This window comes from Monodelphis domestica, chromosome 1 (assembly GCF_027887165.1).
Source record: "Monodelphis domestica isolate mMonDom1 chromosome 1, mMonDom1.pri, whole genome shotgun sequence".
Lineage (NCBI taxonomy): Eukaryota > Metazoa > Chordata > Mammalia > Didelphimorphia > Didelphidae > Monodelphis > Monodelphis domestica.
In genome coordinates, this window is record NC_077227.1 from 495,769,526 (window position 1) to 495,913,704 (window position 144,179).

A 144,179-nucleotide genomic window follows, 5' to 3' on the forward strand; every position below is an offset into this window, starting at 1 on the left:
TTCCCAGGCTCCACTAGGGTATTTGTACCTCTTCAGTGGTAAAAAATGAATTATTATATTTAGCCAAATTAGAAGATAGGAGTTCTTGTGGCCCATTTAGAAAGGTTTTTTCCTTTCTTTCCCTCTTCTCCATCTAAAAAACTGGCACTCACTTACCTCTGGAGATGTGTTCATGATGCTGGTTCCTTTCAGGACTGTCATGCCAAACAGAGCCTCTTGTAGAATGACAGACAGTCACAGTGGGGTAAGAAGGAGGATGATTAGGCAATGCCACTTCTCAAAAGTGTACTTCTAAGGCGTCATCCAACAACACAGAAATGTGGTAAAAGGAATCTCTCCAAAGGCAATATTTCTAGAACTTCTCTTATGTGTAAAATGAGGTAAATACTTACGAACCCCTAGATATGATCTCCTGTCACTCCTCACTGGTTTTCAGCTACAAGGAGAGATTGCCTGAGTCTGTTTACTACTCATATTTGCTTCATAAAACCACACACCAGAGAGGAAAAAAAAGGCAGCTTACTGTTTTACAGAAGTTCCTATTTCAGACAACTCAGTGAAGAACACTAAGCTTTGGATTTTGCATGCCAAAGCTGGATAGGTTCACACTAGGATGAGGTGAATCACTCTTACTTCTCCAAACTTTCTCTATTGAAAATTAAAAAAAAAGTTAACTGACAGTGTTTCTACATTTAATATCCTCTTCTGATGTGTTAATAGAGTTGGATGAGATTATATAAAGTGATTCACCAATATTAAAGTACTTTGTGCTACCCCCCTTAATGCCTTTCCTCTGTCAATTAGCTCTAGATTATCTTTGTACCCAAGTTGTTTGCATGATGTCATAGTTATTAGACTATAAAGTCCTTGAGAGCAAGGACTGTCCTTTGCCTTTATGCTCAGTGCTTAGCTCAGTACTTGGCATGTAGTAGGTGCTTAATAAATGCTAGTTGACAAGTGTTAATTATGTCATCATCATCATCATCACCATCAGAGCATGAAAATGGTCCTAGGTTCTTAAAGGCTATGTGTTTGATGTCCAAGTTCCAGTCCATCTAAATGCAAGAAATTTCACTGTTAGAAGATTAGTCACTATATGATGAATTTTTTAGCAATGGGATTCCAATTCTATAGTGATAGTGATGAAATGATAGGAAGGGAGCAGAAAGTATTCACAGTTGTATGGTTCTTAGACCATCTATGAACATTAATTAAAAAAAATTGAGATGATATTCAAATGGATCTATGATCTCATCAATATAAATGTTTTCACCTATGATACAGATCCAAATCCATCCATATCTGCCTATCTGCTGTGACTCTATTCATATCTTTAGAAAAGGACAGACAGAGTCAGGCAGAGAGACAAAAATATCCAGAGATAGACAGTCAGAAAGAAATGCAGAGAATGAGTCAGAGTCAGAGATCAAGCAGAAATAATAAATGGTACCTTTTCAGACCATAATGCAGCAAAAATTATAATTAACAAGGGTCCATAGTAAGGCAAATTTAAAATTAATTATAAACTAAATAATAAAATTCTTCAAAGCTTGTGGATCAAAGAAGAAATCATAGAAACAATTACAGACTTCATTAAAGAGAATGACAATGAGGAGACATCATATCAACACTTGTGCAATACAGCTAAAGCAGTACTCAGGGGAAAATTTATATCACAGAGGGCATATACCAACAAAATAGAGAGGGAGGAGATCAATGAATTGGGCTTGCAACTTAAAAAAAATTAGAAAAAGAACAAATTAAAAATCCCTATATAAAAACTAAATTGGATATCCTAAAAAGTAAAGTAGAAATTAATAAAATTGAAAGAAAAAGAATTATTGAACTAATAAGTAAGACTAGGAGTTGGTACTTTGAAAAAACAAAATAAAGTACTCATCAATCTAATAAAAAAAGGAAAAAGGAGAATCAAATTAACGGTATCAAAGATGAAAAAGGTGATCTTACCTCTAATGAAGAGGAAATTAAGGTAATTACTAAGAACTATTTGCTCAATTATATGGCAATAAATATTACAATCTAAGTGAATATTTACAAAAATACAAATTGCCTAGATTAGCAATAGAGAACATAGAATACTTAAATAATCCCATATCAGAAACAGAAATCCAACAGGCCATCAAGGAACTTCCTAAGAAGAAACCCCTAGGGCCAGATGGAGTCTCATGTGAATTCAATCAAACATTTAAAGAACAACTAATACCTATACAAATTATTTGACAAAATAGTCAAGAGACCAAGACAGAAAAAGGAGACAGAGTCAGAAATAAAGATACAGAGAGAAACAGAGAAAAAGACAGAGGCATAGTCAGAGACAAAGACAGAGATAGAAAGTCAAAGAAGAGACAGGCAGGCAGCAAGATGGTGATAGCAGAGATAGAAACAGAGAGATAGTCAGAGAGAAATAGAGACAGAACTTCAGAGAAATAGAGAAAGAGCCAGAGAAATAGACACAGAGAAAGACAAAAAACAAAGAGATAGGTAGAGACAATGACAGAGATAGATAAAAGATATATATAGAGATAAAAAAGAGAAATAGAGATGCAGAGACAGAGAGAGAAAGTAGCAGAGTTGGTTTGTCATATACCTAAAGGAAAAAGTAACATGACTTCACTGGATAATCTTTCCATGTAGTTCTTAGGATTAACATAAGTAAACAGACCAAACTACAGCTTATGTATTAACACCTGTTGTAGAAGATAGACTTAAAAAATATTTTTATTGACATGTTTTGTTATTAAATCACCTAAGGGTCTCTGTATTTCTCCATATCTTCCTCCCAAAGAGCCATCCTTTTAACAAAGATTTTTTTTTTTTAATGGGAAAAGAAAGAACAAGGGATAAAATCAGCAAAACTAAACGATACTTGAAAAAATTTTGGTGTTTCTGACAATTCCCATGTCTATAGATCCCTCTCCCTCATCTCTGCAAAGAAGTAAAAAAGGTATTTTTCATCTCTTCTTTGTGATCATGCTTGCTCTTTATAATTTGTGACATTTATTTTTTAAATCATTTTCTGGTTGTTATTTATATTTTCATTGTTTTAGTCATTATGGATATTATTTTCTTGACTCTGCACAATTCATGAAAATCTTTTCATGCTTTTCTAAGTTCACTATTTGACATTTCATTCATGTACAACTTGTTTAGCCATTCCTTAACCCTTCCGCATCTATTTCAGTTTTAGGTCTGCTTCCACAAAAGATGCTATTATAAATATTTGGTATATGTGGAGCATTTTTTTTTTATCAAAGACTTCCTTGAGGTATATTACTACCAACAGAGTCTCTGGGTCAAAGAGTATGGACATTTTCATCACTTTTATTTGCCTGACTCCAAATTGCTTTCCAAAATGGTGACAATAATTCATAGCTCTATCAAAAATTCATTAGTGTGCCTATCTTTCCACAACTACTCTGACATTAAATATGAACTATGGAAAGTTTATCAAGTATTTGAAAAATCTCCATGGAAATTAACATATATCTTGGCACATTGAGACAGCTAAACAAAAGTTGGCAGCAGGGTGAAAATTAATTTGGAAATTATGATGTCAGATCAAGAAGTGAAAAAAGCCAAAAGATTACAGATGACTCAGATGTCTCATAATTATATAGCATGAATACCTCCTAGAGGAAGAAAGCTGTAAGACACTGGATATGAGGATCACCTAGCAAATTCCAAAAAAGCAAAAATGATTATATCTTATCAAACAGCAACTATCTGGTCACCAACATTGGCATTATTTCAAAATCAGCTTTGTTATTTCAGTGCATCAACTAGTTGGAGTAAAGCTCCAAATCATAACCAAATTGGAATGAAAAATAAAGCTAAGAAGACATTGTGTGTGGTTACAACAATCCTAACTGAACCTTTTCGAAGAAGTTGCCATCTCTCCTATTATTTTCATGATAAAGACATTGTCTCTATTACTATTTTTTTAGAACTTACTTAATTGCTTTGAAATAGTAAGTACAATGAGGAAGTGATAAGAGCCCAGAAACTGTTTTATCCAATAAACATTTTATTTTATTGCCAAGTGCAGACATAAGACAGCCAAGATTAAAATTGTCTTGGCATACAAATTTGTTTGCAAAATATTACAGAGGAATTTGGAAAACTGGGTAATATCACTTCAACAAAACAGTGATAGTGTGCAAAATACAGAAATAAGCTGAGTAAACAGATAACTAATTTTTCGAGAGGTTAGTTTGAGACATACATAAGCAAGATTATTTTGAGTGCTTACAAATAAAACAGCATTTATTAAGGTCTCCTTACTACATACCAGGCATATGCAAAGCAGAGGGAATAAAACTAAGATCAACATACAAAAAAAGAAAGTCTGCCCCCAAGAAGCTTATGTTCTGATTGGGGAAAACAATATATTAAAGAGAGGTGAAAAAGTGGTGAGCAGGGAGAAGGTATTCGAATGGCAGGTATGGTGCCTGGGTCTGGAAAGTAAAGACACGGAGCCAGAAAAGGAATGAACAATGCCTGATCTGGGCCTTTCCTCAAAATGGAATTTCTGGGAGGAATTCATAAATGGAAAGAGAGTGCTACTGGAGCAGTGTGAGAAGGCAGCTGAGGCATGGTGGCAAAATCCAAAGGGTCAGAAGCAGAGCCAGTAGAGGAAACATTTGCTGGCATTTCCAGGGTGATCTATGGTTATCCATAACAACAATGGAACCATGATGCATGAATTCTACTGTCTCAGTACCCTCAAAATTATTTAGATATTATATGAGGAAAAAAGCAATAGAATTTAAAAATATAAAATTAGGAAGAGTGACTGACTGATCAAATATAGAGAGAAATCATGCTGGGGAGTTACATATTAGGGGAGGATTCCAAAAGAATAAGAAAGATCATAGTAGGTACTTTTATTTTTATCCTTTAAAATAATATTTTATTTCCCTCTAATTACACATAAAGACAATTTTTAACATTTATTGTTAAAAAGTTTTGAGTTCCATAGAAGAAAAACAACTGCTTGAATACATGGACATCCTAATGCAAACACCAACAACATGGAAATAGGTTCTGATGTGTCCCAATGAAATTGTGTGTCAGCTGCAGGAAGGGTGGGGGAAGTGGGGGAGGGAAATAATGTGATTCTTGTAACCAAGGTATAATGTTCTAAATTGACTAAATTAATTAAAAAAAAAAGAGTTCCAAATTCTCTTCCTCCTTCTGACCCCTCCCCACTTCCTGAGACATTAAGCAATCTGATATAGTTTTTACATGTGCAATCATGTAAAACATTTTCCCATATTAGTCATTTTGTGGAAGAATTTTCAAATAAAAAAAAAGAGTAGAAAGAAATTGAAATATAGTATGTTTCAGGCTGCTTTCAGAGTCCATCAGTTATTTCTTGGAGGACAGATGGCATTTTTCATCGTGAGTCTCTTGAATTATCTTCTTGGGTTCTTATATTGCTGAGAATTAACTAGGTGATTCACAGTTGTTCATTAAAATATATTGCTGTTACTGTGTACAGTGTTCTTTTGGTTCTGCTGACTTTACTTTGCATCACTTTATGTAAGTCTTTCCAGGTTTTTCTACAATAATCCTGCTTATCATTTCTTATGGCATAATAGTATTTCTCTAGTCATATACCATAACTTGTTCAGCTATACCTCAATCGAAGGGCATTCTCTCAATTTCCAAGTTTTGCTACCACAAAAAGAGCTGCAATAAATATTTTTCTACAAATAGGTCTTTCTCATCCCCTTTTAAAAATATCTTTGGGATACAGATCTAGTAGTGATATTGGTGGATCAAAGAGTATGCACAGTTTTTTTTCCCCTATTTTTTTTTAAACCTTCTGTCTTAGAATCAATACTGTGTATTGGTTCCAAGGCAGAAGAGTGGTAAAGGCTAAGCCATGAGGGTTAAATGACTTGCCCAGGGTCACACAGCTAGGAAGTATCTGAGGCCCAGTTGTTTTAATTTGTATTTCTCTAATTGAGTAATTTTGAGAATTTTTCATATAACTGTAGATTTGATTTCTTCTTCTGATAACTGCCTGTTCATATCCTTTGACCATTTATTAATTAGAGAATGATTTATATTTTTATAAATTTGACTCCGTTCTCATATATTTGAGAAATGACTTTCATCAGATATTTGCTATAAAAACACTTTCCTCAGCTTTCTACTTTCCTTCTAACTTTGGTTGTATTAATTTGTACAAAACCTTTAAAATGGAATATAATTAATTATATACATGTAATATATAGATCATTAATATAATGAAAATTATTTATTTCATATCCTATAATGTTCTTTAGTTCTTGTTTGTTCATGCATTCTTTCTTTAGCTATAGATCTGACAGGAAAACTATTCTATGCTCTCCTAATTTGCCTATGACATCAACTTTTATATCTAAATCATGTACTTATATTGACATTATCTTGGTATATGGTGTGAGATGTTCATCTATCCCCAGTCTCTGCCATACTATTTTTCAATTTTTCCAACAATTTTTGACAAATAGTGAGTTCTTATTCCCAAAGCTCAGATTTATCAAGTACTAAATTAATATAGTAATTTTATTATTAGGTATTGTTTATCTAACCTATTTTTGACCAATACCAGATTGTTTAGATGCTTACTGCTTTGTAATCCGGTTTGAGATCTATTATTGCTGGGCCACCTTCCTTTACATCTTTTAAAATTGATTTCCTTGCTATTCTTGATCTTTTTTTCTCTTCCAGATGAATTTTTAAATAATATTTTTAACTCTAAAGTAATTTTTGGGCAGTTTGATTGTTATAGCATTGAATAAGTAGATAAATTTAGGTAGAAGTGTCATTTTTATTAAATTGTTTCGGTCTCCCCAGGAGAATATGTTTTCCAGTTGTTTAGATCTGACTTTGTGTGAAATGTCTTTATAATTGTGTTCATATATTTCCCGTGTTTGCCTTGGCAAGTAGATTCCCAGGTATTTTATATGATTTAGTGACTTTAAATGGACTTTCTCTATCTCTTGCTATTGTTAATATATAGAAATGCTAATGATTTATGTGTATTTTGTGTAAACTGGTTCATTAGAACTAGCCATACTGTTTTGTGTGGTATTGAACTGATTGTATTTGATTTGGCCAAGCCAGGTCATCCCACACATTTTCCTTTTATATTTGACTTCATCTAGGATGGATTACAAGAGGATGTTATACTAACTACAGCTCTCAGTAGACATGAAAGCCTTTTGATTTCTGTCAATGTATATATATTTCTCATGTTCTAGATAAGACTTTAGATAAGAATGGAGGCAAAGACCTTAACCATGATGTTACCCAGGAAAATATGTCTCCAGTTGGAGCCAGATAACTGTTGCTTAAAAAAAAAAATTAAAATAGTTATGCATAATTAGCACTCCTTTGAGACCTTATATTTGTATGATATATTAAAAGTAGTGGTTAAAATATGTCCCTCTGGATTGATCTTCTTCCAGTTCCAATGTTTAAAGTCATCCAGTTCTGGGATGGTAGTTTTTTTAAAGTGTTTTAAGAGATCTTGTCTCTCAGCTACCTGTGCCAGCAAGAGTGTCATGATTCATTCTTAAAGTACTCGTAGCTGTAGAAGGGGTGGCACTGGGTCTGGATACTTTTTAAAAAAGTATTCACATAATGCTACTGTGTCAATCTGGCATATTGGAGAAGCCTCATTGGTTACTTTCTTATAAGCACATGGTCAATTAGCTTTATATAGGTTTTGCACCCAGACAGTTTCCTCTGCCTGGTTTAAATAAACATATTTAAGATTTTTAAATTTTTTATTATTTATTTTAAAAATCTTTTATTTTTGAATTTTGGGTTCCAAATTCTCTCCCTCCCTCCTACCTCTGTCCAACCCACTGAAAAGACAAGCAATGTGATATCAAGTATACATGGGAAATCATGTAAAACATTTACATATTAGCCATTTTTTTAAAAAATAAGAAAAATAAAGTGATAAAATTATACTTCATGATACAGAGTTCATCAATTCTCTCTCTGTTGGATAGCATTTTTTCATCATGAATCCTTTGGAATTATCTTGGATTATTGTATTAGTCAGAGGAGTCAAATCTTTTTTTTTAACTTATTTTTTGTTTGTTACATTAAAACATTACATTAAAATCTTGTCCTCTCATCCCTGCACTAAAGAAGGTCTCATTTGACCCCCCAAAAAGTATATAAAAATTGTCTTGCATGTTTTTTATTTATTTATTTTTATTTATCAGTTACTTTTCAAATAATATTTCTCTTGCTATACAGAATGTTCTTTTGATTTTGCTCTTTTCACTCTTCATAATTTCATATAGGTCTTCCCATGTTTTTGTTATATATGAATAGGCAGAAGAGTGGTAAGGCTAGGTAATGGGGGTTAAGTGACTTGCCCAGGGTCACACAGCTGGGAAGTGTCTGAGGCCAGATTTGAACCTAGGACCTCCTATCTCTAGGCCTGGCTCTCAATCTACTGAGCTACCCAGCTGCCCCCTGCTCCAGGTCTTTTATTTTAATTCTGTGCATGTCTTTCTGCTTCAAATGTGTCTCTGTACATAGCACATTGTTAGATTTTGGTTTCTAATCCATTCTTCTATCTGCTTCCATTTTATGGATTAGCTCATCCTATTCACATTCAGTTATGTGTATTTCCCTCCATATTATTTTCTTCTATTTCTCTTATCTTCTCTCCTCAAAAGTCTGCTTTGCTTCTGACCACTACTTCCTCTTTAACCTATTCTCTTTATCACTCCATACCATATACATGTATATATATATATATATTCTTCCTTCTTTCAAACAATGCTGATGAGATTGCATTTCAAGCATTGTCTGCAACCTCCCCACTCCAACTTCTCCCTTCATCGTACAAGCTTTTTCCTCTCATGCTTATTTTATGTGAGAAAATTTTCCCTATTCTACCTCTCCCCTTTTCCATTTTCCCATAGCAACCCCCCTTTCTCACCCCTTCTTTTTTTGTTTATGTTTTGGAGATCATCCAACATAAACACCCATAGACTCTATGTAAATTCCTTTTAACTACCCCAATCCCTAATAATGATAAAGTTTTAGGAATTGCATGTATCTTCCCATGTAGGAATGCAAAGTTTAGCTTTATTGAGTCTCATGATTACTCTTTTGTATTTATTTTTATGCTTTTCTTTGAGTTTTCTGTTTGAATATAAAATAAAAAAAAAAACCCTTATCTTAGAATCAATACTGTACATTGGTTCTAAGGCAGAAGAGTGGCAAGGGCTAGGCAATGGGGGTTAAGTGACTTGCCCAGGGTCACAGAACTGGGAAGGGTCTGAGATCAAATTTGAACCCAGGACCTCCCATCTCTGGGCCTGCCTCTCAATTCACTGAGCTACCTAGCTGCCCCATGAATATAAAATTTTCTATTCAGCTCTCATCTTTTCATCAAGAGTGCTTGAAAGTCCTCTATTTCATGAAATATCCATTTTCCTCCCAAAGGATTATACCCAGTTTTGCTGAGGTTATTCTTGGTTGTAATCTTAGCACCTCTTTCCAGAATGGCATATTCTGAGTCTTCTGTTCCTTTAATGTGGAAGTCCAAATCTTTTAAGTTTGAAGAAAAAAGAGAAGAGGTCTTGGCCAAAGACAAGTCATTCTCTTCCCTTACTTCCCCCTCCTCCTCCCCACTCTTTGAGAGACTCCTTCACTATTCATTCCAAATGCCTCAAATGGCCCAATATTTTTGTAGAAGTAAAATCATAGTGCATAATCAGGGTTCCTTAGCAAATTTGAACACATTTATTGTTTGATGTCACTCTAGGAAATGTAATGGCTTTCATGTCTAATAGTTTTAAGGCTTACAAAATGCTTTATATGTTATCTCATTTGATCCTCACAGCTACCCTATGAAGCAGGTGTTATTACCCTCATTTTAAGGAAATTGAGGCTGAAAGAGGGGTATGAATATGCCATGGTTCAGAGGAAATAAAGACTACAAAAAGGCCTGTACCAGAGGCCCACAGAGAATGCCTTGACCCACAAAACAAACAAGAAATAATCATGGGAAGGGCGGGAAGAACACTGCATTTCAAGCCCCAGTGAACTTCTCTCTCCTATTAATACAAACTTCCAAGAATAGGAACTGTTACTTTCTTTGTATTTGTATCCTTAGTGCCTGGCACATAAGTAGGAATGTAATAAATGCTTGTTGGATGAACTGATCAATTGCAGAGGAGGTACTTGCCACAATGAGATCCTGGATCCTTTGGCATATAAGGAATACTTTCTGAGCAAGCATAAGCAACAGTAAAGTAGCAAATAACAATGCATTTCAATGTATCAAGAACTGTATCAAGACATATCTTTGCGAGCAACACCTCCTTTTTTTCTCTAGCTTTTCATTTTGTCTTATAACTTTATCAATATAATATTGAGTGGGGCCACACTTTGTAGAATAGGATGCACTAATTTAAATTATTAATGAAAAGGTAAAATGATTGCTTAATATTTAGAAATCTTCCCGTGCTTAAATTCTTTCATTCATATTCTTCTTCTCTCTGAGGGAAAGTAAGAAAATGAAAATCAGTCCCAGCATGCTCTTGTTCTATAATTCATTCTTTTACAAAATGCCCATGAGTCAATACAACCTCAGAGGATCCAACTATTGGTATCTAAGTGTGAATATATGTACACATTTCAAACATATATGTGAATCTGTGTAGGTACTTACAAAAGATCTCTAGTTATTCTGAGTAAATTTGAAATGAAGAAATAAATGGAGCATCTTTTGATGGGTTAGGGTAATAGAAAGGGGGATCTTGTTCTAATGATTTTTAATCATAAAAGACCAATAAACTGTGCGGTTAAGTTTTGTACATAACAAAGAAGAGAGAAAAAGAAAAGAGAGTGGAAAGACCTGTGGTCTTAGAATCAGAAGAATTAGCTCCAAGTCCTGGCTACAACACTTACTAGCTATGTAGACCTTAAGGCAAAGTCACTTCACTTGAGCTGAAATTTTCTGGTCTGTAAGATGGGGCCAATGATAAATGCCTTCCCTGCCTCAGAAGGCTGTTGTGCTTTTTTACATTTTTTTTTATTTTTTAGATTAATAACATTCTTATTTTTGAAAAACAAATCTAAGTCATATTCATATAAACACTGCTGTTACAAAGTACGAGGAGGAAACGAAAACAGAAGTCTCTACTGTTGCACAAAACAAGACCAGGATACTCTCTGTCTCTTTGACAGCCATTTAGGATAAACCACAAATGAAATCTCCTTTGGGCTGAGCTACTGGGCTCCTTTCTGAGAGGGCAGGAAAAAAGGGAGGGGAGCTGGGATCGTCAAATGGCGATGGTTTTTGGCAGGTCTCTACAGTCACTAGAGATACTGGTGTATTGTTAAAAATATGTATGCTTCTCTTTAAAGTATTTAAAAAAAAAAACTCCACAGGAGATATATTGTGGAGGCCTCTCCTGGGGTGTGAAATGCAGTGTCTTCTTCCCGCCCCTCCCATGGATTATTTCTTGTTTGTTTTGTGGATCAAGGCAGGCCTTTTTGTAGTCTTTATTTCCTCTGAACCAAAACCTAGGATCCACATGTTCCACCAGTGCAGCTGGACATTTTTGACCCTAGTTGGTACACTGTCGTCACTACATTTTCAATGAAGTAATCAGCAAAATGTTGTAGCATCTGTTCTATGGCTTCATCCAGCTGTTCATTGGGACCTCCTTCTCTAACCAGGTGGTGTAATTTCTTCTTGGTCAAAACCTGATTGCTTTCTGGACTAAGATGACCCCCTGCCCTAGGAGAGCCTGGCATCTTTCCCACTGTGGTACTGTTGGCCACAGACCTCTGGGTGCTGGAAGGTTCAGATTTTATGGATGACGAGAGGTTGATCAAGGCTGAGGGGACAAACTGGTTCATAATCTGCTGGGCTTTGGCCTTCAGTTCATGGAGCTTGTGAAGATCCTGTTTCTTTTTGAGATTGTGGGGGAGTGCAGCCAATCAACTCTCAGCAACTGCTAATGGATCACTACTGATGACTGGCTCTACACAGGTAGGCTCTGATGCTGACTCGTTGCAGTGGGTTCTCAGAAGCCAGACCAGTGGAAAGCAAACTGTGGCAGGTCCTACCACACTAGAAAGGCTGTATGAATAGGCTCCAGGATGCCCTACATGTCGGCTGTCTAAAGATGAGTTGGATAAGATCACCTCTGAAGTCACTCCAATTTGGCAGTCAACTCAAGTCTTATCTGTTCATGATCCCAGGGCTCCCAGCCAGCACAAACTTACACTCCCAACTGCCAGGTCTGACTGGTTGTTGTGTTTTGTTTGATATTGCTATGTAATTACAAATTTCTTTATTGAATGCATAACAACTGAGCATCAGTTATCTTTCATTAGTAAATTTCCTGGTTTGGGAGGTTTTTGTAGTCCCTTTGCAAAAATTTTTATGTGTTTTTCCAATATCAAAGAATAATTTATTTGAAAAATTCAAACTTCTCACATTTAAGAGAATTGGGAAAAAATTAATTGCCCTAGAATAAAAAAAATTTCTATATGAATAACTTAATTGTACTATATAACTTTTTTTTTTCAGGCAAGGAAGGGTTAACTATCCTCCTTATACATCCAGGTACTATTTACAAAAATCTTTAAGAATCGGTCTTAAATATTGTTAGGGTTTTAAAGGCTCACCACTGAAAATAAGATTATTTTTTATGTGGTATAATATGAAAAGTTATTTGTTTTATGAAATTTGCTAGCTTTACAAAACATTCTCTTCTTGGGTGAGGTGGCCAGACTGAGTTCAAGAGATACTCCTTTAAATTTCTCAAGGAATTACCTAACAACATGAACTAAAGCCTGTCGGTGCCAGTCTTTCCCAAAGTTTTACAATCATTCTTCAACCAGTCTACAATGATCTTTAAGATCATCATGTTTAAGATCATCAGAAATCAAATAAGATGGTGAGGTAGAAGGCACGAGTATAACTCAGTTCTTCTTCCACATCTTCTCCACAAAAGCATAGACAACACAACAGCCCAAATTCTGATCAGAAAATCCAAGGGGGAAAAATTAACAGTAAGTCATTTTTCTAGATCAGGTTGGTATGAGGAGACAGGCAGAGCTGTACAGACACTGAGGAACTGGTATCTAGCCAGGAGCATAGGGACAGACTTCCAAAGTGGAGACTAAAGGAAATTTTACCATTAGATGTACACTAGTCCAGGAAGAGGTCCAAGATCCAGCACAGAGGGTTTGATCTCATGCAGAAAAGAGGAACAGACCTCATGCAGAAAAGAGGAACAGAAGTCAACTGGAAGCTCTGTTAATCACACCACAGCTGGGTCATAGATACAGTGTAGACTGAGGAGAGGTCCTGTGCCTAAAAGTGGTAATCTAGTGTAAGGCATGGTCTCAGGCTCTCAGTTGTATATTAAATAAGCAGCAAATACAGAAGCAGAGTAGGATATCAGATATAGTTTTCAGCTTAAAGTCAAGACCAAAATGGGAGTAGAATGGGAGTAGGGAATATAGTTTTATCATTCAACCTGCAGAATTTTACAGCTGGTTAACAGTAATCCAGCAGTCCAGCAGTATTCTACTGGAACTCCAACTAGAGGCAAGTTCACAGCTGTATTGCTCAGATCCAAACTGATGTCAGGAACTTGCAGTCTCCTTCCAGAGACCAGGAGATTGGTGCTTATACTTTATCCTGAATCAGATTACTTTGGGCTCAATGAAAGCTTGTAGATCTTCAGTCTGAGTTGTCCCTGAAATTTTTAAATAACACAATTCTCAGTACCATAAGAAAGGAGCACTAGGATCCAAAAGGATAAAAAACAGGACCAAGGACAGCCCATCCATTCCCTTAAGAAGTGTTCAGAGCCTGGCCCTCAAAACAAAGCCCCAAACCAAGTAATACTGGAAGAATGAGTAAACAAAACCAAAATAATCCTACCAGAAAGAGTTATGATGGCAATAGGGGCACTCAAGACACAAATCTGGAAGAGAATGAATCCAAAACTTGTACAACTAAAGCCTTAGAGAAAAACACAGCTTCCCTACCAAATCAGTTAGAATACCTGGAAGAGGCTGAGCAAGAGTTTAAACAAAAGAGCTAAAAATGATTTTATAAATGAATGCACTAGGACAATTGGAAAAGAAATGAAAGCACTGGTAGAAAATAAACAAGAGCTATGGAAAAAAGAACTAGAAAAAGAATTAACAATTTGGCACAAGAAGTAGAAAACAAAAATGTATCAAAAACACTTAGTCTAGAAAATAGATCAGGGAAAAATAATTTAAGAAGCATTAGACTGTTTGAAAGTTATGACCCAAAACAACAAAAAACCCTAACCATCATATTTAATGAAATTTTTTTTTAGAAAAATTACAAAGATCTAGAAGCAGAGAGCAAGGTAAAAAGAATCTTTTAGTTATCTCCTAAAAGAAATCCCCAAATAAAAAATTCCAAGAATATCATGAACCAAATTTAGTTTCCAATTCAAAGAAAAAATATTTAAGCATTTTCTCAGTGGTACCTATGCCCTCCCCTCTCTTGATCATTATCTGAGTAATGAAGCACCCTTCAGTTATTGTTTTGAACAAGAACAATAGTTGAAGTTTGGATTTTTTAATACATCTAATCCCTAAGGTGAAAGAATAAAAGAGTTATGGAAAATGTTAAAAAGCAAAGGCTGGGTAAAGAGAAGGTTGTGAAATGTAAAAGAGGGAAGAAAAAGAATGAATACAGGAATTTAGGAAAATTATAAAAGAAAACATGAAGCACAGAGAAAAATAACCAGACAGAAAATTCTAAATATCAAAAAGATGAGAAAAAAAAGAGTCAAAAAGATTTTCTGAGAAGACATGCATATTTAACCGTAAAAAAAATCCACTAAAAGACAAGAAGACACATAAAGAGTATATTTGGCAGGCTATCTGCTAAGAGATAGAAAGCATAAAGGCAGAAGATATTTAAAAATACATTAAAGAGGGTCAGCTGGGTGGCTCAGTAGATAGAAGAGTCAGACCTAGAGACAGAAGGACCTGGATTCAAATGTGATTCACACTCTAGGTCTGTGACCTTGGGCAAGTTACTTAAACCCAATTGTCTAATCCATACCACTTTTCTGCCTCAAACTAAGGCTTTAGTATCAAAATTATTTTTTTTAAGTGTGATAGGTATTAAAAAAGAAATAGTGGCCATTCCTTTACTGAAGTTTCCAGAGGTCTCTGTGATATGGGTATAACACTTGAGTTCTTGAACATTATGCCAGTAGAGCACAAGCTGTGATGGGTTCTATACCAAGCTGGAAAGATTTTAGTATGGGTCTGAGCCACAGGCAATGTACCAGCCTAACTAACCTCAAAGACTCAATACCATTAATGAGTTGTATTGATCATGGTGAACATAAAATCATTTAAAGTATGGAAGGATTGTTAGCTATCACTAGCAAAGCAGAAGTTCTGAGGATGTTCTAATATGGTTCATTCTAGGCAAATGTCTTTTATGGGAGGCAACAAGCCCTGCAGATATTATGTAACTTTTCAATATAACATCCCCAGATAGCAAGGATTACAGTTCTCATTCAGTTTTTCTTAATCCCAGTCCATATTATAGAAAAAATGTCCATGTTTGGGGCAAGTCTCTTTACCCTTAAGAAATTTGGTGTAAGAGATGTAGGTCCAAAAAGTAGTGAAAATACCAAACAAATACAGTTCCTACACCAATGGCCAACTGAATGTCAAGTATAGAGAAGGTCTGAGTTTGGAACAGACACTGAGAGAACAGGAAGAGCATCAGCAATAAAATCATCACTGATGACAAAATATAAAAACATTTAAATAATTCCTTCAAGGAACTGAATTAAAAAAAGAATCATACAAATAAAATGTATTCTTTATATCCTAAAAAAATATAGTATGACATAGTAATATCTTGGTTGGATATTATTGAACATTGATTGCTATATTAGATGGTATAAATCATGACAACACATGTCATACAATATTCCTGGTATTTGTGACTTCAGAACATTAGCATATTAAAAAACTCTGGTGAATCTGTATATTTAAAAATATGTTATGATCAGATTCGACAAAGCACATAAAGCTTCAAAAAGTGCAGACATATGAATCATTTTAATTCAAGGACATGAATAACTTATGAACCTAAACATTCAAATAAACTTGGTAGATGTTCAATGTGATCATCCAGTTCAAGTATTAATGCCCTAAGAGCGCAAGAATGCAGAAATATTACATTCTCTCCTTAAAGTCATCTTATAAAGCAAAATTTGAAAAATAATTCAGAAGCTCTAGATTCTGATTTTTCCCAATGTATGCTTCAAATCCTTCTGAATATCTATAGATCATAGACTTCATTTACATATTTACATTTCAAAATTTAAACAAAACCTTGAATTATCAAACTGGAGAACAGAAGATAGTTGCTTAATGTGTGGTTTCTGAGAACCCTATTCCAGTCATTAAAACAAGACCTATATTCAGTTTTGTGGTTTTATAGTAATCCTTATATTGCAAATAATTTAAAATAACTTAAGCCAGTAACGTCTGGTATGATTTTTAGAAGAGCACATTAGTAGTCTAGAAATACTATCACATCTACCAAAACTGAATTTAGAAGGAAAAACTGTATTAACAAGTTATATATGTAGAGACTTTGTTCTCAAGTTATAATTCCTATAAGGTTAAGGTCAGGTATATTTATAAAATAATTTTTTTTGTCAAAAGCACTTTCCTATGTCTCTACTTTGGTATACTATTACTTAAATCTTTGGGACAACCTAAATTTCAACAAATATTTGGAAGACAGAACATAAACTCAGATTAGTCTTTTTTCTTTCTAGAGTTAACTAAGTCAGTGGAAAACGTCTTCAAAAAGTTTCAAGAAAACTGATTAGTTAATTACACAAACCTTCAAAGATAGGAGGTAGGTTCTATATGCCTCAATGATGAAAATAGTTAAGGTTCATGCTAAAATTAACTGAAAAGTATCACTTAAAGACTTCATGAGGAAGACTAATCAATGTCATTTAAAGATTAATATAATCTCTAATGTCTAATTTTTATTATATTCTAGATATAAGTAACATGTTGACTTCTCAACTTATAGCTCACTATCACATATCATTGCCTTGTTAAATATAGTATAAACACAGAAAAGCAAAAACTGAAAAGAATCACATGGATGCCATTATTAAAATCTCTCAGGTAAAAATTAGTTGGAATGAAGAAAAAATGTAATACTTACATATGCAGATCTGAGTTTTATTACTGGAATAACTATTTTTAATGCTATTTTTAAAAGAGGTCTTAAATATAGCACAATTATTTGTTCTCAGAAATGCAGGATCACCAATGCACCAAATGCAGCTACCAAAGTTGTTTTCATTCTAAAATAATTAAATGTAGTAGGATAAAAGTACATTAGATGTCAAAAAAGCCAAAAGGAAATTCTTGATGACAGATTGTTTCAAGAATTAGAAAAAATGTAAAAAATTTTCCTTATAAAAAGGATTAACTATTGTGAGCAAATGTTAAGTATTGTACTTACTGATGATCACACTGTAATAATCAGTGAATGTGGAACAACTGCATATATCTGCATTTCCAACTTTTCCTACCATGATTCTAAATCAAGGTAAAAAAAGGATTTTGTACATATTCAGGAAGGCTCTAGTGTTGGCACCACGATTGCCATAAGATAGTACAATGAAATAAGGAATACTTTAAAAAGGTTTTGTTTTTTTTATATTCTATATAAAATAACAGGGCAGACTGGGGAGCAGGAGAGAAAAGAAAAATATTCAAAGAAGAATCTCTAATCTGTGGTTGATCTCCGGTACCAAAATCTAGCCCTGAAGTCATCACTACAAGTCATGAAGCCAGGATTGGTGGGAGAGTGTACTATACAACGAACAATATTATTGTGCCCCAGTGAAAGTAGATTTCTTCGTTCAGCTGTTCGTGAGTCCCAGCAGCAAAGACTAATTGTCCTTTCATCAGGAAGTAATACATAATCTTCTGTGTGATTAAAGACTGCTTGAGTTCGGTGTACTTGTCGTCCACTCAAACCAGCACCTGTAAAATATTAGAATGCTAAGCTTTTGAAGATGTATTAAGTCACAATAAAATGAGCCTGAATATAATCTAAGCACTATAGCCCTTTAATTCCACAAAAGCTAATCACCTTAAGATTCTAAATTGGAGTTAATGTCCATTCAATTTTAACTGCCTATTTCAAATATTCTCATGGGTCAAAAGCTGTTTCAATTTCATTAACAAAAACAAAACAAGTAGCTATTCACTGTAAAAAAGGCTTTCTATTTTAATGATATCTATAACTAAAAGTCTCAGTAAACATACATGACCAGTGTGTGGTACTAATGTTCTTTAATAAGAATTGAGCAATTTAAGGAATACTGCACCCTGTTGGCTCAAAAAACTCATGAATGAATAACCAACAAATAAAATGGTCAAAATGGGGCACCTAGGTAGCACAGTGGAGTGTTGGGCCTAGTCAGGAAGACCCATCTTTCTGAGTTCAAATTTGGTCTCAGACAATAACTGTGTGCCTCATGGCAATTCATTTAACCCTGTTTGTCTCAAATTTCCTTATCTGTAAAATGAGCTGAAGAAGTAAAGGACAAACCACTCCAGTCTCTGCCAAGAAAACTACAAAATGGGGGCATGAAGAGGACACAACTGAAATGACAACATAAAAGACTAAGAAAGGATTTTAGAGATTATGCAGTCCAATCTCATCGATAAGATGAGGAATCTGAAGCTCATAGGACAAGTGATCACAAACAATAAAGAGTCTTATACAGGCATAGCAAGGCCCTTTTATTAGAAAATAAGCAAAATTAAACACGGAAATACTTATTATGATATGATCTGAAACAGATGCTAGACAATTATTTCCACCATTTCTTCTCTCAGTTCATTCGAGATTTGTGTTACATGTGTCTGCCATTTTCAATGGCTACTCAATGTTTTATTGGGTAATAGCAAAGTTTTCAGTAAATTTAAAGTCCTATTTCAAAACTTCATGTACAAAGCTTTTAAATGAGTGAAATTGTCTTTCACCTAGCAGAATTCAACTCCCATAAATGCTCAGTGGAAAGAGCACTAGATCTGGAGTCAAAAGAATCCGGGTTAGAATCCTGCTTCTATTCCCACACTAATTATACTGTGAAGATGGGATTACAATACTCTTGATCCTGGGTAAGTCATATAACCTCCCTGGGTCTGTCTGTTTACTCATTTGTAAAATGAGAAGGCTACCTGATCTCAAAAGGGGCTCTTCTAGCTCTAGAACAGTGATGGGCAACATTCTGAGCTTGGTGTGTCAAAATTTGCCCCCAAACCGAGCATAACTAGGGTGGTGTGTCACTTCGAGAAAAAACCATCCTTCTCAGCATGTGGCCCCATGCGGCCATGTCATCGAAAATGGCATGTCAGTGCTAACACGTATGTCATAGGTTCACTATCACGGCTCTAGAACTATGTTCCTATATGTAATCTTTTTTCTTTAGCATTCATTTTTAAAATGTTGAGTTCAAAATTTTGAACTCAACATTCTCTCTCCTCCACCCAACTGAGAAGGCAAGCAGTATGAAATCAATGCAATGGGAAACCATGCAAAACACATTTCTATATTAGGCATATTTAAAGAAAAGCAAAAAAAAAAAGGGCTTCAGCATATACTCAGAGTCCATCAGTTTTCTCTGGAGGTAAGTAACATTTTTTTTAAAGATCCCTTACCTTCTGTCTTAGAATCAATACTATGTACTGGTTCCAAGGCAGAAGAGCAGCAAGGGCTAAGCAATGGGGGTTAAGTGACTTGCCTAGTCACTCAACTAGGAAGTGTCTAGGGCCAGATTTGAATGTAGGACCTCCCACCTCTAGTCCTGTTTCTCAATCCACTGAGTTGCCTAGATGCCCCTGATAATATTTGTCATCATGGTCCTTTGGAAGTCTTGGATCACTGTCTTGATCAGTGTATTTAGGTGATACTGTACATAATTGATCACATTTCTGAATAAAATATGTTCCAGTATAGTTTTGCTATGCATCAAAAGTGTGGTCTTATGTAATTTTTTCATCCATTTTCTAACTTATGAAATGGTTATAGTACTTTATTCTACAACTCAGAGGACTGCCATGTGATTGAAGCAAAATGTATATGAAGCACTCTGAAACAGTAAAATATAAGACAAATGTAAGGTGGTGATATTATGAACTATTTTCACATACCTGTATATCTGACTAATGTTCGTCCTGTTGAAATTTCCCATAGTTTAGCTACAGAGTCTTTTCCACTTGAGAGAATATATTTTGAATTTTTGGAAAAAATTGCAGAGCAGACTTCAGCACCATCATGTGCCTTCTCGAATGTAGTAATACAGCGATTTGAGACACCATCCCATAATTTGATGCAGCCATCCTTGCTACCAGTCACATACATGTTGGCACTAGGATTATAATTAACTGAACATATTGCATCAGTGTGCTGATCTTGAGGGTTGCAAGACACAAAACATTGAAATGTATTGATATCATAAAGCCGAAGTGTTGGGTGTTGGGTTCCAACAAGTATGAAGTCTCCAGAAGGATGAAATGAGATTGAACGTAACATTTCAGCTTCCTATCAAAGAGAACATTAGACTTATGTGACTAGGTAGCAGACAAATAGGTCAATTATGGGAAATGTTGCTGTTAGAATGGAACTCATTAAACAATTTCTCCCAAGCACTACTAATTTAGGTAAAGGATTATTTGATTGAATAAAACTGAATCAATTTATCAAGAAGGTATTTTTGGTACAAGGTAGTCAAATGTTATGGCAGTGGAAAAAGCCATTTACTAGCTGTGCAATCTTTTCCTTTATTGTAAAGTAATGGAGTTGGACTAGGTGACTTTTTAGGTCCCTTCCAATCCCAAGTCAATAATCCAAACTTATTTGTTTCCTTAGCTGGTCCCTCAATTCCACAAAATTTAAATATAGGCCTATTGATCACTTTGAGGTCAGTGAATATTATGGCATAATTAACATCTTATAACTACAGTTTCCAGATAAGCTAAAAACTGCTGCTGCTTTTCAGGAGTTTGATGGTTTCAAATGAACCCCAATTTTCCATCTACTCTGTGGTGAGGGTGGCCCAGTTTATGGTTGCTAATTTTATAGTATTTGGAAGGTGGGTTAGAATGGTGGTAGAGGAAATCTGAAAAAGGCTACACCAACATTCTATTTATTTCTTAAGGCTAGTTACAATGGTTCTCATCAGTATATGGGAAAGTGAAATGCATCATTTGAATTTTGTGTCATATATTGCTGAATGTAGGTCATTACTTAATCACTTGAGAGGAAAAAAAGGATGCCTTATCATCAGTGTACTTAATATTTAAACATATGCACCAAAAACAAGTATCAAACATTTTTCAACCTGAATGTATTTGAAGGCTCTTTTGGCAGATGGTTTGGAATAATCAAACAACTTAAGAGTATAGTCCCTTGAACCTGATGCTAGGATTTGCTCCGTTGGGTGGAAAGCCAGGCATGTAACTTCATCCACATGATCATATAGAGTTCTGATAACAGGATGATTTTCCATATTCTGCTGGGCAGTCTCATTCATCATGACCTAGAAGCAGAGAGGAAAAAAAAATCATGACCAGAAAAGTTAGGTATATGTGTATGCATACAACCACATGCACACAAATGCATATTATGAGCAGATTATACAGTCTTAAAATATAACTGTGAGGCAATGTGATAACATAGTTAGCACTGGTCTTATTAATATTGGTTTTGGAAGCCAGGAAAATCTGAGTTCAAGTCACTTAATCTCAATGTCTCAGGAGAGTGGGTGCCAGTCTACATTAGTAGAGAGTATGTTCTCACTAAGAGTTCCCTATATAAAGTCACAGAATTCATCCAAAACATAAATCAAAACTGTTATTTAAAATCTGCTTTAAATTATGGCCTCCAATGTGATAAAAATATTATGTTCATACCTCAATTGGCATAGCACTTTTTGCTAACATTCTTTCTGTATCTAGTATCTTTATTGAAGCATCAGCAGATCCAGTAGCTATTAACTGTCCATCCCTACTGTATGTAGCCACACGGCATGGTCCTTTATGAGATGTGACATAGCAGGTTTCATATTCTGAAGCTTCTGGAGACATGGTCTGAACATCTGCATCAAATTCCAGGTCAATTCCCGTGCCAGGAGCAACTGTATCTGAGCGTCCAATTGCATACTGAACTGCACTGTCATCATTTTCCATTCCTGAAAGAGGAAATTGAAGGGAAAATGTAAACCTCAAAATTTCTTAGACTTATAAATGTTGGAAATTTCACCATTGGGAAATTTCATACTTGAAAAATTTCCTATTGATAGTGGGTCTTGACTATTGGAATGTGAACCCCATTGGCATGGGAGGTTCCTTCTCCTCCCTTCTTAAGATTACTTTAGGACAGAAACCTTTTGCTGAACAATGGAAAGGACTTTGACCTATGCTTAAGCAGAGAACAGGAATTTCTTTGAGTCATGATTGATTTTAGAATTGATACAATGGAGATACTTGGAATCAATCTCCACCCTATTCAGTCCTAACAGGATTGAGTAAGGACTGCAGCCTAGATCAAAATTTAATTATTCTAATCTCTACCCTACTCAGGTTAACAGGATTTAGAAAGGGCTGTAGCAAAGGATCAAAGATTTAATTATTTGAAAATATGACCTTCAACAGACATGTGCAAAGCCAGAGACCTCTGGGCGGTCCTGAGTTAAGCTAGAGCCTCCATTGGCACAGGGAAATTGATGGACAGGTGATTGGTAGATGTGAGGACTGAGGGGAGGCAACTTGGATGGTTTCCTGAAGGATAGGGGGGTCTGAAGAGTGGAGGGGTGGAGGAGTTTGTCGGAGTGGTGGCGGTATGCTCTGAGAAGCTTGCGCTGAAGGAAGCTGAAGGTGGGGGCCCCGGAGACTGTTTCTCCATTTTTGGTTACGTGAGTAATAGGGACTGATCTCCTTTCATTGCTCCAGCTATCTAAGGGCTTGGGCCTTTTGGCCCAGCCTAAACAGAAGGGGTATTTAAGCCCTATTCCCTTCTCTCCCCTTTCTCTCTCCCTCTATCTCTCTATCTCTAATTCCTTTCTTCCTCCTGTTTGTAATTAAAACTCCATAAAAGGTTGACGGCTGACTTGAGTTTTCATTAAGGAATTACATAGCTGAATTCCTTGGCGACCTTAAATTAATATATATCAGTCTTTTAAAAGTGATTTCCTTGTCACAAAAAGAAATATGTATTTCAAAATCCTAGCTAAAGTTTTGGGCAACCAAACTGCAGGAATAATGACTATTGGCTGACAACCCAAAGAAAGAAGGATAAGGAGAAAACCAAAAGAAGAACGACACACCTGCAATAAAATTATTTCTTTCCTCTCTGATGTTCTTGGTGTTGATGCCCAGTAATAGTAGGTAGGAGACATTTTGTCATTAAATCAGATCTATTGCTATCTAGCATTGACATTTTGACAATTTTTTTGGGAACATATCAAGCAACCTTCAGAAAGAATGCTAGCCACTTAAATTTACAGCAATTTCCTAAGAATATATTCACTTTATTATTTTAGAGCTCAAAATAACATCAGCAACCATGATGGTATGTAATAATCTTGAGAAGTGCTTTGCTTTTTTCCAGCCTGTTTTCTTTGGTCCCTAAGTCAGTTATAATGATCACCATCAAAGCAAGTTTGAAAAAGCTACAGAAATTCAGTTCCCACAACAGTTCTAATAAAGAATGATATTTGCTTTTACCTATAACACAACTAGAGCTATAAATCTACATTCAAAGGTGAATCTAAAAATCATGCTCCAAATTGCAAGATACCTAGTTTGATGAGATGGAGAAGCTGTTCAGAAGGTGCACACACAGACTGAGGCTTGATTTCATTGATAAGGCCATTAGCAATGTTGATATAGCCATCGTAGAGCAGCTGACTGATGATCAATTTATAGAGCTGCTGCCGATCTTTTAAGCTCACTTTTGTCCTGTACATTTTGGTGAAAATTAAACAGTCACTTTCTTTCACCTGCAAATGAAAGGAGCCCAAAAGTGAAAATGAACAATGATATATATGTATGTACATATGATATGGTCTTTTTAGGATCATACACCTAGAGTATAGCTCTCTATATTAAGATTAGCCAGAACACCATTTAAGGAAGGTTATTTTAGATAGTTATAGGCCAGGGGTCCTCAACTTAAAAACAAAACAACAACAACAACAAAAAAACCCCCAACAACAACAAATGCCTACATTTCAATAATTGTCATTCTTTATAATGCTTTTTAAAAATCCATCTAAAAACATTATTTTGAGGAGTCCATAGACTTCACCAGACTGTCAAAAGGTTCTATGACAGAAAATAAGGTTATCCAACAAAAACAGAAAAGTTTCTACCTTCTACCAGGCAAAGTATTAAGAGGTAGGAAGGTAGTTAGGTTCTAGTAGTGCTAAGGGGAAGTAAAAAGCCATGTGAAAGCAGCCAAAGGCAGGACATATTTGAAAAAAAAGGGGAGGGGGGAAAGGATGGCATAGAACCACAGCAGGAGGGAGGAAATTAGAAAAGATTTCTAGAGGATGGAACAAAAAAGGACAATGAAGGTCTTAATCTATGAATGAGACTAAGCTGATATATGGCTATTAACTGGAGATATCTGGATAACTTTGTTCATCACTTCTTACAAATTTGAACATTATGGCTGGTTTAGGGGTTTTGGTTTTGGCAGCTCTGGGTTGACATATTGGGGAAAGGGAAAATTTAGAAGACCAGGAGCCCAAGATCTTTTGGGTCTGAGAACTATAGATCTAGAGACTGAAAGGAAAGTAAACCCACTCATTTTACAGAGGAGGAAACTGAGGCTATGGAGTGATTAGGTGACTTGCCCAAGGTCACAGAGGTGAGGCAGTGAGCAGAGTAGAGATTTGAACTCAGGTCTTTTGACTTCAAATCTGCCATTCTTAGTCCTATGTTAAGCTGTTAAGAAGAGTCTTAGATAACTGCATTTCAATATAATTGTTTTTCTTTGTAATCTTATTTTACTCATTTAAAAGCATTATTTTGAGGAGTTCATAGTCTTCATTTTGCAGTCAAGAAAGCAAAGTTCTTTTCTGGGGAAGTTATCTTAGTCTTCTTTCCTGCCTCAGTGGAGTGGGTGTGGGTGTGGGTATCTTAAGCCAAAAGAAACCATGCATCTTACAGGTTCCTGTCACAAACTAATAGGATACAAACTATACTAGGTTCCCTGCCGGCAACGGTTTTTGAGTTTGTATACTTAGCACAGAGTAGACACTTAATAGACACCTGTCAAACTTATTTTAAAACTGTGACCCAGAGATGGGGCAGTAACTTGACAGAGGTTTCAAAGTCAGCAAGGGGCAGAACATGAAATTCACATCTAGGTTTTCTGACTCTAATTCCATTCCAATACACGAGGTCTGCCAGGCACGGTGGTGGTGACGGAGAGTGAAAAAGGACCTCAATTCGAATAGTAAAACTCACATGCCTCCTGTTGACCAAACTACTACGATTACAGCACGGGCAGGAGAAACAAAGGTAAGTACTGCAAGGTCCTACTCTCAGAGAGTGTGTTACCAGTCGAAGTGGACAGGGGGCCTGGGCACAGACCAGGGTCTAGATGGGTTGTACTTATTTGGAGAGGCGGATGAGGCGGAAAGGCTCAATCATGCAGGGTCCGGGGGGCAGCTGCCTCCCCAACCCCGCTAAACCCGTAAAAGGCCCGGCGGGCTGGACCTTTCTGCTCTCAGTCCCTCTCAGGAATCCCCACTCCCTACCAGCCGGAGATAGGCTCGGCTTCCGGCCTCCTGGGGTTCAGTCTTCGGCCCGGACCCCTCACAAGCCTGGCCTCCACTGGCCCACCTCGGCCCGCCCCCTTGGACAGTTCTGCCTCCCAACCGGCACGAGTATGACCCTGGACCCTCCTGCCGGCATCTTAACCGTACAAGCCCCTGGGTCACAGAGACTGCGACTCTAGTTCACAGCTTGGTGTTCGTACCTTGTTTCCGGAACCCGGTCCACAGACGAGAAACTCCCGCAGGTCCAAGCTCTGAGCTTGTAAAATGGTGGCAAAAAGCTGGATCGAGCCTCCTAGCACCACCCTCAAAGCGCATGCGTACAGGCAGGGGCGCAGAACGCCGCGATATCGATTGGTCAGGCCGGTTCTGGGCTCCTCCTTCTTTCCTTTTCTCAACCTCGGTTGCCATTTTTGTTCCTGGCATGCCAGTCTTAGTAGTGAGCTTGTTTAATGCCCTGGGTTCATCACTTCAGCAACCGTGGGGACGTCCAGGAGCAAATATTTCTCCATTTATATTTCATCAGCAGTCGCAATGTTGGGGACTTACGGGAGATCTAGAATCACAGTGTAAGTTAGGTTATTTAGTGATACTGTACCTAGGAACCCTGCTGTGTTTATTATACGCCTGCGCGGCGTCTTCGGCGTCCACCCAACCCGTAGCCAATAGGACTTAGACACTTTTGAGACTGCGTCCAATCAGCGCTCGGCATGGGACGTAAAGTGTCTTTAAGAGGGACTATTTGAATTCAAACGGTAGTTGTCGTCCAATTTCCTTTCTCCCAGCTATCTTCTGATCGGACCTGAACAGGCCAGAAGGTTTGTGGCCTCCGAAAATTTAACCTTTTGGGGGAAAAATACGAGGGAAGAGGTGTTTTTGAGGGGATGAGGGTGCATGGAAAACGAATGAGGTATTGAGGGACAGCGTGGAATCGGGGGAGAGAACCGGGCCCTTTGAGAAGGGAAGGACAGAGCTCGGCAGCGGAGGCCTTACGGGCCTGGGGGTCGGTTTTTCTAAAAAGGTTTTAAGATTATGGATCTCCTAAAGTCCCGCTTATGTTAATGGAGGAGGGGATTGTGTTTAGGGGTGTATATATGTGTGTGGGGAAGGTAATGGAGTTCTGTTCTACTTATTTATGTTTATTAAACGCCTACCATGGGCACGAGCCAGTACTCCCGGAAATATGGAATAGATGAGGTAAAACAAACCTACTGACTTTGCTTTCCAGGAAATTATTAGGATGGGCTAAAACAAGGCAACACCAGGACCTTGGAGACATAGCAGATAAAGTGTTCCTGGGAAATATGAGGAAATTTTATGTAAAGAAAACTGGAAGTTGGATAGAAATTTGAGTTCAGTACTTTACCCTTCTTATTTCCAGTTTTACCGACCTATTTATCAGTTTTAGAAATAACTTTTTACATTTAATTCAATTAACGTTATTGGGGTTTTTTTTTTGGAGGTTAAAGAGATAGGGAAAGGGAACCAAGTGAAGAGAGAAAGATAGCATTAGGATCCTATTATAGTTTAAATTTTTTTGGTTGATGATTATTAATGCCTAGTTGTTTGTAGATATTTAAAGCTTACCAGATAGTTGCTTTACATGCATTTTCTTTTTGAGGGCATGCATGTTGTAATGGGTTGAGTACCAGACCCACTGGGAGACTTGAATTTGAATATTGCTACTTCAGCTAAGTGGCTCAGTGGAAAGAAAGAGGCTGGCTTAATGGGCAGGTCCTGAGTTCAAATTTGCCCTCAAACACTTCATAGCTATGTTATATTCCATTGGGCAAGTCACTTAACCCCCTTGTCTAACTCTTACAACTCTCCTGCATTGGAATTAATATAGATTCTAAAACAGAAGCTAAAGACTTAAAAAAAAGAACATTGCCACAGCCATATGATCTTAGGGCAAATCCCTTAATCTTTCTGGACCACTATTGTTTTATCTTTAAGATAAGGAGGTTAAAAATCCTAAGGTCCTATGATTATAAGATTTGCTTCTCCGAGCTACTTTAGAGAAATTGGGAGGGAATGACAATAAAATGAGAGAGTAGATTTGAAGACAATGTAAATAATATCTTCGTTTATGACAATCATTAATAAATGGTTTGGGGGCAGCTAAGTGTTTCAACAGATTGAGAGACAGGAAGTACTGGGTTCAGATATGGTTTCAGACACTGTTAGCTGTGTGACCTGCTGGGCAAGTCACTTACCCCCCTAGCCCTTACTTTTGGAACCAATACACAAGTATTGATTCTGAGATGGAAGATATGGATTAAAAAAAATAATGATGATAAATGATATTTATCTAGTGCTTTTAAGATTGGTAGAGCATTTTGCATTTAATATGCATAATACAGGATTCCATTAAAAACCTCTATTTTTCAGTTTTGGAACCTTGTTGCTATTCCTCTACTTAACATTTTCTGTTTCCCCACTGATTCAGTCAGTTGCCAAATATTGTTATTTTCTTCTTTGTAATATCTCTTGCATCCAACTCTTGTACTCTTGAATTACAACCAGAAGGTTAGTTCAGTAACTTTCATTTAGATAATTGCAATAGCCTCCTAATTGGTCTCCTTTAAATCCCTCTCCACTCCAGTTCATTTTCCATGACCCTGTCAAAGTAATTTTTCTTTGCAAAATCTGCAAATCTGCAAATCATGTTACTCTCCTCAGTCAGCTCCATCAAGCTGTCTTTTGGACTTCTGGGAACAAATACAAACTGTTTAAACTTTTAAAGCCTTTTATAATTTGGCCCAAACCAGGGACCAGGCTATCTTTTTAATTTCATTTGCCATTAAGCCCTCTCCTACACTCTGGGATCCAATTACACTGGACTCTTGTCAGATTTGAAAATCCATATCTTGACTCCATACCTTCCTTTATGTTGACCACCCTTCTGCACAGAAATTTGTTCCCTCCTTACTTCCTTTTTTTTTTTTAACTTGTGTCTTGGTATTAGTTCTAAGATAGAAGATCAGTAAGGGTTAGGTAATTGGGTTAAGTGATTTGCCAGGATCAACCAGCTAGGAAGTGTCTTGAGATCACATTTAAACCTAGGTCTTCTCAACTCCAGGCCTGGTACTCTATTCACTGTGCCACCTAGCAGCCACATTAAAAAAATGAACTCTTAGTAAACCTTTACATGATTTTTTTAAAACTACATAAATATGATGGAAAATGATTGCTATATGTTACTTTTAAATTATGTTGAGTTACTACTCCCCACTTAAAATGGGAATCAAAAAACTATTTGCTTGGTGCAGTCATGGTACTAGTATCCTGTACGCAACACATGCTTGGCATAACTTATTAACTTTATTTTTCTCAAACCCCTGTTTTCATTCTTTCCCCATTGTCTTTCCTTCTTGCAGTACTTTCTGTGTGCCTTAATACTTTAAGAATCTGTAGCCCTTGAAATGTAGGTACCCCCTCCATCAATTGAGATTACATTCCCTCTCCCATAATAGATGGTTTTCATTAATTTCTATAATCAAAAACATTCACTGCCTAGTGGTGCAAATTTCTGGTGATAAGACTCTGGATTTAGGCTGGACCATGGAAGACAGCTGCAAAACCTGCCCTTAAATATTTTATTTGGGTAGGGCCTGTCATAGTTTTGGATTACTCTGTTATCTTCATACCAAGGCTAAAAACTGGAAAAGTCCTTTACTTGAAAGAGAATTCTGAGAGCTCTTCAAAACCTTTACTTGGTTATGCCACACTATCATTTTAGATTTAGATTGATTATTTGAATCTGTTATCTTTACTTCATTATCTATTCCTTCAGCTAAAATTTGGCTTTTACTGCTATCACTATATCGAAACTATATTCTTTGAAGTCTATTTACGGCATCTTTTTCTCAGACCTCTTAACCTGTCCATTGTATAACATTTGATACAATTCACACTCTTCCTGTATTCTCTATACAACTAGGCAAGTTTTTCTTCCTTTGCTCAGTTTTCTTTTACACCCAATAGAGTTCCAACTTTATATTTCTTTAACTGCTTGTTGTTGTATGCTTCTACTTTACCAAAATCTAAACTTCATACTGGTGGGTGTCAGTGTTTCCTCTACATACAGAATGCAGCGCCAACCATGCTTTCTTATACTGTGGGGATATTTTCCATGTTCTATATCAAAGAATCTGTTCTTCATCCAATTTTAAATAGTTCAAATGTCTTGATAATCCTACAAAGTGCCCTGGCATTCCTGCCTGTTCAATGCCTAAACTCCCTGCACATGCATAATAGATAATAGCTAAATAATATAAATAAATAAAAATAATAGCTAAATACATAATGTGTATTTAGCATATGTCAATTTCTTATTCCATTCCATTTATTTTGTTAGGAATTATAATAACCTGTTTCAATATCCATAAAATTATCACATTGTTTTAGGTGACCTTTTAGAGTGAAGACTGAAATGTGAAAAAAATTGAAGCTCTACAAGTTAAAATAATAGAAATGATAATCTTGTTCTAAATAATTGCACTTGGGCATGGATGAGTGAAAATGGACTTTATAAACTTTAGAATACTTGTACAGAAGGAAAATAATCTTCATTTACAACTTGAATAAGCTCTGAATATGATCTCCTATCCTTTCTTGGCCCCCCATTTGATCTGTATTGCTTTTTAGACAAAACATAATCAGGGAAAAATTGAGTTGGACTCTAGAGAATGGCCCTCATCACCTCTTTTCATAAAGTCGCACTGTAAACTTAAAATATGCCAATGCACTATAAAATTTGACTTTTTATTATGAAATTATAAAATAATTAACTCTTCCAATGCATGTTTCATATCCATGGAAATATATATATATGTGTGTGTATATATATATATATATATATATATATATATATATATATATATATATATATATATATACACATATATATATATGTACAGTCAGGCCCAGCTGGGTTTTGTAAGGTGTGTTCTATGTATCACTTCTGTCTCTATACTTTGACTACGAAACATTTTTTCCTTCCAGGCAACATGGACATATCCAAAGAAAACAGTGTTTCAGGACCTAGCAACAAGGTAAAAAATTATTACACGGCAAAAACCTTCCCAATAACAGTTATAAACCGAGTCATACAATGATACATAGTAGTGATTATATTTTGACATTTTAGTTTACTAATTCTATTTTATCTAAACTTTCCAGGCCCCTAAAAATTCAGATGGTAGTTTTATTTGACGTTGCTTGCTCTGTTCAGATTTGAAGGAAATGGGCAGATTAATAGCTTTTTAAGAATAACTTGAACTATGACATCTCCCCTCGGTATATTTATTAGCAATTTTTTCATATTTTATTTTCATTGTTTTTATCTATCATATTTCTGGAAATAATATTAATAAATTGAGTAGTCCAAGGAATTCCCAAAATAATTTCATTGTCCATGGAATACAATATTTACTTTTGGCTTAAGGAAGTACCCTATACAAAATCTTATGAACAAAGCGACATCAATGGAAAATGGAAAAATAGAGATGGATACATTTTTTAAAACAAGCAAATTAATCTTAGTTTATATCTTAAATGTTGATTTTTACTTAATTTTTCCTTTTTATAGTAGAAATATAATTTTTCTAAATCTTTGAATTCATGACAGGGATAGCTCTTCATGGTATATAAAGCTTTATTTCTACATGGGAAATCAGAATCACAGAATTTTTAAATTGGAAGAGACTTGTGCAGGGTTATTAACTAGTTAATTAGTAGACAGAAAAGCTGGGACTGCAGAACACAGATCTTTTAATTTATAGGGCAATGTTTACTACATAATATTTGGCCTAGTCTACTGCAGACAGGGTGAAAAGGATAGTAGCTACTATATGATTTCCAAAAGAAGTTTTACTCCTAATCATGTAGTTCTCTGGATAAATTAGAGAAAGCGTGAAACATTATTTTAACATCAAATTAGAACCTTTTTCTTTTTAAAAAACCCTTAACTTCCATCTTAGAATCAAGACTGTGTTTTGGTTACAAAGCAGAAGAGTCGTAAGGGCTCGGCAGTGGGGGTTGCCCAGGGTCACACAACTGTAAAGTGTCTGAGGTCAGATTTGAACCTAGGACCTCTGGTCTGTAAGCCTAGCTCTCAATCCACTGAGTCACCCAGCTGCCCCCTTAGAACCTAAATTTTTTAATGAAACTCAGTCAGTTTTTAAACTTAACTCAAGACCAAAGTCTTTTTAATATCTTTTTTTGTATTAAAAACAAATCAGAAAACATCCAAGATCTACTATGTACTATCTGTCTTGACAAGATAATAATTAAAATTCATTCTATCATTCCATGTATAAGAAAGCAGAAATCCTTTTAAAATTCTGCTGTGTCTTAATTGTCCTACGTGCTATCATTTTTAACTTAACTTTTCTTTTTCTTTTTTTAATTAAAGACAGCAATTCTGCTTGGGGAAGGTCCAAAACGTGTGCCTATAACTCAGCAGATTTCTTCTCAGAGTCGGTTACCTGGGAGTAGTGGACAAGCTCAGCGAGTCTTATGTTCCTCAAATCCTCTTCTAGTTTCTTCCCAGGCACAAAAGAATATCTCTAGTCATAAAACAAGTCATGCTCACCAGTCACAGAAGTTACAGCAAGCACCTGTAATTCATCCTACATCAAGACCACCAAGTAGTACTCAAAACACTGAGCAATCTCAGCCACCAGTCTCTGGTAAGTAAGACATTCAAGACTTTTTGGATTGTTTCATCCTTTGTAGTTAGTATATTGAAAAATCGTGATTTTTTGTTTAGTTTGTTTTGGAACATCATCTTTTAAATAATCTCTCATGGGTATGATATTCAGGTTACTGTAATTAAGTGTATATTTGCATTTAACGTTGTGACCTAAAGTCAGAATAATAGCTGCCTAATTCATTTTATCTCTACTTCACATTGCTCATTGATTTCTGCAAAAAAAAGTCCACTAGTATTTCTGCTATGGTTATTAAATTGTCTTTGTATATTTTTGTAACTGAGCTGTTTTATATTCATGTTATCCTAGATTTCTGCATTCCCTTATGACAGTTTTTTGTTGTGGAGGAAGTGGTAGACATGGTTATTTTTTTGAAAGGTGTATAATGTATATATGTATCTAACATTCCACTATCTTTTCCTTCCCTAACAAGAATGTTATGGACTAAAAACCAAGTAATGTTGAAATTACTGAAACTGAATGATATATTTTTTAATATCCATCAAGAACTATTTCACTTACTCTAAGTATCTCATAATACAGATGTTGATCCCAAAATAGTAGAGGTTTTTCTGAGATTCTCCTGAAATTTCTCCCCCTCACCCCTCTCTAACTTTGTTCTTATTTCTCCTCTTAATCCTAGAAATTTCCCATATAATAAATGGTAGAAAAAAATGTTAATCTATGATTGTTTCATAAAATGTATTGACTTTTAAAATTTGTTTTATAAATAGCAAGCATTCCTGGAAAGGGAGAGACACCAAGGCAGAAAAATGAGGAAACTAAAAAGTAAGATTTGCATATAATATATCTATGAAGCTAAGTATATAGAGAATTGTTGAGATAGTCCATTTATCTTTAAATGACTGTTAGTAAATTTGGGGGAGATGATTATTATAATTTATTTACAAATATAATTGGCTGTTATGTAGGAAATAGAAACTAAAGAATTAATGTATCACTTTTAACAAAAAAACTATTTAGCTATGGTCCAAAATTGTTTTCCTTTCAATAAGGAGAGGGGTGTTTAGATGGAATGGAGGGGTGTCAGTCAATAAGCATTTTTTTTAACATTTCTGTCTTAGAACCAATACAGAAAAGCAGTAAGGGCTAGGCAATAGGGATTAAGTGACTTGCCCAGGGTCATACAGCTAGGAAGTTTCTGAGACCAGTTTTGAACCTAGGATCTCTTGTCTCTAGGCCTGGCTCTTAATCCACTGGGCCATCTAGCTACCCTCAACAAGCACTGCTGGTGAATAGTTTACCCCTTCTACGGTAGTGGTAGTTTTCATAATATTTATTTGGTATAATTGTGTATAAAATCATGTAAATGCTTACCATTTATTTAGTTTCTGAGAAAGTACTGTTGTTCCCATAAACTTAAATATATTAAAATACTCTCTGTAGAAGACAGTGGGCATTGGATGATTTTGAAATTGGTCGCCCTTTGGGAAAAGGAAAATTTGGAAATGTTTACTTGGCACGAGAAAAACAAAGCAAGTTTATCCTGGCACTTAAAGTGCTCTTTAAGGCTCAACTGGAGAAGGCAGGAGTTGAACATCAGCTGAGACGAGAAGTAGAAATACAGTCTCATCTTAGGTAAGTAAGTGTTTTAGGGTGTTTTTTAAGGCATTAATTCAAAAAGTAGAATAAAGGAAATTACTGTGTGTACTGGCTTTTTCATAGCTCATTAATAATCATGGTGTGCCTTAATTGATTAGATCACTATTTTTGAAAAATTATGTGTATGTTATATTTATTATATCTATAGGACTTATGAAATTGTTGAAAATGAAATGAAGATACCATTTGATAATGTGAATAATATTAAGAAGTCAGTCTGGCAGAAATTAGGTATAGACCAGTATCTCACACTATATAACAAGATAAGTTCCAAATAGGTATGTGACTTAAAGATTGAAATAAGTTAATTAGAGGAGGGAGGGGGGAAAGTTACCTTTCAGATCTTTGTATAGGGTGAAAGTTCATGACCAGGCAAGGCAAAGAGGATTATAGAAGATAAAATGGAAAATTTTGATTATGTAAAATTAAAAAATGTTTTGTATAAACAAAACCAGTGCAGCTAAAATTAGAAGAGAAGCAAATAACTGAACTGGTGGAAAAATCTTTGCAGAAAGTTTCTCTGATAGAGTTCTTATATCTCTAAGATACACAGAGAACTGATAGATTTATAAGACTAAGATCCATTCCCTAATTAATAAAAGGTCAGAGGATATGAAAGTTCAATTTTCAGATAAACTATCAAAAGTCATAAATTAATAGAAAAAAATAAAAATTAAGCAACTCTTGAGATTCTACCTCATACCCAACAAATTGACAAAGTTAAACAAAAAAGGGAAAATGACAAATGCTTAAGGGGCTGTGGGGAAATAGGTACATTAATGGACTATTGGTTGAGCTGTGAATTGTTCCATCTATTTTGGAAAACAATTTGGAACTATGCACTAGAGATCTAAAAAGAAAGGAAAAGAACTCATGTACAAAAAAATATTTAAAGCAACTCTTTTTTTATGCTGGCAAAGAATTAGAAAGTAAAAATGAGTGAGTAAAAATGTGCATAAATGATAGCACATGAATATTTATGCTGTACCATTGTAAGGAATGATAAAAAGGATGGTTTCTGTGAAGCTTGGAAAAGCTTATATAAATGGATAAAGTATATAAACTGCAGTGAAGTAAGCAGAATCAGAAGAACCTCAACATTGAAATGATAAACAACTTTGAATACTTTGAATTCTGATTAGTGCAGTGACTAACCTTGATTCCACAGGATCGGTGATGAAACATGCTGCCCAACTCCTGAGAGAAAAGTAGTAGACTCAGTGTAGATTGAGGCATATTTTTTGGACATGGTTAATGTCAGAATTTATATTGGCTTTTGCTTTCTCAGTGAGTGAATAAGAGGGAGAGAAGTTAAAATAAATTTTAGTTTTCTTAAATGGTAGCATACCCATTGTGGTCTTAGAGTTTTCACATTGCCTTTTTTCTCTACCTTAAGACTTTTAAGTTTTAAAAGCCATAGCAGTGAAATAATATATCATCTTTTTAGCGCATTAAATATTTTCTTAGTTGAATGTTTCTAAGCTAGGAACTTTTCTAAACTAGGTTAATAAATCTTATGTAGTTATTGAAAGGAAGAAAAAGAATAGTGGGGATTCTGCTTACTGGTGATAACTCTTTTTGCATAGTATTCATTCTTTGTTGCAGGCATCCTAATATTCTGAGATTATATGGTTATTTTCATGATGCCACAAGAGTTTATCTAATTCTAGAATATGCACCTCGTGGAGAAGTCTATAGAGAGCTTCAAAAGCTTTCAAAATTTGATGAACAAAGAACAGCTACTGTAAGTTTTAATTAATTGCCCAGTAGGCTAAATAATTTCTAAAGGCTTTTTTCCCTTCTTGTTTTAGTTTCTTTAGAAATATAACTTTTACTGTGGTAGAGTAGACTGCATTTTAGATCGAAACCCAAGTAAGATTAGATGGATAAACCAAAACAGTTTGTGCATCTTTCCTGCCTCTCATCTGTACCAATGAGGACTTAGCTTGACTTAGGACAGCCCAGAGGTCTGTCCTTTTTTCTGCACATGTCTGTTGAAGGCCATTCCTTAGATAATTAAATCTTGAGTTTGATGCAGACCTTCCAAATCTTGTTAAGCTAAGAAGGGAGGAGAAATGTAGAGTTTCCAAGACCTGAAATAGCTTAAATCAAATCTTCTAAAGAATGGTCTGATTAGGGTGGAATAGTTTTAAAATTCACAGTGGTGCAGAAGCTATAGTGCAGGGCCTAGAGACTTTTTTTTTCCTAAGATCAAATCTGACCTCAGACACTTCCTATCTGGGTGACCCATAGCAAATCACTTAACCCTGTTTGTTTTACTTTGCTCATATGTAAAATGAGCTGGAAAAGGAAATGGCAAACCACTCTAGAGTCTTTGCAGTTGGATATGACTGAAAATGCCTGGACAACAATAGCTAATTTCCTAAATCTCCAATTGTGACTCAGTTTTGTTTTGATGTTTAAGGTTAGGTCATAATAATTGCTATAGAAGATGTAGGATCATGGATCTAGAGCTAGAAGGAACCCCAGAGGCAAATTAAAGTGACTAGTTTTTCAGCATGATTTTAAATTTATTTTTGTGTCATCAACATTGGTGTGTTTTAATTCTCCTTTCTATTGTAATAACTTTGGGGGTTGGAGTCATTTGTAGAAAGGGCTTTCCTTTGTTTTAAGCTAGTGGTATAAAATGCATTAAAAAAAGAAAGTTCTGTAATTAGCCTTGTTATTCTCCCCTGGACTCTTAGGAGTTCTTAGGAAAACTGAAAAAGACTCTTTAGAGATCATTTAGTTCGATTGTTTCATTTCCTAGAATAATGACCCGGAGAGTAAAGTATCTTACCCATGGTCACATGACTGCTAGGGGTCAGATCCTGAAACTGGACAATAGACTTTAGACTTTAAGCCCCCAACTGAACTTCTCCTCTCTACCATTCTGCCTTTGTTAATAAGGATCTGTTAACTTTCTCTTCCAAAATGTTAGTAGGGATTGATAGAAGTTGCTATTTCTCTCAGATTTAGGGGAATCTTCTTATAGTTCTTTATCCCTTTCCTGTTACTTCCTCCTCCCCTTTTCTCCTATCAAAGGTCAAATGATTTTTAGCTTATATTTGTAATAAATAGTACTTAAGAATGAATACATTGGATATAAAAATTGGGGACAAGAGGCTAATAGTTAATTTTATATTTATCACTTTTTTCAAGATTAGTAAAAATATAAAATATTGTCTCTTCACAAAGGTTTCTAAAATTAAGTTGCTTGACACCTTAAATACTAACTTTCCCATTGATCTTTTATTAGTATATCACAGAACTGGCAGATGCCTTATCATACTGCCACTCAAAAAAGGTGATTCACCGAGATATTAAGCCAGAGAACTTATTACTTGGATCAGATGGAGAGCTGAAGATTGCAGATTTTGGCTGGTCAGTGCATGCCCCATCATCTAGGTAAGAATGTAATTTTAAAACTGGGCACTAAAGCTAAATTTGTTTGGCACATGCCCTCCCTGCTTGTGTGTGTTTTGGACCTGTGATTTCATTGAGAAAAACTCCTTGAAGCTGCAGACTTGAGAGTTTTGAGTTCAAAGTGATTAGCATATGTTTAAATATGAACTTGAATCCATATCTTCCCAAGGCCCTAAGTTTTATATACCTTGTTTCTCCTACCTTTGTGTGGTTTCTCTTACCTGTGCTATACTGTATTTAGTATATTGGGCAATTATTAGGTTACTGTTATGTGCCCAGGACAGGCCCACTGTGACAAGGAAGAATATTATCTAATTTGAAAAACTTTACTTAATAAATTTATCAGAAGGATCAGTTGACTTTGCATTGCAATATTCAAACAAAAAAAATTCAAACTTTGAAATTGAATAAGCTACATACCACCTTTTAATAATGAAGGGTATAATAGTTTAAAAGAAAAAGGTGGTCACCAAATTGTAATAATTACATTTAAGATTATGAGGCTCTTAGAAGCTTTAACAATTTAGTTTAATTGAAATAGAAAGATAACAAAGCGAGGGAAATGTAGGAAGGAGGTAAAGGATTGCCTAGCCTGCCGCCCTAGCGTCTGCTCTGACAAAAAGCTCAATGTCCAGGCAGAAGAGTCCAGGGAGCCTCTTTAGGCTAGAGTAAGTGTCTCCCTTCAGGCCTAGTCACTAATGCACGAATCCAAATCCAAATCTGGAGTCTGAGAGTCCCTTCAGCGGAGGAACTAAGAGAGTGTTAATTCCCTTTTCATAAGGGGTATGTGAATTCCTTGGTTCTGTTCCACTCTGAAATACCATTAGGTAGAATTGACAGCTTTGAGCAAAATAGACAAAACTTTACAAAATTGCGATCCTTTTCAAGGTAATACATCCCTGGAAAGCAGTGGTAAAGCAAATTGAGTATGTGCTGTCACATTTTTCTCATCAAACAGTGTCATTAGTGGCAACCATTAAATATGTAAAAGTAAGAAGTAGGAAGTTATTTTTATAAATAAGGTCTGGAAGTGACCATAGACCTTTGTTTTTATATGTGTGGTAAAGCAGTTGCTAGGTATAACGATTCTCTCCGTTGATGCCTGTCAGGAACGTGTCTAGATATAGAGTCTTAGAGCCTTCCAGGATTCTGGAAAATTAAATATTCTACTTGCCCAGGAGTCTAGAAATATTAGAGTCAAGACATGAACCTGAGATCTTCTTATCCCAAGGCAAAGACCACTGTATTTTATGCTATCTAGCCTCTCAACCATAGACTCTAGGCTAATGTCCTAATTTTATAGATTCAGAATATTAAGACTCAGAATGGTGAGGTGATTAACAAGTCATACAACTAGCTAGCAGCAGAGCAGAAACTAGAATCCAAACTTATTCAGCATTAAAGGAGCAAATGGGCCAACTTTAGCATGAACTTACTGTACAGTCAGTATCCTAAGGTAAAGTGCTCTTAGTGACTTAGTGATCATATGCTTCTTGGATTTCAGTTAGGTTTTTTAAAGTTAGTTTTTCTTTAAAAGAATTCACTACTTGATTCTTGTTCAGGATATTCCCCCAAGTTGATGAGTATTCTATAGTAGAAGGGCATTACATAAAACTTATAAAATCCCTTATTGATTCCAGGAAACTTGCAGGTTCATTTGAATTGAGTAATTTTTTTTATCTTTCTAGTTATGAATGTGAATAAGAAAATGTAATGCAGTAACATAACCTTTTTACTATCCTCTCAATTGTAGGAGGACAACTCTTTGTGGCACACTTGATTATCTACCTCCTGAGATGATTGAGGGCAGGATGCATGATGAAAAGGTAGATCTGTGGAGTCTTGGAGTTCTGTGCTATGAATTTCTAGTTGGAAAGCCTCCTTTTGAGGCAGAAACATATCAAGAAACTTACAGAAGCATTTCAAAGGTAAAACATCTTAAAAGAGCCCCATCACTCAAATTGTAATTTCTTTATATAATATGATTTTACTTTTTTAATCAAGTCTGCTAAAAATAGTATATTCTTAAAATATATGACTTTTTGTGTATTCTTATTTTCTTTTGTATCTTATTTTTCATCATTATAGATTCATGGTACATCACCTTAGCTAGTCCTTCATTGCTGCTGTTCTGTATTTAAAAATTTTTTTGTCATTTCTTGATCTCATTCCTCGTAGTGATCATCTTAAGCCTTTTTCTTCTCTTCTGCCCACCAGCCATGCCTTATCCCTCACATTGATAGCCGATGCCTAAACTACCTACTTCCCTCAAAGCAGAAAGTTCCCTCACAAGGAATCATTTCTTACCTAAGAAGAATGAGCCTCATTATCAAGGTTTTATCTTGACTGTAGCAGTGTTCTTGAACCTCTGCTAGAACTTTGCTTTTGATTTTAATCAGTCCTTGCTTGTGCCTTTCCTTTCTTTCTCCTGATTATCCTTTTCTTTGTTTTCTTAACTCACTCCTCCTCCTGACTTTACTCTTCGTGTTTGGGGAATAACATTTCCTTATTCTCTTGTGTGCAATTTTAGGTTGTCTGTGTGACTAGTCATATCACTTAGTAGGTCATTTTTTAGTTCCCTGCACTTTGCTTCCCATCCATCCCTTCTTTTCTGTTCCTATTCTTAGCTCCCTGAGGAGCTATTACCACTGAATTATGACAATGGCCTACTTCTGTGGCTTCCTACTTCTGCTCTCACAGCTGATAATCTGTCTTTTATAATGCTACCAGAATAGTCTTTCTTACATAGAGATCCCACCATGCTTTTTTCTGAAGTCTGTGTTTTACCCATCTTTTTATCTTCTGGATAAAGTTCAAGATGTCTCTGTTTAGCATTCAGGGCCTTCCACAATCTGGTGGATTGAAATGAGATTCCTAGCCTTTCCTGTTTAATCAAATCTGTTTTTAATTAATTAATTTAGCCAGTTTGGAATATTATTCCTTGGTTACAAGAATCATATTCCTTTCCTCCCTTCCCTCCCTCCACCCTTCCCGGAGCTGATGCACAATTCCACTGGGTATTACATGTGTCCTTGATCAAAACCTATTTCCATGTTGATGTTTGCACTAGGATGTTCATTTTGAGTCTATATCACCAATCATATCCCCTTGACCCATGTAATCAAGCAGTTGTTTTTCTTCTGTGTTTCTACTCCCACAGTTTTTCCTCTGAATGTGGATAGTGTTCTTTCTCGTAGATCCCTCCAAGTTGTTCAGTGTCACTGCATTGCCACTAATGAAGAAGTCCATTATATTCAATTGTACCACAGTAAATCAGTCTCTGCGTACAATGTTCTTCTGATTCTGCTCCTTTCACTCTACATCAATTCCTGGAGGTCATTCCAGTTCCCATGGAATTCCTCCAGTTTGTTTTATTATTCCTTTGAGCACAATAGTATTCCATTACTAACAGATACCACAATTGGTTCAGCCATTTCCCAATTGAAGGGCATCCCCATATTTTCCAGTTTTTTGCCACCACAAAGAGAGCGCAGCTTTGAATATTTTTGTACAAGTCTTTTTCCTTATTATCTTTTTGGGGTACAAACCCAGCAGTGCTATGGCTGGATCAAAGGGCAAATAGACTTAGCGCCCTTTGGGCATAGTTCCAAATTGCCCTCCAGAATGGTTGGATCAATTCACAACTCCACCAACAATGAATTAATGCCCCAACTTTGCCACATCCCCTCCAGCATTCATTACTTTCCATTGCTGTCATGTTGACCAATCTGCTAGGTGTGAAGTGATACCTCAGAGTTGTTTTGATTTGCATCTCTGATTATAAGAGATTTAGAACATTTTTTATGTGCTTATTAAGTTTTGATTTCTTTAACTGAAAATCACGTCCCTTGCCCATTTATTGTTTAGAGAATGGCTTGATTTTTTTTGTACAATTGATTTAGCTCTTTAGAAATTTGAGTAATTAGACCATTGTCAGAGGTTTTTGTTGTGAATATTGTTTCCCAGTTTGTTGCTTCCCTTTTAATTTTGGTTGCATTGGTTTAATTTGTACAAAGCTTTTTAATTTGATATAATCAAAATTATTTATTTTATATTTTGTGATTTTTTTTCCTAGCTCTTGCTTGTTTTTAAAATCTTTCTTTTCCCAAAGATCTGACATGTAAACTATTCTGTGTTCACCTAATTTACTTAAAGTTTCCTTCTTTATATTCAAGTCATTCACCCATTCTGAGTTTGTCTTGGTGTAAGATGTGAGATGTTGATCCAAACCTAATCTCTCCCATACTGTCTTCCAATTTTCCCAGCAGTTTTTATCAAACAGTGGATTTGGGTCCCAAAAGCTGGGATCTTTGGGCTTATCATAGACTGCTTTGCTGAGGTCACTTACCCCAAGTCTATTCCACTAATCCTCCTTTCTGTCTCTTAGCCAGTACCAAATTGTTTTTTGATGACCACTGCTTTATAGTATAGTTTGAGATCTGGGACTGCACGGCCACCTTCCTTTGCATTTTTTTTCATGATTTCTCTGGATATCCTTGATCTTTTGTTCTTCCAAATGAACTTTGTTATGGTTTTTTTCTAATTCAGTAAAAAGGTTTTTTGGTAGTTCAATGGGTATGGCACTAAATAAGTAAATTAATTTGGGCAGGATTGTCATTTTTATTATGTTAGCTCGTCCTACCCATGAGCAGTTGATGTGTTTCCAATTGTTTAGATCTAGTTTTAATTGTGTGAAGAGTGTTTTGTCGTTGTGTTCATATAGTTCCTGTGTTTTTCTCGGCAGATAGATTCCTAAGTATTTTATATCGAGTAGGGTGATTTTAATGGAATTTCTCTTTCTAATCCTTGCTGCTGAGATGTGTTGGAAATATATAAAAATGCTGATGACTGATGTGGGTTTATTTTGTATCCTGCAACTTTGCTAAAGTTGTTGATTATTTCCACTAGCTTTTTAGTTGATTCTCTAGGATTCTCTAAGTAGGCCATCATATCATCTGCCAAGAGTGATAGCTTGGTCTCCTCATTGCCTAGTTTAATACCTTCAATTTATTTTTCTTCTCTAATTGCTACTGTTAGTGTTTCTAGTACAATGTTAAATAATAGAGGTGATAATGGACATACTTGTTTCACTCCTGATCTTATTTATCCCCATTGCAGATGATGTTTGCTGATGGTTTTAGATATATACTGTTTATTATTTTTAGGAAAGGCCCTTCTATTCTTATGCTTTCTAGTGTTTTCAATAGGAATGAGTGTTGTATTTTGTCAAAGGCTTTTTCTGCATCTATTGAAATAATGTCAGTTTGCTTGTTAATATGGTCAATTATGTGGATGGTTTTCCTAATATTGAACCATCCTTGCATTCCTGGTATAAATCCTACTTGGTCATAGTGAATAACCCTCATGATCACTTTCTGGAGTCTTTTTACTAGTATCCGATTTAAGATTTTTGCATCTATCTATATTCATTAAGGAGATTGGTCTGTGGTTTTCTTTCTCTGTTTTTGACCTGCCTGGCTTTGGAATCAGTACCATATTTGTGTCATAAAAGGATTTGGTAGAACTCCTTTGCTTATTCTGTCAAACAGTTTGTATAATATTGGGATTAATTGTTCTTTGAATGTTTGATAGAATCCATCTGGTCCTGGGGATTTTTCTTAGGAAGTTCTTTGATGTCTTGTTCAACTTGTTTTTCTGATATGAAGTTGTTTAGATAGTCTATTTCTTCCTCTTAGTCTAGGCAATTTATATTTTTGTAAATATTCATCCATATCACTTAGATTGCAATATTTGTTGCCATATAATTGGGCATAGTAGTTTTTAATGATTGCCTTAATTTCCTCTTCATTAGAGGTGAGGTCTCCCTTTTCATCTTGGATACTGTCAATTTGGTTTTCTTTCCTTTTTAAAATTAGATTGACCAGTACTTTGTCTATTTTGTGTTTTTTCAATGTACCAGCTTCTAGTCTTATTTATTAAATCAATAGTTCTTTGACTTTCAATTTTATTAATTTCTCCTTTGATTTTTTTAGGATCTCTAATTTAGTCTTCATCTGAGGATTTTTAATTTTTTTACTTCCTAGTTTTTTAATTTGCATGTCCAATTCATTGACTTTTGCCCTCTCTAATTTGTTAATATATGAACTCAAGGATGTAAATTTTCCCCTGAGTACTGCTTTGACTGCATCCCATAGATTTTGAAAGGATGTCTCATCATTGGCATTTTCTTCAATGAAATTATTGTTTCTATGATTTGTTCTTTTACTAACCGATTTTGGAGAATTGTATTGTTTAATTTCCAATTTTTGATTTGCCTCTCCATGTACCCTTACTAATCATTATTTTCATTGCATTGTGGTCTGAGAAGGTTGCATTTATTATTTCTGCTCTTTTGTACTTGTTTGCAATGTTTTTATGCCCTAGTACATGGTCAATCTTTGTGAATGTACCATGTGCTGTTGAAAAGAAGGTGTATTCCTTTTTGTCCCTATTTTTCTACACATATCTATTAACTCTATTTTTTTTCTAAGATTTTATTCACTGCTCTTACCTCTTATTTATTTTTTGGTTTGATTTACCTAGTTCTGATAAAGGTTCAGGTCTCCACTAGTATAGTTTTTCTGTCTGTTTCATCCTTGAGCTCCACTAGTTTGTCCTTTAGAAATTTGGATGCTATGACATTTGGTGCATACATGTTGAGTACTGATATTTCCTCATTGTCTATACTGCCTTTTATCAGGATGTAATTACCTTCCCTATCTCTTTTGACTAGATCTATTTTTACCCTTTATTTGCCTTTGTCAGATAATCATGATTGTGACTCCTGCCTTCTTTTTTATCAGTTGATGCCCAGTAGATTTGGCTTCATCCTCTTACTTTTACCCTATGCATGTCTACCTTCCTCATGTGTGTTTGATGTAGATAGCATATGGTAGGGTTTTGGTTTCTAATCCACTCTGCTATTCACTTGCGTTTTATGGGTGAGTTCATTCTGTTTAATTAACTTTAGCTCTAATCAAGTTTAATCATTTCCCTCCATGTTCTTTGTTTCAGCCTAACTAGATATCTCTTTTCTCCAAATGCTCATTGCATTTTCCTTCCTTTGCAACTTTGCTTGTATTGTTCCCTATACCAGGAATATATTCTTATCTGTTTGGATTCCTTATTTATCCTTTAAAACTTGTGAAAATGTTATCTCTTCCAGAAAACTTTTCCTACGTCTTCTTTTCCTTTCTTCTTTCAGATCATGTTTAGAATTAGTAAACTCCTTCAGGCCTCAGAGTACTTTGTTTTGTAACCCTGCAATAATATTACATAGTATTACATCAATTATTTTGGCATCTCAACCTCAAATAGATTGTAAATTCCATGTATTTTATGCTTAGTCTGCTCCATGGTTTCTGGCACTGTGTTCTATACACACTTGTTAGTGGAAGTTATTTCTACCAGTCTTTGAATTTTATTAATTCATACAATCTATTTTTCTTCTAGGTTGAATATAAATTCCCTGACTTTGTAACAGAAGGGGCTAGGGATCTCATTTCAAGACTTTTGAAGCATAATCCTTACCAAAGGCTAACACTAAAGGAACTCCTTGAACATCCTTGGATCATAGCGAATTCTTCAAAATCACCAAGCAGCCGAAAAAGCAAAGAATCAAAACCTTAAGATTCTTTCTTGCTTTCTAGGAAATTTGAGCCAAGGTTACTATGTTGCCATACAAGAAATGCTACTGAAGTGGGATATAGTTTTGAACAATTGCCTTCTGTCTGGGCTATCGAAAAGGAAAAAAAGTAACTTGAATGGTCAATATCTTGACCCACTATGGTTGTAATTTTCAGTTGTGAGTTATGTGAGAAAATTCAACTACACTTAAACATCATTCCAAAGTAAGACAATTCAAGGAATAAAATCAAACACAAATTCCTGTTGCTTATTGGCTCAGAGCGACACAGAGGAGCTGCCAGAGAGCCTATGTTAAGAGAGAATGTTCAATTTGCTGAGAAAGTTGGACTACAGTTATCCTTATCTTGGTATCTTGCAAAGGACAGTGCAATAACTTCCCAATAACTCTACATGTTGTTCTTGTTTTTAATTTATTGGGCAGGTGAGACGTGTGTCATGTGGTCTGAATCTGAATGAAACTGGTAAATCCCTGTGAACACTGATTTTCTTTTCTATTCTGTTTGAATGTTGACTGTCCTACCAATTTATTAAATAAAGACTTCTTTAAAAGTATATTCTTTGTACTTGATGTATTAAAATGGAGGAACAAAAGATCTAGTTAGGATATATATTTCAGCAAGCCCTGAAAAATTGAAAGCAACAATATTGTTGCCCATGTATGGGTAATGTCTGTTGCAAAGAAAAACTACTTAGATTGTAATAATTCATAAAGGAATTGTTTTTATAACGACAACAGAATCATTTGTTAAAGTATTTACCTTATACCATGATTTTAAGTTTTAATAGAAATATTCATTGACTTGGTTATAAAAGAATCTCAACATTGTTTTTTAATTTTTGTTTTTAATTTCACTTAGAATAATGAAGTCAAATGAACTTTTTAATTCAAAAGTATTAGTATCAGTCATGGTGATTAAAAGCCCAATTAGCATTTGGTTACTATTTTGTACTATAAATAATATGAAATATACATTTTAGTGCTGAAAGGGAATGCTTCCAGTGACAAGTTTTATGACTGATAAGTAATTTTGATACAATTAGACTTGGGTAAACAGTTAACTTGACAGTGTGAAATCTACATTGGTGTCAGTGAGGGTCAGCTGAGAAATCATTTTGACAACAATATGCCAGTTTGCTAACAAACAGATTTTTTTGTCATCTTGGGGGAGTGTGGTATATGTTCTAATTGTCAGGTGGAATATTGGAATTATACCATTAATTGATGTATATTGTGTGTACACATACTTCTGGAAGGAATCCTAGATAGCATTCCTCAAGATTACAAAGTCTTGGCTAAAGTGAAAATGGGATTAATTCTCCCCTGGTCATTTTTAGATTTAATCACTAGAAGTGGATAAACCCCACTTGAGTGGGGGAGATGTGTGACCCATGTGTGCAAAAGTGGGAGATGAATCAGAAACCATTGACTGCTCCCTGAGCAGTCCTAAGCAAAACTATAAACTATAATTTGTCCATGTAAAAAGTAGAGGAAGGCACAGGAAGTGACACAAAGAAGCATCTTTAGGAGTTACAACTTGCACCCCTCTTGAGAGAGGCTAGTCCCTTCAGAAAATCAGAAAATCCAGGAAAGGAGTGAGCCTTTTTCACTCACCCACCTGGTAATTCAAAGGGAGAGATTTAAGAATAGTCTCACCAAGTCCATGGTCTCGGGTCCAGTAAGCAGATTCTTCACCAGCCTCCAACTTGAACTCAGAACTCTGAATAGCAAAGAACCCCTCACAGGAAGTTGTAAAAATCCATGGCCTCAAGAAGTCTACATAAATGCTTTGAATCAAGTTTGGGCAAGAGTTCTAAAAACAGGAAAATGAATTCAACTATGGTTGAGAGTTGTTGGCTCGTCACTAAAGAGAAGTAGCATGTCAGTGGATGGAGTCTTGTGCATTAAGAAAACCTAAGGTTGAATCCTGCCTCAGTTTCCTCACCTGTAAAATGAGGAAAATGGCAACTTCAGGTTTATAAAGGGCAAATAAGGTATGAAATAGTTAGCAAACCATAAAGAAGTATTCAAGTGTGAGCTGCTATTATGTTACTCAGACAGATTAGGTTCCAATTCCTGGTAGATTTTTTGAACATAATAGGTTGATTTCACACACAAAAAAAAATGTAATAAAGTATGGCAGGATGTTATTTAAGATTTAGGTTTCCGGGGGACAGCTAGGTGGCTCAGTGGAAGAGAACCAGGCCTAGGGATAGGTGGTCCTGAGTTAAAATTTGACCTCATATTTCCTAGCTATATGAGCCTACCACTTCTGTACCCTTAGTACCTTCTGTCCCTTTGACTGGAGGAGGCCTGGAGGGCAGAGCAAAGAACCCCTCCCAAAACCTCCATTTAAAGAGGGCTCGCAGATCAGCCATCTCTTCCTTTATCCCCAGTCATACTCCTTGTTCCAAGTGGGTATCTTTTTTCCCTTAACCCATGGGATCTAACCTGCATCTCTGTTCTCCTAGTTACATTATCTAGTGCAGTTTATGTGACTGAGTTTGAACCAGAGTTGATTGAAGTGGACCTGGAAGGGAGACAAAAAGGGGGAAAAAGATTCAAGTGAGACAAGGAAGTAGGGCCTCTTTCTGCAGGAACTGGCTAAGGGGGCTGAGGGAGCCATGTTGAGAGCATTCACATGGCTATTTAGGCCAAGTTTCTTTTCTCTCTAATTCTCTATCTCTACCTATCCAAGTAAATACTAATAAACTTTATAGAAATGAAGGACCAGAGTTTTAATTTAACTCTTATAGAAAAGAGGACAGAAAGTGGCCTTAAAGTCTCTTTCCACATGGTGTCTGCCATGCATGAGATAAGTTCATACAATAGAGAACTTTGTTGAAACCTATAGGGTTCCTTGGATAGACTGCTGAGCCTGGAGTCAGACACTTACTAGTTTGACTTTGGACAAGTCACTTAATCTCTGTTTGCCTCATTCTACTGGAGAAGGAAAGGGCAAACCCATGCAGTATCTTTGTCAAGCCCCTGGGTAGTATAGTCCACAAGGTCATGAAGAGTTGGAATAGGACTGAACAATGAAAAAAATTCAACACACATTTTGCCACATGGGCATTTCTTGGTGATATATATATATATATATATTTTTTTTTTTAAATATATATTTAAATTTAAAAGTCCAAACAATTCCACTGGTGCCTACTGTCAACTTGGAATCTAGAAACCCCAATCTTGAGATCTTGAGAACCCCAAGTTTGTAGCAGTGTGAGGTCTGAGACCTTTTCACATGAGAGTTTCTCCTGGAAAGAAGCCTAATTTCACATTCTTACATTAACAATAGACCTTAAAGTAGTTTAGGTGGAGCTAGCTAATTCAATCAGGTGTTAAGTACCCTTTTTGCCCCTGTTGTTTCTTCCTTTGTGTCAAAGCCCTTTACCAAGGTAGCCTAGCCCTTGGCTGGATCTTTCTCTTTTGGGTCCATTGTAAAGCATCAGCCTCTCCCTGATAATCCTGTCTAGAACTCCTCATCTTCTAGTTCCCTTAAACAGTACATAGGTCTCCTATCATTTATTCTTTAGAACTGTCAATCTAGCATAGTTGGCATTCCCAAGGGTTTGTGTCCAGGATAGCCAGAGTCTCCGGGCTCTGTGTGGGTTTGTGGCATGCAACCCTGTGTGGAGGCCTGAAAGAAATTATGCTGAACCCCTCTCCTTAATTAAGATGTGTTTTTTCTGACTATTTAGTAGTTCTGTGTTTTTCCAGATTAACATTTGGAGGTCCCACCAAGATATTCCTTTTGATATAATTTATGTAATATGTGGCAATATAAACTATAGTTTATTTGGGGGAGGGACACAGAAGGCTGTTGAGAAGTTACTAATTATTTTGCATGCTATGTGGATTTCCGGGCTTTATGTTATTTGTCAGGGTAGGCTTGGGACTTGCTCACACATGTTCAGTCTTGCAGTGAAGCTATCAATATGTAGCAGCCTGCTCTGGTAGATATTTCCCAGGCATCATTAGGTAAACACCATGATTGTTTTTCTAATCCTCCCAAGTGTTTTATACTTTGCAGATGAGAGTGTGCATTACTTAAATTCTTAATAACCCTTGTATGCCAATTATCCAAATAGATTTTGTTATGCTTGTGAAGAGCTGGCTAACTATTTATTTAAACTCTTACCTTCCATCTTAAAGTTGATACTAAGTATTGTTTCCAGGGCAGAAGAGTGGTAAAGGCTAGGCAATTTGTGTCAAGTGCCTTACCCAGTAGTATCTGAGGCCAAATTTGAACCTAGGACCTCCTGTCTCCAGGCCTGGTACTCTAACCACTGAACCACCTAGCTGCCCTAAGATCATTTTTTTTAACCCTTACCTTCTGCTTTGAATCAGTACTATGTATTGATTCCAAGGCAAAAGAGTGGTAAGAGCTAGGCAATGGGGGTTAAGTGGCTTGCCCAAGGTCACACAGCTAGAAAGTGTATGACACTAGATTTGAACCCAGCACCTCCCATCTCTGAGCCTGGCTCCCAATTCACTTAGAGCCAACCCATTACATCTGCTGTCTCCCCTGAACCCTGTTTTGTGGAAGGGGATTCTCCTCTCTTTTCCCCCTCTCAATACTGAAAGTCCCTTGATTGCAAACTTCCCTCCTCCTTTTATTTTTTTTAAGATAGCAGAAAGAATTTCCTTACTTGATACTTCTGTATACTAATAAAATCAAAGGTCCTCTCTCTGAGCCAACCCGTTACATCTGCTATCACCCCTGTACCCTGCTTTGTGGAAGGGTGCTCTGTCACCAACTGTCAACTGTCAGTTGTGAAGTTGTCAATTACAACTCCTGAGGCAAGCAACTTTTGTCACTGACTCTGCCTAGCAGTTTCCACACAGGATCAAAAACATCTTAATTCCTGGTGGGGGTGGAGAACAAGTCAGTTACCAACTGCCACTCTAGTCAGTTACAAAACTGAGTGAGAGAGTCTATTGTAAAAGGGAGGCTTTAGAAGGGCTGTCATTGATAGGATCTAATCATCTTAGGGTCCTGTGTAGCTAGAAGCAAAGCTTGTGGGGACAACAACCATTTTCTAACTGTTAACTCCTGACAGTTAGAGCCTAGAAAAGATCTAATGAGAAACACGTTACAACTAATACTTTGGTCTTCTGGGCTAGGACTACTTGCCATTTATTGGGGCTACTGTATCACTTATAATACAGTGGCTGGGATGATGGACAATATTCTGGGGACATTGACCAATATGACTATGGGATGGACACAGTTGCCAATGAATTATCTAGATGTAAATTACCTCTGGCAAATCATACCCCAAGTCTATTTTGTGTTCATGGTAGTAACTATCATTTTAAAGAATAACAAATCTGGTGCCAACCTGATCTTCCAAAAGAAAATTATACATGCTCTAGTCATTGATAATAGATTAGAGACATTTCTTGGTCAGATCCCCATTATAACTGAGGTGTGCCAGGATTACATGCAGAGAAAAGTAAGCATGGGGAAGGGAACCGACGAGGAGACTGGGGACGTGGCAGGGCAGACTAATAAGGACGATGTAGTTAATAATACTAATACTGGGACACCATTAGGTGCAGTAGGGGGAAATGACCTTGCCAATAACATACAGGCACCAATTAATGCACTTGCTAATAATCTTGCAAATGTATCAAAGGCTCAAAAGATTATGCCTTTTGTGATATGGAAATCACATTAAAAGACTCATATATATTCATTTAAGGTCGCCAAGGAATTCAGCTATGTAATTCCTAAGGCTGGGCCAAAGGGCCAGGGCCTTAGATAGCCGAGGCAAAGAAAAGAGATCAGTCCCTATCACTCACGTGACCAAAATGGAGAAACAGTCTCAGGGCCTCCACCTCAAGCACCAGCCTCCAACCACCTCCTTTTCTCTACCCCGGAAGTGCCCAGACTCCTTAGCTGTCCTCTACCTCATTTCCTGTGTCTCCTCTGTGCCAATGGTGGCTCTAGCTTAACCCAGGACCGCCCAGAGGTCTGTCCCCTTTGCACATGTCTGTTGAAGGTCATATTCTCAAATAATTAAATCTTGAGCTTTGCTGCAGTCCTTCCTAAATCCTGTTACCCTGAGTAGGGTGAAGATTGTAGTTTCCAAGACCTGATTCTGTCATTCCAAGTATCTCTATTGTTATTGATCAGCAAATAGCCAAATCCCATCCCCTAAAGAATGGTTTGAACAGGGTTGAGTAGTTTTGAAATCCACACTTTGCATGATATAGCTAAGGTCACTAATAACTCTGGCATTTTACATGCAAAGGTTCATAAGTCATTTACCACCCATGACTTAGAGTCTTTACATAAATGAATGCCTAGATTTTTATTATAGTCTCATCTCACAATTAAAGAACTTAAGAGAGCATTTCACTTCTATGAACCAGATTTTGAGGATGTAGAAATTCTTTTATCTGAACTTTTTACACCCAGGAACACAAAAACTTTATTGAGCAACTAGAAAAGATTCTTCACTCATGAACTGGCCAGAAGTTTTTGAGGATCTGGATTTTTCTAATCCAAGATCAATGACTTATCTGAGAAAATTCTGTGAGGATCTATTGCAGGGAATGAAGCAGTTGTCAGAAAGATCCAATGCATGGGGGAAATTTGACAGATTATCCCAAGAAAAAAATGAACATCCAAGCACATTTATTGATCGCCTTATCGAAACAACTGAGGGACTGTTGGGTTTTAGCCCCGATTCAAAAGAATCAGAAGTACATGTGAGGAGACAATTTCTCAAGGGCTGTGATGTGCACTTGAGGGATTTCTTCAGGAATTATTACCCTAACTTTGACACCATCTCATTTAATGAACTTAGAGACACTGAAACGTATCTTCATGATAACTAAGTAGATCAAGAAAGAGAAAATAATGATCTAAAGAAAAAGCTCCAAGAGACCTCTGAAATATTAAGGCAGAAAGAATTAGAGGAGGTTAAAAGACTGGCTATAATTAAGACATTTAATAGACAAACCACACAGTATAGACAGACACCCCAAAGTCAACAGAGGGTGCAAAGAGATACCAGGACCTGTTTTTTGTGTTCTCATCAAGGACACATAGTAAGAAACTGCCTGATGAAACAGCACTATGAACAGGGCCAAAATAAGAGAGATGGGAAAGGTAAAAATGCATATTATCAGGGAAAAGTATATAATAACAAAAACTATGGGAGACAGGACTCTAATAGCAAGCAGTGTTGCTCTCACTGCAGACTTAGAGAACAGGAGACCCCAAACCTGAAATCCATGGAAGCAGTAATACTTTCTGGAGCAAAACCCCATTATTCAGAAGTTGTAGCGAGAAATAAGCACTATACTGCATGATGCCAGGCTCTAGCATTATCTAGTGAAAAAAGATGAATTTGGAGGGTACCCCAGGGAGAAAACATGAGGGCATAAGCATAATGTGCACAAAGGGAGATGGTAAAAAGGAAAAGGAAAACTAAAATTTTAGTGGTGGAGAAACAGATGGTTAGGCAAGATGTCAAGGGAAATAACTTAAGTACAAAACAAAAGTCTAGAATTGAGGTGCAAAATAAAATTGCACAGATAATAGCAGACATGAAACATGACATTTATGGTTCACAATACATGGGCACACAAAACTGCATGGAGAAAAGCAAGAAACAGATTAAATCCTTTTTGGAAAATATTTTAGCTTGCAGAATGGATCTAGACAGTGGAAAATCAAACAAGGGTAGCAAATCTTTAAAACAGCAACTTAAGTATCCACACCATTTTGACAAGATAGCTAAAGGAGACATTGTTGTAAGAGACTTTGAAGCTGATACATTTATACATCTAAGAGGGAAAAGAAAGGAAAATGAGGGGAGAACTAACTTAAATACAAAAGCCAAAGACTTTTACCCACAAAATCCTATAACACTCAAAGATATCAGTCCTGGGGATGTGTTTAGCACAAATCAATACCAAACTTCCAATGACTTTCTATTCCCTGAACCAGAGACTGCAAAACAATTTAAGAGAGTGGGAACAGAAGAGTCTTTGATAGTGAAACCTCACCCAAGAAGTTCTCAAATTGAAGTTAACACAAACACAAACCTTTCCTATGAGCAAGCCGTTAGCTCACAGATAGCAGTGGTCCAAAGTGATACAGAGCTAGTTAATAATAGTGCATTGAATGGGAGTGGAATAACTAAAGAGGGGATGGTAGATTACACTATAACATCTACAAAACCTGAAACATCTACTGGTTCTATAAGTGCATTACAAACTATTGTAGTGAAAATTTCACCTTTGAAGATTGTTATAATATTAAAACTATGGCCATCAAGGAATTTACTTATGAAATTCCTAAAATGAAACACTCAAGTCAGAATGGAATTTATGGTGGTTTAATCACAATGGGAGTAAGAGAAGGGAGAGGGAGAGGAAGAGAAGTAGAGAGGAGAAAAAGGAAAGGGGTTACTCAAGGCAGGGAGTCAGAGGGAGTTAGGCCCAAAGGGGCCAAGGTAGAGAAGGAAACAGTCCTTGACTCACATGACCGATCTGAAGGGAAGCTGTCTGAGGGCCTCCACCTTGCTCAAGCTTCTAGCACGAACTGGCATCTAGCCCTGTCCACAGGAAGTAAGCAAATTCCAGAGGCTGCTTTCTCCGTCACTTCCTGTGCCTCACAAGTGCCAATGGCGGCTCAAACTTGGCTTAGGACAGCCCAGGTGGGCAGTTAGTTATTTCTGATTTGTCATTGACTAGCACATGCCCGTGTAGTGTGGGTGTGCACAATTTTGGGTGCTAGACCAAGCAAGATGGAGATTTTTAAATTCACAAAACCCTGGGGCAAGAAAGTAAAGATGATAATAGGAAATATGTGTATGTAAACACCATAATAGCTAATTTACAAGAAACTCCAAAACTATATCTTGGGGCAGAAGTGGGAGAACAAAAGCACAAACCTCTCACTGATATAGGGGTAAGTGGATCTGTATTGAAGTCATTCCCAGAAGATACCACCAAACAGGGAATGATTTCTATGTCAACAGATTCACAAGAGGGAGTAGATACAGAAGAACCTGATCCAAGAGATATGGTAAAACCTGTGCACTCCAGTAACATAATAGCAAATCTGTGGGAAGCAGTACACAAGTACACAAGCAGTACACAAGAACCAAATTTGTCACCAAAGAACACAGAATTAGAGCATGTTACTGGGCGACAGATAGAAAAAGGATTGGGAAATACAGAAATCACTGAAATAGAGTCAGACAAAGACACAAAACCTGAGTTAACAACACGTGACACCGTATTACAACAGGTCACTGAACAAAAGCTAATGAAAGACCTGGAGAGTACAGAAATCAGTGACCAAGAGTCAGAATCAGGCCCAGATGATACAGTACAAAATGGTACAATAATAGTTGAACAAAACAATGATGAAGAACGGGAACCCTATGGGTACATCAAGCTCTATGATAAAGTTCACAAAGATTTAGATGAATTGGACACAAATTGGCATAGTGAACACCTGAATTCAGAACAAACAAGCTTTTCTGATTCTGATTCTATGAATTTCAAAACTACTCCACCCTATTCAGACCATTCTTTAGAAGATAGGATTTAGCTATTTCCTGATCAATAACAATAGAGATACTTGGAATAACAGAATCAGGTCTTAGAAACTACATTCTCCACCCTACTCAGGGTAACAAGATTAGGAAGGGCTGCAGCAAACTCAAGATTTAATTATTTGAGAATATGACCTTCAACAGACATGTGCAAAAAAAAGGACAGACTTCTGGGCAGTTCTAGGTCAAGCTAGAGCCACCATTGGCACATGTGAGACACAGGAAGTAAGGTAGAGAATAGCCTCTGGAGTTCTCGGGACTTCCTGGGAGGAGGTAGAGTTCAGTTCGAGGCTGGTGCTTGAGGTTGGAGGAGCCCCGCAGACTGCTTTCCTTCAGATTGGTCATGTGAGTGATATGGACTGATCCCTTTCCATGCCTTGGCTATCCAAGGCCTTAATACCTGCTTTGGCTCAGCCTGAGCCAGAGTGGGTCTGAGTTAATCTTCTTTCCTTCTCTCCCTTTTCCTTCTCTCTCTCCCTCTCTCTCCCTCTAATACTTTCTTCCTCCTGTTGTAATTAAAACACCATAAAAATTTGGCAGCTGACTTGAGTGTTTCATTTAGGAATTACATAAGTGAATTCCTAGGCGACCTTAAATTAATATGTATCAGTCTTCTAAAGTGATTTCAATATCACAATTCTGATGATGCAACTGAAAACATAGGAAATTCTTTATCAGTAGAAGAAATACTGTCTATTTCAGGAGTCAATAGTTATGAAGAATTTTGTAAGAAATATGACTTAGGGGACAGTGATACTGAATTGGAAGTAATATGATAGAGAACTTGTTACCAGGACTGGTTTGAGTTCTATAGGGTAGCAAACAACACAAAACCTTATAAGAACCAGATTGGTACTAGGCATAAGATCTGACATGTGATCCACAAAGAAACCTTATTCAAATCAGGAAAACCCCTAATCCATAATGACAAGCCATGGCTGAAAAAAAAACTGAGACAAGTCCACGAACCCCAACAAATGTAGATGAGAAACATCCAAGATGCTATTGAAGTATCTTACCCAAACAAAAATTATTACATGAAACCAAAACAGAATAATGCCCAAGAGAGATAGTATAAATTTGGGAGGATTAGTGTAGCCTGTGAAACACAGGAGAAGGGGTTCCTTGTGGAACCTGGGAGTTTATTTTGGTAGATTTAGAATACCTTAGAATTATTAAACCTATATACAAATTTCAGTCTCAAGCCTAGACTAAAATATCATTAACTTCTACAATCAACCACATAGGAATAGAATAATAGCCTTACAATCACACATTAAGAAAGATATCTACATTCATTACATTAAAAAAAAAGAATCTCACTTGCACACATGAGGATGGCACAAACATCCTGTATAAAGTTTCAGTCACATGCATCAAAATTTTCACACTTACATGCACGCACATATTAATCCTACACACATTCATGATCCTGTAGTTCCGGATACCTGTGATCATCTTTTAAGGTGAGATGACAGGCAAGTATGTATCCTGTAAAGGAGAAGGCACTCCAGACCTGTGACAAACTTCAAGCAATACCAAAGGATGGAAGATATATGGACAACTGGAAAGAACTTTGAATCAAAGACATTTATGGGGAATGAACTTCAGGAAAATGGGTCATGTAAGATTAATCGTCGATCATATTAACTTCACATATAGGGAAGTACATTCACATGCACACTGGAATAACTATGCATCCATCACAGCATATATAGAACACAAACAAATTTCACATTGACATTAGGGGCTGTAAACCTCAAATTTCCTTAGACTTATAAATGTTGGAAATTTCACCATTGGGATATTTCATACTTGGAAAATTTCTTACTGATAGTCTATTGGAATGGGAACCCCATTGGCATGGGAGGTTCCTTCTCTTCCCTTCTTAAGATTACTTTAGGACAGAAACCTTTTGCTGAACAATGGAAAGGACTTTGACCTATGCTTAAGCATAGAACAGGAATTTCTTTGAGTCATGATTGATTTTAGAATTGATACAATGGAGATACTTGGAATAAATCTCCACCCTATTCAGTCCTAACAGGATTGAGTAAAGGCTGCAGCCTAGATCAAAATTTAATTATTCCAATCTCTACCCTACTCAGGTTAACAGGATTTAGAAAGGGCTGTAGCAAAGGAGCAAAGATTTAATCATTTGAAAATATGACCTTCAACAGACATGTGCAAAAGCCAGAAACCTCTGGGCGGTCCTGGGTTAAGTTAGAGCCTCCATTGGCATAGGGAAATTGATGAACAGTGATTGGTAGATGGGAGAACTGAGGGGAGGAACTTGGATGGTTTCCTTAAAGATAGGGGGTCTGAAGACTCCAGGGGGTTGAGGAGTTGGTCGGAGTAGTGGCAGTGTACTCTGAGAAGCTTGCTCTGAAAGAAGCTGAAGGTGGGGGCCCCTGAGACTGTTTCTCCATTTTGGTCACGTGAGTAATAGGGACTGATCTCTTTTCTTTGCCCCAGCTATCTAAGGGCTTGGGCCTTTTGGCCCAGCCTAAACAAAAGGGGTATTTAAGCCTTGTTCCCTTCTCCCCCTTTTTCTCTCTCTCTATCTCTAATTCCTTTCTTCCTCCTATTGTAATTAAACTCCATAAAAGATTGACTGCAAACTTGAGTTTTCATTTAGGAATTACATAGCTGAATTCCTTGGTGACCTTAAATTAATATATATCAGTCTTTTAAAGTGATTCCCTTGTAACAGGGCTGTGCTGTAAATAAGGAAAACCCATATATTGTATATCTGTAAATAAATCTCTACTACCAGAGGATATATATGTATCTATGTATTTATATAACGTGACATATGCAAATGTATACAAATAGCAGACATGTATATATATATATATACATATATATATATATAGCATAATAATGATCTAATCCAGTAATATAGATAGAAAGGAAATTTAAAATATACTAACCATTAATAGACAGGGACAGAGTAGTTTAGGGTGAAAAAGGGAATTATTGTAACTAGAGATGTAACATAGGGACAGAATAAATCAGATTTCATTAGATACAAGTTATATATATCTAATATACATATCTAATGATACAATACAATACATGATATATGCCAATAAATGTTATGAATTGTTACATTGGAATTAGCATTATGTAAGGTATAGGATAGTTCAATTTTACTTAAGATTTAAATTTTATATTGATTGCTATAGGAATGACTTTTATATTAAGAAATTGTTATATTGTAAAAATTTTGTTGGCACATAATCCTAACCCTCTTCCCACAACTCAGTCTTAGCATAAAATAGGAATTTAGATTAGCAAATAGATTAGGATAAGATTTATTATTTTGGGAGGGGGGATGTTAGATAGGCACAATAAGTAACATAGATTAGAATAGACATAGGAGATAAGTAACTGGCATGGGCCAGGATGGCACCACACAAACAACAGGAAATGGAGAATTTGTGATAGAGGCTGGCACTAGGAAAAAGTGCCAGGCTGAAGAGTATGTGAAATTGATCACCTCAATGGGGGAGGGGCCCCAGGAGGGAATCCTGAGAAGAAGACTCTGGTGAGGAGTGCAGTGAGGCTCTCAGTTGGGAGAGGTGGAAAAAGACTTTCTCTTGAGGGTTATCCACTTTTCCTACTGGTGACTGGGCATCTTTTCCCCCCAACACTTCCCAATTGAAGGAACTTTCTGAAGAGAAACCTGAGCAGACTTTACCTCAGCTCCTATTGCCCAGGGGTGAGTCAACCTGACTTTCTCTCAGGGGGCTCAGGCTACCAAGGCCTGAGTTTCCCCTAAACTTGAGGAAGGAGGAAAAAGGTCTAGAAAGAGACAGGGACCCCTTCTCCCCACTTTCCTTTTCCAATTCTTCCCTGCCCATTTATTCCTTTTGTATTACCTGACTGATTTGACTTTAAAAGTTATCTGTTCCCCAAACTGAGTGTGAGTGAACGGATCAAGAGGAGACCTTTTTGGTCTCGAGTAGTGGAGGGGGGACAAGAGGGACAAGAGCGAATTGGAAAGAGCAGCTTTAGCTAAGGAGGGAAGGAAGAAGGGGGAAAATCTTCAAACGCCTTCTCCTCTTTCTAAGCCAACCTGTTACATCTGCTGTCTCCTCTGATCCCTGTTTTGTGGAAGGGGATTCTCCTCTCTTTACCCCTCTCAATACTGAAAGTCCCTTGATTTCAAACTCCCCTCCTCCTTTTATTTTTTTTAAGATAGCAGAAAGAATTTCTTTACTTGATACTTCTGTATACTAATAAAATCAAAGGTCCAATTCATACCCTTAAACAACATAAACTAACACTTAAGATTTTTAGTAGATTTTTATTGCCATCTTTGTTTTTATATCATCTGGATAACCCCTATGTTTCTTCCTCTGTGCAGAAAATTATTCCTTATAACAAAAAAATTGTTAAGAAAAAAAAAGGGGACAAACCCCAGCAGAATCCATTAATACCTCCGTCTCCTCCTCCACTTAATTTGAGGTTAGTTGCATTTGCCTACACCTCTGAACCCCTTTTACTTGTGTGGATGTAGAATTGAAAAGATCTGGGACCTGATTAGAAATGAAGGGTATAGTAGGTGAGGAAGAATGAAGAGTTGAGGGTAACAATAAAGTTGTCAACCAAAATGACTGACAAGATTGTGGTGGCCTAGAGAGAAATTGAGAAGTTAGAAGAAGGGATGAGTTAGAGAAGATTATAAATAAACAAAAAAGAAAGATTTTGACAATGTACAAATGCAATCCCAAGATTTTCTTCACCCACACATATTAAGAGTATATGAGGGGCTATGTGGCACAACGAATACAGCATCAGGTCTGCATTCTGGAGGACATAGATTCAAATTCAGCCTCAGAAATTTCTTAGCTGTGTAACCCTGGGCAATTTAAAAAAAAATTTTATTTGTTTTGGAGCTGAATATTAAACTTGGTGGTGGCCAGGGATTTAATTTTTTTAACATTATTTTATTTGGTCATTTCCAAACATTATTCATTGGAAACAAAGATAATTTTCTTTTCTTCCCTCCTCCCCCTCCCACCACTTCTCCCATAGCCGATGCGCGATTCCCCTGGGTATCACATGTGTTCTTGATTTGAATCCATTTCCATGTTGTTGGTATTTGCATTAGAGTGTTCATTTAGAGTCTCTCCTCTGTCATATCCCCTCCACCCCTGTAGTCAAGCAGTTGCTTTTCATCAGTTTTTACTCCCACAGTTTATCCTCTGCTTGTGGATAGTGTTTTTTAGATCCCTGCAGATTGTTCAGAGACATTGCATTGCCACTAATGGAGAAGTCCATTACCTTCGATTGTACCACAATGTATCAGTCTCTATGTACAATGTTTTCCTGGTTCTGCTCCTTTTGCTCTGCATCACTTCCTGGAGGTTGTTTCAGTCTCCATGAAATTCCTCCACTTTATTATTCCTTTTAGCACAATAGTATTCCATCACCAACATATACCACAATTTGTTCAGCCATTCCCCAATTGAAGGGCATCCCCTCATTTTCCAATTTTTGGCCACCACAAAGAGTGAAGCTATGAATATTCTTGTACAAGTCTTTTTCCTTATTATCTCTTTGGGGTACAAACGCAGCAGTGCTATGGCTGGATCAAAGGGCAGACAGTCTTTTATCGCCCTTTGGGCATAGTTCCAAATTGCCCTCCAGAATGGTTGGATCAATTCACAACTCCACCAACAATGAATTACTGTCCCTACTTTGCCACATCCCCTCCAGCATTCATTACTTTCCATAGCTGTCATGTTAGCCAATCTGCTAGGTGTGAGGTGATACCTCAGAGTTGTTTTGATTTGCATCTCTCTGATTATAAGAGATGTAGAACACTTTTTCATGTGCTTATTAATAGTTTTGATTTCTTTGGCTGAGAACTGCCTGTTCATGTCCCTTGCCTATTTATCAATTGGAGAATGGCTTGATTTTTTGTACAATTGATTTAGCTCTTTGTAAATTTGAGTAATTAAACCTTTGTCAGAGGTTTTTATGAAGATTGTTTCCCAATTTGTTGCTTCCCTTCTGATTTTAGTTACATTGGTTTTTTTTTGTACAAAACCTTTTTAATTTGATGTAGTCTAAATTATTTATTTTACATTTTGTGACTCTTTTCTAAGTCTTGCTTGGTTTTAAAATCTTTCCCTTCCCAAAGGTCTGACATGTATACTATTCTGTGTTCACCTAATTTACTTATAGTTTCCTTCTTTATGTTCAAGTCATTCACCCATTCTGAATTTATCTTGGTGTAGGGTGTGAGGTGTTGATCCAAACCTAATCTCTCCCACACTGTCTTCCAATTTTTCTAGCAGTTTTTATCAAATAACGAATTTTTGTCCCAAAAGCTGGGGTCTTTGAGTTTGTCATAAGCTATCTTGCTGAGATCATTTATGCCAAGTCTATTCCACTGATCCTCCTTTCTGTCTCTTAGCCAGTACCAAATTGTTTTGATACTCCTGCCTTATTTTTGTCAGTTGATGCCCAATAGATTTGGCTCCACCCTCTTACTTTCACCCTATGTGTATCTACCTTCCTCATGTGTGTTTCTTGTAGACAGCATATGGTAGGGTTTTGGATTCTAATCCACTCTGCTATTTGCTTGCGTTTTATGGGGGAGTTCATTCCATTCACATTCAGAGTTGTGATTAGTAGCTGTGTATTTCCCAGCATTTTGATTTCTGCTCCTGTTCCTGCCTTTTCTTCTTTCACTATTTCGTTCTACACCAATGTTTGCTTTTAAACAGTCCCCCTTGTTCCCACTCTTATTTTACTTCCCTTTCTACCCCACTCCCTTCTTATTCCTGCCCCCTTATTTTCCCTGTAGTCTTTCTAAAATTACCCCCCACCCCCTCCCTATCTTGTACTGCTTCCCTCCCCACCAGACTGTTTGTTACCCCTCTACTCCCCTATAGGGTGTAAATCTATTCTCTGCCCCCAATGGATTGGATTGTTCTTCCCTCTTTGGATCAGTTTCAAAGCATGTAAGACTTGAGTATTTCCTGTCTCTGACCTCTTTACCCTTCCAGTGTATTGATGTTCTCCCCCTTCCCACCATGAGCTTCTTTATGACATATAAATTTACCCCAATTTGTTTCTTTCCCCATTTCTTTTAATATTAACCTATTTTAAGCTCTAGTTATATATATGTATATATATGCATACTCATGTGTATGTATTTTTGCATGCATATATCTATATACCTCTTTTTGTCTTGTCCTTTCATCCTATACAGTTTGTCACTGTTCCCTCTAAGTGTACTTCTTTTTGCTGCCCCGGTAATAACAACAGTTTTTAAGAGTTACCAATGACCTCTTTTCTTATAGGGATACATATCATTTTAACTTATTGAGTCTCTTAAAAAATTTTTTTTTGTTTTGTTTTGTTATTCTTTTCCCCCCTCTTTTGTAATTACCTTTTGATGATTCTTTTGAGTTCTGTGCTTGGACATCAAATTTTCTGTTCAGGTCTGGTCTTTTCTTTACGAATTCTTGAAATTCTTCTATTTTGTTGAATGACCATACTTTCCCCTGTAAGAATATAGTCAGTTTTGCTGAGTAGTTGATTTTTGGTTGTAGACCTAGTTCCCTTGCTTTCCATGCCTTTCTTTTTTTCAGTGTGGATGCAGCCAGATCCTGAGTTATCCTCACTGTGGTTCCTTGGTATCTGAATGACTTCTTCTTGGCAGCTTGTAATATCTTTTCTTTGGTCTGATAGTTCTTGAATTTGGCTATAACATTCCTGGGCATTGTCAGTTGGGGATTAAGTATAGGAGGTGATCTGTGGATTCTATCAAGCTCCACTTTTCCCTCTTGTTCTAGGATATTGGGGCAGTTTTCTTTAATAATTTCCTGTAATAATATGTCCAGGCTTTTTCTTTTGTCATGGTCTTCTGGTAGGCCAATGATTCTTAAATTGTCTCTCCTTGAATGATTTTCTAAGTCCTCTGTTTTGTGAATGAGATGCCTCATATTTTCCTCAATTTTTTCATTCTTTTGGTTTTGTTTTATAGTGTCCTGCTGCCTTGTGAGGTCACTTGATTCTAGTTGTTGTATTCTGGTTCTTAAAGACTGGATTTCATCCTTAGTTTTTTGGTCATCCTTTTCCTTTTGGTCTGATTTTCTTTGGAGGTCATCTTTCATCTTCTTCACCTCATCTTTCATCTGCTTTGCCTCATCTTTCATCTCCTTTGCCTCATTTTCCAGCTGGTTGATTTTGCTTTCAAGACACTATTTTCTTGTTTTAGTTCTAGTGCCTCTGTTCCCAGATGACTTATCTTAGTTTTTAAGTTCTTACCCCAATTGTCTTCAGCCTCTCTTAATTGTGTTTTGAATTGCATTTTGAGTTCTTCCAAAGCCTGTATCCAATTTGCTGGGATTTCTGATTTTTCCTTTGCTGATCCTTCCCCCTTTGCTTAGTTCGCTCTTTGCTCATTACCTGTGTAGAAGCTGTCTATTGTAATTTCTTTCTTCTTTTTCTGTTGTTTGCTCAAGTTTACCCTTTCTTTGCTCCCCATATTTGTCTTTGCTCTTGCTCCTCTCATTTTTTTTTGGTTTTGGGGCTGTCAGTCTCCCCTCTTGGAGCTTTGTCAGATCTCTTGGTACAGTCTCTAGGGGAGGAATGTTAGCTTCCCTGTCCTCTGAAGGCTTTTGATCGGATTAAGTTCAACTGGGTTGGGCTGTATTTGCTCTGAGGCCGAAGACTCCTGGAAGGCTGGGCTGCCCAGGCTCTCTCCACTTCTCTCCAGCTGCTTCTCTGCTGTCTGCAAGGTTCTCCAGTGCCTTTGCCTGCCTCCCTGAGCTCTGAGGAGTCCTGATGGGATTTTGTTCAACTGGATTGTTCTGGATGTGCCCTGAGGCAATGGTGAGACTGGAGCCAGATGGAGGGACCCAGTCACAGCCCCAGTCTCTCCCTGGCTTCCTCCCTGCTGTCCATGCTGGACGCTCCAAGCCCGGTGCCCTGCTGCTCACAAGATAGACCCTCCAAACCAGTACCTTTGCCCGCTCAGAGGTTCCCATTGCCACTGGGGGCTCAGCCCTCTGGGTTGGGGGGGAGTGGTCCTGGGACCTTCCCTCTGCCTTCCCCTTAGACCCGAGCATTCTTGGATTCTGGCTTTTGGGGGGCATACCTTTTGATTTGAGTCCAGAAGGAGAGTTCCCTGCCTCTGTCCTGTAGTTCAGTTTGAATTTTGGTGCCCTAGGAGCATTCAGTTTGTAATTGGTAAGGAAGGGTTTGCTGAGGTCTGAACTTTTGCTGCTTGCTAAGCCACCATCTTGACTCCACCCTCCCCCCACCCCCCAGGATTTAATTTCTAAATTCCAAAATAAGTTACTAAAGTAAAATGGAATTTATGGTAGTTTATTTTACAATAGAGGGAAGATATTAAGGAAGAGAGAAGAGAGAGAGAGAAAGAGAGACAGACAGAGATAGGGATAGAGATAGAGACAGAGACAGAGACAGAGAGCGCCAGCCTTTCTCAGAGGTTCACACCTCCAGAAAGGCAAGGAAACTAAGTCAGGCTTTCACTCACCATGGTAACTATCTAAAAGGAAAGCAGTCTGATGTCTCCTGCACAAGCTCCTTCAGGGGTCCAGTTCCACAGCCAAGTGTCTTCACTCCAAATCTGAGTGTCTGTTTTCCAGTCTCTCAAGTGTCTGTTTTCCAGTCTCTCCTCTGAGTGACTCTTCTTCACTCTAAGCCTGAGTGCCTGTTTTATCCAGTCCAACTCCAAATGACTGAAGATTTCTCAATTTTATCCTTGTGTGCCTCTGTTTCCTCTATTTAAAGACATTTTTCTCTTGTGTCACCTTCCCTAAGTTTTACATCTACTTATGACAGCAGACGCTCCTCTTCAGGACTGCCCACTCAATGTATAAAATGGGTGTTCATACCTTTTTTAGTTAGGTAACACCTTTTGTGGTTAGTTAACCCCTTTTTTGGTTAGTTAACACCTTTTTGTAGTTAAAATGGGTAAATCTACTTTAAATACTGAATTAACTCTTTGGAGATTAAAATCTAAAAATAGACCAGGAATTATAATTTAATATTCCCAATAAAGGAAGAGCTAAATACCTTCATTGTTATAATCAGGAAATAGCTAAATCCAATCTTCACAACCCTAATTGCCTAGCTCTTGCCATACTTCTGTCTTAGAATTGATACTAAGGCCAAAGGTAAGGGTTTAACAACAATAACAAAAAAGGGCATGTGAGATTCTGTAGCAAAAATAAATAAGAGAACTATTTGATTATCCAAATCAAGTTAGTATAAAAGTCATTAAGTTAAAAAGTATTTATTAAGTGCCTATTATCCACCAGGCCCCATGCTAAGTGCTGGGGGTAAAAAGGAAGCAAAAAGAGTCCCTGCTCTTTTTAAAAAAAATATATTTATTTAGAATATTTTTCCATGGTTACATGATTCATGATTCCCCCTGCTTTCTTCCCTCCCCACTCCTGGAGCTGACAAGCAATTCCGCTGGGTTATACATGTATCATTTTCAAAACCTATTTCCATGTTATTCATATTTTCAAAAGAGTGATTTTTTAATATTAAAACCCCAATTATATCCCCATCGAACCACATGATCAATTCTGTTTTTCTTCTGCATTTCTATTACCACAGTTCTGGATGTGGATAGCTTCTTTCTCATAAGTCCTTCAGAATTGTCCTTGATAATTGCGTTGCTGCTAGTAGAGAAGTTCATTACATTGGATTGTACCACACTGTATCCATCTCTGTATACAATGTCTCCTGTTTCTGCTTCTTTCACTCTGCATCATTTCCTGGAGGTCATTCCAGTTCCCATGGAATTCCTCCAGTTCATTATTCCTTTTAGCACAATAGTATTCCATCACCATTAGATACCACAATTTGTTTATCCATTCCCCAATAAAGGGGAGAATCCCTGCTCTTAAGAATGTCACAATCTAATGGGGAGAACAATGTGCAAACAGCTATGTACAAACACTATGTACAAACCTATAAATAGGACAGAGATAATCAATAGAGGGAAGACACTAAGATTGAGGACTGGGAAAGGCTTCTTGGAATCAGTCAGTTGTCAGTTGTAGGAGTAGGCCATGGAGTTAGTCCCCCATTGTTTCTATCCCTTGGACAGGCACTGCAGGTAATCTGAAGGAGTTCAGATATAATGAGTCATGGAAGTTATAAATATATATTCAAATGTTGATTTCAATGAGCAAGGAGTTCTTGGGTCAGTCTTACGTCTATATAATTAATGATTTACAACCGAATCCTTTTATCAGAGAAATTGGCTTGGGGTTGAAATTCAGGTTATGGAGTTGAACTTTACTTGACCTTTGAGAGTTGGCATGTAGCTTTGGACTTCATGCAGTGAAAAGGAGACAGCCAGACTAAAAAGTTCCTAGAGATCACAAAAGCTTGATTTCATTCTCTGACTTAAGTAGACTAGAAATCCTGAGAGTCAGGAAGAATACCTGAAAGGGATCAGAGATGGCTCCTAGGATTAAGAAAGGCAGCAGTACCTTCAGTAGTCTTCCTTTGGTCATCTATCTGGTGACTTTTTGTAAAGGAACTTGTAAACCAATGTTTAAAACATTTGTTGTATTCTTTTGTTTTGTGGATTGATTCATTTACATTTAAATAAACCCTATAAGCCACTCTTCTCTCAGTCAGTTTGGCTTCTGACTGATTCCAAACTCTATGTGTCTTAATTTTTCTTTATGTGCCTGTACTTTCAATCTTAATTTTTTTGCCCTTTGTCTCCAGTTTCTGGCTTCCCTCCTAGGTTAGACGAATCCATGTATGTCTTGCTGAGACTGGACTGCAGCATAGACAAAGAGAAGGGTCTAGAATTGAAGAGAAGGAGCAGACTGGGCTTGACTGTTTGGAAATTATGCCACATCTCCAATGACCTCATGTAATTTCTTAGCATTTGGGCCCATATTTTTTAACATTATTTTCCCAGAGATGCTATTGACTGAATTCTATACTATGTTCTCAAGATAATTAAAGTTGCAGGTAACAGATTGGGCAAGCAGGTTGCCTAATAGATGACAGCTATGTATAAACAATGATGACTTCTATGGGAGAAGTGGGATAAAGGACACCAACATGATACATGAATGCACATAGTATTGTTGTAGTAGGCTTGAGCTGAACCCCCAGGGTTTGGGAAGTGTACCCTTTGCAATGATGCAAGACTCCAAAACTTCTAATTTTTAAAGGCCAGATTTTTCCATTACTTTTTTTTTAAACCCTTACCTTCCATTTTGGAGTCAATACCGTGTATTGGTTCCAAGGCAGAAGAGTGGTAAGGGCTAGGCAATGGGAGTCAAGTGACTTGCCCAGGGTCACACAGCTGGGAAGTGTCTAAGGCCAGATTTGAACCTACGACCTCCCATCTCTAGGCCTGACTCTCAATCCAATACCCAGCTGCCCCCTCCATTACTTTTTGATCCTCCTTTTCCTTTTGAACGATTTTTCTTTGTAACTTGTTCTCTTTTTCTTTTTTTTTTTTTGGTCATACTTTCTAGCTGGTCAATTCTGGCTTTCAGGTTACTATTTTCTTGTTTTAATTCATGTGCCTCTGTTTCTAGATGACCTATGTTGCTTTTTAAGTTCTTTTCCCAGTTTTCTTCAGTCTGTGTTATTTGTTTTTTGAAAAAAATTTTAACCCTTCCAGAGCCTGAATTCAGTTCACTGGCATTTCTGAGATTTTGCTTAATGTTCCCTGGTCCACCTCTGTTCATCTGTTCTTTGTTGTTTTTCTGAATAGTAGTTTCCCGTAGTAGTATCTTTTTTTTCTTCTGTTGTTTACTCATTTATTCTCCCCCACCCCACCCCACCCCACCCCACCCCTTTGCTTGTGGGCTGAACACTTGCTCCTCTGGTTGTTTGCTGATTCTGTGAGTTTGAGCTTTTCTGCCCTCTAGAGGCTTCTTCTCTGTGCTGCTTGTATACTGGATTTGGCCAGTTGAGCTGATTTGCAGAACTGAAGTTGCCCTGAGGTCAAAACTTCCCATAGCAGAGGCCCAAGATGGAGATGTGGTGGCTGAAGGCTGCAATTAGCCTGCCCTCTTCTGCTTCTTTCCTCCAGCTGCCTCCTTGCCACCTGTGGTCTGAGCCCTAAGCTTCACATTGTTGTGGTAGCAAGATACTCTGTCCTGGTTGGAGCCCTCACCCAGAGATCCCACCATCCTTCCTGAGTCTCAGCACAGTAGGTGGGGGAGGTTGCATTGGGACCTTCCTTCTTTCTTCTTTTTATATTAGAGAATTCAACCTTCTCTGTATACCTTTAAAGTTGAATCAAGCAGGAGGGTCGTATAGCTGTTTTGTTGCATTGCTACTTGTAGCAAAATCCATTACATTGGATAATTCCACAATGTTTTACTTTCTATATACGATGTTTTTCTGGTTCTGCTCATTTCACTCTGCATCAGTTTGATGAGGTTCTTTCAGTTCATATGGAAATCCTCCAGTTCATCATTCCTTTCAGCACAATATTATTCCATCACCATCAAATACCACAATTTGTCCAGTCATTCTCCAATCAAGGGACACCCCCTCATTTTCTAATTTATTGCCACCACAGAGTGTGGCCATTAATATTTTTGTACAAACATTTTCCCTATTATCTCTTTGGGGTACAAACCCAGAAGTGGTATGCCTGGAACAAAAGGTATATATATTTTTAAAAAACCGTTTGCACATAATTCCAAATTGCCTTCCAGAATGGCTGGTTATTAATCAATATATTTTTATTCATTCATAAAAAATGCTCAGAAAAATTTGAGTAAAGGACTGCTGTGGAAAATTAATATTTGAATTGGCATTTTTTGAAAAATAATCTTCTCTTTAGCCCCCCTGAGAAAGTTTGATTTTAAAGCTTAGTCTTTCTCCCAGGCTATGAAATCAGTTGGGTCTTCCCCTCTTTTGTCTAGAGTGGAGACCTGCTTCCTATTTATCTATAAATGTGAGCTTGATTAATGAAATCAGTGCACTAAGCAGCTGCCATTTTTGGCCTACAGTGACCACCATACATTAGGGAGGAAGAGGGCCTCTTGGGGTCCTGAAGATCCTCCTCTTCCTCTGATTGAGGTTTCAGTTCATTTCCTGTGTGATTACACTCCAATCAAAGACATCCTGGGGAGGGACCACGTGCTGTTAGAAGGGAGATACAGTGGATTAAGTGACAGAATGGAAGCCTTTTTTTTTTTTGCTTCCCAGCTTTCCTTCCTAGCTATTTAGTTCTTTGGCCCCTCCTTTCTGGCCACGTTCTCTCCTCCCTATGCCTAGCTGCTTTGTTTGCTCCAGCTTAAACTTCTGCTTTCTCTGACCTTACCTAATTGCCTGACTGCTCCAGCTCACATCTCACCTTTTGGGCTCTACCTGAGTTTTGTGAAAGGAAATTCTTGGTTCTCTTTGTCTATTTTAAACTTACACTTGTGAAAAGGGAATCTTCTTTGCCTAATAGGAGTTAAAACTTTCGTTCACAATAATTTAAGTCCCCTACTTAGTACCTCACTAGACTGTGAAGACAGGATTAACTCTCCTTTGCCTACTTTTGAATTAATCAACAAAAGTGGAATACACCCATACTTAACCCTAAAGTAAGAGAAGACCACAAACTCTTACTACAGGAGTTTACACCTCCAAAAGGAAGTGGGGGGAAGTCTGCAACCCGCATGCTAATCTGGGTGATAACTCAGAAATATGTGAATCCTAGGAGAAGAGTTAACATCTTTAGAGGTGAGAACTCAATCCCATAGACACTGCCCCTGGGCAATGCTGGGCACTTTGGAAACTGTGATTGGGCCTTGTGAAGAGGGGAAGGGACAGGAAACCACCATAAAAGCCATGAAGCCCTTTCCCAGTGGTTGCTCACTTCCTGCCCTCCTGGCTGAGGACTAGTATAGGTATTTCTCTACCCTCTTTCACATTTCTCTACATTATTGTTTCCCCTCTATTTTGGTAAATAAACTTCTGACTTGAGATATAATGATTTCAGTGACCACGTTATTTTCTATAATTTAAGTCCAATCATTTAATTTAACCTTTACAGTTTTTTGGCATCTGTTCAGATTGTGGAAGGCTAGTTAGAATTCTGGAGTGGCAGATTTAATAAATTACTATTTAAAAACTAAAAATACAGACTCCAGAGCATTTCATTCATATACAATAGTCACCTTGGAGTAGTCAAAGAAGAATTTATTAAAATACCTCTATTTCAAGGTTCAGGATGAATTTCATCTCCATTATAAATGAAAAGAAATTGGAGTAGTCCAAATCAAAGGGTCAGAGGATTAAGAGAAGCTGGCCTACTTTTTGTTCAGATAAGGAAACTGCAATCTAGACATGTAGTGCCTTGGTTCACTGAATTTCAGTAGCTCCACTCTGATTGGATTTACTGTGATTCCAAGCTGGCTGAATGGCACAAGGATAGAATGCTGCACTTGGAGGCAGGAAGTACCAAGTTCAAATCCAGATTTTGATACTTTATAGCTGTTTGACTGTGAGCAAAATCTTGTCTGGCCTTTAATATGTAGTAATGGGACTTGTGAAGAAGAGCATGGAGGCAGAGAGCACAAGGTACTATTTATCTAATAAATTGTTAGGTCATCTAGCCATAGATTTATTTATTTTGCCCTATTTTCGTAGTCAATGAAAATGACACCACAGGTGATGTTTTGTGCACAAATTGGATTTAAATGGGGCAAAGTTGCATAAAGTCCTCTTTCTTCCATAGTCATTAAAGTCACAAAAGTCAGGCCTGGCAATGGCTGGAGTTGCAGTGGATGAACTGGACGTTATTGGTGTCTGACCATGCATGCCCTAGGTGCTCCACTGTGCTACAGATTCTTGGAGCCACAGGTGAGTGCCAGGTGGACACCTAAGGTGGATGAGCAGCCCTGAAGAGGGCTTGGTGAGTTCTCACACCAGAGATCTGAGTCTCCCTTGAACACCTATATGCCTCCGTTGTATGGGAAGAATGTAGGAAGATAATGAAAGTTGGGGTTGGAAAGGTAGATTAGTATCAGAAAAAGATCTTGAATGTTGAAATGACAGTCTTTGTTCTATTTATATGGTGGCACCATTAAAAACATAGCACAGAAGGGTTAAATTTGAGGGTTATTTTAGGAAAGTTAGAGCAGTGATGTAAGCTATATTGGAAAGGAGAGCAGTTAGCAGGGTACTATATCCATTTACTCATGAGATAGGGGAATAAAGAAGGAAGGAACCCATTTTATTGACTGGTTGAGGGAATTCAAGGGATTGGAATATGGGGTAGGGAATCTTCTTAAGTCACAAATCATACAAGATCCATTTTAATTTAAAACCCCACTAAAGAAGGAGTGAACAGCTCCTTATTGCTTCTGTCATTTGTAGTTTTGACAAGATGTGCTCTAACGGATTTTATTTCTCAAGGCTAAATTGCTGTTAATTCTAATTCCTTTATACCAAAAAAAAATCTTCAAGACTATCTTCTTAAAAAAAACTTTAAAAAAAAGTTAGGCTTTAGCTCTGTGCTTCCTAGACTTCTTGGACTTGAGACTGTAAAGAAATATAAAACTACTTAGGTTTAAAGCCAACCAAAGAAGATCTACAGTTTTGAAAGTAGGAAAGGTAACTTTATTTTTTTTTAAACCCTTACCTCCCATCTGGGAGTCAATACAGTGTATTGGCTCCAAGGCAGAAGAGCGGTAAGGGCTAAGCAATGGGGGTTAAGTGACTTGCTCAGGGTCACACAGCTGGGAAGTGTCTGAGGCCAGATTTGAACCTACGACCTCCCATCTCTAGGCCTGACTCTCAATCCACTGGGCCACTCAGCTGCCCTGGAAAGGTAACTTTAAAGGCAATGACAACTAATTTTTTTTCTCCCAAAGTTAGTTTTACTAAAACAGTGTTGCAGATAAAAAAATTAAATGAAAGCAAATGTTAGTTTGTAAAAAGCCTAATTTTCTATATTTAAAATAATGGCCTCCAAACTTGTCTATGTACCCCCTTAGGGAAAAAAATTGAGTTATGTATCTGAAAATGTATTATTTACTTATTTATAAATTATACATGTACTACTGAATAATTACACACATCAGAAAACATGTTTAAAATCAAAATTGGTAAAGATGAATTAATACTTATCCTAGTATAAATCCCCAGGAGTTTGAGTAGGAGAGAGACAGTCAGATCTCCACTTTAGGAAAGTCACTTGTGGCTCTGTGAAGGATGGGTTGGAGTCAGGTGGAATGAGAAAGGAAAACCCTTTTCGGAAGGGTTTATAGTAATCCAGGTCATTAGTAATGGGGGATTGAACTAAGTTGGTAGCCATTTCATAAAGAAAAAGGAAACAGATTCAAGAGATATTATGAAGCTGGATATGACAATTTATCAAATAACTGGATTATTTGTGGGGTGAGGGAGAGCAAAGAGCTGAAGATGATACAAACTATAGACATGGGTGCCTAGAAGGATGATAATTCTCACAACAGTAATAGGGACGTCTGCAAGAGGAATGGGTTTGGTTGGGAAAGATAATGCAAGGAGATCTCTAATGTAGATCACAACCCATCTATGTCTGGGTTATCCTGTGTGACTTACTATCTCACATAAAACTAAGAGGGGAAGTGAGTCTCTTATTAAGGAGTAGAGCCTGTTCCTCAAAGGGTGCTTTCAGTGATCAGGAGAAAGAAAAAAGAGTTAGAATTTTCCAAATGGCAAATAACTATGTAGTCATAGTTATTGCTATGGAGAACCTCAGTAGCAGTTGGGTGTAGCTGTAACCCATCTTTCTATCCTTTGATTGATCACACACTTGTCAGATGCCCCCCACCCCAGCCATTTTGGAGACCACTGGTTTAAAATGTTGCCCATATCCTTTTGCCATGTTTTGTGGCTTTTAGCACAGGTTTAGAGTTGGGAGAGACATTAGAGGGCATCCAGACCATTTTACGGATCAGGAAACCAAGGCCCAGAGAGGCTAAGTGATTTGTTGAAGGTCTTCTAGGTATTCTCTGAGCCAAGAAGCCAGCTCAGATCTCTTGATTTCATTTCCAGCCCTTTTAAATTCATTCTTGAAGTTCAGGTCATAATCTCCAAAAAAGAAACCAAACAGGTGCTGACAAAACATTTTATTGTAATTCTATAACACTCATAGTACAATATAGTCTCTTCTGCTTCTTAAGTCAGAAACAATTACTGTTGGGCTTAAAAATATTCTCATTATGCAAAATATGCCTTACATATTTTTACAAAAATGCCTCTTCTATACATATTTCATATAATTTATACATTCAATTTTCCCCAAAGACAGAATGAAAATTTAAAATGGCTTGGTTTGTTCTCAGAAGCAGAACAAAGTCCAGTTGTTTGTTATTCCCTTGAAAATCAACTATGAAAATATAAAATTATATATTAAGCAAGTTGATTTTTATAACTAAAGTACAATTTCTCCTCAGAGTCCAAAGATTTTCTTATTTTTCATTCTTCTCGACTACAGAAAGGATAATTAAAATGCAATGGAATGGTGGCTCAGATAGATATTTCTTGTCAAGATAATATTGTAATCACCATTGCAATTACTTAAGAGTTCTCTTAGGGCAGCTAGGTGGCTCAGTAGATAGTGCACCAGGCCTGGAGACAGGAGGATCTGGGTTCAGTTTGATCTGACATTTCCTAGCTGTGTGACCCTGAGCAAGTCACTTAACCCCAACTGCCTCACCCTTACAGCTCTTCTGCCTTGGAATCTGTACTTAGTATTGATTCCAAGACTGAAGGTAAGTATTAAAAAAAAAATGAAGTTTTCTTGTTCATTTACTCAGATCTTCAACAGCTGGAAAAACTCTAGTATAAGTCTGGAGATGGCCTGAATGTAGTTATCAGTGGTACATGGGGTACCATGTATTTCATTTTTTCAGCCACAAAAATTCATGCAACAGTTTATTAAAAAGCGTGTAACAGCTATACTTTACATTAGTAAAGCCTGTATCCACTGCACTAATAGAATCATGGGTCTCTGAAGCAGAGTATACCACAAGGTGGCTTATGCTACTTTTCAAATATAAAGTATTTTATTTAACATTCTTATTAGGGACTCCTCACAATCCTTAATACTAGAATCTGATTTATCAGTTGATACAAAAAATTTATCGTAATTATACTTTTAAATAAAAATTTTCATTTTACTATTTTTTTTGCTTCATTGATTAAAAAGAAAAAGAAACATTACATCAATTGATGCAACTTGGTCCTTCAAGGCATTTGGAGATTTCAGTTCTTCTTTAAGCATCTGAATCTTTGAAAGTGGTATAGCAGGTAAAATGGGAGTGGAATGAAAGGGCAAGAAGTACAATTTCACTTATTACTCTGACACATACCCCTTTTATTATACAAAAACCCCCCCCAAAAAACAAAAAACCAAACCCAAACCTTTCAGGGGTTTCTTCTAGACAAAGCAGACAGGAAAGTGTCTATTTCTTAGTGTCTTTAACCACTTCACAAATTATCCTTGCTTTAGCTGACCTACTTTTAGAACAAAAACAATTCCCTGAAATCTGGAACACCAAGTGTATCTACTCAAAGCAAGATAAATTGCTTTAAAGAAAAACTAGGGGAAAAATAATCTAATTCTGCATAGTAATTTTTTGAGCAATAATAATAGCTAAGGTTTGCAAAGCATCTAAAATTATCCACCTGGCAAGTTGATTTTTATAACTAAAGTTCAATTTTTCCTTCAGAGTCCAAAGTTTTCTAATTATTCATTCTGAATATTTCACATATATTTGTCTTATATGATCCCCACAACAACTCTGGGAGTTAGGTGCTATTTTTGTCTATGTTTTTTCAGATGAGGAAAATGAGAAAGAAAAAGGTTGCAGGGTCATACAGCTGGTGTCTGAAGCAGGATCTGTACTTGAGATCCTGACTCACTGCACCATCTAGCTACAAAGTGGGGACTTAGCTATACCTCAACAAGGACAATATTCAAAGCAAATGTCAGGGTCAAATTCTCACTTACTACTTGGTGAGTTTTTTCTCTCTCTTTGTTAGGCTTAACATTGAAAGGCCTCAAAATACATGATCTTTTATGGTTAGCTCAATTCCAGGAAAAACCAGATAGGTTGATCATCCCTTTAATTTCTTGGTTTTTATAAATAATGCTTAAGGGCCCTGTATTGCCACAGCTACTACTGAAAAGCAAAACAAAACAAAACATTCCCCTAAGTTTACCTGAAAAAAGGAACACACTGAGCAGCTGGGCCTAGATCCACTGAAAAACTTAATGAAAGTAAGGCAGCGTCCTGAAATATTTACATTCCAAGGTGCTCTGTTGGAAGACAAAGTAAACATTACCAGGAACTATTTTTTAAATGTTCCAAAACAAAACTAATGAGTGTCACTAAAGTGTAGCTGCTAATTTGGATCCTGATTATATGGTGTCAAACCTCAAATTTGCCTTCATTAATCATAGAAGTGCAGCTGTTCTGCAGAAACAATATTCCACATTTAGCCAGAGGCAGTGTGCCAAGTATCAGAAAAGGCAGGATTTCTAAAAGTAAGCTTCAATCACTGTTCTTTATTAACTCACTCAGAGATGAGCCCCCTCTGAAGCTTTTGTAGATTCATCAACCTCCTGAAAGCAATACGGAGTAACTTTGTGTTTGAGAATCAGCATTGATTCCTTTAAGTTTTGCTGACATTAGAGAAGATACAGACATTTATTCTATCACAGAATGTAAGAATCAGAAAGGACTTTAGAGATCATCTAGGCCCACCCTCTCATTTTACCAACAGGGAAATGAGGCCCAGAGAAGGTGATAATCTGGATACTTAACTCAGCAACACCATTAAATCCCAGTCTGGGAGGGAGGGAGGGAGGGAAGGAGGGAAGAAGGGGGAGAGAGAGAAAGAGAGAGAGAGAAGAGAGAGAGAGAGAGAGAGAGAGAGAGAGAGAGAGAGAGAGAGAGAGAGAGAGAGAGAGAGAGAGAGAGAGAGAGAGAATTTCTTTTATATCAAATTCTTATAGCAGAGTATAAATAGAGTTTGTTTTACATATACTTACACACACACACACACACACACACCTCAAAAGCTTAAGACTTAAAAGACAAGTTTGTGTCTGGTTAATGAATCAAGGCTTGCTGCTTGGGGCCTTAAAAAGACCCACTCTCCGAAAGTATCTGACAAGTAATGGCAGAGAAAATAACGTGATGCTAATCCTTACTGGAGCAAACAATTTGTGAACAGCATAGGCCATTACAAATGTGCTTGTGCCGGTGACAATCTTAGATTTATGGAACGACTCTGCAAGCCCTAGTTTGAAGAGAAAGGAAGATACATCCACGCCACTGGAAGAGAAAAAGAGAAGAAATATCATTATCACAACAGGGCCCTTCTTGGGAATTATACTTATCATTAGAAGCTTCTTAACTGTGAGAGAAATACTTTCCTGCAGTGGTGTGCTGAGAAGAGCCAGATGACTAAAAACTAAGTTAGTCAGCATGAATTCACAATTGTTATTCATATGCTTGTCATTTTGACAGTATAAATCAATATGGTACATTTTGGTTATAAAGCACTTTAATTTACATCATCCCACTTTATACTCCACAGTAACCCTTTAAGGAAGGCAATGCAAATATGTTATCCTTGCTTAGAGTTAAGGAAAGTAAGAAGAAACAAAAGACTTCCCTTTAGAGCTTATAGATAATGAGAAGAAGTTAAGAGAAGTTATCAGAGAGAGAATATTGGAAAGTGCACATCTGTATGTTGAGAGCCTTCATCTGGGTTAGGAGTTGGTTGGGGGTTGGCATAGGGAGAGAGGCGGGAGGGAAGGTACACATCTTGCTACTGCGTGGGAATGCATAGCAGGAAGATCTATGGAAAGCATACTGGACTTGGAATCAGAGAACCTCGGTTCAAATTCTGACTGGTTCTGCTTCCTATGTTATCCTGGGCCAAATCAATCTCTTGGGGTCTGGTCTCATTTTTCTTCTCTGTAAAATGAAGGAAGTGATCTGGACGATTTCTAAGGCTCAAATAATACTGACAATGGTGATTATGATAGCAGCTAACATATACATACACATGTATGTGTATATATATGTTTATTTATTATTAAATATTTATCTTTAAGATTTACCAAATACTTTAAAAATAATTTCATTTGATCCTCACAACAACCACATCAGGGAAATGCTGTTATTAGACAGTCAAAAAATATTTTTTAAGCACTCACCATGCAAAGCACTGGGTATACAAAGAGAGGCAAAAATGTAGTCCCTGTCCTCAAAGAGGTCACATTCTAATTTGGGGTAAACCACATACAAACAGCCATGATGAAGAATTAAACATAATAAGTAAAATATAAATAACAACCCTAAATTGTAGGATTCTATATAAGACCTGTATTCAAGTCAAGTGCTCTGCTATATTGGAAAGACAGTATGCTGCCAAAAAGTGATCAAAAGTCATGAATAGCTTTAAATAATTAAATGATTTAGATAACTGTTCTCATGAGAGGTTTTTATGGGAAGAAAGCAGGAGGGGGAAGGAAAGGGTGGAACCAACCCCTAGATTTCAGTGCTTACGAAATTTGGTTTAGCACCTTCTCTGTGATTTATGATCTCAGAGAACTGCCTGAGGTAACAGAGGTTAAGCAACTTGTTCAGTAACACAGAAGTCCATGTATTTGAAATCTGAACCCAGGTTTTTCTGACTCCACAGTTAGCCCACTATCCATTTGTCTCTGTTCCTGATGAAATTCTCAAAATCAGAGTCCCACCTTGAAACAATCAAGTAGATTATTCCCAAAGATAGTAGCGAGATCCCAATATGCAATGAAACAGCCACGGCTCCATATTCTTTAAAAACGGTTTTCAGTTGCTGGGATTTGCTTTGCTTTTTCTCATCCACAACACCGGAGTCTGTGAGTGCTGTCTCTGTTTTCTTCGGGTCCTATGCACAAACAGGAGAAAGGTTAGAAATGATAATAGGTATAAGAAGAATAATGCCTGACCCTGTATAGAGGACTTTGGGACACCTTATCTCATTAGATCCCATAAAAAATTGTGTGAAGTAGTCAGTACACAAAAATTGGAAAAACCCTGGGCTGAGAGTCAGAGAAGGTCTAGCTTCTAGAGAGAGAGAGAGAGCATATACTAGCTTACTTTGTGCTAAGCACTTTCTAATTAATATCTTATTTGATCCTCATAACAGCCCTGGCAGTTAGGTGCTATTATTATCCTCATTATTCTAATTTTATAGATGAGGAAACGGAGGCAAGCAAGGCTAAGTCACTTGCCCAGGTTTCACAGTGAGTGTTTCAGGCTGGATTTGATCTCTGATCTTTCTGACAATAGGTCTAGTGCTCCCTCTAATATATCATCTAACCATCTAGCCTATGGTATACACCCCAAGGAGGTCAAAGCTAGAAATACATTTTTGAGAAATACTAAAATATCCTGAGTAACACTTTTTGTGGTTGTAAAATATTAGAAGCAAGATAGATATTCATTGAATGGGAAATGATTAAATAAACTGTAAGTATGTGAATGTAATAGAATATTGCTATGTTATAAGAAATGATGATCTTAGAGAAGAATAGGAATAGTGACATAAACTGATTCAAAGTCAAGTTAGCAGATCCAGTAAAATTATATATATATATATATAATGAGAACAGACTTGTAAATGAAAAGCACAACCCCCTCTTAAGTGAATGTAAGTATAATGGCCATCAAGACTGGACACTTAAAAATGGGACTTCATCTCATCTTTGAAGAGGTGGGAAATTAGGGATGTGGATCATGATTAGGCTTGGAATCTGCACCCCACGCCCTCCACTTTCTTTTTTATTTTTTGTCCCAATTCTTTGTCTCTTGATGGAGAGGGAGAAGAGGAAGGTAGATATTTGGAAATAAAGATGGTAAAAACAAAAAATGACAACAAGAAATCTGCTTCACAGAATTATAGTTAAGACATTTAAAAAAGCTGAAGTAAAGAAAATATCAAATCAAGATGTGAAATGTAGGATGCGTTAGTTGTAAAAATATGAATAAACTTTATTATGATTGGGTTATTATTCTCTTTAAATGCTCTCTTATTATACTGACTTGCTTGCTGTTACTGCTATACAACATATCCCCTTAGCACTTTTGTACTGGATGTCCTCAGTGTTTGGAATATAGTCTTCATTTTTACCTCCAAGAATTCTTAGCTTTCTTCTTGAAGTCTATGAGACCCTCAAAATAGGTATGGAGCGACTGTGAGTACATATCAGTTACTTCCATATACCGACTTTGCTCCCAAACCAGTGACTGTTTTCCCTAAGGCTGTGCTTGAAATATAGCTCAACTGCATTGACTGTAAAAGTATCAGGTCAGAAGTAGACATCAAACAAACAGTAGAATCAAGGCTCCTTTGGGGAGGAGCTCTAGATACCTGAGAGGGAGCTCTCAAAAAGGCAAGTTTCTATATAAAAAGGTTGTAACAGTGAATGACAGCAGGATGGAGTAGATTCTTCCAAAGTTTTTCCCCAGCGCTGTCAGCCAATCACACTGGATATCTGATTTCTGGTCTGTGACCCCAGAAGGCCTTTCTTACTTTTTTCTAGGAGAGGGTTGTAGGGACCTGGAATTAGGATCTTGAAGTGGAGAGTGGGGTATGAAACTGAGACGCAGCTATTTGACATTTCTCATAGACAGAAGTAAAAATAAGATGAGCCTTTCTGAGGCAAAAGGACTATCAGGATTACCTGGGCATCTTCTATTCTGAGCAGGAAAATAAAGAAAATTCAGGATGATAGGGAGAAGAGAATCAAGCAGAATAGGGGAGAAGATGTGTGGGCCTAGACAAGGTCAGGGTCTGTGCAGGGTGCAGAAACAGGATAAATGGAAGTTATTTGGTTTGGTTCTGGGCTACAGATCTAGGAGGGGACTTGTGCCTAGGGAAGGATTGCGGGTTTTAAATTGTGTGCTAAGTAAAGAACAAGTTCCTTAATTCCTTTTTTGTGTCTGGTCCCAGGAATTGGCTTGAATCCCAGAGTAAAAGGAAGCCTAAAGTTTTGTCACCTTGAACTTGCAAGAGATGTCTGTCTGGTTGAGAGGTGGTAGAGTCCAGCAGCAATCTACTGGAAACCTAACCAGGATCAGACCACAGGCACATTGCTCAGACCCAAATCTGGACCAGGAACTTGAAGAGCTCAGAGCAGAGGAAAAAAGCTCAGACTTTACTCTGGAGGTTCCCCAGTCTGAGCTGTCCCTGAGATCTTTGAATAAAACAAAATCTAATGCCTCAAGAAAGCAGCAGCAGGAACAGCCCACACATTGCCTCCAGAAGTACTCAGAGCCTGGCACTAATATAAAAGTCAGAAGTCAAGAAGTAGGCTGGAAGAATTAGCAAACAAAAAAAGAATCTCATAGTAAAGATCTATGGTGAAAGGGATGCTCAAGTCACAAATCCATAAGAAAGCATAACTTCAAAACACCTACAAGTAAAACCTCAAGGAAAACATTGCCTGGGTACCAATTCTGCTAAAAATCCTGGAAGAGGTGAAGCAAGAGCAAAAGTTAAATTTTTTTAAATAAAGGAATAAAAGGGCTAGACTAAGGAAATTGGAAAAGAAATAAAAGTTACAGAAGAATTAGAAATAGCTAACAGTTTGATACAAAAGGTCTAAACCTTTATTACTTAACAAACAGACTTTCTGAAATTAAAATGGCCCAAATAGAAGTCATCAACTCCATGAGGCAATAAGAAATATTGAAACAAAGTCAAAAGACTGAAGGAATAAAAGAAAATATAAGGTATCTTGTGGCAAAAACAAACGATCTGGCAAAGAGTTTAAGGAGCAGAAATTTAAGAAACTGCACAACTTGAAAGCCATGAATGGGGGCAAAAAAAGACCTGAGATATCATACTGCAAGAAAAGAATTCATCAGTCACTTCTTGAAAAAACTCATAAATGGGTAGCTTAGTGTATTAAGAGCCAGGCCTAGAGTGGGAGGTCCTAGGTTCAAATCTAGTTTCAGACACTTCCCAGCTGTGTGACCCTGGGCAAGTCATTTAACCCCCATTGCCCAGCCCTTACCACTCTTCTGCCTTGGAACCAATACACAATATTGATTCTAAGAAGGAAGGTAAGGGTTAAAAAAAAACCCAAACAAACCAAAAAACTCATAAATGAAAACTTCTAGGAACATTACAGTCAGAATCCAGAGCTTCAAAAAAAAAGAAAGGAAAAAAATACTGTAAGTAGTCAGAAAAAATTCAAGTCCTAAGGAGCCTCCAGTAGTTTCCCCCACATTTTTTGGGAAAAGTAAGGATCCAGTCTATTATGATATTTTGGGCATTCCAAAGATTCTTTCTTCTTTCTATGACATTTCACTACAGGATTGGTATAATTCTGATACATGATGTTTCAGTTATCCCTTATTCTCTTACAAATCAAGAGCAAGGCTTTTAAGATTCGAGATGAATGACAGACAATTTGATAGTTTATAGCAGGGGTTCTTAACCTTTTTTGTGTAATAGACTCCTGTGACTGGCAAAAAACACAGCCACTTTCTTAGAACATTTTTTTTAATTGAAGGAAATCTTGGATTTCATGTAAAGGTTAGTGAAAATAAAGATTTAATCTTTTTTCTTATCTAAGTCCATGGACACTTTGAAATTTATTTACAGATTCCTGAAAAGTCCATGGGTCCCAGATTAAGAAACCCTGATTTAGAAGGGAGAGATTAAAAAATTCATTTTCCCTCATCCATCCTTTATAAGGCATTTAATGTTTGCAAGAAAGGACTAGTAGATGGTGTCCTTTATAATGTAGCTGAATCATACAACTCTTCACAAAATACTATAAAAGGCCTTTAGATGTTAGGTAAAGTTAATCTACCCACTCTGTACTCAATAATTTAGATTTGATCAGGAATGAATTATATCCCTCACTTCTTCATCATTTCAAATCTGCTTTCCAAAGTTACATTTCTGCTGAGTGATTATCATTTAGCTGAATATCTACTGTATATATGTAAGGACTTATGCTAATACTAGATTGTATATGCTTAGCATTGTAGCTAGTAGCCTGGCCTTGTGGCAGGTTGGGGGGTGAAGAGGAAGAGTGGGGAGAGGGAGGGGGAGCAAGGGGAGGGAGGGAGGGAGAGAGAGAGAGGGAGGGAGGGGGAGAGAGGGGGGAGGGAGAGGGAGAGGGAGGGGGGGGGAGAGGGAGAGGGGGGGGAGAGGGAGAGAGAGCTGAATTATCAAGAGCCAAATCTCTCAGTCACATACACAGCACTCTCAAATGTCCAGGGCTTTGGAGATAGGCAGGTGCTATCTGTAGCTCTCAGGCTTCAGTGTATCATATACACTTATTTCCCGCCTTCTACTTACTTGGAGACTTCTTTGGGAAGTTTTTTTTGGGGGTAGGCAACTTAAAAAAGCACTTCAAAGTTACTTTGTGTTCTCAACAGTTTATTCTGAAATCATGAGTCTCAAAACAAGCCTTTTGCCCTTTGGGTTCGACAATACAGCCACAACCAGTCTTTCTACTCTACCTTTTACTAAGCTGTTAACCAACCATTTGGGCTCTTCATTAGCCTCTGGTCCAGGAAGGTTCTCGTCAGCACCCACCTGGAGCTCAGAGCTGACAGAAAGGGCTAGCCTCCAGGCCAGACAGCTAGATTCCTATACACAAAAGAATGATTCTTTGAGGCTGATTAGATACCAAAGGCTTTCAGCTGGAATGCTGGCAGCTTAACCCACTCCAAATCCCTTCTGATGCTTTGGACAAGGTTCTCAGTGAACTTCAGACAATAAAGACAAGAGGACGAGGACGGGTCATCAGCACAGTCTGTTTCTCAGAGGGAGGCACTGTAGAGAGCTCAATATTTCCAGTCAGGGCAGGGCTGGGGCTAAAACATATTTTCTGAATTCAGGAGGTAATTCTGGGCAAGAGTTCACTATTCCTCCCTCCCCCCCAACATATTAGTTTCTATTTTGAAACTGTTCAGGATCATTGAGGAAGAGAATGATACTAGCATTACATTTATTGACAATGTTTTCAAGTTGACAAATACTTTTCTTAAAACAGTCCTAAGGTGGGCAGCTGGGTGGCTCAGAGGATTGAGAGCCAGGTTTAGAGATGGGAAGCCCTGGCTTCAAAAATGACCCCAGATACTTCCTAGCTATGTGACCCTGGGCAAGTCACTTATCCCCCATTGCCTAGTCCTTACAGCTCTTCTTCCTTAGAACAAATACATAGTATGGATTCTAATTCAGAAAGTAAGGGTTAAAAAAAATTAGTCTTCTGAGATAGGTATTTTTGTTGTGATTTTAAAGGAAAAAAAATGAGGATCTCAGAGGTTAAATGACTTAAAAAGTGTCTGGGCAGCATTAGTCTACTCTCTGGGAAGTCCAATGTTTCCGGTTTGTGAATTACAATATTAAGAATGCTCCTCCAAAGGGTTGGCCTAGGCCTGGAGCCCAACCCAGTAGTTGTCATTCTGAAGATCCAACCTACCAATTGAAGTTTGAATTGGGGGAGTGAGCGGAGGAGGAGTACATCAGTGATTTGTTACATTAATCCATTTGGTTATTTTTAGTTTGCAATTTTCTTTTGAGAAAATTCCCCATTATCACTTATCTGTTGAATTCATTTGAATCTTTATTCATCTTCAAGATCCTAAAAATGGCTAAATTAGTCTTTCTTTTCTGTTCATCCACAAAACAAAAGCCACAGATCTATCCTAAAGTAACCTGTATAGAGTAAAAGGTAAATTCCTCAATGGCAGGAAAAAGGGCTACTCTGTGGCTGGGACAAGGGCAGCCAGGTGACACAGTGAGCCAGGAAGACTCCTCTTCTCCAGTTCAAATCTGGCCTGGACACTGTCTGGGCAGGCCACTTCACCCTGTCTGCCTCAGTTTCCTTATCCATGAAATGAGCTGGGGAAGGAAATGACAAACCACTCCAGCATCTTTGCCAAGAAAACCCCATCCGGGGTCCTGAAGATAGGACTCAGCTGACAACATTGAAACGCTTCTACCTTTTCCTCCCGCATTCTCTGGGTTGCGAACTTTTACTTGGGGTCTTCCTAGGATCCTCCGTCTGTGTGTAAAGCTCTCCCGCTCCTTCGCTCTACCTCACTTTCCCTTGCATCAGAAGTTATTTGATCCCTAATGCCATCCGTACATGAGTGCCGAGCAAACAGGGCCGGAGCAAAATCTTTAATCAGGGGCGATCAGGGAACGGAGAGTGCTGGGCCTCGAGCTGGGAAGACACCTGAAGTCACTTTATTGCTGTTTGCTTCAGTTCCCTCCTCATAATAGGGGGGTTCCTGTCAGCTCCGACCTGGCACAGTCGTGAGAAGCAATAAAAGAATATTTGTAAAGCTCGTCCCCTTCTTCCCCCAGTACCCCGATAGAGCCGGTGCTTAATAAATGCTTACTGACTGGAAGTTGACCTTTTAAGTCTGGTGTTTTTTTGTTTGTTTGTTTGTTTTTTTAACATTAATTGTGAGCAGTCCCACTCTGACTTATCTCCTTCAGAGGCAGCTATATGATGTACAGATAGACTCTGGAGCCCGGCAGAACCGAGTTCAAATTCAACCTTAGAAGCTTACTAGGTGTGAGATAGCAGCATTGTCTAAGGGGATGTAGAAGGCCTGGCCTGGAGTCAGGAGGACTCTTCTTCCTGAGTTGTCGGAACCCAGATACTAGTTTTGTGACCCTGAGCAAGTCCCTTAAGCCTGCTTGCCACAGTTTTCTCATCTCCTCTGTAAAATGGGCTGGAGAAGGGAATGACAAACTTTCCAATAGTCTTTGCCAAGAAAATCCTGAAAGGGGTCACAATGAGCGGGATGCGACTGAAAAACAACGACCTTGTCACTTATACCCTCTCTCTTGGTTGTTTTATTTGTAAAATGGGGATAACTAACCCTTGGCTCACAGCTTTGTTATGAGAACCAAATGAGCTAATAAAAATGGTTATTTATTTCCTTTCTTCCTTCCCTCGCCCCTTGCTCAAAGCAGAGGATACCTGGGACCACAGTATGCTCCTATCTCATACCCCCCGGTTAGTGGGGGTGGGGAGGAGGTAAGCAGGGAGCCTGGGGTTTGCAATCTCTCTCCAGTGGAGCGGGTGCGGCGTGGGGCAGTTAAGGAGACTTCGTGGGGGTCAGCGCCCTCAGCCTGGGGATCTTGGAAGGGTGGGGGAGGAGAAATGAGCCGGGAGGAGTAGGAATACCCTGCTACGCCCAGTGAGCCCGGGCTGGTGCGCAGCCCAGGCGGTGGGGTGCTTACCTGGGGGCAGGAACTCCCCAAGCTGCTGCTGCTGCTAACGCCGTCGCTGCTCCTGGGGCGGCTGCTGCTGCCGCTGCCGCTGCCACTGCCACTGTCGCTGCCACAGCCGCCGCCTCCGCTGCCTCCCGTTCGCAAGAGGCTTATCTGAGCGTGCATGGGACCAGGCCCGAGAAGGAGCAGAAAGCGAGGGGTGAAAGGGGCAGCGGGCCCGAGGGGGCTGTTTAGGAGAGGCCCCAGGCGGAGTCGGAGCCCTGTTGCCCCCCTGCACGCGATCGCCGCCAGCAGCCAGACCATGGTGTATTCCGTTGGGTTAGGGCGTGCTAGCAAGAAAGCGAGAGAGGGGGCCCCTATCCGCCCCGCCCCGTCCCTCCCCGCCTTTCTTTTTTTTCCTCCTGGGTTCTGGGCCGAGTGGGTGTCTCCCATTGGTCCCCTCCTCCCCCCTTAAAGAGACCGCGCCTCCTCTCTCCCTTGCGAGGGAGGAGGCTTTAGGGAAGGGTGCCGTGCAGAGACCAGAAGCAGTCCGGTGGGTGAGGTGGAGAGTGTACTCAGAAACAGGCGCGTGAGCCTGTAAAGTGGGGCAGATTTAGGGGTTCGTTTTGACTCTTTATTTGAGAGGAACGAACGGGACCTTTTTTACCTAGTCTTAAAATATTAAAACTAGAAGAATGGAAAGAAGCCTTAGCTTTGTTATCCTAGATTCATGGAGGAAACCCCACCTCCAGCATTCCCCTTTTGTAACCTAAGGCAAGGCTTTGTCTGGACTCTGTGCCCTCGTCTGTAAATTGGAGGGGTCAAACCAGAAGGATCTCTGAGGTCCCTTTGAGATTTATGTCCACGTGATAGACCTGGAACTGGATGGAACCGTAGAGTTCATTTTCTCCAACACCTTCATTTGGCACATGAGCCAGAGTGACTTATCTAGGATCACACTGGTAGTGTCAGCTGCGTCTGACTTTTTCTGACCCCATTTCTTGGTTTCCTTCCTTCCTTCCTTCCTTCCTTCCTTCCTTCCTTCCTTCCTTCCTTCCTTCCTTCCTTCCTTCCTTCCTTCCTTCCTTCCTTCCTTCCTTCCTTCCTTCCTTCCTTCCTTCCTTCCTTCCTTCCTTCCTTCCTTCCTTCCTTCCTTCCTTCCTTCCTTCCTTCCTTCCTTCCTTCCTTCCTTCCCTCCCTTCCTTCCTCTCTTCCTTTCTCTTTCTTTTCTCCCTCTGTCTCTCTTCCTTCTCTTTCCCCCTACTTACAGGTAAAAACAATTTTGGCATTTATTTTATAACATTTTGAGTTGCACATTGTCTCTTTTCCTCCCTTCCCCTTTCCCTGAGGCAGTAAGCTGTTTTACATTGGTTAAAAATGTTCTATCCTACCAAATATATTTCCATATTCATCATATTGTGGAAGAAGACAAAAAAAAACCCTGAAGAAAATAAAGTGAACAATGATCTGCTTCTACCTGCATCCAGACTCTGTTCTTTCTTTGAAGGCAGATAGCATTTTTCATCTTAATTACTTTGGGATTGTCTTGCACCAGCTCATTTTAAAATGAGGAAACTGAGGGAAATAGGGTAAAGTGATTTGCCCAATCACACAGCTAGTCAGTTTCTGAGGCCAGATTTGAATTCTAGAATATGTCTTTAATGGGGTTTTCTTGGGCATGATACTGGAGTAGTTTGACATTTCCTTCTCCATGGTCTCTATCTTACAGTTGAGGAAACTGAGGCAAACAGAAGTTTACTGACTTGCCCAGGGTCACACAGCTAGTAAGTGTCTGAGACTGGGTTTGTCCTTCTGACTCTAGGTCCAGCACTCAATCCATTCTCCCACCATTTCTCTTAATAATCAGCCAGTTGACTCAGTTTTTTAGTAAAAGACATTTTTTTCTAAGGCTGTAACAAGAGCAATAGTTACAAAGTATTTCTTCCACTCCACAAAAAAGGGACACATTTCCCCACAGATACACAAGAATATGTAGGGGCAAGAGTCTATGGTGAAGGACAAATGCAGGAAATACTCACGGTCTAGGCAACTCACTATGGCTTCCCGAACCCAAGAGAAGCCACAAGGTAGGAAGATAGAAAAAGGATAGAAGATTTGTATACCAAGAAGGGCGTGAGGGAGCCAAGTTCTACATATGAGATGGCAGAAATGAGTCAGAAAACCAGGCCTTATTGATTATAATGGAGCCACAGCAGAACTCCGATCAGTCTGGACCTCTTTCTGAAAGGCTAATCCCGTCCAGTGATCCAAATTTAATACCACACAGGTCGGAGACATGATAGAGCAAAGAAAGTGCCTGGCCGAAGGCCAGGTCCCAGGTGAGAGAGATAGAGAAGGAAAGGAATTAAAGATGGAGGCCAAGCTCCAGCAAGGACAGGCATCAGTGAGAACTGAGATCCAAGAGAGCGAGAGGGCGGAGATTGCTGTGGCTCTGTTTTTAATGTCTTTGATATGCAACTCTACATGATACATAGGGATGATTATCATTGGTTAATGACAAGGTATAGGTGTGGTTTCTCTTAGCCAGGTGAACACAAAGAAACCTGTTTTCCAGCCTGACCTGGGGGAAGCTGGGGTCAAGGGTCAGAGGCTTTCCTAGCCATGCTCAAGACTGAGTATGCTCTCTTCTAAGCCACTCTGTACATTCTAACTGTTTCCCTTGCCCATAGCTAGGGGTGGACTGCTACACTCACTATTGCTGAACTAATGAGCCTCAGTTCATTCTTTTTAAAAACAACTAAAAAACCCTTACCTTCCATCTTAGAAGCAATACCAGGCAGAACAGGTGATTAAGTGACTTGCTCAGGGTCACGATGCTAGGAAGTGTTTGAGGCCAGATTTGACCCTAGGACCTGGAGGTCTCTAGGTCTGGCACTAATCCACCAAGCCACCTGACTGTCCCCAGGGCTGTTTTATTCTTCTGATGAGACTGAAGATATTTGTTGTTATGCTGGAGAGGGTGAAGGATGAATAAATCCACTCCTTTGCTTAGCTGAGCTGACTCTTCATAGAGCAGACTATCTCAGCTGATAGGTCACTACCCTGTTGACTGGGGTTCAATAGGTGGCCTGACTCCTCTGTGGGGAAGGGCTATTGGTGGGCTCTCCCATGAAGCAGATGCTGTCAGAGTGCCCAGTTGCTGGGATCTTCTAAGGGTATGCCATCTCTGCTGTCTTCTTTGACCCACTTTACTTCCTGGCCTCAGGCTCTGATGGACATTGATGGGGACCACAGTGCTCTTTTGGGGGTTACTGGGTACTTTCAGCCAGACTAAGATTTAGACCAAGATTTGTAGAAACAGTTCTCTTTTGGCACCTCAGAGCCGCAGCTAGGAGGTTTATCGGCTCTAGAATCAAATATGAAATCTCTATTAGTTATTCCAAAATAAGACATGGCTGCAGGTATTTTCACTAGCAATCTGTCTTTCAAATATGGAATGCTCTCCCTCCTTATCTCTCTCTCTTAGCTTCCCTGGCTTCCTTCAAGCCTCAGAATCTTAGCTTTTATAGGAAGCTTGTCCCAATCTCTCTCAATTCTAGAACCTTCTTTTTGTTAATTACTTTCTACTTGTCCTGTATGTAGCCAGTTATTATATGATTGTTTGCATTATTTTCCCCATTAGATTGTGAGTTTCTGGTCAGAAGAGATTTTTCACTCCCCTTTCTATCTGTAGCCCAATGGATGGCACATAGTAAGTGCTTGATAAATGTGCGTTGATGGGTTAACCCTATGGGAAGGTAAGCCTAGCCACTCCAGTGGAAAAATATTTCTTGGTTCAAAGCCAGTTCTCCCCCAAAAGTTACTCCCACCTTAGCTTATGGTGGTCAGTCCCACTTTAGGCACTTATAGATCCCAGACTTCTTTCTGGAAGAAGAGTGAGAACAAAAATCTGAATGTAGTTTATGCTCTGGAGACATGTTTATGGTTTTTGCTGGCTTCTTTATACGCAACTGAGAATTTCACTTCGGACCATCCTGAAGGTGTAGAATTTATATTTTGCATCTGAAGGACTTCATTTTTCATTTCAGTGTTTCAGTCTTTTCACCATAAATGACCTTTAAACTAGGCTAAAGACTCACTAGGGCATTCTATTACAGAAGCAAAAACTGATAGCCAGAAAGGAGGAAGACCTTGTCCAAAAGAACACAATTGTTTTGTGATAGGACCAGAACCAGAACTAGATTTATTCCCATTTTCTTTTAGATTCAACAAAATATAAATACATTAGGCCCCTATATAAGGATGGGGAAAAGTTGGGCAGGAGTTAATATTCTCCTTATCCCCATCATAAAACATTAGGAATAATAGGGGCTATAAAGTCCAATTCCTTAACTTTAAGGAGGAAAAAATAAGTCTAGGGAAGGGAAGAATCTTAGCTGAGGGTAAGTTAATGGCAGAGTCCTTATTTCCTGAGATTCAGTGACATCATAATGCCTCCTACCTCATCAATCTTAACTCTGAATACAGCATTATAGAAGACAGCCCTGCCTTTCCATCCATCCTCAATTGTTACTACTTAAAGAGATAGAAAGAACCAATAGATGACTGAGTTGGCTCACTGTGTTCTCTGTGTGTCCTTGTTCCTTAAACTATAACTATAATTGTGTGTGTGTGTGTGTGTGTGTGTGTGTGTGTGTGTGTGTTTCTTTTTAAACCCTTACTTCCCACCTTAGAATCAATACTGGGTATTGGTTCCAAGGCAGACGAGTGGTAAGGATTAGGCAATGGGGGTCAAGTGACTTGCCCAGGGTCACACAGCTAGGAAGTGTCTGAGGACAGATTTAAATTTAGGACCCCCTGAATCTCAATCCACTGAACTACCCAGCTGCCCCTTAGAATGTTAGTCTTATTCAAGGATACTTTCATCTCAAGGAAGAACCAACTTAAAGATGTCTTGAGTAGTCAACAAGTAAACAAAAGCAAACCTAAAATAACATTTTGGTTGAGGATTTTTGGATAGGAGGTCTTGTGTTTTTTTTATCTTTTTTCCTTTGTGAAATTCATATACAGTGAATCCTGGAAGATATATCCTCTTCTTACAGTTATTCTGTCTTCTAGCTGACTAAGTCAGTCTTGCCCTACATACTAGAGTTTATAACAACAGTATCTTTAGAAGTAACAGCAATATGAGATTGAAGTAAAAAAACAGAAGGAAAAGAAAATAAACTTGAGAAAATCCAGTTAAGTGGAAAGAAAATTTAATTTGAATTCAGAGGACTTGATTTGGAATCTAGGCTTTGTGGCTTAGAATTTGTGTGATCTTGCAAAAACTTTCTTAGTTTCCTTATCTGTCAATTGAGAGGGTTGGACTAGAAGTCAGAGTCCTAAATTTCTATGACCTAGCTTTGCCATTTATTACTTGTGTGAGCTTGGTAAACCACTTTTTCTCTTTGGACCTCATTTTCTCATCTATGTAATATTGATAACACTTGTACAACCTCTCTTTTGGGATTTTTATTTTTGTCAAACTTAGTTCCATAAAGGCTAGGATCAAGTCTTTTCTAAATTGCATTAGTCCTAACTCTTATTGTGTTCTCTATTATATACAATAGATGCTTAATGTTTGTTGAATTGAGTAGATAACTATATTCTAGTATTAAGTGTGCAATGAAGACTAAGGTGGCCTTATTTAGGGTAGGAGAATTTAATTGGGGGATTGAGGAGAAGAGGAGGGATTAACAATAGTGATCCTTTCCTTCAAAAGGAAACAAAGAAATATACATTTACATAGTGCCTACTATGTGCCAGGTATTTTGACAAGTGCTGAGTTTTTTTTAAAAAAGGCCCTATTTATCTCTTTGGATCCTCACAACCACCCTGAGAGGCAAATGCATTTATTTTTTTTTCTCTTTAAATAATATTTTATTTGATCATTTCCAAGCATTATTCATTAGAGACAAAGATCATTTTCTTTTCCTCCCCTCCTATAGCTGACGTGTGATTCCACTGGGTATCACATGTGTTCTTGATTCGAACCCATTGCCATGTTGTTAGTGGCAAATGCATTTATAATCCCCATTTTGAAGTTGAGAAAACTGAGACAAGCATGTGATTTGCCCCAGAGTAACAGAGCTAGTACGTTTCTGAGGCTGAATTTGCTATTAAAACATTTTCACAACTGCACAGAAGGAAAAGTTCAAAAGGAAGCATGGAGAAGCAGGAGAGTTTTGAAAGTAATATGTGGAATTATTTTTATGTTGTTGTTTAGATTTTTTAAAATCCCTTCTGATACTTCACGACTCTATCTGGGGTCTAGTTTGCCATTTCCTTCTCCAGCTTATTTTACAGATGAGGAAACTGAGGCAAGCAGGGTTAAGTGATTTGCCTAGGGTTGTAACAGCTGGTAAGTGTCTGAGGTCAGATATGAACTCAGGAAAAGGAGTGCTTCCTGACTTCACAGCTTTCATTCGATCCCCTGCTCCACCTAGTTGCCCTGAAATTATTGTAAACTTTTTAAAAGAAATCAAGTGGTACAAAATGATGATTCAGTTTCATCTGTTTATTTTAACATGGTCTTAGATTCATTTCAGTCAAGAGAATGACTTCAAAGAATTTAGGGCAGGAGACTTATTTTTGCAGTTAACTGTTACTTCCCCCTTACTTTGAGTGATCACACTGACTTTGTGGGCTATGTCTAGGTCAGAAACCATCTACCCTGGATAGGAATAAAGGCAATGGGCGGTTCCTGGGATGGCCAATAGAGGGCGCGAACGTCTGTGTGTTTTTTCACCTTTTGAAAAGACAGCAAAGAATGAGAGAGCAATGCCCAAGACTTACCAGCTGGAGGCAGCAGAGAGTAATACTTTGAAATTTTAGACTGGAAGTGGAAAGGAATTGTAAAGAGAGCTTCCCAGCTCAAAATGACATAGAGGATCTTGTTTAGAACAACCAAAGTAGCTGAATAATAAAGCAATAAGGGACCTTAGAAATAGAGTCTGCACCTCTTATTTAAATATGAGGAAACAGAGGTGCTGGGAAATACAGTTCCAATAAGGAGGAAAAAGGGTAATTTTCTGAAAAACCTAATAAGGATGCGTAGGCATTTTGCCAATTGATAAAATTATATAAATAATATATTATAAATTATATAAATAATATAATTTTAGCGACACAGGCAGAACATAGGAACAAATGCAGGTGTCCTGGGTTTTTTTGTTTTCTTTTATTGGATTTTATCATTTGGGGTTCAGGTGGCATTTTGGGGGAAGATTTGGCCAACAGAAACCTATTGCCTGTTATTATTAACCTCACCTGACTATAACCTGGTTCATGGAATCATAGTATCATAGGAAGATTTTTTTTTTTTTGACATCCTGAGATAAGGACCGAAAGGAGAGTTTGAGCTTCCCAGAGAAATTTAGTTTGTTTTATTTTTGGAAGAATCTCCCCTTTGGTTATCTTTATGACAGCTAAATTTCATCTTCTTGTTAGCTTGTTGTGCCTTTTAAAAAATGTAGCCTTGTAGTTTTGTAAATATAGGATTTTGCAAACTTAGTGTTCAAATCTGTAACTTAATTTGTTTACTAGTTTGTTCTTACTTTATTCAACTTTGATGATGAAGGAAGCATGAAATTATGACTGTCTTTTTAAAAAAAATTGTCTAAACTAAAAATGTATGAGATTGCAATATGTAAAGGAATTGATTTTGCTGTCTCTGATGTAATTTTCTTTATTAAGATATGGTGAGGGGGTAGCCAGGTGGGTGACTCAGTAGATTGAGAGTCAGGCCTATAGACAAGAGATCCTGGGCACAAATCTGGCCTCAGATACTTCCTAGCTGTGTGACCCTGGGCAAGTCACTTAAACCCCCATTGCCTAGTCCTTACTGCTCTTCTGCCTTGGAACCAATACACAGTACTGATGCTAAGATGGAAAGTAAGGATTAAAAAAAAAAAAGACATGTTGAGAAGTCCAGATCAAGGTTCAGGATTAATTTTAGAGCTCTGAACCTATGATTAAGAATAATAAAACCCAAGTTTTATCCTCTAGAATTTCTACATTATGATAGATTTATTCAGCAACAATTACCTATCTGGAACTCAATGGGAAAGTATTCTCCTGGTAACATAGGTAATAACATAATTAGAGAAGCATGGGATAGCCCTTTAACAATATTATCAGAATTGCTAATATTCAGAGTGAGTTGAGATTAGCTAGGAAAGGAAAGGAGGCATAAAATTGTGGGGTTTTCCCCCCTTTTGAGTTATACTGGTGAAAGTTCCTCATAACATCTTGCTCTGTGGCTCTATCAGATATTTGGAAGCAATTCTAAGTTCCTGATGTTTTTAGTAATGGAGCATTCTACCATATGGTGAAGGCTTTGAATATCATCCTATCAACAGACCAAGGTGATTTGCCAAAGGGCCAACCTGGCTAATTATGGGGAGCTGTAGCACCTACTGGTTTTGGCCAGATCAAACCATGAAACAAAGAAAAATTTAAATGGATCTTAATTCTCTCTGCCCTCTTTCTATTATTAAATCAATGGCGGCAGATACTGGTAGGAGAGAGAGCAGAGGAAGCTGATTCATTCTGTTTTTGAACCCTCAATGAACTTTAATTTGAATATTGGTGTTTTGTATGTGAAATTCTTGAACCACTGCCCAAAAGTGGACTTAGTGACAGAGAAGCCAAAATCATATCAATCTTTACATTCCTGCTAAAAACAAAACCAAAAGAAAGAAGACAGTGATAGCTAAATGAGAGTAGGGCTCATAAATATTCCTTGGAGAAGCAAAGAAAAGAGTTAGTAGAGTGGGATTTATTATTTTTCCAAAGGCAACAGGAAACATTATTTCATGGGAAATTTGGTCCTCATATACTACAATTATGTTTTTTAAAATTAAATTAAAATTTTATGAACAAAAATTCATACTTTACAACAAAATTTCACTTTCCCTTCATTGGTAAAAAAAAAAAAGCAATACCCTTGTAATAAATATGCAAAATCAAACAAAATTAATTCCCCCCAAATCACCATGAAAATAATTGTAGAGCATCTACCAGTACTAATGTTTCTGAGAATGAAGTGGTAGAATTAGTCTATAGAGAATTTTATAACACCCTCCAAATTAAATCAACACACACTACCATAAATTGGGAAATTATCTTAATTAAGGGCACGGAATAAATTAATAAGCCTCCAAACAAATGTATTTAACGTGCTTAGCTACTCTCCCCACTCTTACTGAAGTAGGTAATTTAGGCTGAAAATTAATCTAAAAAAAAAAAACAAACCTCCTTTGTTTGACATTTGAAATACTGCAGAATTAGCTCAACCTATCGTTCTAGCCTTATTTCACATTATTCCCTTTTAGTTACATGTTTCTCACATTGATCTTTTGGTTTCTATGCCATGTACATATTTCCTTCTTGTTTATACCTTTTAGAATCCTTTTCTTTTAAAAAAAATCTCATCTAGGCTAGCACCTACTGCACGAAGCTTTCCCTGATTCCTCAGGTGTTAGTGATTTTTTAAATGAACTTATTTTTATTTATTTTTCACTTGTGTTGTTCCCTCCTATGCCAACACTACCACCCCCTTCCCAGCTGTAGAATGGAAGCTCAATGAGTTCAAGGACAATCTCATTTTTATATTTGTATTCCCAGCACTGTCTCAATAAATGTTGAATTAGACAGAAACAAATTCCTACTGTTCTGAAAACGATTAGAGGCCAATCTACTTCAGTCATTTTGGATAAACTTTCAAAATAAAAGTGATAGCATTGAAAATGTGCTTAATTTAAAATTGTCTGGAGAAGTGCTTTATCTAAACAATTTTCTTTTAACGTGGAGAACCAGATGATATCTCAAGTTGGTGGAGAGCTTGTCCTTGCTATCCCAGCTCTAATTGCATTTTGCATTTTTCTCTAATGAATTCTTATGCTGAAGGTTAATTGACAAGGCCATCAAGTTTTTGTCCAGAAATGGAATGTCTCAACTGTTGCTAGGTCACCCTGCCTCAAGATAAATCTGGAGACCCAGTAGTAAGATCCTTTCTCAAAATATAATTGTTAAACTCTCAAATAAAAGGTGTGTGAGGCTGCCCCATTCAAAGTTTAGTTACCTGATTCCAGTTTGGATATTTGCTGCGGAGATCCTTTTCATTTGGGGAAATTTTTTTCCTACTATGTGCATGGCAGGATCCCCAAAGGAAATAGGAAATTGCATTAATTGGGGCAAATTAGAATAGGAGATTTTTCATTGTAGTTAGTTCCATTTACTTGAACAGAGTTCACTCATGACGAATTAGTTCTGTTAATTCTAACCTACTCAGTCAGTATGTACCATTTGAAGTAGTAACAGAAGGTACCCAATTTAGGGAGAAGGCACAACTTTTGTTTTTTTTTCTTCCTATTCACTAAATGTGTGTATTCTTTTTTTCCACCTAAACCAAAAATACATATTAAGTGAACTATTAGTACAATGTAGTCTAGTAAAATGAGAAATTCAATTGGAATCAGAAGCCTTGAAATCAAATCTTTACTCTTCAATCTTTTAGTCAGATGGTAAAATGGGAAAGTTAGTGTGGAGAAGTGGATGGATGATTAGATGCCCTAGGAGTCAGGAGACCTGGGTTCAATTTCTGCCACTGACACACACTGGATGAGTGATAGTGGACAACTCCTCCTTGATAGATCTTGGTTTCCTTACCTGTAAAATGCAGGAGGTGATTTTTAAGGTTTCTTCTAATTCTAAAATCCTGTGATCTAATTATTAATATTACTAGGTAGGAAAGTTAACACTGTTCACACTGAAAACAATGTAAAATCCTGCACTTGACTTTGGGTTTTGATCTTTCAGGTCTTATGTGGATAATCAACCAACTGACTAGTCATTGTTTCTTTATGTTAGGAACCATTTGCTCCACTGCCATTTCACATAATGTCAATAGAGTGCAAAATCTCAAAATTATAATGGCATTTGTTTAGTGCTTTAAGGTTTGAAAAGCATTTTGCAAGTACAAGATCCCATTTGATCCTCACAACAATCCTGGGAGGTAGGTACTGTTGTTATCCCCATTTTACAGTTGAGGAAACTGAAGCTGGCAGAAATGAAATGATTCCCCAGGGAAAAACAATTAGAAAGTGTCTGAGATTGGATTTGAACTTAGGTCTTCCTGACTCCAAGTTTACTGCTCTATCCATGGCTCTGCCCAGCTGGCTCTACAATCTGTTGTAGAATTTCTTGGGGTAGGCAAGAAGGGCCAAGGGCTCAGCTCTTGCCATTTGAGTTCTAGTGATAGCTCATGCAAATCAAAGCAACAAACATTTATTAAGTGCTTCATATGTATAATCGTAATGTATAATAATAAGTGATAAGTGCTGGCTCAAAAACAAAAAATGAATGATATATATGATATATATATATACACTTACATGCACATACACATATAAACATACATATATACACATGCATACACACACATATTTTTGTATATATATAACTCCAGTATCTTTGCCAAGAAAACTCCAAATGAGGATGAAAATCTGGATAGTATTGAAACAACTGAACAAAGTGGTTGACCCTTGAGTCTTTTATTTTTTAAACATTATTTTATTTGGTCATTTCCGATCATTATTCATTGGAGACGAAGATCATTTTCTCCCTCCCACTCCCACCACTTCTCCCATAGCTGATGCGCGATTCCCCTGGGTATCACATGTGTTCTTGATTCGAACCCATTTCCATGTTGTTGGTATTTGCATTAGAGTGTTCATTTAGTCTCTCCTCAGTCATATCCCCTCCACTCCTGTAGTCAAGCAGTTGCTTTTCCTCCGTGTTTTTACTCCCACAGTTTATCCTCTGCTTGTGGATAGTGTTTTTTAGATCCCTGCAGATTGTTCAAGAACATTGCATTGACACTAATGGAGAAGTCCATTTCCTTTGATTGTACCACAGTGTGTCAGTCTCTGTGTACAATGTTTTCCTGGTTCTGCTTGACCCTTGAGTCTTGAAGGAAACCTGGGAGTCCAAGAGGGGGTGGTGGTAAGGGGAGAGAGCATCACCTTGGGCTGCTGCCAGGGCAAAGGCAAGGAAAAAAGAGATAGATTGTAGTTGTGTGAGTCTAGCATGTCTGGATTGCAGATATTGTAGAGGAGAACAACATATACAAAGACAAAAAAAGGTAGAAAGGGGCCATGTTGTGAAGAAATTTTAAATGCCAAGCAGAGGATTTTTTTATTTGATCCTTGTGATAATAAGGAGCCATTGGAGCTGATTGAGTAGAGGGGTCACCTGGTTAGATCTGTCCTTTAAGAAGATCACTTTGTTTACTCTATGGAAAATAGATTAAAATGGAGAGGGCCTTAAGATAAGGAGGCCAAATAGTTTTAGAACTAGAAGGGATCTTAGAGGTTATTAGTCCAAAAGATGAAGAAACTGAGGCACAGAGAATTTAAATGATTTATTCAAAGTCACAGGTAAGAAGCATGCATAGGATTCAAACTGAGGTTCCCTTAGTCCAAAGCTAGCCTCTTCATATTGTTTCTTGCATCATTTTTCTTATTCTGTTCTACTTGGTATATTGAATACATAAAGTATTTTCTTTTGCTTCCAAATTTATTTTATTTTATTAATAAATTTCCTCATAAGCTTTTAAAGTTATATGATTCATGTTATTTCTCTCCCTTCTTTCCTATCCCCTTCCAGAGCTGACCAGAAATTCAGTCTGGGTTATACATATATTATCACACAAAACATTTCCATATTATTCATTTTTTGTAAGTGATGTATAGAGTGTTTTAAACAGGGGATGCCCTCTGATGGCTACATATGGCATTTGCACTCTGGATTTTAAACATCATAGTTTATAAGTCCATGTTCAAGGGGTAGATTTTACAATTTTTCTCTATTGCTATAGTCAGTGTATGTACCAGTTTGTTTAAGATTGAATGAAGAAAGACTTAGCTCACACATACTGGGAACTTATCTGGTTATAATTTATTAATATAAAAACAAGAGATGAAAAAAGGATGTGTCAGTTTGTGGCCATCACTTGGCTATCTTTTCTTTTCTTTTCTTTAAACCCTTACCTTCTGTCTTGGAATCAATACTGCATGTTGGTTCCAAGGCAGAAGAGCGTTAAGGGCTAGGCAATGGGGGTCAAGTGACTTGCCCAGGGTCACATAGCTGGGAAGTATCCGAGGCCAAATTTGAACTTAGGACCTCCCGTCTCTAGGCCTGGCTCTCAATCCACTGAACTACCCAGCTGCCCCCTTGGGTATCTTTTCTGTTGATCTGAAAGAGGTCAAGATCCATCTAAATTCTCACTAGAGAGTCTCAGTCAGGCTGACCATAAATGGCTCCTGAACAGTGTGGCTTTTCACAAGCCTCATCCAGCTATTCTGCTGCAATCATAATTGTACTATTTTGGTAGAACAATAATAATTGATAATCATATCTATTATTTATATGGAACCTACTATGTACCAGGTACTGTGCCAAGTTTCTTTAAAATATTATCTCATTTAATAATCACCACAAACCTAGGAGGTAGTTATTATTATTCCTATTTTACAGACTAGGAAACTGAAGAAAACAGGGGTCAAATGACTTGCTCCAGGTCACATAACTAGTAATCATCTGCATCAGGACTTCCTGACTCCAGGACCAGTTTTTTATCCACTGCATCAACTAGCTCCAGGTACTAGATGTATGATTTCATAGATATAGGGAACCCATAGGGGAGGAATTTTTTTTTTAACCATAGTAGGATGGCCAGTGATTTGCCATCTCTTATGCAATGCTGGGTATGTAGTAGGTGGTTAATAAATGTTAATTGATTGGCTTTGTCTTATCATCTTAGAGATATGTCTAGTGCATTTAGAAGTTAAGTTGGAGTCAGGAAATGAACCTTAGTCTTCCTGGCTCTTAGGGCATCTATCTAGCAACTATTACACACTGCCACCCACATTCTTTGATCCTCAGGATTAAAAACTGGGAGCTAATGTCCTTTGCAAATGTACTGATTTGGGTCTGATAAAAATCCTAGGCACATCTGAATAAACTGATTAGAAATAAACCAGTGAAAGTTGCACACATTGATTGGTACAGTCCCTCCAGTGCCTCATGCCTACTCTTTTGGATTCATTAACCACTCTAGCTATTTTCTTTGTCTTGTTGCCTGCTTCCACATCCCTCCCCCAGAAGGGGAAGCGGAGAGAGCACTGGCAGACAGACACGTGTAATGGCCATGAATACAGATTCTGACACTAAAGATATTTCTCTACCAACCCCTAGCTTATCTAGCTTCTGATTATAAATATAAATTTATATTTAATTTATTTTTTTGGGGGGTGTAATTTCAGGCAAAAATATATTTAATTAATATAATTAATTAATAATTATAATTATTAATTTTAAATTTAAAAGGTTCCTGGGGTCTACCAGCCCTAGACTGGGTCATCTGTACAAGGTTCCAGGTCCCTTTGAGTCCATTTAAGTAAAACACAGTTCTATCCCTAAGCACTATTGACACTTGGATCTATGCTGCGCTTCTGGACTGGGTTCATTTCTGGGGGGCTGATACACCTTTCATGGCCCCAAACAGATAGCCGAGAAATTGGGAGCAATTGAAGCTGATTAGAATATGCATCCTTGTTTCCTCTTCACACATGTGTACAATGGGAATTTGTAGATTATCAATAAATGCTGTAGTCAGATTTAAGGAGTCAGAGGTGGTGTTTCTCTTGGCTAGACCTGGGCAAACTCATTGCCTCAGTAATTTTATCTCTGGGCTACTTGCATGCATTTTGTTTATAGTATTCATTTATTCATTCAATCAATCATTTAACAAATATTTTTAAAGTATTCTACTGTATGCTGAGTACAGTGGGGGACATGAGGTTGTATCAGATATGGTCCTGCACTTGAGAAATTTCTAGGAAACCCGGGGAAAGAGACAGGTACATAGAGATCTGTAATGCAGATCAGTACAATGATAAGTGTCAAATAAGCTATATGACCTTGGAGTTAATCTAGTCTAAGCCCTGCTTTTTACAGATGAAGAAAGTGAGTCCCAGACAAAAATGATTTGCCTATAATCTCACAGCTAGTTAAAGGAGAAACATATTCGTGAGTTCTGATGTCCTGACTGAAATTTTTACCTTATTTTTAACATTCATTTAAAACAATTTTAAGTTCCAAATTCTCTTTCCCTCTTGCTCCTCCCCTATCATTGAGAAGGGAAAGCAATATCTTATCAATTACACATGTAAAGCCATGAAAATATTTCCATATTAGCCATGTAGCCAAAAAAAAGTAAAAAAAAAAGTGAAAAAAGTATGCTTCAATCTGTATTCAGAATTCATTAGATCCTTTCTGGAGGTAGATAGCATCAAAAAAAATCATTGGTCCTTTGGAATTCTCATATCAAACATATTCGTGAGTTCACCACACTCATTAATCAAGTTTGTCTGAATTCCCTGTTGTCTGTGTGGCTCTAGAGGGTCAACTAGAACTAGTCAGTGGAAGTTATGGTGGTAGGGAGAGCAGATTGTGACTCAATGTAAGGATTACATAGTCTTCCAAGTGTAATTCAGCCTAGTCCCTTCTTCCAGCCATTGTCCATCTGCCATGATGCTCCAGGATATACAGGGTGTTCCAAAAGTCTTCATGCAGTATTAAGCATCACCTTGTGCATTCTTTGGGGTGTAATTTCAGGCAAATTTGATTAATGTGCTTATAGATCCTAATAGCGTACTAAATAGGAGAGCAAATGTGGCAGATTAGATTAGCTCTCAGATTTTATTATTTATAGGACACATTCTATACTGATTTAAGCTTTGTTTAATTCTGCATGAAGGCTTTTGGGACTGTGTACGAACTGATGTACTCAATGAGCTGCCCATTCCAAAGCATGTCTTAATCTGGGCCATCAGTGTTCTTTACTGGGTTGGTTTTTTTCTGTATGATTTAATATCATTTGAGTGTTTATGTGTCAATCTCATGGGGTGTGGTAGACAGATTGCTGGATTTGGAAACACAAAACCTCCTGGATTTGAATTCTGGTTTTGACCTTAAGCAAAGCATTTTTGGGCTCCAGGCTCCTCATTTGTAAAACCAGAGGTTTGGATTAGGTAACCTCTTTAGCCCCTCTTAGCTCTGAATCTACATCCTATGTTCTAGCGTTGTGATTCATTGAGAACAGTATATTTTCTAGAAAGGAGCTCCTAGGGAATATTACCATAGGGATGCCATCCTAACTTTGGACCTTGCGTAAGACCTCCTCCACAGCAATGGTAAACACCTCAACTTTTCAGAAGCTCCTCTTTTTAGTAGAATGAATGGATTAAAAAAGTATATATGAAGTTTTTACAATATGCAAAGTACTGAGGATACAAACAGAAAAAAGAACTCATTCTAATTTGGGTAGCATTCACTATCAGAGAATTCACTGGCAAGGCAAGTGGAAAGACCCTGTAGTCCTAAGGGTGCATCAGTGGGGCAAATGGCAAGGTCTATGGGAACTTTTATTTAAAAAAATTTTTCTTCATACAAGGATTTTAAAAAATAACATTTCACTCCCCCCAATTATATGTAGAAATAATGTTTTACATTTAAAAAATAGTTTTGAGTTCCAAATTTTCTCCAACCTATTCTTCCTCCCCTCCCACCTCCCTGACATGGAAAACAATCTGAAAAAATAAATGTGTAATCATATAAAATATTTTTACATGTTAGTCATTTTGTGAAAGAGATCTTGAACAAAAAAAGAAAGAAAATGAAATATAGTACATTTTAGTCTGTACTCAGACTCCATCATTTCTTTGTTTGGAGGCAGATGGCATTTTTCATCATGAGTCTTTGGGATTGTCTTGGATCATGTATTGTTAAGAATCATTAGGTCATTTACAGCTGTTCATCATACAATATTGATGTTATTGAGTATAATGTTCTGGTTCTGTTGGTTTTTCTGAAATCATTCTGCTGGCCATTTTTATGTGATAATAGTATTCTCTTATAATCATATGCCACAATTTGTTCAGTCATTTCTCAAATGATAGACATACCCTCAATTTCCAATTCATTGTTACCACACAAAGAGCTGTTATAAAAATTTTTGTGCAAATAGATACTTTTCCTTTTTTTAAAAAAAAATCTCTTTGGGATATAGATTAGTGGTGGTTTTGGTGGATCAAAAGGTATGCACAGTTTTAAAGTCCTTTGGGTAAAATTCCAAATTGATCTCCAGAATGTTTGGATCAGATCACAACTGTACCAATACTGCATCAGTGTCTCCATTTTCTCACATTCCCTCTAACGTTTATCATTTTCCTTTTCTGCTACATTGGTCAATTTGATAGGTGTGAGGTGTATCTCAGAGCTATTTTAATTGTCATTTCTCTAATTATTAGTGATTTAGACCATTTTTCCATATGACTACAGAAAACTTTAATTTCTTTCTCTCACATAAGTATTGAGTCTACATTGTACAGAGCATCTTACTGGGTACTGGAAGAAATGCAATGTTTAGATGATTAATTCATATGATTTAGAGCCAGAAGGATTTAGTAATCACCAACCTAGTTCAATCCTTTCATTATACATAGAAGTGACAACTCCAAGGTCTCATGCGTAAGTAGTAGCAAGACTGGCATTTGAACTTAGGTCTTTTGAATACAAATTCATTGCTGTTTTTGTTACCTCATACTAAAGAAATGTCCAAAATTGGAATGAGTTACATCAGAGACTCCTAGAGTCCTAGATTTAGAGTTGGAAGGCACTCTAGAGGTTATCTAGTCCTAACTTTCTCATTTTATAGAGGAGGAAACAGATTCAGAGAGATTGAGTGATTTGTCCAAAGTGACCTAAATATGATAAAGTATGAACCCAGACCCAGCGATTCCAAATCCAATATGTACTCCATTACTTCATGTCTGCCCCTGAAAGTTTTCAAGCAGAGGCATCCAGGTAGCAGTAGAGGATATAGGAAACAGTGGGATTTGTCTACTTTCTCTGGTCCTTTTCAGCTGTGAGATCATCTGGTTTTGTGGTCCTTTACTAGACAAATATTTGTTCAGTGTTAATTAAAATTAAATATTATTAAATTTATGTATAATTTCAATAAATTATTAAAAATTAAAAATGAATGTTGTTTCAATCATGTCTAATTCTCTGATCCCATTTCTTGACAAAGAGGTTGGAATGGCTTGCTAGTTACTTCTACAGCTCATTTTTTATAGATGAGGAAAGTAAAGCAAATAGGATTCAGTGACTTGCCCAGAGTCAGACAGCTAGTAAGTATCTGAGGTTGGATTTGAACTCAGGGCTTCCTGACTCCAGGTTCAACACTGTGCCACCTAGTTGTCAGTAATTATGAAGGACCTGTTATCTCCAAGGCATTATAGATAGATGCGAGGTGCCAGGATACAAAGCAAAAATGAAACAGACCCTGTCCTCAAGGGTCTTACATTCTACTAACTAGGAGGATACAATATGTACACAGTTAAGTAAGTGGAAAGTGCTGACTGCACGGAGAGAGCATTAGTTACTTGGAGCCTCAGCAAAGGCTTTCTGTAGCACGTGACCTAAAATTTGAAGGAAGCCAGGGATTCTGGAAGGCCGGGGTGAGGAAGGAGGGCATTGCAAGCAGCTTGTAAAGGCATGGGGATAGGAGATAGCACCATACATAAAGTGAAGAGCAAGTAGGACATAATATTTGGCTACTTTAGAGATGAGAGTCAAGACAAGAATCCAGAGAAATAGACAACAGCAAGGTCAGCTTTCAAATGAGAAAGAACCTAAGCATGAAAGTGAAATATAATTCAACCACTGAGCATTTTTAATGCCCAAGTAATAACACCAGAGCTTTGGCAAATGAAGGACTGTGTTGCATATTCATAAGAACGGATGACCAATGTGTCATTTTCTCAGATAATTAATTGTGTGTTTCGAATGTAATTGAACAAAGGCTCTAAGAGAACAGAAAATGATAATGAACTTCCTTTCTAAGAGAAGCAAGGAAAAATTTCATTAAAATGAATTGTTTTCTTAAGTAGGAGAGCTAGTTGCCTAGCAGGGTGGCAGCCATGTGATCAGATCTGGTCTCTGAGCTAAATTCTGTGACCTCTATGGAGTCTGTCTCTCTATTTATATTCCATTTTTATTTTTACAAAGCTACTAAGTTTATTAGTGTCTGTTGAATATGAAGTAAACTAAGTGACTAAATCTGTTGGAAAACACATGAATGACTTGCATAGTTTTAAAAAAAGTGTGGCTTATTTTCTTCAATTTTGGTGTTTTCCTTAAACATATACACCCAACCCAATTCTTTTAAGCAGCCTGGCTAATCTAAGGGATCAACTAGAATGGGAGTGGAAGGGGAAAGAGATGTGGAGGGGAGGCGGGAAATGAACTCTAACATCTACCAATTTCAGACTTCACGTGTGTAATGGGTATCATATAGTTTGTCTTCTTTTTTATTTCATTTTTTTCCAAGTTTTGGAAAATTGTATTTAATTAGTTAATTTAGAATATTTTTCCATGGTTACAAGATTCATGCTCTTTCCCTCCCCTCCCCCAATTCCCTCTCATACCTGATGTGCAATTCCTCCGGATTTCACATGTGCCATTGATCAAGACCTATTTCCATATTATTGATATTTGCACTAGGTGATCATTTAAAGTCTATATCCCCAATCATATCCGCATCAACCCATTTGATCAAGCAGTTGTTTTTCTTCTGTGTTTCTATTCCCACATAAGTTGCCTTCTTAATGGATGGGAAGGGTCTAGAAGGAGGGAGAGAATTTGGGACTCAAAAGAAAAAAAAATGAATGTTAAAAAGGTAAAAAAACAACCAAAAAGATGGGGAACAGCAGAGAAGATGCTGGCGCTCATGAGGAAGGCACATAGCTGGTTTTGTGAGGCTTTCTGATATGCCACTTCCTTATGATCTCCTGACCCAGTCATAGGTGAGAGTTTCATGAGCAGCCTGAAAAGTTCTTGAGTGCTCTGAGGATTCCAATTGTCATGAATGGATGACTTGACTTCCTAAAGAAGAAACTGGGCAGCTAATAGCCTCAGTTTGATTTGGGAAGACCAAGACAGTGTAGGATCACTTTTCCAGAATACTTGACACTGCCACAGAAAAGAGCCACTTGGCACTGCTGTTAGTGGATTCTTGCTTCCTGTGGTGATGAAAAAGTAAACGGTGGTTCTCAAGCAGCCCCTTTCAGGCAGTGGGCTCTAGGAGATAAATCAGAGTGACTTGGCTCCAGGGAAGGGGGCTGCTAGGTTAGAGAATCCATTTGTATAGGAAATCGTGGAAGGATATTCCTAGGCAATGGAAAACTTGGGGATTCTTAGGTTTTCTCTGCATCCCATTTTTGATTGCTGCCTCCCCTGGGAAGCAGAGAGGACTCCTCCTGACCTTGGTGGAGGTGGTGGTAATGATTTGGTAGGTAATTTGACCTGTTTGGTGGACACCACCTCTTGTCTCTTTCTCAGGGCATGTCACTACTTCTGCTAGGTTGACTATATATGTATTTATGTAGTTGGCTGTTCAGGAAAAACTAGTCTATCTGGTGTGAGGGCTTGCCAAACCTGTTTTAGTGCTCCTTTGTTCCTTTGGTGTCCTCCTGCCACCCAGCTCTCACTTGTGCCTCCAAGAAGCTGTAGCATTCACAGTGGCCACTCCTTGGTAAAACTTTCTTTGCAGGTGGGCTAAAATGGGTTGAGGGCAGCTAATGGGCTTCAATCTCCTTGGTGAGTTAGTGGGGTGTCTATCCCGGGTATTCTAAGACTTCCCCTGGTGGAAGGGGTGGATGAGAACAATTTGTTCTCATCCAGTGATACTGTTTTGGTCTTCTTTGAAGTATGAAAGACAATAACTAACCAGTCAACGTGGTTATGTATGTATGTGTGTATGTAAAGGTGTTTATAATGAAAGATTTAATAGAAATGGGATTAACTAGTACAGTGAGGTATATAAAAAGAACCTCTAATTTGGAGTTGGGGTTAATCAATTGACAAGAATTTATTAAGATCTTACCATGTGTCATGAATTGTGCTAAGTTCTGGGAATATCAAGAAAAAATCGAAATTTTCCTTACCTTTGAGAAACTTACATTTTAATAGAAGAGACATTGTACGTACACACACACACACATATATAAGCACATGAATAATATGTATAAAATGAATGCAAGGTTTGGAAGGGGAACCATTAGTAGCTAGGGGAAATGAGGAAAGATTTCATGTATGAGATGAAAACTGAGTCTGGGTTAGAATTTTGGTTCTTCCTTGGCTATGTGACCTTAACCCAGATATTTTACTCTAGATGTCAGTTTCCTGATGAGGGGGTTGTGGTTAGGTGATAGTACCACAAAAGTCCTTTGCTATATGATACATGATCCTTATGAGCTGGAAATGGTTTGAGTATATGAGAGAACATTTATCAAATGCCTACTATGTGGAGTTATGGGCTATGTGTTTCTTATCTGAAGAACAGACCAGCTAAATTTAAAAAGCTTCATATCTAGAAGGTTGAGCACTGGCAGTTGAGTCAGGAGTCAGAAAGACCTGAGTTCAAATTTGGCCTCATACAAATACTGTGTGACCTTGGGCAAGTCACTTCATCTTTGTCTCTCTCAGTTTCTTGAACTATAAAATGGGGATAATAATAGCATCTACCTCCCAGGTTTTTTTGGAGGAGCAAATGAGATAATATTTGTAAGCAGCATTTGCCATGATGCTTGGTACATAATAGATGCTATATAAATGTTTTTCCCCTTTTTTCCACTAGGGAGTGTGTGTGTGGATGTGTGATCTTTGTTGTGTATTGTGAGCTTTTTTGGTGGAGGAAGTCTCCACCCTTATGAGAACTTAGATCTTTGCAAAATTAGGTAATGCAGAATTTAAGGAAAATGAGGGGTAGAGAATTAGTGTCTTTCTCAAGGTCATAAAATCAGTAATCAGGTAAGTCAGAAGACCTGAATTGGAATCACAGGATTTAGAGCTGGAAGTCCCTGAAGGTCACCTAGTCTAACTCCTTTTTTCACATGTGAGAACACACACACACACATACATAGATAAACATATATTTAAATATTTGTTTGGTGAATATGGAGGAATAAAAGAGGTTTTGTCAAAGATCATTAATCCTGTTCTTGTCTGTCCTCTTGTTTAATTTTTTAATTTAATTTTTACTTTATTTTTAACATTCATTTAAAACAATTTTAAGTTCCAAATTCTCTTTCCCTCTTGCTCCTCCCCTACCATTGAGAAGGGAAAGTAATATCTTATCAATTACACATGTAAAGCCATGAAAATATTTCCATATTAGCCATGTAGCCAAAAAAAAGCAAAAAAAAAAGTGAAAAAAGTATGCTTCAACCTGTATTCAGAGTTCATCAGATCCTTTCTGGAGGTAGATAGCATCAAAAAAAATCATTGGTCCTTTGGAATTCTCATATCATTGTCTTGATCAGAGTAACTAAGGCTTTCATATTTGATCATCTTTAAAATATTATCATTGTGTACAACGTTCTCCTGGTTCTGTTCAGTTCAGATAAGTTTTTCTAGGTTCTTCTGAAACCATCTTCTTCATGACACAATATATATTCTTATGACAGTAGTATTCTATCACAATTATATACTACAATCATCCATTCCCCAATTGATGAGTATCCCTTCAATTTCATTTGGTGATTCTTTGGTGGTTTGATGGTTCTTTGTCACCAAAAAAAGAGATGCTATAAATATTTTTAAAGGGTCCTTTTCCCTTTACTTTGATCTTTTGAATATACAGACCTAATAGTAGTAGTATTGCTGGGTCAAAGGGTATGTACAGTTTTATCACACTTTGGGCAAACTAATTCTAAATTGTGTCCTAGAAAGGCTAGATCAGTATATAACTCCACCAATAATTTATTAGTACCTATTTTTCCACATCCCTTCCAGCAGTTATAATTTCCCCCCCTGTAATGATGGAGTGATGTGGTACCTCAGAGTTGTTTTAATTTGCAATTTTTTAAATCAATAGTGACTTAGAGCTATTCTTGTAACTACTGATCTCTTATTTTGAACTCTTGTCTCTTTTTTGAACATTACTTAAACTGGCTAGGTTGAATGTTTTGAAAACAAGTCAGATATTTCCAATTCATGAAAACAATATTTCTTTAGTTCCTAGAATTCAGTGTGTGCTGTTTTTCTCATCTGGTGCAGCTGATCAAGAGGGAAAGAAATGCTACAGAATTACGCTGAACAAGTTGCAGTGAAAACTTAAAAAAAAATACAAGAAAAAAGTTCAGGTTTATTCTTGGGTGTGATGGCTTTTTGTGGAAGCTTGAGTCACCCAGGGCCATGGGAAGCACTAGGGGAGGAAGTGGGGAGGTGAGGGTGGTGGGTGGGGATGCAAGGCAGAAGATTTGTTAGACAAGGTAGAAGAGTCAACCTTACTTCATCAGTCAATACTAAATATTAACTTCTTGTTTTAATGTTATACAGCAGCAATATTGAATTGTTAGTTAGGGTTAACTTATAGATATGTACACACACATATTTAAATATAATAATTGCTGGTTCCTATGTTGCATGGAATGGGTATCTGATACCCATTCTCTCTCCATCTCTCTCCAAGGAACATTGTGATTTCCATCTTTGTAGGGAGCAGTAGGGAGAGTCAGGATTGGCCATTTGTGTCTACTCTCTTTTATTTTCAAGAGGATGAGATGAGATTAGAGATGGCTAGGATGTGCTGGGAAATATTTAACAATTGGCTAGGGAGGGTGGGAAGAATGTGTGACACATTTTAAAGTTTGATCTGCATTATCTATATTTTCTCTATAATTTTCTTAATTCTAGGTAATCAACAAAACAATAATCAAGCCTCTGTTAATTTGCAGATTTCTGGGGTGTAAATGCTCAAACTGACATTTTAATAATTTTCTCTAGCAGGTTTAAGTTGGCTGTAGCATATCCCTGGTATTGGGATAGAATTATACCTATAAATTATATATCAAATATGAGTAATCAGGGGATACAACAGGTTCAAAATAAAGGTACTTTCCCCGATTTATTATTTTTTTTTGAAAAGTAATACTTAATTTACACTCAATAGTTTATCTCCCTCTCACCAAACACTGGTTATATGGAAGATAATCTCAAATAGCTAGAAAATCTCTTTATCAAAGTAAACAGAAATCTGGGAAGTTATACAGATGAATCTACACAGATTAGATTAGGCCAAACAACACAAAGTTGTTTGTGGGTTCTCTAGCTGGCAGCAAGATACGATCTCAGCTCAAAGTGAGAGAAAGATTTCTAAGGCTGCTCTTAGCAGTTCATAGGATTGCAAATACTGGAAGTTAAGGGACATTTAAAAGGCCGAGGCTCTTCTCAACCTATCTCTCAAATTCCTTCAGCTATTCCAAAAAGTCCCTTTAAGCAGTCTTGTGTATTACCCAAGGTCTTTTTTACCAGTCAAAAGTCTCTTCTTTTAAAGGTAGAGTAGATTCATAGATCTGTTCCTCAGAAACCACCCCAGGTTTGAGCAGAGAGAGATTACAGAAAAATGGGGAAACTGAGACCAAAATAGCTTAGGTATCTTCTCCAAGGTCACATAGCTAATAAGTAGTAGAGGCAGAACTCAAACCAAATTTCCTGATTCCAAGTCTGGTACAGTTTCCACTGAACCACCCTGCCTTTTCCACAACAATAATCAAAGTGACTATTATAGGGAACCAAATAATAACATCAACAATAATAATAGCCACTATTTGTATGTGCTTTAAGGTTTGCAAAGCACTCTATATTATTACAATTAATTGCTCTGGCACAGAAAAATAGGACTGGAAATTGAATATGTGTGTGATTGCATGTGTGTTTGTGTGTGTGTATGTGTGTGTGTGCTTATGGAGTCAGAGAAGGGACTTTTTCTGGGAATAAATCCTTAGTCCCCAGTTACCAAGGGAACATGCTATTAATTCCTTCAGGGTCAATATCCTCTTTGTTAGTCCTTGTGGGTTGTTTTTCTAGAAATATGGAGAAAACAGAATAAAAAAAAACCCAGAATGAAGATAGCCTGCTATTGTAAGAGATGCTTCTTGTACACGACAGTAGATGGTTTCCCCCTGTCATTCACTATAAATTCATGCTACTTTTTAGCTGGGTCCTCAGTGCTAAAAATTGTTGCAAACTTTTCATGCCTCTCTGGGTCACAACCTCCACAGCAGTAATTCTTGGATCCTCAGAGACTGAACCACCCCACCTTTCCATTTCTCCTCAATTATCAGTTGATGACTTCACTTTCTTCTCTTTTATTGAGATCATGGTCATCAGATGTGAACTCTCTCAACTTCCCTCTTCTCCAGCTCAAAAAACTTTGGACTTCTTTATCCATCTTTCTCAGGATTATGACCTATGTGTACTTGAGCAAGGTTACTTGATCTCACTGGGGCCTCAGTATTCTCATCTAAAAGATGAGGAGATTGGATTAGATAATCTCTGAGTTCCTTACAACTCTAGAGCTATTATCCTGTATTTTATGATCTTATGATTTTTCCTCCCTCCATCCTGGGTCAGAGGATGTAGCATCTCTTCCTTGCACATTCTATTCAATTCGATTCAGTTCATAGCAGTTTAGTTTACAGAATCACAGAATTCCAAAGTTGGAAGGAACCTCAGATGTCACCTAGTCCCAATTTATCTAACAAGACTGAATTTTACAATCTTACCATACAAGTGGGTGATTCAGCCTTTGCTTGAAGACCTTGAGTAAGAGGAAACCTAGTATCTCCCCAGGCAGCCCATTCTATTTTTGGAGAAATCTTAATCATGAGGAAGTTTTTCCTCCTGGCCAACTTAAACTTGTTACTTTGCAAATTCTCCTAAGGTTTGTCCTCTGAGTTAAACAGAACAAGCCTTATCTCTCTTCTAACTGAGAATCCTTTAAATAATTGAGCATAGCTATTATATTTCCTTCTCCTCCAGCCCCAGGCTAAACATTTGGGAGTTCTTTCCATCAATACTTATGTGGTATAGACTTCTGGGTATCATTCTGGTTCTTTTTTGGATACCATCTAGTTTCTCAATGTTCTTTCTAAAATATGATGTTCCAAACTGAACTAAACACTTCAGATGTGGTCAGATCAGGTTATGACACAGCAGGTTGATGGCTTTCTTATTTCTTGAAGTTATTCCCCCTTTAATACAATCTAAGGTTGTGTTTGCTTTCTTAGATGCCATATCACACTTTTGATTTATATGGGCTTTGTGGTTCATTAAAAACTCTCATACCTTTTTTTCAGAGATATTGCTGTTTATTCCCCTCCCCCATATCCCCTATTTATATTTAGGAAGATGGTTTATTTTTGGAACCCCAGGAAAAGTCTTTCAACAGACCCCAACTGAATTTACCATGTTTGATTTAGTCCAGTGATCTAGCCTGTGAAGACTGAATCCTGATCCAGATTGTCCTGATTGTCATCCAGTGTTCAGATTGTCCCTATCAGATTTGTATTACTTGAAAAATATGCTAGATAATGCATCTATGCTTTTATCTGGATCATAGGTTTAAAAAAACATTTTACAGGACAGAGCTAAGCACAAATTCCCTAGGACCTTCCACTGGAGGCACCTTTCCTAGTTGATACAGAAACATTCACAACAATTCTTCAGGTCTATCCATTCAACCTGTTCATGTAATTATGCTCTCACTTAAGCACATTAGTCTTTAACGCAAAATAGCATGAGGGATTTTATCAAATGTTTTTTCCAAAACTTAGGCACACAATTCAGTAGATAGAATACTGTGAGTGGTCAGCATCTCCTAAATTTTGGTGCCCTGGGATGAAGCCATGATCATCCCTTTCTATTTACAATTCAGATGGATATTCTAGTTATTTTTGACACCTCCTAAGGATGCTGATGAAGCCCCTTAGGAACCCCTGCCCCATTCCATTTCTGACTGATGCTGGCCCAGGGCTGGTCAAATCAGCAGGTGCCCAGTAAACATTTGTTTAACAGTTAGAATGGCACTTGTCAGAGGCTTTCTACAGCTTTGAAAAGTTTTCCAACGTTGCCTGGGGTATAAGACCATTCTTTCCTTTGTTATGCAAATAAGTAGGAATGAATTCCAACTTAATATTTATGGCACACCCCAGGCTGGAGTAGAGGATATTTTCCCTGTATGAGCATGAACAATGAAATGAAAGTTTACAACTGAGTTGCTGAACTCTTCCTTTGGGGACGAGTATTAGAAAGCCACGGTCTGCCAGTTTCTAGTTCTGTTGATATGTGAAGGCCATTATAGAAAACTGCTTGGGACTGTAAGGAATTAGATGATGAACTCGATCCTCATCAATATTTATGTGTTTTGAGTGAAATGGGGCCCATATGCTATGTGGCACGCAGTCAGGAGGTGGCAGTGTGGGTTCTTCCTCTGCTTTGCACTAACCATAAAGAAGATGGGCAAATTTATCCATTTCAAGTGTGACAGCTTAAGGCAGAAATAAATGTAATTGGATTTTTAGTATACAATGACTGTATTTGAGTCACTAATCATTTTTATTGCCAGGAATTCATCATGGGCTTTGGACAGTATAGATGGATACTGCACATGACACCTCAACAGGAATTTTTATTTCCTTAAATGATCCTCAGTCACAACCTAGGTCTACATCTGGTGTCAGATATCTGAATGAGAATTGAAAAAAAATTCACATACTGGGTTTTTTTTTTCCTTTAAAAAATCAGCCGTGAACATGGAGCCTTTCATTGCATGGTGCTCGTGCAATCACCGTTGAATTGAATCAACAGGGCTAGCTAGATGTTGAGTAGAACTGTCACCCAGACAAAATATTGGATTGATCTTTTTCAGTTGTCATCTATATATTTGATGTAGTCACAACCATTTACTGCCCAACAGAAAGTGATAATGAAAGGCATATTAGGCAACTCAAAAGATAATCCCAAAGGACAAGAGCTAGAAAGTGCTAGTTACAGCCCTTCCTAATAAGATACCATAAAGACAAAAAAAAAATAAAACTGGTTAGAACACAAATTATGTTATTGCAAAAAAACAAAAAAAAGACAGCCCCTCCTTAGACAATGAAGCAACTTCTCAGCCTCCAAACCCTCCAAATTCTATACTTATTGACCAGGGAAGAAAAATTAGATGAGTGTGTGTGTGTGTGTGTGTGTGTGTGTGTGTGTGTGTGTGTGTGTGATGGGTTGGGATGGAAGGAGTGTATATTATAAGAAAGGAATTCAGGATTATATTGAGATTGCTTCATCACACAGAAAGGGTGTTTGGAGAAAATTGTGTTTAATGTAAGAATTTGTGAAGGAGAAAAGGATCATAGATTATATTATTTTAGAGCCCAGAGAAATAGACAGCAGAACAATAACTAGAGAGGAGATGACTAGGTCTTTGCCTTAGAGTTTTGAGATTTAGGGGATGGAAAATTGTAAAATAATGATTTTAAAAGATGTTTAAATTTAACCTTTTAATTTAATTTAATTAAAACATTTGTTTTATTAAATAAAATAAGCGGTTAGGCAGCCTAGTAGATAGAGCACCAGACCTAGGATATTGAGTTGATTCCAGCTTCAGACACTTAATAGCTATGTGATCCTGGGTAAACTACTTAATCTCTGTCTGCCTTAATTTACTCAACTAAAAAAAAGGAGTTATAATAGCACCAACATCTCAGGGGTTGCTGTGAGTATAAAATGAGATGATATTTATAAAACTATCCACAAACCTTAAAGTATTATATAAATGTTGACAGCAATTATACTCACCAGCTCACTTCTTCCTCCATAATCTGAAATAATAGCCTTTCTAGATGTGTCATCCTTGAATGTTTTCCCCAAAGGGCATAATACTTGCATCTCTCTCCCATAGGACTGGTATCTTATCTTGGGGTTTCACATCCAACTTAAATAAACATTTTTTTGGTACTATTTTTACATTATTAACCACTAAGCTAATTTGGGGATATATTTCAAGGTGGCTTGCCTGAGGCACCAACATCTCTAGTTATTGTTCTGGCTACCTGTCCAGGGTAAATGCAAGAAGTTTGTTATTAGTCTGGATTGATTCTGCCATCTCTGGGAAGGGTGGATAAAACACTTTTATTTATGAATCTCTGTAGCCCCAATCTCAAAACACAAAGCTTCTTTTTTTAAATATTATTTTTATTTAAAAAAATTTTCCAATGGTTACATGATTCATGTTTTCTCCCTCCCTGCTTCTGAAGCTGACTAACATTTCCACTGGGTTATACATATGTTATCACTCAAAACCTATTTCCATAGTATTCATTTTTGTAATAATCTTTTAAAATAAAAACTTCAAATAATTTACTCATATAAACAAAGGATAATCATATGTTTTCTTCTGCATTTCTTCTCCAACCATTCTTTCTCTCCAAGTGGATAGCATCCTTTCTCATAAATCCCTCGGGATTATACTGGATTATTGCATTGCTATTAGTAGCAAAGTTAATTACATCTGATGCTTTTACAATGTTTCACTTTCTGTGAATAATGTTCTCCTGGTTCTGCTCATTTCACTCTGCATCAGTTTATGGAGGTCTTCCCAGTTCTCAAAGAAATCAAGCAGTTCATCATTCTTTATAGCACAATAGTATTCCATCACCAGCATATGCCACAATTTGCTCAGCCATTCCCCAATTGAGGGACATCCCCATATTTCCCAATTTTCAATACACAAGGCTTCTTGAGTCAGGCATGAAAATAAAGTAGCTGACTGTTACTTGTGTTTTTTAAAAATGATTTCATCCCTAAACTTTGTAAGAATCTTCCCCAGGACACTCACATAGTACTTTTCCACAACCCCTTAATTTACTTATCATGTTATATTGTATATTCAAATTAGTTGATTCATATTGTGCTTCTCTACAAGACTGAAAGCTCAGTGAGGACAGGAAGGAGTCTGCTAATTTTCTTGCCTTCTTCTCTGCCTATCAGTGATAATCTGCACAAAGTGAGGGCTTAACAAAAATACATATTTGTTGATATGCATTAATAGTTATTGTTCCTGTGCTTGTTTCTCTAAGTAAGGCATCCTGGCAGAAGCATTGTCTTCCTTTGTGCCCACATCTTCCTTAATGTCACAGCACTGGAGGATGACTGGCTGGGGAGTAATCAATGCACATTGACATGTGGAAACAATTATTCTGTTATAAATAAATGTCCCTGATTATAGTAGGCTAAGAGAAGCAAGACAGAAAGAAAAGATGGACTCCTCTTTCACATTTCAGTTTTTCAAGGCTTTTTTCCCCCCAGTTCTGTCATTGATTCTTGAAAGAGGCATTAAAAGCATTCTTGATTAGAAATGCCCAATATAAGAAAACATATCAAATGGTCCTGGAGGTCTGAAAAACAAAGTAAAAAAAAAGCTATATATAGAAGACAAAAAAGGTACTTGATTTTTACCCACGAATATTTTTTAGTGTAGCCCACAAACTACTGGTGGATCTTCAGAAAGAAGCATTGAATTGGTTATGATCATACTAAATTTCATTATATCAATTACAATTTTTTTCTGTGACAATTACGATTATTGGAAGCTTGGCTGATTTTCTCATAGAAGTTGCTTAATTTTCACAGGCATGGTATAATGGAAAGAGCCTGGACTTGGAGCCAACAGATCAGAGTTCTAATCCTAGTTCTACCATGAACTAGTTGGGCAGTCATGGACAAGTTACTTCCTCTTTTAGTTCTTTCATCTGTACCATGAAAGGAGGAGTTTAGTTAAGAAATTCTTAACCTGGGCTCCACAGGTAAGTGGATAAATTTCAGATGATCCATGGACTTAAATGAAGGAATATTACAACTTTTTAATATAATTTATTTTCTTTGTAATCTGTATCTTATTCATTTTAAAAATAATTATAATTTCTGTGTCTTATTTTATGCATTTTAAAAACTTTTTGAGAAAAAACTTTTAAAGTTTTAAAAGAAAGACCTTACCAAACCACCACAGGGGTCTTTGTCACACACACAAAAAATTAGTTACTCTTGGAGCAGATGTTTTCCACAATTCTCTCTAACTCTGACATTCTGTGATTCATGAATGGCATTTAATGTCTTGGGCTCAGTTAGCTTGGCTGTAAAATAGGGACAATAATGCTCTTTCTCCTTCTCTCACAGTGCTGTTGTAAGCTATCACTTTACAAATCAGGATCAATCACCCTTAGCTTGAACAAATGGAGAAGAGAGGAGGGAAAAAAAATTAACCTTTTGAAAATGCATATCTGGATTCCAAGTTGACTTCTGTGAAGTTTTCTATTCCTTTTGAATGACTGACTGGACTAGACTCAGAGATAGGCTGAGTTGTTGGAAGGAAAGAAGCACTTATTAAGTGCCCATAATGTGCCAGGCATTCTGCAAGACATTTGCAAAAATTATCTCATGCAGTCCTCACAACAACCCTGGGAAATAGGTATTATTATTATTATTCCCTTTTTTGCAGTTGAGGCAACTAAGAATGGTAGAGGTTAAGTGAATTGCCCAAGGTCACACAGCTAGTAAACATCTGAGACTGATTTTCAACTCAGGTCTTCCTGCTTCCAGGCCCTGCACTGTATCCATTAATCCCTCTGCTGCCTCAAAATGGGTAGGCCAAATATGCAACATAGTCTGTGTTGTTTGATTTAAATAAACCAAGAGCGTTTTGATAATTGAGGCCACAGCTAGCTCAGATCAAAGTGCTATGGTTTAAAGTACATACAACAGAGTTGCCAAGTCCCTATTAACAATAAATTCTGAGCGTGAGAACTTATGAGAAAATGCTTGTGAAATTCCCAGAACAGTAGAAAGTCAACTAGATTTGGACTGAGGGGACCTGGGTCCTTTAACATTCCATTTATTTGATATGAATAACTCTCTGGACTTCAGTTTCTGCACAAAACGATGGTATTGAACCAGATGACCTAATTCTCTATTTGTGAAGTATCCTTCTTAAAAAAATGTTTGTTTTTTTTTAACGACAGATAACTGTCACTTGACACAGTAGAAAGAATTCTAGTCTTGACTCTGCCACTAATTCACTATGTCATTTTAGATAGACATTTCTCTTCCTTGAGTCTTGGTTTCTTTGCCTATAAAATGAAGGGGTTAGATTAAATTATCTCTAAATTTATTTGTAGCTCTGACATTCTGTGAGCCTATTGGAATGGATTCACAAGTAATTGATAGTCAATTGCCTATTTACTTTGGTGTTATTACTTAAAAATATCCATGGTGCCTGCAGTGATCATGGAACAAAGCAAGATTTTACTCAGATTGTTATAGTAAATTGGTATTTTTGAAATGATATTACCTTTTATATAATATACTTCTTGAAATTAGTTGTCTCACAAAGGATAGTTAAAAAGCATTCAGGGAGCAGCTGGGTATCTCAGTGGATTGAGAGCTAGGCCAAAAGATCCTAGGTTCAAATCTGACCTCAGACACTTCCCAGCTGTGTGACCCTGGGCAAGTCACTTAACCCCCATTGCCTAGCCCATACTGCTCTTCTGTCTTGGAACCAATACACAGTATTGATTCTAAAATGGAAGGTAAGGGTTTAAATAAAAAGCATTCTCACATTTTCTTCCCAAAGTCACCTTGCTCTTAGAAGACTTTTCCTCTTCCTTCCACATACATTCCTCTATTTCTCTTTACTCCACTTCCAAGTTGTGCACTCTCTTCTCCTTTTTTCTCTCATTTCCCACAAATTATATGATGTACCTAACATTGCACAATTAACAGCAGAGCTAGGACCTCTGGGTGAAGGGTTTTTACTCTATGTCAGTGAAAAAGTACCTGAAATAATAAAATATAAGTATATAAATATTTTAAAAATGAGTTGTGCCTTTGTGTAAGACACAAACAACAAGAATGCCATAGAATCTTTTGAAGGAAAAATGGTTGTTGATGACTCATCTATCTTTTGTCTATAAAAAAGCAATAGATTTTGAATTAGTCAGTCAGTCAATAAATGTTTGTTGAGTGCCTATTCTATGTCAGGCACTGTGCTAAGTTCTGATAATACAAAGACAAGCAAAACTAAACCAACAAAAAAATCAGTCTCTGTTGTCAAGGATCTCATAGACTAATGAAGGGGTTAATGAGCAAACAACTATGTATGAATATATATGCTGAGATAATCAACAGAGGGAATATACTAGAATTCAGGAGAAATCAGGAAGATGGGATTTTGTCTGGCACTTGAAGGAATCCAGGGAAGCCAGGAGACAGAATTTAGGTGGCAGAATATTCTAGGCATGGGAGCATGGGAGACAGTCAGTGAGAATGGCCAGAGTGGGGAGATGGATTTAGTAACTGGAAATTAATTACTAGATGGATTTAGTGGGGAGATGCTTTAGTAACTGGAAAGATGCCAGTGCTACTGGATGGAAGAGTATGTTGGGTAGTGGGGAAGAAGCAATGTAAATTGAAAGAAGACTGGAGAGGTAGGGAGGGCAGGTTATGAAGGGGTTTGAATCATAAAGAGAGACTTTTATATTTGATCTTGGAGGTGATAGGGATCCACTGCATTTTACTGAGTAGGAAGGATGACCTACACTTTAAGATCATTTTGACAACTGTGTGGAAGACAGACTGCAAAGGGGAAAGACTTGAAGCAAGGAAACCAAACAGCAGGCTAAGGTAGGAGGAGATGAGGGTCTCTACTAGGGTGGTGGCAGTGTCTGAGGAGGGAAGGGGATATATATGAGAGATTTAATGAATGTAGAGATGACAGGACTTGACTATTGATTGCATGTGGGGGAGTAAGAGTGAGGAGTTGAAGATAACCGCTAGGTTGTAAGTCTGAGTGACTAGGGTAGTTAAGGTTACTTTCAACAGTAATAGGGAAGTTAGGGAGAGGAGGGAGTTTGGGGGGAAAATTAAGAAGCCAAAGAAGGAACCTAACTAAAAATAAGTTTAAAATGGCAAAGCAAAATAGAATTCACTTACTCAACAACAATAATAACAACTAAAAACAAAACCAAATCAAAAAATTATTTCCAAAATTAACTTGCACCTAGCGTGCCTAGTACTATGCCAGAGCCTGGAGATGATAATAATTTAAGTAAGGTTACTCCCCTCCTGGAATTTATAGAAGTTACAATTCAAACTCAGGATTCCAGAGAGATGGAAAAATAGGATGGTGACAAGTTCAGGGGAAAATACAATGAGGGTAAGAGAAAGATTCATGGAGGAAGTAGCTTTAGAAATGGATTTTAAGGGGAATTCAACCAATAAATACAGGGAAGCATTCTGTGCAAAGGCAGCAATGCAAGTGCTATGGGGACCCAAGTCTTGGACATTGTGGCAAGGCTGATAGAGAATCTTCAGTTTTGCTTTTCTTCCTAATGGTGTTTCTAGAGCTTTCTTGAAGCCTCAATATAATTTTCATGGTCTGGCCTTACTATGGGGGCTAGAGGGCTGAGAGTGAAAGATGGTAGGTTTAGAGAATGAGGAACTGGGAGGATTGTGGGAAAGTTGAAAGGAAAGGAGTGAATTTTTTTTAAACCCTTACCTTTCTCCTTAGAATCAATACTGTGTATTGGTTCTAAGACAGAAGAGTGGTAAGGGCTAGGCAATGGGGGTCAAGTGACTTGCCCAGGGTCACACAGCTGGGAAGTATCTGAGGTCAGATTTGAACCCAGGACCTCCTGTCTCTAGGCCTGACTCTCAATCCACTGAGACCCAGCTGCCCCCTAAATGGTTTAAAAAAATTAAAACTTAACTTCAAAAAGCCTCATAGTGACCAAACAGAGGGAACTTTACCTATACTGGGACAGAGAAGAGGCAAATTGAATTTAATTATCTTAACTTGGGTAAGTGGTATTAGATAGGTATTAGGTGGTCTGGTCCTGGCAATTTCACCATAAGAGCTGTTGCCTTTTCCTTAAGAAGGGGAAGTAGATGATGGTAGTAATGGAAGCAACTTGAGCACTGACAGTAGACAGAAGCAGTGGGTATACGGCAGGGCAAGGGTGGTGGAGCAGTAAGGAATTCCTGGACCAAGGTGATAGTTTCTGGGTAAAACTAGAATTTGATCCAGGAACAGTGATAGAACAATAGGGGATCTGTTCCTGGAATTGACAGAATGTAGTTCAAGCTAGAAGCTACATGATCAGGAACTAAGAAATAATGAAACCCAGGAGTACAAAGTAGACCAGGAACAAACTGAGGGAGTGCCGAAGCCAGCTCCAATGGTCTCCCAACTGTTCAATTTACAATGTGAGCATTTACATCTTAGGAATCAGCAGATGCAATAAACCAAGTCCCCAATTTATTGTTTTCCTTATTTGCTAACTTAAGAAAGTGATGGAGAAAACGTTCCTAATGCAGATTAAATTTTAAAGTGTGTCATCTGTTTCAGTTGGTTGTTAAACATTTATCAGCATACCCCTGGGACAAACCAGACCTTGACCTTTATTAATACTGTGAGTCATGTGGACTGTGTAGCTACAGAGAAGGAAGGGAAGATTGATTTCTTTAAGGGCCTGAGTTCCTTCTGTGTGTGGGAAACTCAGTTCTAGACTGGCTCTTTAAGATAGGAGTTGCTATGCAGATAATAGATGGGGAAAGTAGAGCTCAGTTGAAAGGTAGGATGCGTGGTTGCTCAGCAACCCTAAGTTTTTTTTTCCTTCATGGAGGAGCCTTAACTCGAGGATAATGCTAAAAGTCTAAAGAAACAGTATAGATCCCCGGGTGAGTTGGAGCAAATAGACTGGAAAAATTTCTTGTCTGTCTATAGGCTCAAGTATGAGTCCTTTCTCTATTCCTTGTTGTATGTGATAAAACTTGTTCTTTCTTCCATGCCTTGTTAGCTTGATGTTTGCAAATGGCACTTAAAGCACCTAGGGAAGAGTCAGAGATTAGTAATAGTCCCCCAAGAATGAACTTGGCCCACCTTTTAGAGAAGAAGATTGACCCTGACAAAGAAGCAACATGAACATTTCCATCCAAGGCTAGCTTTCCTAAGAAACACTGCAGTAGTCCTAGCAAAGTCCTAGCAAAAAAAAATAATAAGTCTGACTCTATCTGTTCCAAGTCTATTCAAGAAGATATCCAGAGGGCTATTGGCATTATTGCCACAGGTGCATCAGGGGAACCTAAGTCAGAGGGGTCTCTGCTTCCTCTTGCATTCATGGATGGGGTGGCTAGTCCCAAGTACTATCCCTAATGCAGTCTAGATGCCACTGTCATTGCTCTGACCTGGTTCTGAATGGAGGGTCTTGGTGTGCTGTCTGACCTTTTCTATAATCTTAGCTAGAAAAAGGGAACAGGGTCTAGAAATGGGAGCTGCCCCTTCCTTTGCTTTAGTCGCTGGCTGATGCCTCTGTCCCATAGCAATCTGATTGTTCTGTCTTCTGTGCAGTTTGTCTTTGTGCAAAACATACTGAGAGCTCAGCTTGTCTACTGGTACAACCTTGACAGGTCCTGACTTGATATTGATAATGAGGCTAAATTCAAGCCTTCTGGCAGATTCTTAGGTTCACTGCATGCTGGCACCTCTGCCCATTCTCTGTCTTCCTTTAGTCATTACCTGGGATTTGGCTTTCAGACCATGGAGTAGTAGACAGTATTAAACACAATTTTCCCATGTCCTCTAAGTGTGTGGGAGGTAATAGAGCCTGAGACTGGTATAAAGTCCCAATCCAACTAGTGAAGCAAGAGAAAATAAATAAACAGAATAAAACAAATAAAATAAACACTATGGTTTATGGGAAGCCCAAGATATAAACCCCCAAAGAAGAGAATACCTATGATATATCTAAGTAGAACTTCAGAAAAAAGAATGGATTAACCCTAAGGAGTCAAAGAGTAGATGAAAGAAATAAAGAAAAAGATTAAGAAAAATGGAATTAAAGATTTTGAGGAAATAATTGGGAGAATAATAAGAGAAGAGAGGACTAGGTACTCCAATAGTATTACTGAAACAAAGATAGGGAAGTAGGTGGTAACATGGCATTGGGGGATAGAGAGTAGACCAGTTTCAAGGAAAGACAGATGTAGAGAAAGTAGTATGGTGTAGAAAGGGGAGCTGATTTGGAGTCAGAAAAGGTAGATTCAAATCACATTTGCTATTTGATTTTGAGCAAACCAAAAAAATTAATTCTCTTGGGCTTGAGCTTCCTCATCTGTAAAATGAGGAATTGGATTAGATGATCTCTGAGATCCTCCTCTTAGGTCATCCTGAGGTCCTACAGATATAAATTATATGATTTTATGATATTTTATCACGGGTCATCTCAAGGAGTATGGCTTTATCATCCTCGGTTTTTTATCTCCTTGCTAAATGCCATTTACAACATATTGATTCCTGATTGGCCCTCATGTATCCCCATGCAGTTATGCCAGATATGATTGGAGATGGAATCAGGAGGACTCTCTTCTGTACCCTTCTTTTTCTGTATCCTTTTGGCATATATTCAGACCAGACTTCCTGCAGATGTTCAACAAAAGGGTAGTGAAAGATTACCTTTTTTCTCCTCTGTCTCAATTGTAATGGTAGTCCATTTTAAGCACATGTCAATACTAATCAACACGTGCTTACTTTTGGGAGGCTGAGATAAAATCTCAAGTCTTTTGATGCCCCCTCTGCTTTGTATTTCTTTCCTTAAGCATAGCTCATGAAATGAATGAAATAAAAGAATCATAGAATTTGAGATCAGGTAGGGACCTCCTGAGATCTGGTAGGGAGGAGTCCAGCCTCCCCTATTTAGCTTCTATCTGAAGATCTCTAAAGAGGAGAAACCCACCATTTCCTGAACTATCCCATCCTACTTTTGGATAGTTTAAATCATTAAGAACCTTTTCTTGACATTAAATCTAAATTTATCTCTTTGAAACTTCTATCCATTACTACTGTTTTGGGTCTCTGGAGCCAAACAAAGCAAATTCAACCCATTCTCTATGTGATGGTTCTTCATATACTTGAAGGTGGTTATCCTATCCCTCTTGAATCTTCTCTTTTTCAGACTGAGATTCCATAGTTCTAATGATCCTTACATAACTGGCCCTATCAATCAATCAACAAGTTTATTATTAAAGGTCTACCATGTACCTTTTGTGCTGAGAACACAAAGACAAAAATGGAAGACAGCCATTGTCCTCAGTAGAATATCATGCCTAAAATAGCTCCTTTATCAATGTTGGTTGAATTTAATTTAATTTCACACAAGGGTGGTGTTATGGAAAGAGCCCTGGCTTCAGGATGGGGAGCGGGGGTGGGGTGGTGGTGGGTGGTGGTGTTAAAATCCCAGACCTGCTCTTTAGAGCTGCTGTTACTTTCCCTCCGAGCTGGGTGTCCTTGGACAAATAACTGACTTCTTGGTTCCTTAGTATTACTAGAGCTTATTCTATCCTCACTTCCATTCTGTAGTAGATGATCTCAAAGCCCCCTTTCTAGTTCCAAGCCCAATAATTCTTTGATGAAGACTTCTCAGAACATAACTCCTGAATGACTTCCTTCTAGTCAGAATTATCACTGCAACATAGTCAAGATCACACCTGTTAACATTTAGAAAACTATTTTCCTTTTCAGTTAGAAAGTAAGTATTGCTTATTTTGTTCATTCATTACAATTGTGTCTGACTCTTTGTGCCTCCATTTTGGGGGTTTTTATTGGACTTGACTTATACCAACCATTGCATCAGAATAGTGCTTCTCACAGGGCTGGACATATTAGAGGTAATTAATAAGTAATAATAATAATTTACAAAGTACCTTTCTCACTCCATCCTTTTTTTTAACCCTTACCTTCTGTCTTGGAATCAATATTGGGTATTGGTTCCAAGACAGAAGAGTGGTAATAAGGGCTAGGCAATGGGGGTTAAGTGACTTGCCCAGGGTCACACAGCAAGGAAGTGTCTGAGGTCAGATTTGAACCCAGGACCTCCCATCTCTGGGTTCTTAATCCTGACTCTTAATCCTGATTTATTCTGACTCTTAATCCACTGAGCTACACAGTTGCCCCCTACCCTATCCTTATAGGGAAGGTAATATAAGTATTAACCTCATTTTAGAGATGAGGAAATAGAGTCCCAGAGACATGAAGCCACTTGCCTACAGTCACATAGTCAGGAAATGTTGAAATCCTACTCGAATCCAAGTCTTCTGACTCTCAATTCAGTGTTCTTTGCATTATGCAATATTGCCTCCAAAAGTACTTGTTGATTACTTTATTAACCAGCCTCACAAAAAGCTTATACATATTTTGTGAATAGGTCTCTGCTAAGAGGGTTTGTCATTTGTGGACTTAACAACCATTTGCCAAATAAGAGTGTTTTCCACCAAGGTCTTCAAAAAATAGGATTATATAAGTAGGGTCATTTAGAGTGCAGCCTGCACAATTAAGCTAAACATAGATTCATTTCCTATAGCAGATGTACGTAGTCCCCTTTCCCATTAGTGGTAAACACGGATCTGCTTTTAAAGGCAGCTGTCAGGTACTGGCCTGCATAATTCCTTTGCAAAAGGATAACTTTCAATCACATAGCTGAGAGACTCTAGTCAGAGTCACAGATAATATGACTGAAAATCAGAAGAAAAAGAAACCTTCTAGGCAACTAGGTTTTTTGAAGATTAGTCAATAGTCCTTCTTAGCAAGGGAACCCAATTTTCCTTGACTGCTCCTGGATCATCAAGGCTAAGGTTATTCCCATCCCAGCAATTCTCTTGAAAAAGATGTGCTGTTGGCTCTATAAGGATGATATTAGAAATTGTCTTATATTAGTTTAGAGATAAGAAGTAGAGAAACTGGCTTGAGAAAGAATTGGAGTTTGAAGCAGATCTAAGATAGAGTGTCAGTTTCAAATGTTGACAGTTTAACAGATTTTCTGTGACAGTTACACATGCTGGATGTGGCAGTTACTCTGAGGGAGTTGGGAGTTACTCTCTGGGAGGTAGTGAGGAGTTATGCTCTCTCTCTCTCAGAGTTCTAACAGAGTCAGGGTTCTTGATAAGGCTCAGCCAGCTAGCCTTTGTTATTTTTATAACTTCAAGACGAAGTTAAGAATTACAAGGATAAAAATGTTATTTTATTGTAGAATAGGGAAAATTTGGGTTAGTCAGATTAGGAAGGCTTAGTATAGCCTGTGGTCACAGGAGAAGCGATTCCTTATGGAACCAGGGAATTTTATTTGGGTGGAGTTAGAATCCCTTAGAGTTAGAAATCCTTTTAATCCTTATATTTTCAATAAATAATTCATTTTTATATAACAAGAGTCTCCATAGTATCCTTGTGCTTGGCCTTGAAGAGAAGTTCACTTCACTCATATAAACTGAACATACTTTGTGAGCACAGCAAGCAGAGTATCAAAATCAGTTTATAACTAATAATAAATTCATTGCTTTATTATTTTTACAGTTCTTGCTTTTATTTTTACAGTCTTTGGGGGGGGAGAATATCTGCTCAACTCTGATCTGTGCTTACTCCTGCTTACAGCATCAGTAATTCCAGCTTCCTCTTTGAGGGAGGAATTTATATTACGCAGCAAGTACTTTGGGCCACTCTCCCAAAGCCAAGGAGGCCATGTCTTTCCCTCAGTCTTCTAGGGGTACCCTTGAGGAGTTTGGAGTGTCTCTTCTCTAATGTTGTCCACTCAAACTCTCACCAGTTCTATTTCCCCTTCCGTTAGCCACCAGTGAATGACTGGCTCCATTTAACCATTGAACATGGATTATCTTTTACAAAGGCATATTCACTTTGACTAGAACAGGGTCAAAAGTAAACGCTATTCTATCTCCTCTCTATCTAGGGAGAGTAAAAGAGGCTTGGATTGATCTTGGTGACTGCGTAGCATTGATGACACCAAGTTCCTATCCTAACGAGGCCTTACTGGCAGAGGACACTATATCTTGGTTATGGCTGTGAGGAATTCTGATGGCCACTTCTTGTTCCTTGTGTATTAATGCTAGGCTGACTGCAAAAACGCAGACTGGGACCCCTGGACACTGGGACCCTGTGAGGTTTGGTCTCCTAACCTTCTGAAGCTCATGAAGTCAGAACTTTCAAATTCTTCATATATATATATTATAAATGGGAATATAATATATTGATATATTATGATATATTAATATATAAAATATAATAATATAAGATAATATAAAATGAGAAAGAATAAATGTGGAAATCAAGGTTAGAGGCCTGTATCATGGGGCTACAGACTGACTAGGGCTTTAGGATCCCTGAAGTTCTCGGTCCATAGTTATAGTCAATGAGAGAGGCTGGGGGTGGGGCAGCTGGATGGCTGCTAGGTGGTTCAGTGGATTGAGAACCAGGCCTAGAGATGTGAGGTCCTGGGTTCAAATTTGACCTCACACACTTCCTAGCTGGGTGACCCTGGGTAAGTCACTTAAACCCCATTGCCTACCCTTACCACTCTTCTGCTTTAGAACTAATACCTAGTATTGATTCCAAGATGGAAGGTAAGGGTTAAAAAAAATGAAAGAGGCTGCCATTCAATGTGTACCGAGAAGGCTAGAATCAGCAAAGGCCATCTCCACATATTCTATTTTTCCAAGGCATTTCTATTACACAATTGAGGCCTCAGAGCTCTTCTGTACATGCACTAGATCCCTGTAACTTAAAGCAGACTTAGAAAAGTAGTTACAATTATGATTTGAAAATATGCTCAAATGCTTACCTCACAGGGCAAACTTTGTTTTCCTCTGTTTTATAATCAGGTCTTTATAGCAATTTTGGTTTTAAAAGAAGTGATGGATCTATGTCGGAAAGAATTATCTGTAAGAAGGAAATTAGACCTATTATCACAAATTTAGTTCAGAGAGATTCCTCTGAAATTTAGCCTAATTTGGAATAGACTGACCTGCCACTCATTCACTGCTCATAGCCTGTAGTCTCTGTCACCAAGAATCATTCTATTCTTTTTCCCTTTGACTTATTTTCTTCCTACTTGGTCCTGCAGAAACGGCAGCTTTGTCTAGAACAATAATAGCTCTTTTGTTTCTGTAGGCGTTGGAGACAAAATGACATGGGTCATGCAGGAAAATTGAGTTCTGGGAGGGAGATCTAAAGTTTTCATTGGGATTTCAGTTCAAAAGAATTTGTGTTATTTCCTTTTTGAAGAACCATATAGGCCATTGATGAAAGTTACAGATTGGTGATAGAGGTGACTCCTGAAAGAGGAAATTTCCTTGACCTTTTCTGTAGTTTATAGTCTTAGATAGTTGCCTAGAGCATGAGAGGCTAAAGAACTTGCCCAGAATAACACAGCCAATAGGTCCCATAGGTAGGTTTTTTTTTTTAACTCTACTTTTTACTTAGAATTGATAAGGATTCTAAGGCAGAAGAACAGTAAGGGCTAGGCAATTGGGGTTAGAGTCACATAGCTAGGAAGTGTCTGAGGTCAGATGTGAACCCAGGTTCTCCTGACTCCAGGCCTGGGTCTCTGGTAAGGGCTGGGTTTAAGTGACTCGCCCAGGGTCACACAGCTAGGAAGTGTTTGAGGTTACATTTGAACCCAGGACCTCCCATCTTTAGGCTTGACTCTCTATCCACTTGGCTACCCAGCTGGCCCTGTTGTAGTGTTTTTTTTTTTTACTAATATAAGCTAGCATTTACACAGTGCTCTGTATGCATTTTCCCCCATTTAATCAGACTATTCCCTATGCCCCAATTATTTTCCTTTCCCTTGTTTCCCTGCAGAATTCTTATTGTTTAAAGTCCAACTCAAAGGTCACTTCTTCCATGAAGTCTTCCTTGATCCCTTAGCAGTAATATTCTTTCCCCTTGAATATGTGTACATGCCCATATTATCCCATTTCATCTCAATGTTTTCAGCAAATTTCCCCCTCTATTATCCAGACTTTTTCAGTAATCTCCAATCTTGCCCTATTGACTTGCTCTTTCCCTACTGCCCCCAAATATGTCCATCTCTCTTCAATCTTACCTAGCACTGCCCCCCTTATTCTTTATCTATCATTACTCTAATGAGTTCTCTCTGCCCTAAGATCCTGTCTCCCCACCCCCCTGCACCTTTAAGAAAGTCTCTTGCTAGACTATAACTAGGCAAAGCTCAAAAATATACAATTTAGATATGACGATGTAAGGGAGAATCTGTAGATTCTCTTGCCATAGGAGGTACCATTGCCTAGTGGCTAGGATTCCTGACCTGGAATCTGGAAGGCAGGGGGGCCACTCTAGACCCTCCTAGCTGTGTGATCTTGAGAAAGTCATTTGCCATCTCTATACCTCAGTTTCCTCATCTGTGCCAGTCTATAGAGAGATTTCAGGGAGTCTACAAACTTAAAAACATACTTTGATAATCGCATTTCAATATAATTTATTTCTTCCCCCTATTTTATGCATTTAAAAACATTATTCTGATAGTATGGAAATAGTTATTAAGTGATAATGCATGTACAACCCAGTGGAATTGCTTGTCAGCTCTGGGAGGGGGTAGGAAAAAGGGGAGGGAGAGAAAATGAATCATGTAATCATGGAAAATATTTAAAAATTAAAAAAATATTATTCTGAGAAGCAGTTCATAGGCTTCACCAGAATGCTATAGGAGTGTAGGATACAAAAAAGTTAATAACCTTGGGGTTATGCTACAGATGTAGTCAAGGATACAGTATAAAGAGCATTATAAATGGAGGGTCTTTCTTCCAAATTATAAGTGTGGAAAGGAAAGCTGAGACTGAGGAACCATCATTTTAGAATGTTGATGGGAGGGAGAGTGGCAGTTGGAGCAGCAGAAGGGACTTGTGGGAGTGAGAGCTGAGAAAGGGGTCTTTGCCCTGTGAACTCTTGAGAGCCAGGTGCTAGGACCAAAGCTCAAGATCCCAACCTGTGGTGACAGAATCTTGCCTCCATTTCTCTTGCCGTGAAGATAGAAGATTCCTGACAGCTTTAGATGATCAATACAAGAAAGCAAAAGAACAACAACTGCTGCTGAAGGGTGTTGATCCTTTGAACTTCACAGGGTCACCCTGAAGACCCATCCCATCCCTTGACCTTCCCAAGAAGGATGCTTGACACCTGATTAGAATAGGATAGTGACAATGATTAGAGAAGAAGTAGAAAGAGAAGCTGAAGCCTGAGCCATTTGACTTGGCTGAAGAAGGAAAAGACGAACTGTAGGGTCTCCTATTCCCACAGACCTATTTCCCCCCCCCCCCTTTCATTACTTGAACTATTAAAACAGTCTTGTTTGAAGAAACTCGCAGTCAGGTTCAAATTATATCAGTTTTGAGGGAAAGAGAGAATTTCACAGATTGTCTCTTAGCCTAGTGGTTATCTCTCCCTCTACCTCACCAGCCCTCCATATTCCTTCTGTCCCTTCACCTCCTCCATTCTCTGTTATAACCCATCCATCCTCCCTTTTACAATTGTTACATAAGATGTAGATAAGTTACCCAAATCAAAGTTATAAGGATTAATTATAATATTAGTAAGAAGCTACTAGCTTCTGTAGTAAATTATCAACTAAACTAGTCAGATAGTGGTTGGGTTGGTTGGCCAACCTTGATTGACTTGATTGAATATGGATATGGGAATGAATATGAAATATGGAGCATGGAGTACTAAAATATATGGAGTATAGATATAGACATGGATATGAAATATTAACTATGGAGTCCTGGGGAGGGTGTGGGATGTTGCTATAGGGAGTATTTTGTGGGGTGAAAAGGATTTTAGAGAGGAAAAAATAATTGGAGGTTATGCCATAGTGTGTTTCTTGTTAGATAATCATGGAATTCCCAAACTGGAAAAGACTTCAGAGGAGTATGTCTGGTCCAACTAATTAGTGTTTTAATCTTGTCAACATTTTAAAGATAAACATTTAAACAGAGAATTGTCCTCAGTGAAGAGGGAGATACGAACTTTAGGTAAGACATGGTTCATGCAGTCATGGAGTGAATGAGAGAATGAGAAAAATATAAGTAGCAATAAGACATAATATCATGTGATAAACACATTAGTGGGGAAAAGAGCTATATAAGATCTGAAAGTTAAGACTATTGCAGACAGAATTACAGGGAAGTCTTCAAGGAGGAGGTGATATTTGCGATGGGGCTTTAAAATATGAGCAAGAATTCAAAAGGCAAAGAGGAGAAGGAGAATATAGCGAATATCTCATAAGGTCATGTATCCAAAATGCTTCAGGAAATGAACTATTTTTTGAACTATTCTTTTTCAGATGATTGTTACCAGAGTAATTGAAACATCAGTTTTAATCAAGGTCTTGGGTTCAAACTTGCATAATAATGGAACCAGTGGATGCTGGAAATGATTCCTTATTCATGGATTATGCATCTCCAATGTGACTGTCAAGACCACCTTCCTCTCTAGTCAAGCATGTGTGTACAGTGGGTTCACTTACCTTTATTTATGAGTCACTTGGGGAATGCTTTTGAAGCTGAATGAAGTTTGGGAGCTAAATTAATTTAGCTAAGCTAAATCATGCCATTTTTAACTGAATTTTTAAAAGTTTTAGTTCTGGGAAATAGGTGGGTGTTATCATTAAGTTTCTTGATAATTATCTTGGTTTGGCAATTTCCATTTTCCCTACTGTGGGAGAAGCCTGTACAGGTATGGGGTTTTGAAAAAACATCTAACTTCAAGTCTTAGTGTTACCACTTATTGCTCTAGCAATCCTTAGCAAATCACTTCATTGCTCTGAGTTTCAATTTCTTTAACATGGGAATAATGATCCCTGTCCATCCTATGCCACAGAGTTGTCATGGATATGTGATATAAATGTCAGCTATTAAAAATACTCATACTATAATAGTAAAACTAATAATATCATCTCTACTGGGTCCTATGTTAATAGTTTGGACAACCAGAGAGCTCCCATGACATTTGCCTAAGTTCTCTGTTCTTTTCTTTTGATTGATGATGGGGATTTAGATAAGTCATTTACATCTTTGTATTTCCATTTTGTCAGCTTTATTAAAGGTGGGATTGGGAATGCTGAATGGCAATATACATGCAAAAAGCTAGTTGTTGAGGGGCATATTGGATAAAGCAAATTCTTTGTGGTTTTCTGGATAGATTGAGAGTTGATTGCCAACTAATCATTCAAATTGTAAATGTACATTGTAATGATGGGACCATTTTCCTTTCCCCCACACAAGCATTTGTGGCATTTAAAAGAGTGGGAGCCATAAACTGTAAGAGTTAAAATGATTGAGGTTGTAAACTGTAGTGAGTAAAATAGTGGAAGATATAAATTGTAGTAGATATAAGAGTGGGTGAGTAAATTGTGATCGCAGAAAATATGTTTTCACTACAGTGTCTTGTTTTAAATCAAATATAAGGTGGTCACCAGGAAAATATTCCCAATTATGAATATACCCAAGTCAACTGGGTTTTATAGAAAATTTAATTAATAATACAATGAGGAATCAAAGAAAGAGGGAGAGAGAGAGAAAGGAAATAAATGAGAAAAGAATAGGCCGGCCCAGGCAGCCCTGGCCAATCTAGGCCTAAGCCCTAAAAGAAAAGATCAGTCAGTCCTTATATCTAAATCACTCACCACAAGATCTGTCCAAGCAAGGATTCTAGTGACACCAGGCCAGCATCATCTCAGCTGCTTTCACCAGCTCAATCCTCAATCTGAATATTTCAGAATGAGTCTCTTGAGCTCCTATCTGAGATCCTATTTAAAGGGCAATTTTCTCCTATGTCACCTCCCCTAAGTCCTTACATCTACCAATCACAGTAGACGTTTTCCAAAGGACAGCTCATTCTTAGTCCATACCTAAGAAGGTGTGGATTTTTGAGTAATTCACACCAGGAAAGCTCTGAGTAAGTTTCCCAGTTCTTTGTTCCTTGTAAATTCACAAGTTGCCTGACCTTTATAGGTACTTAGCACCCCCTTGTATTAATTCTAAAAATAGGCATGGCTTAAGTATGGGTGTAAGTATTTTTCATTGTTTCAGCAAGGAGTTTTCTCCCCTAAAGCAGGTTTAAGTAAGGGTGGAGTAGAGGTCTTCACATTTTTGATCTAAGTAGAGTTCTCACTGTCCAAATGGGGAATAATCCCAATAGGGAATTGTCCCAATGGAGAATTCCCCAATGGGGAATTTTTTAACATTCATAAGTCTGAGAAATTTCATGATTCACACATTCCATGTTCATATCTGCCTTCCTATCTAAATGAATTCGATCTCTTCTTTCTCTAGAATCCCTCTACCTCCCTCCAGGAGCTCACTCCATCTCTGGACTCTCCACATTGGGGGTAATTTCTGCCCCTGCAGCCTCTTCTTCTCATTGGTCAGTTCACTCCGAAATCTCCATTTTAAGGAAAAGATCCAGGCCAGCCATGTCTTCATTCTCCTTTAGAAATAACTTACCTACTATCACCAAGGCAAGGATCCAAGACAACTTAAAGGGACTCATAACAAAAAATGGATATTCAGGACCACAGAAGGGAACGGAGTCCCAATAGAGACTGAAACATATCTTCTTCATTTTATTTGCTCCATGAATTTTTCTCTAATATAAATACTATGTATCTTGTTTCATATGACATCTAGTGAAATATATATTATGTGATAATATATGTCCAGCTTATATCATATTACATGCCTTCTTGGAATAGGGGGTGGGAGGGAGGGAGAAAAAAGAATAAGACATAGATTTTTGGACATAGTTAATGTAAGATTTTGTTTCTCTTGGATAAGTGTATTTATTTTATAACAACAACAAGAAGAATGTAATCTCCTTGAGGGCAGGAACTCTTTTTTTTGCTGGTATTTTATATTTCCAGTGCTTAGCACAGTGCCTGGTCCATATTAGGTGCTTAATAAATGCTTCTTCTACAATATCCACAGATGCAATTTGAATTGAAGAAATCTTGTAGATAAGGTCTTAAAAGAACTTTCCCAGATATTTTCACAAAAGGTATTATGGAGATACTAATGACCAATTTAAAAGAAAATCAGTGACCAGTCATATCTCATAACCATAATCTAGGCTTGTCAGAGGATTTTGGCTTTGAGAGAGATGTAGGGGCAGCTAGGGGACTCAGTGGATAGAGCATCAGGCTTGGAGTTGGGAGGACTTGGGTTCAAATATGACCCCAGACACTTCCTAGCTGTGTGACCCTGGGCAAGTTATGTACCCTTAATGCCTAGCCCTTGCCACTCTTCTGCTTTAGAATCAATACTTTGCATAAGAGTTAAGGATTAAAAGAAAAGGTACAGTTTGGGAACCTTTGAGAGCAGAGTAGCTTAGTATAGAAGGTAAAGAATTTAAAAAAAAGAATAGATATAGTTTGGGAACCCTTGAGAGCATAGTAGTCATGTTATTCATGGAAATCATTTGGGTGAAATGGTGATAGTGATTCTATTGCTCTGTATGAATAGCCAAGAAATCTGAATTTACACGGCACTTTTTCACATAATTACATGGCTGCAGAGGCAACACAACTGAAAGTTGTTACCACAAGACTGGAAAACTACAAAAATTCATGAGAACTAGTCAAGGAATTCAGTGATTCTCTCAGATCATCTTGGGTTTCTCTTAGGTCATCCAACCTTGTGGTATACAGTGACCTCTAAAGTACCTTCTATTGCATTCTATAAGGGTGGTATAACAAATTATTCATAAAATCTTGAGAAAATGCTAACACTTCAGTAATAAGTAGAGATTCAAAGTAGTACAAAATTGGGCAAAATAAATTTTTAATTATATTTTATTTTATCAATTACATGTGATAACAAATTTCCATGTAAGTTTTCCAAAGTTATAAGATCCAAATTTTCTTCCTCCCACCCTTCCCTTCCCACTCCTGGAGCTGGCAAGCAATTTGATCTGGGTTATAACATGTATTTTCATGCAAAACATATCTCCATATTGTTCATTTTTGTAAGAGAATGAGCATATGAAATCAAAACCCCAAATAAAAACACAAATAAATTAAAGTGAAAACCTATATACTTTCATCTGCATTCTGACTGCCACAGTTCTTTCCCTGGAGGTAGATAGAATTCTTTGTCATAAGTCCCTCAGAATTGTCCTAGATCATTGTATTGCTGAGAGAAGCCAAGTTTGTCACAATTAACCATTCCACAATATTGCTGTTAACTGTGTACAATGTTCCCCTAGTTCTAAACATTTCATTCTGTATCAATTTATTTAAATCTTTCCAGTTTAAAAAAACCTTCCTGCTCAGCATTCCTTTTTTCCCCCTTTCTTTTTATCTTGAATAGATAGTATGTATTGGTTCTAAAGCAGAAGAGTGGTAAGGGTAGGCAATGGGGGTTAAATGACTTGGTCAGGTTCACACAACTAGGACCTGTCTGAGGGAAGATTTGGACCTAGGACCTCCCATCTCTAGTCCTGGCTCTCAATCCACTGAGCCACTCAGCTGCTCCCCTACCCCCAATACTTTTTTGTGAGAGCTGATTGTTAAACATCTATCAGCAGATCTCAGAAGTAGAAGCTCAGAGTTTAAGAGTTCAACATGACCTTACAAATAAATTTCTGATATAGAATTTGAAGCAAGGATGTTCAACTCTTCATCCACAGTAATTTTCAATCAAGTAATTTTCAATTCAATTCAATCGATATTCAGTCAAATAACCTTTACTGATCAGTCAGTCATTAAAATTTTATTAATTGCCTTCTTTGTTCCAGGTACTGTGCTACTGGGAATAAGCATGGGGAATACAAAAAGAGGCAAAAAAATACAAAAGACAGTCCCTGTACACAAGGAATTTAAAATAAAATGGGGAGACAGCAAACAAATACAAATGTACAAAATAGGAAATAAGAAGAGGAAGGCATTGGAATTAAGAAGGGTCGAGGAAGGCTTTCTGTACAAGATGGCACTTTAGTTGGGGCTTAAAGAAGCCAGAAGAGTCAGGAGGTTGAGATGAGGAGGGAGAGCATTCCAGGTATGGGAGTCAGTCAAAGAGAAAGTCTAGAGTTAAGAGATCTTGTTTGTGGAACAGCAAGGAGACCAGTTTCATTGGATTGAAAGAGGGCCTGTCAGGGACTAAGATGTTGGGGAGAGTTGATTGTGAAGGGCTTTGAATGCCAGAGGATTTTTGTATTTGATCCTGGAGGCAATAGGGAGTCACTGGAGTTTACTGAATGGAGGAGAGACAGAGACAGAGAGAGAGAGAGAGAGAGAGAGAGACAGACAGACAGACAGACAGACAGACAGACAGACAGAGACACAGACAGAGACACAGAGAGAGACAGAGAGATACTGTGTGTGCTGAGATGGGGGAGCAATGAAGATGAGGACTCATAGTCGCAAGCACTGTAGTTCAATAGGTGAAGAGGGAGGGGGAAGACACTGAACATTGCTTTGAGATGTTTTATCTTTCCCCTCTCTTTGCCAGCTCAGATTTTGTTCATATTTTAATGCCGAGCCCCAACGTGGCTACTTCTATGTAACATAGAAATGTTGGATCTTGAAGGATCTAGAAAGATCCCGTCAAATAGACTTTTTTCTTTAAATCTCCAGGGCTTGTTATTTATACACTCTATATACATTTAACGGTATAAGCAGAATTTGCTATTTTTAATAGATTTCATGCACCCTACCAGATTATAAGCTTCTTAATGTCAAGGACTTAACTTCTCATTCTATTTTGTGTCCCAGACAGTCTAATCAAGGGGCCTCACATGCATTAGATGTTCAGTATATATTAACTGAATGAATAATAATGACTTATGCTTTAAAAATATTTCATAATACATTTAATTCGTTTTGTAGCTTCAGTCTAGTTGAGGTATTTTTGTGTTTTAATTTGTCCAAAGGCTGAGCTTTGCCCCTGATTGAACTTCCTGGCCAGGAGATTAAAATTGTCCTTTTACTTTATTTCCCTCTGACTTTCAACACCAACAGTCTAATAAATTTGAGGAGGATGGATTAGCGGGTACAAGGTTAGTAAAACCTTGTTTTGCCATCCTTCTGGTAAAGAGAAAGTTGGATTTTGAAATAAATGGTGGCAAGTGGTGGAGGCTGGCTCCGATTGTATGTTGGTTAGTAATTTTTCAGTTACATTCAACTCTTTGTGACCCCATTTGGGTTACTTTTCTTTTCTTCTTTTCTTTTTGGACAGAAATACTAGAGTGGTTTGCCATTCCCTTCACTAGCTTATTTTATAGAGGAGGAAACTGAAACAAATTGGGTTAAAGCAAATTATCCAAGGTCAAAAAACTAAGTATCTGAGGCTAGATTAGAATTAGAAGGGTCTTTCTGAATCCAGGCCTGGTATTCTGTCTGGCTCAGCACTCTAAACATTGTGCCACCTAGCCACTGTGAGAGTGTGTGTGTTGGTAAACCAGTAATATTACTCTTTTCCCTAAGGAACTACACTGGATTTCTTCTGGATAGCTAGCAACATTGTTTTTGCTTTTTTGCTGAGACAATAGTAATCGTTATTACTCAAAGAATGTTGTATTCCTTTAAAGTACTTTCATTTTCATTAAATATTACAAACTTTCAGAAGATCATTACTGAATGAGACCTCACTATAGTCTGTGTATACTTAACATATATGTACACTGTCTTCTTTATTAGAAGTTCCTGGTGGGCAGTACTGTTCACTCCCTCCCTCTCTCCCTCTCTCCCTCTCTCCCTCTCTCCCTCCCTTCCTCCCTTCCTCCCTTCCTCCCTTCCTCCCTTCCTCCCTCCCTCCCTTCCTTCCTTCCTCCCTCCCTTCCTCCCTCCCTCCCTCCCTTCCTTCCTTCCTTCCTTCCTTCCTTCCTTCCTTCCTTCCTTCCTTCCTTCCTTCCTTCCTTCCTTCCTTCCTTCCTTCCTTCCTTCTTTCCTTCCTTCCTTCTTGTTTTGGGAATATTGAGTTTAAGATATGAGACATCCATTTGGAGATATCCAATAGGCAGTTAGTGGTGTGGTACTGGAGATCAAGACATAGACTAGAGCTGGATATATTTGTTGTTGTTCAATTGTTTTAGTTGTGTCTGACTCTGTAACTCCAATTAGGATTTGCTTGACTAAGATATTTGAGCAGTTTGCCATTTCCTTTCCAGCTCCTTTTTTTTTTAAATCAGAGGAACTAAGGCAAATGAGGTGAAATGACTTGCCCAGTTTCTGAGGCTGGATTTGAACTCAGATCTTCCTGACTTCAGACCTAGCACTCTATCTACTGTACTACCTAGCTGCCTCTGATATATGGATCTGGGAATCATCTACAATTAGGTGATGATTAAGCTGCATGATTTCACCAAGAGGAAATATATAAAGGAGAAAGAAGAGGACCAAGGTACAGTGGCTTGAGGTATGTATATCCACAGTTAGGAGAAGCAGTATCAATGATGATTTAACAAGAGAGACTGGGAAGGAGTGATTTGATAGACAGGAGAGAATAATAAACATGAAAAACATAGTGAAGAGGGAGCATCCAGTTCATTCTATATACCAGGTCCATATTGTTCCTTCTTTCATCAGTCAATCAACAAACATTTACTAGACCTTTACTGGAGCAGTGGGGAAACAAAGGTAGGCATGACCTCTGTCTCTGCCCTCGGGGAGCTCATATCTAATGTATATAATGCAAATACAAAATATATACAGGGTAAATGGGAAGTAATCTCAGATAGAAGTAGCAATGGGGACCATGGAACTTAAGGTGACTCCAGCAGAGAAGCCAGAAAATCCAGGAAGCAGAGTTGAGGAGGGAGAACATTCCAGGCATAGGAGACTGCCAGTGAAAAGGTACCAAGGGAAGGTGCCTCCACTTCCCTTTCTCATTTTAATCTAAACCCTCAGCAATCTGGCTTCCAATATCACCATCAAAGCAGACTGAGTAGAAGCAGTCAGCAGCATAAGAGAAGGAACAGGACAGGGGCAATATCACAAAAGCTGAGATGAGAGAGTATCTGGGAGAAGAAGGCAATAAATAGGGTCAAAAAGGCTGCAGAGAGGTCAACAAGAATGAGCACTGAGGATAGTCCATTAGATTTGGCGGTTAATAGATTATTGGTAAACTTGGAGAGCACAGTTTCAGTTGAATGATATTTGAAGTCAGATTGCAGGGGTTTTAGAATAAAGTGAGAGGAGAGGAAGTAGAGGCACCTAGTTTATTTATAGTGCTTCCTTGAGTTTCACAACCATCTCCATGATTGTCTCTGTCTGTCTGTCTGTCTCTAACCCTTATCTTCCATCTTAGAATCAACACCATGCTAGGGCTAGGCAAGGGGAGTTAAGCAACTTGCCAAGGGTCACATAGCTAGGAAGTGTCTGAGGTCAAATTTGAACCTAGGAACTCTCATTTCTGGGTCTGGCTCTCAATCTACTGAGCCACCTAGCTGCTTTCTCCATGATAGTTTTTTATCTTCTAATGGCCCAGCACCAGTTTTGAGATTGTTTACTAACAGCCACAAATGATGGCTGGAATTCTGGGAGGATAATAAATTGCAGTTCCTTCCCTCTCCCCAGGCTAGGGTATATGGCTACCTTCTACTTTTCTTTCAATTTGTTAGTGTCTGACAGTATGAGCTAGATGATCTCTGCAGTGGTCCCAGCTGATTCTGAGATCCTGCATTCTGAAATCTGTGGATCAGAACATCTCCATTTTATGTGACTTTATTGTCTTTAATGTTGAATGCATTAAATTGAATGAGAAAATTAAACACTTGGACCTCACTGGGGCTTGGTGATTGAATGAGGCACACCACATAATTAGGGCGTTACTTTGTTAAATAATGCAGTCAGTGTTTATCTAAATGGGAATTGTGATTCATGAACTGGCACGTGGATTGCATGAATCATTTAATTTTACCTTCAGATTGCTGTTGGCAATTTTCCTCCATTATGTAAAGAATAATGATTTTTAGAAATATTTTTAGCCACATATGATTAGTTTTTTGAACTCTGACATGTCACTGGAACTTCCAGGTAAACAATTTATATATAATTGTATTTGTTATCATCAAGTTTTCTGGTGGGTCTTTTTCTCATTTTGATCTTCCCCTCAGGATTGGTAGTCACAGGTTTAGAGCCTGAAGAGACCTAAAAGTCATCTTATTCAACCCTTCATTTCACACATGAAGAAACTAAAAGCTCAGAAAGTCTGTCAAAAGTCAAACAGGAAATCGCAGAGCTGGAACTCAAACCAAAGAATTCTGACTCTAAATCCATTATTCCTTTCACCATACCATACTACTCCTCAAGTCATGATCACTTATAAAGCCTGTATTTAGGGAGGAGAGCTAGAGTTTGTTGCTTTCTTGAGGATGATGCATTGGAAAGAAGTTTGGAATCGGAGTTAGACAAATGGTTCAAAAGCTGTCCCTACTTATGCCAGTGTGACTTTTAGCTAATAACTTCCGGTCCCTGGGTTTTTGTTTCCTATTCTATAAAATGGGTGATTTGGACTAGATGTATTCAGAGATCCATTCCAGTCCTAACAATGATGCTATGAAGTCAATCAGTCAACCAATATTTATTGATTGAGTTTCTACTATATACCAGGCATTGGTCTTGATGCAAGGGCTGCAAGGATAAAACTGGAATAATCTCTGACTTTGAGGATCTTACATTTTATTAGAAGAGACAAAGTGCCATATTTAAATATGTACAAAATCTATACAAATTAATTCAAGACCATTTTGTGAGGGAGGATACTAGTAGTTGGGTGGAATAGCAAAAACTGAATTTGGAAGGATATATGGGATTCTAAGATGTGGAGATGGGCAGGGAGGGAGTTCCTTCTTGGCATGGGAGTGACCTGTAGAAAGGAGTGGCTATGAGCAATGGAGTGTTGTGTACTTAGAGTAGTAAGAAGGATGGTTTGACTGAACTGTAGTATGTGGAAGGAGGAATTATTCATAACAAAGTTAGAAAGATAGGTTGGGACCAGCTTGTGAAGGGTTTTAAAAGACAGAGTAATTTATATTTTATCTTAGAGATGATAAGGAGTCATTGGATTTTATTGATTAGAGAAATGACATAGTTCAACCTGTGCTTTAGTAGAACTACATTGGCTTGGGTTGGGGTTGGATTGGGGAGGTGAGAGACTTATGGCAGAGGGACTAATTAGGAAACTATTACAATATTCTGGATAAGAAATAATGCAGTTAGGTGACACAGTGGACAGAGGGTTGGGTTTGGAGTCTGGAAGACTCATCTACCCAAGTTCAATAACTTACTAGCTGGGTGACCCTGGGCAAGTCACTTTACCCTGTTTGCCTCAGTTTCTACATCCGTAAAATGACCACGAGAAGAAAATGGTAAACTGTTTCAGTATCTTTACCAAGAAAACCCCAAAGAGGTCACAAAGAGTCAGACATAACTGAAATCCAATTCAACAACAAAGATGAGAGGTGATGAGGTCTTGAACTAGAGTGGTAACAAAGTTTTTAGAAGAATACAGATGAAAGATGTTATGGAAAGTGAAATGACAAGATATTGTAACTGATTGGTTAGAGGGGTAAGAAAGGGAGTTCATTAAAACACTGGTGTAAACCTAGATGACCAGAAGAATGGTCTGTCCTCTACAGAAGCATGAATAATAAAGCAAGAAAGAAGGATTGTGGATGTTTATTTCTTAGATTTTTGAAACTCTAAAAATGTGCCTCATTAATTCCAGTAGAAAGGAAAAACTATCTTGTTGATGATTTGGGATTTTAATTAATTTATCATTTCCCTAAATATGAATACCAAGATAAACAATGGTTTCATAAGAGGCAGATCTCAGGCAGTTAATTAGGGGAAAAAATCCTCTTTCATCTTGTTGTCCAGCCAGTTAAAATTCCTCTTTTTCCTTTCATTTAAAAGGAAATGAATAGTAGATTGCTATGAGGAAAGGATTTTGTCATCTTCCTTAATTGGGAGAGGTGGGGGAAGATTGTTTCACTGCCTGGATTTATGACATTATACTCATGTACCTCTGAGAGGTCAAGCAGAACAGCTTCACACCTGAGCCTCCCATGAATAACCAAGATCACCCCAAAAGGCGGGGGCAGCAGGGAAGGCTCTTAATAAATCAACAGAAGAGTCTGTTTTCCTTTAGACTCTAAGGCTTAGAGGACAGGGCTAACCTTGGGCCTATGAAGCTGGCCGGCTCTATTTATAGGATAATCTGATGATATATTCTAGAACTGGAAGGGATTAGCTAGTTCAGAGGTTCTTAACCTGTGATTGATGAGCTAATTTTAAAAAATATTTTGACAATTGTATTTCAATATAATTGATTTCTTTTGTAATTGTCTGTTTTATTTTATACATATTTAAAAATGTTATTTTGAGAAGTTTACCAAAAGACTCCATGAGGCAAAATGGTGAAATACCCCTGATTTGATATAATTTCTTCATTTTAGAGATGAGAAAACTGAGGCACAGGAAGGGAAAGCGACTCACTTGGAAAGTCATAGGGCTTGATTTCAAACCCAGGTCATCACTGGCCTTTAAATTTAATGCTCTTTTTGGGCAGACCTTTTGTGAACTCTTCTTCCAGTTTTTCTTCTCAACAAATTATGGCAATCTGTCTCTCAATTGAATAGCTTTTTATGAGGAACAAGTAGGTTTATATTATTGATTACTATTGTGTTATGTTTCATCTCACTTAGAAAATATTTGCATATACTTAGAAATGCACAAATAATTTGTAACAGAATGAGAGATACAGAGATAGAGACACACAGAGAGATGGCAAGAGCAAAAGGAGAGAGAAAGAGAGAGAGAATTACGAGAGCAAGAAAATAGTTTATTGAAACTAATCAATCTAATCAATTTAAATTTCTTTCTTTCTTTCTTTCTTTCTTTCTTTCTTTCTTTCTTTCTTTCTTTCTTTCTTTCTTTCTTTCTTTCTTTCTTTCTTTCTTTCTTTCTTTCTTTCTTTCTTTCTTTCTTTCTTTCTTTCTTTCTTTCTTTCTTAAATAATGCCTCATCTAATGAAGGGGGGAGGGGAAGTTACCTGGGTATTTTAATGTAACAATTAAGTAAATAAATAAATTTAAATAAAAAAAGAAACTAACCAATCAACAGAGTGTCTTCTCTCTAATTTGGGGTCAAGCTTGATTTTTATAATTATACAAAGTTCAGTTTCATTGTGGAAGGGCAATTTCTATTCAACATTGCCACAAAATTTGTTAAATGTCTATTCTGGATAAGATGCTGTGCTTAGCCCTGGAGCTACAAACACAGATCAGATACAGACCCTGCCTTCAGGGGGTTTATTTTTTAATGGAGAGAGAAAGGGCATATTTACAAGTAACCATTTGTGAAGGGGTGGCAATAGTTGTTTAGGCAAAGTGCTAAGAACAAATTGAGGAGGGAGATAAGAGTTTAGACTCTTGAGTCAAGGAGGGAAGGGGGAAGAAGAATATCTTGGGCTATCATGCATTGGATAGTATGTTAGCCAGATAGTCAATAATCCTTTATTAGGTACCCACTATGTTCCAGGCACTTGGCTGAGTATTAGGGATACAAAGAAAGTTTTAAAAAATCACCTCATTGGGGAGGTTGCACCTTTCATTTACTTTGTATGTATTTTTTGTGTGTGCCTATTTATTTACAATTTGTCTCTTCCAGGATAATGCAAGCTTCTGGAGGGGAGGAATAATTTTTTTTTTGTTTTCCCTTGTGTCCCCACCATTCAACACAGTGTTCGGAATACAGTAAATGCTTAATAAATATTTTTTGATTGATTGTGATTTTCACCCAAGTTGGGTCTTGGAGGAAGGGAGGGAATTTAGCTGGTGAGATTGAAGGAATCCATTTCAGATCTCTAACATGAGAGATAGTGTGAGCAAATAGAAATATGGTTCTTGAGGGTAAAGTCTGCATCTTATTTATCTTTTCTATCTAGTGCAGGACTTTGCACTCGGCAGATGCCAATAATATCTCTTTTCTTTCAGCTCCCTCCAAGTGCTTGGTAGGGAATGTGGCAAAATTTCAGGAATGGCTAGCTGTCTGGGATCAGAGAAGATTGGTTTGGTGAATGAAGGGTTGCTCTACTAGGGAGGAGATAGAGGTCTTGGAAAAACATGACAGTAAGGAGCATTATAGCTATTGCTAAGAGATAAAAGAAATTGGGCTTCAGAATAAAGAAAGCACCTTTATTCTGTACTTATTCTGCACATGGTCTGCAAAGCATGGGTAGGAGGAGAGGTTGGAGCACTGGAGTGGCAGTAGGGATAGTTAATAGGGGAGCTATATGAAGGGAGCTATATGTGTGTGAGAAGAGGACATCCAGACTTTTTTGCCCTGAGTGGGAGAGCACTCTATTCTCCCTCTTTGATTCTTTACCAACTGAAAAATACCCTCTATTACATATGAAAGGAGCTATAAGAGAGTAAACCAAGAAACATTAAGAATAGTAACATAGAAGAAGTACCATCAGTGGGGAGCTTCATAGGAGTGTGATTCTGGGGAGAGGTGTAAAAAATAAAAATTGAAAATACATTGAAGATAGCAAGAAAAAGTTGGAAGCAGAAAATTATGGTATTACCTTGTTAAACTTAGTATGCACTTTTAAAATTAACTCTTTAAGAGAATTTTACAGTTTTATGTACCATCCTTTTATTTTTTGTATATTGCAATGTTTCCATGGATAATTGTTAAATTTATAGTTAAAGAATATTTAACAAAAGAAAAGATATTCTGTCTATGAAGAATATCTTAGATGAATAATTAACTTTTAGAATTGTACCTTGATTGGTTTCCTTATTTTCAATATGGCTTTTTAAAGTTGTGACTATGGATAGTGGCAGGAACAAAAGATAACTCACTTTCTGCATTTTCTGTTCTTTTCTGTGAACTCTTTGTCTTCTTTTTTCTACTTCTTGTCACTTGTCTAGATTGTTACCCACAGCTCTTTCCAGAATGAACTAGGAGAGAAACATATCTTATATAGCACCTTTTAGATAGTTGAATACTTTAGACAAATGTGACCTCCCCAGAGTTTCATGGACAAACATGATCTTGCTACAGTGTTCTTGCACAAACTTCATTTCTTGCCAGTGTCAGTGGCTGTGAGAGATCAAGAATGATGAGACTTAAGCAGCTTCAGTGTTAGTCTTGACTTCTGACTCTTTCGCCCTCCACATAATTATCTGTCTAAAAGTATTGTCATT

General features: G+C 37.7%; 4 protein-coding genes across 5 annotated transcripts; 1 reads left to right on the plus strand and 3 right to left on the minus strand.

Annotated features, from left to right (window-relative positions):
• Positions 1-11,577: 11,577 nt before the first annotated feature.
• LOC130457265 (transcription initiation factor TFIID subunit 12-like) lies at positions 11,578-11,916 on the minus strand. Its single transcript, XM_056817317.1, has one exon. The coding sequence runs from the start codon at positions 11,914-11,916 to the stop codon at positions 11,578-11,580; it is 339 nt and encodes a 112-aa protein (XP_056673295.1).
• A 4,208-nt stretch (positions 11,917-16,124) lies between these two features.
• CSTF1 (cleavage stimulation factor subunit 1) lies at positions 16,125-26,230 on the minus strand. Its single transcript, XM_001369010.4, has 6 exons — positions 26,120-26,230; positions 23,930-24,131; positions 22,045-22,322; positions 21,474-21,671; positions 20,284-20,674; positions 16,125-18,105 (listed from the first exon to the last, which is right to left on the minus strand). The coding sequence occupies exons 2-6, from the start codon at positions 24,096-24,098 to the stop codon at positions 17,846-17,848; spliced, it is 1,296 nt and encodes a 431-aa protein (XP_001369047.1). The 5' UTR covers positions 24,099-24,131; positions 26,120-26,230; the 3' UTR covers positions 16,125-17,845.
• Positions 26,231-26,232: 2 nt separating this feature from the next.
• AURKA (aurora kinase A) lies at positions 26,233-45,880 on the plus strand. 2 transcript variants are annotated; one of them, XM_007475688.3, is made up of 9 exons: positions 26,233-26,485; positions 30,924-30,973; positions 32,335-32,611; positions 33,367-33,421; positions 34,040-34,231; positions 35,861-35,999; positions 37,515-37,663; positions 39,435-39,609; positions 45,134-45,880. In XM_007475688.3, the coding sequence occupies exons 1-9, from the start codon at positions 26,233-26,235 to the stop codon at positions 45,308-45,310; spliced, it is 1,467 nt and encodes a 488-aa protein (XP_007475750.1). In that variant the 3' UTR covers positions 45,311-45,880. The 2 variants fall into 2 exon arrangements, with proteins under 2 accessions (XP_007475750.1, XP_001378079.2); XM_001378042.5 differs by lacking the exon at positions 26,233-26,485 and adding an exon at positions 26,596-26,734.
• Positions 45,881-73,002: 27,122 nt separating this feature from the next.
• Positions 73,003-85,596, minus strand: FAM210B (family with sequence similarity 210 member B). Its single transcript, XM_007475689.3, has 3 exons — positions 85,181-85,596; positions 77,670-77,842; positions 73,003-76,233 (listed from the first exon to the last, which is right to left on the minus strand). Exons 1-3 carry the CDS (start codon positions 85,472-85,474, stop codon positions 76,017-76,019), a joined length of 684 nt encoding a protein of 227 aa, XP_007475751.2. The 5' UTR covers positions 85,475-85,596; the 3' UTR covers positions 73,003-76,016.
• Positions 85,597-144,179: the final 58,583 nt, after the last annotated feature.

Coding starts and splice junctions, on each gene's coding strand:
- LOC130457265 (XM_056817317.1), bottom strand. CDS start 11,916: ATGAACCAGTTTGTCCCCTCAGCCTTGATCAACCTCTCGTCATCCATA.
- CSTF1 (XM_001369010.4), bottom strand. CDS start 24,098: ATGTACAGGACAAAAGTGAGCTTAAAAGATCGGCAGCAGCTCTATAAA. Junction 20,675..21,473: donor GAGCCTTCAAATACATTCAG/GTTGAAAAATGT, acceptor TCTCTTTGATAG/GAAGCTGAAATGTTACGTTC. Junction 18,106..20,283: donor AACATTAGTCAGATATACAG/GTATGTGAAAAT, acceptor AATATTTTACAG/GTGCTGGTTTGAGTGGACGA.
- AURKA (XM_007475688.3), top strand. CDS start 26,233: ATGCGTACAGGCAGGGGCGCAGAACGCCGCGATATCGATTGGTCAGGC. Junction 26,486..30,923: donor GGGAGATCTAGAATCACAGT/GTAAGTTAGGTT, acceptor TTTTCCTTCCAG/GCAACATGGACATATCCAAA. Junction 39,610..45,133: donor CTTACAGAAGCATTTCAAAG/GTAAAACATCTT, acceptor TTTTTCTTCTAG/GTTGAATATAAATTCCCTGA.
- FAM210B (XM_007475689.3), bottom strand. CDS start 85,474: ATGGTCTGGCTGCTGGCGGCGATCGCGTGCAGGGGGGCAACAGGGCTC. Junction 77,843..85,180: donor TGGGGAGTTCCTGCCCCCAG/GTAAGCACCCCA, acceptor GTTTGTGCATAG/GACCCGAAGAAAACAGAGAC. Junction 76,234..77,669: donor ATCTACTTGATTGTTTCAAG/GTGGGACTCTGA, acceptor TTTCTCTTCCAG/TGGCGTGGATGTATCTTCCT.